The 144,179-nt window shown below is 39.5% G+C and overlaps 2 protein-coding genes and 1 long non-coding RNA gene across 4 annotated transcripts; 1 reads left to right on the top strand and 2 right to left on the bottom strand.

Moving 5' to 3' along the window:
- Positions 1 to 4,476: 4,476 nt before the first annotated feature.
- LOC135700794 (histone H4) lies at positions 4,477 to 4,882 on the top strand. Its single transcript, XM_065221440.1, has one exon. It carries the CDS (start codon positions 4,563 to 4,565, stop codon positions 4,872 to 4,874), a length of 312 nt encoding a protein of 103 aa, XP_065077512.1. The 5' UTR covers positions 4,477 to 4,562; the 3' UTR covers positions 4,875 to 4,882.
- A 16,629-nt stretch (positions 4,883 to 21,511) lies between these two features.
- Positions 21,512 to 22,261, bottom strand: LOC135700559 (uncharacterized). The gene is made up of 3 exons (XR_010517584.1): positions 22,012 to 22,261; positions 21,787 to 21,939; positions 21,512 to 21,729 (listed from the first exon to the last, which is right to left on the bottom strand). It is a non-coding gene; the product is annotated as an uncharacterized LOC135700559 (long non-coding RNA).
- Positions 22,262 to 24,871: 2,610 nt separating this feature from the next.
- Positions 24,872 to 138,057, bottom strand: Fkbp14 (peptidyl-prolyl cis-trans isomerase Fkb14). Of its 2 annotated transcripts, none has more exons than XM_065221403.1 (5): positions 137,950 to 138,057; positions 125,741 to 125,916; positions 37,253 to 37,341; positions 36,997 to 37,184; positions 24,872 to 25,785 (listed from the first exon to the last, which is right to left on the bottom strand). In XM_065221403.1, exons 2-5 carry the CDS (start codon positions 125,914 to 125,916, stop codon positions 25,603 to 25,605), a joined length of 636 nt encoding a protein of 211 aa, XP_065077475.1. In that variant the 5' UTR covers positions 137,950 to 138,057; the 3' UTR covers positions 24,872 to 25,602. The 2 variants fall into 2 exon arrangements, with proteins under 2 accessions (XP_065077475.1, XP_065077482.1); XM_065221410.1 differs by lacking the exon at positions 137,950 to 138,057 and adding an exon at positions 137,088 to 137,188.
- Positions 138,058 to 144,179: the final 6,122 nt, after the last annotated feature.

Raw genomic sequence — 144,179 nt, 5'->3', positions numbered from 1 at the left:
GAGTGGAATAAAATTCAGAATGAAGTGTTTTGCTCACTTTTGCAATTATAAAGATGGACACGACGAAAAGCGAAGCCTATTCAGGTTTCCCAAGGATTCAGCAGTACGAAAAGACTTCCCTCCAAATCGTGTGAAACTCGAACATGAAAACTCTATAGAACCCCCGTAGAACCTCGCTAGCAGCAACTAAAATATCCACTGAAACCTCTTCTGTCGCGGGAAAAATCTGTTGAAATTTCCTGGAACTTTTGTACTATCATCACAAATCTCCTTAGAACGTTCTCCGAAGTCACAGTCGTTCCTGAGCGAAAAAAAATCGGAGGGGTTTTTTTCAGCGCAGGAGTCTACTTTGGTCCAAAATACGCAATAATACTGTTATTTTTAATTGTTTGAGTCGTTTCGAATCACGTTTTTAATAAGATCAAAAACATTACTGAAAAATATTTATTTTTTATTTTGGACGATAACAATACTTCTATCTATTTCAACGAACCACAATGATAAAAAAGTGGTTCGATTTGACAGCTCGAAAGTGGTTCGATTTTGAGGTCCGTCTTCGCACCACTCAGATAATATTATAACTTTATCATATCAAGAGCAAATTTTCATTACGTCGAATGTAACAAAGGTAAACAAAGTCGAGCTAGCAGTGTCAATCGATTCTCCTGCTATTACACTATATACTGTCCGAATATAGGATCAAATCCCATTTTTAAATTTATTTACCAGTCAAATTGCTTTTTGACGTAATCACCTTCCGATCAAAATAGTTTTCGATGTTACTTAAGTCACCCAATTTCTATGAAGATGCCGTTTGACTTAAGTAACAGCGCTGAGAAACCCGTGAAAAGTGTGCTTTCGTCGTTTCGCTTTCCCATTATTAAAGTGAATAAATCGAACTGTTTGTTGCTAAGATGATTTCGGTGGTCCTAAAATGATGAATGGGCTGCACGTAAGGAGACGTAATTGATAATTCTCCCGAATATCCTGGTAAATACACTTTGACTTAAGTAACAATAGGGGCCACCAAACGACGTATAATAACTTTTTACTCAAAAACCAGTATTTTTTAGCATGAAAGCTAGCGATTTGCATTTGTATGATTAAAACCCTGCTAAATATGTTAAACATTGCTATCACTATGAGATTATATGTGTTTACTTGAAAATAGGAATAACTTTTCGGTCATCAAAACAAAACTTTATTTTTCTCGGATTGGTGCGAATGTTACTTACGACATAATGAAAATTTGCTCTTGATATTATGTGGTTGTGAATTCCACGAGGGTTGAGATATTGCGCCAAAATATCCAAATGAGCGTCATCGTTTTCAACCCAACGTACATGTGGTGATTATATAAAGATGGTGGTTCTTAGCTTGTATAAGTGAGTGGCATCTATTTGTGTACTCTCAACCGTTAAATTTTAAAACCCTTTACTGTATAGTCCTCTCCAGGTGGCTTCGTATTGGTGAGATTTGCTTGTGTTAGTGAGAGGAAATTTTTTGTTAGCTGTGAAAATATACACTCAAAGATAAATTAAATCAAAAAAGCTTAAAAAGTATGCAGATTCCCGCTTCACCTTATTGAGTCCGAGCCATGATTACTTTGGCAGTAGTCATGTATGATTAAATTCGAAATAAACTTTCCAGTAGAAATACTCAGAGGGAGAGATGAGCGGAGAGAATGTTTTGAGCCAAATGAACTGTCAAAATCTGAGCCAATCGATCATTCCCATTAGAAGTTTTCCGATGATTTCTTATTCATATAAATAATAAGCATAAACCAGGTATGAACTCCAAACTTCTGTTAGGAAGGAGACCACCCTTCATCCGTTGCTGTTAGATAGTAAGCCATAGGATACGCCCAGCCCGCGTTGCTGACAATCGTTATATCAAGCATAAATAGAAGCTGTAAGTAGTTTATCTGTCCGTTGTTGCTGTCCATTAGCTAAACATATTATTCAAAACAGTCTTCAGATGTTGGAATTAGGAACGTTATCAACTCGATCCTGTTGCTCCTTTGCGCCTGAAAATGTTTGTTGATCCTAAACATATGCACAATTCATTCTGATGTGTAAAAGGTTATTAATAGTATGTGGAATCGTAGATTAGAATGAAGATGTACCCTTGGCCTAATTCCCACTGTCTGGCCGTTGAATTATGGATAAAATCTGCCTGCAATCATTTTTTTTTTATGAAAGCAAAGAAGCTTTCAGAAGGTGACAGCTCTACCGCAACTACAATAGCCCATTTCAAGAACTCAAGCATTCCGAATCTATTTTCACACATGATCAGCCCTGCTCCAATACATTATCGATGCAAATATAGACCATTGCTAATGTACTGAAACTTTCAATCAAACAGTAGTGCTATACTTGATTGACACGTATTTAGCAAGTTTTGAAATGATCGTCTTGAATTAGATGGATATTTCCTATCGAGGACAGAAACGAAAAGGTAAATAAACTTATCAGAGCGTAGCTACGCGTAGGTTAAAACAGTCGGCACAACATACAACGGAAAGAAATTTGAAAATTTTCACTTAATGCACTTTTAACATCACTTCTGTACTTTCAAATTAACACTTTTTAAAAATGAAATTGTAAATTTATAACATTTTCACTAGAATGAAAACGTCGCAGCCATTCTTTTTGAATATTATTATATAATCAAACAATATTAAAATTGAATTAAAAATTATTAAAATCGACTCAAAAATGATTAAAATTCATTCAAAAAAGATAATTTTCAATCTAATCAACCATGATTAAGCTGGGTTTAATATCAGATAGATATTTTTTAGAAAGAGAGCATTAATTTTTAATCATTTGTTATGATTAAACTGAGTTTAATGTCAAATTGATTTAATTTCAAGCAAAATGGGAATAGTTTAATTTATCAGTGTACAACAAAACGAAATCCAAACACTACGCTTGCACGGTAAGAACTAAATATGAATAAAAGTGGCTTTACTCATTAACTAGTAAATTATTTTACCAATAATGAGTTGCTGCCAACAGTAGCTAACAGTTACTACTTAATAGGTATAACAAATTACTCATTAATTAGTAGTGCCACTTTGATTGAAGATGGGTTAACTTTTACTCATAAATGGGTGTTTGATTCTTACCTTGTACATGACAGTATACGCTAGTGTGTTTGTTTTAAGTGATATTATAATAGTGTAGTGTTCGTGAGATCCGGCTTGGAGAACTAAATTAATTTTGCTTTTCAAACAGAGTGATGGGGGGAATGTCTGCTTCGACAATACCTCAACCTATTATCGTCAGGGGGGAACAAAGTCCTAGAGCACTCAAATTTGGCCTATAGATGCTCTGAAACACAATGTATCCACATGCCAAAATTGAGCTCCAAAGGTCTTTGTTTAACTCCCGACCGATAATAGAGTAAGGTATTGCCGAAGCCGTCATTTATCCTATATCGTCGGTTTCATGCAATACTGGCACAACTCAAAATCTGTGAATTTTCACAATCAACGTTTGAAAATTTGGGTTCAAAAAACCGAACTAAATCAACTGTCAAATATCTGATCAACACATAAATAGCTAACTAATTTAACTGGTTATAATTTGAGGTGCTCTTTTGTCAAAGGACAACAAAAATGCATCTTTGAATGAGCAACAAGGCACACCTCAAAGCGTGCCCCTGTGGTGCTTCTTCATTTTTGGCATTTTTGAAAAAAGTAGCCAACGCAGATGTCTTCTTAGAAATACATTTTTGTGGGATGAAACTTTACACTATTTGCCACCATAATTTCCGATATCTCCTGCACTTGATGAACATAGAAAATTTCAAATAACACTCTTTTCTTTAAAACATGATTTGTGGCCCTGAAAAGGGCCGTTTTTGTTCAAATACATACGATCTCGGAGCCATCGTTAAATTAAGCACGTTCACCACGGATACGACGGGCTAGCTGGATGTCCTTTGGCATGATCGTAACACGCTTGGCGTGGATGGCGCACAGGTTGGTATCCTCGAACAGACCGACCAGGTAGGCTTCGCTGGCTTCCTGCAGGGCCATGACGGCCGAGCTCTGGAAGCGCAGATCGGTCTTGAAGTCCTGAGCGATTTCACGGACCAGACGTTGGAAAGGCAACTTGCGGATCAGCAGTTCGGTTGATTTCTGGTAGCGGCGGATCTCACGCAGGGCGACGGTTCCTGGCCGGTAGCGATGAGGTTTCTTCACTCCTCCGGTTGCTGGAGCGCTCTTGCGAGCAGCCTTGGTGGCCAGCTGCTTGCGAGGAGCCTTTCCTCCGGTGGACTTACGAGCGGTTTGCTTCGTGCGAGCCATTATTGTGCTGGTGATGTGTGAAAGTCGAACAAGACACAGTCTATGAGCGGTCGGCCGAGCAGACGGTTGCTTTTATAGTGAGCTCCTGCCTGTGTATAGTCAATTAATCGACAATACAGAGGTAATATGTAAATGAGTTCCCAATAATCCTACAAGAGCCTGGAAAGTATATAACGGCCAGTGAGCTGGTCCAGAGGGTATACGTTTCGTTCCATCCGTTCAGAACAGTTCAATCTATCAAGCTACAATGACCGGTCGCGGCAAAGGAGGCAAAGGTCTTGGAAAAGGAGGCGCCAAGCGTCACCGGAAGGTTCTTCGTGATAACATCCAAGGTATCACCAAGCCCGCCATCCGTCGTCTGGCTCGCCGTGGTGGTGTGAAGCGTATTTCCGGGCTGATTTACGAGGAAACCCGAGGTGTGCTGAAGGTGTTTCTGGAAAACGTAATCCGTGATGCCGTCACCTATACTGAACACGCCAAGCGCAAGACCGTCACGGCCATGGACGTCGTCTATGCTCTGAAGCGACAGGGACGCACTCTGTACGGTTTCGGAGGTTAAATCAACATCATCAACTTAGGCAACAAAAAACGGCCCTTTTCAGGGCCACCAATCATTTCAGGAAAGAGTTCATGAAGGAAAATTCTTATGTCTTATTTTGAATCTTTGACCTCGAGCAGTCTGTCCATCAAATTTTCAAATTTTTAATAAGTGTTGGTGTAGTTGTGTGTATATCTTTGATAGACTTCTTGCATCTCAGTATCTTGCATCAGGAATTAGTTATTTTGACGTAGAACTACGTCTTTGTCGACTATACTGGGGTGCAAATCGAAAAATATGTGTGGTGAAGGAGTGTTAGGTTTTGAACGCTTGTAACTTTGTCATTTATTGATGAAATTAAAATCCAAATACGCCAATCGATAGGATATTACATTACGAACCTGCTAAAGTAAATATATTTCCAATTTTTTCTGTAATTAAACTTTTGAAAATGTACAAATGATAATTTTGTCACTGTTTTCATGAAATAAGCCTTTTTTTTCCCAAACCCAGCTATCATAAACGAATATCACTTGGTTTTTTAAACGGGATTTAACTAAGGTGAATTTTCACAACTGTCATCTTCTGTAAAATTACAGGAGAAATACATCGACGACTGTTTTTTGCCAACTGAAAGATTGCATCCGGTTGTGTTGTGATAGCCAGAATCCATCGCCATTGCTGAATAAGAAATAATAAAGAATTTCTACCTGGAGACACTTATGTATTTCAGTTTGTATGGGTAAGCCTAAAACTGTGAACGTATGGCATATGTCATTTCAGGCAGACATAATGATAGGTAGCGACTAGATACATGGGGTAGGGGCCAGATGGCCTAGGGGTAGCGAAAGCGTTTTCCGTTTTACGTTTTGAGCTCTCCTAGCAGAATCTCACGAACACTAATTCAGCGGGTACATTCATATGATTTTCAAAGTTCTCACAGCAATACATATAGCGAATTTGTTTATTATTCAGTTCCAACCTGGATCGGGTATCAATATTGGGTCTACTTGTTTTCTTGCAAACGTCAGCTTGATCGTTTGTTTTTAAAACCTAGCTCAGGTTGAGGTTCGCACTGACAAAAAGTTCGGTTTCGCACTGGGTTGGAACTGGTTCCAACCCCGATAATAAACAAATTCGCTAATAATTTTTATACAATACAGCTGGAGAAGGCTATAGCCTTCATAGCCTACATCAAACGACAAAGATCGCGGACTGACCTACACACTCCTGATTGATACTAAAGCCCTACAGTAAAAGTATGGACGTCTGTCAAAAGTTGTTCCAATCGAACCGTCAAAATGCACCGCTTTGCTCGATTGGAATAGCTTTTTTTTCAGTTTTGTGGTGACAGTCGTCCATACTTTTACTGTAGGGCTTTAATTGATACCGGTGCTGTTGCCAGCGTTGCCAGATGGTTTTTCATGATATAAACTTTAATAAAAATATCGGTATTTATCGGTATAAAGTAAAAAGCAGGCTTTTGCATAAAATTTAGATTTAGACCACCAACAAGGTGAATTTATCTATTTTTGAAAATGTTATAGAAAGACACAAAAATTGTTTACTTTTCGTCCAGCAAAGGGCATTAGCTAAAGCTGGGTTTAGATGATTCAATTCAGTGTTCAACTCACTTGTACCTCTATGCTTGAACCTTGAAATGAACGTCCATAAAACTGATCGATGTCGGACTTCCTCTATACGATGTCAACTTAATTGAAGGCCTATTACCAGATCACCTGAACAAACTCGGTTAACAAAATGAAAGCAGTAATATTAAAGTTTGCTTATCGTATCGTAATGAAAACTTATTTTGGTTTCAATTTTCGCGGCATCAGTCTGATATCATATATTGCTTTCAATATGCAGCCAAGAGTTTTTTTTAAGAAAGTAACAAAACTTCAAGTTGTTAGCTAAAAATAAATAAATACATCAATGATTTTTACATGAATGAATCAATCATACGTTTGATACGATACTTTAGTTCAAAAGCTGCAATACAAAGTTTATCAGATTGCATGGTATGAATATTTACACGTTTCTCAAAAAGAAAAGAAGCACTCCTAGGGAATCTATTTTTCCTGTCTACCTGCTTGTGCCGAAGGGAACCCAACTACGTTTCAATGTGTTTTGTCGAAAATAAAATCCGTATGCCGAGTTTGGAATCAAGAAGCGGTGATGTATTTTAGATAATATAAACAATTTGTGACTATTTATCTAATCAAACGTTACACGTCGAATAAATTTATGAGTTATGTTCAGTAGATTCATTGCATTTTGTGTATAAATCCGCTCAAAATAGAGAAGTAAAACACGGGTTGTGCTTAGTATGACGGAGGTTAGATATTTACTACATCATGAATTCTGACAGATAGGTGAACTTTAACCGATGCGTCTTTCATTTTAAAGCATTTCTATAATAAAGTAGTATAACAATACCAGTTAAAGGTGTTTCAGCTATCGGTCGTTGTATATGCATTACAGTTTACAATAAAAGAAGCAAAAACCCATCCCTTTTAGAAAGCACATTGACACTCTATGCCAGCAATGACAAGAAAGGTCCATCCCGAGAAATAAGAAAACGCCACAGGTCAAATAAAATAATCAATTAAATTATTAGTAGGGCTGACTTACTTGTTTCTCATCTTGTTTACTCTTTCAAAGTTGTTTCTTATTTGTTTTTTATTTGATACATACGGTAAGGTACTGTACAACATTATTCTGAAAAATATTTCATGAATTAGTTTGTTATCTTGGTATGAAATAATTAATATTTACATTTGTTGTTGTACATGTCGCTATTAAAATTCTTCTTCACACTTCCGGTTAGCTATAATTTTCCATGAACGTCAATATGAGCTTTGACGTAGTCTTTAGTTGCAAGTAATCCTTGCATTACATCAGCAGAGAGGCGATTTCTCAATTTGGTTTTGTTCAGATTATACTGGGAGAACAAACGTTCTACGCTAGCTGATGAATGAGGAAGTACTAATAATTCCGCGATGAACTTTCTCAAATGCGGGAACGCAAACTCTCCACCCGCTCGCTGAGCAGAGAGAACCTTCGACCAAAATGTACTGCTACTTCTTCGTTCCTCCTCCGTGTAATTTTTAAAATCAACATTCCGAATTTCTCGGAATTCCGAGTCCATTTCCTGGATGGTTTCACCGGTTACTAAATTTGGGAACACCTTAATTAGTGGCAAAATAGACTCATGGGCCCGATCGACCACATTTTTGGGGTCAATAATAGACATGTTAACAAGCACTGGCTCTTCAAGATTGATGCGGATCTGGATTTGGTTCACAAGCGAAATATAGAAGTTCATTATGTTTGTTAAGAACTGTGTTGCATCATTGCGTTGGATTAGGTTGTTCGTTTGTAGCTCCTCAAGGTGCGCTTTTGCTGCTGTACCGATGTAAATGTTTCCAAGTTCCTTGTAGTTTCTTTGCTCTAACAATTCTTTTCCAAGATCTTTGCATGACAGCATGTAATTAACATTCAAGAAATTATCCAGAATGGATCGGTATAGCTGGGAAACTTCAGTATGAAGCCTGCAGAGTTCGGGTGTTTCAGATTGAAACAATCTGTTTAACTTGTTAATGGCAGGCAGAATATAGCTCAGGAAGAGAAGATACATTTTCGTGAGCGGATTTAACAGTACCTTTAGGATGGATCCCTGCTTCTCACGGGTTGACTTATCGGTACGATCGTCGATAAAATTGAAATACATCAAAAGAACATCGTACCGATCTAACATTCGCAGAACTACTGCTTCCAGCGAGAGCCAACGTGTTGCTGAGGGATGGAGCATTTTCAACGGCTGCAGTTTCGAACAGAGTGCGGCTGCAGAGTGCGAACGAGTGGCAGATGCATTTCATAAGGAAAATTCCAGGACATTCTTTACGAAATAAAGCTCCAAATGACTGGTGCTGACCCATCATGACATTGGCACCATCTGTACCAAGTCCTATCATATTGCCTTTGTATTGCACAGCATCCGCTTCAAACTGTGAAGTTATGAGCTGGTATAGTGCAGTGGCACTAGCTTCCGTGACTGTGATAATTTTGTAAAAATAGTCTCGAATTACAATGTGATGACCATCCCACTTGTACGATCGGACTACCATCGCCAAAGATTTTTGACCAGCAAGATCAGTGGATTCGTCAACCAATAAGCTCCATTTGCTGGTTTTCATCAGGTCAATAAGCTCCTCTCTTTGGCTTTTACCAAATACATTGGTTTGGATGGCAGTAATTTTAGTCCGACCAAGTTTCATATTTTGCGCTGTATTGGAGTCTTTGAAAATACCTTTGGCAACTTTAGCAAAGCTCTCAATCGTACTAATCGGAATGTTGTGCTGTGCTCTCCACGCACAAAGCCGGAGTTCTGATTCGGTAGAGCCATCACGCTGCTACAAAAAACTGGTTATGGCGTCAGTGTTACTGACGATTTTATTTTTTTTGCCGTTCGATATGTGTTTTGTTGTCCTCCCGTGCCTGTCCAAATCTACTAATCCACCCGTGCACTTTATATCATGTTCACAAATTGTGCAATATGCATATAACAATCCTTTCTGACTTTCAGTAATCCATTGCAGCTTTTTTTCCCAGTCCTTTATGTATCGCTGAATTGACTTTTTAGGCTTTTTAATATTGGGTTCGGTTTTCATCACATCTGAATAAAAATTTAGAAGTAAAACATCGTTACATTACTATGTGCACAAAACTATTGAAAAGTTTATAAATTTTTAATCATGTCATATAGAAATTTTTTTTACTAATTTTCTCCCGCAAAGTCAGACCGGGACCAACTTCGTTCTAATTTGGCACAGTTGATGAGGACCACAATACAATACATAGGGGAATTTACGTATTCTCGTCAATCTAAGCAGTGTCCACACTTCTATTAGCATTTTCTCAGCGTCACGCACATATATGACGTGTCTGTTGGTTTACATTCATCTGCTGCTTGCTTCTCTATCCATTTTAATCGACAGAATTCTTCAAAACTGTTTGAAAGCGTTTTTACAACGCTCCAAACTTCTCAGGTGAGTGTGACTATTGTCGGCAGCCTCGTTTTCTTCGGCAACCTTCCCATTAGAACTGCGTGTTAACCAGCTGTTCTATTATCGGCAACTTGAAATCAACCCCATTTTAGAGTACGTATGCTTCATTTGAATAAAAATCTGCCATAACAGGACTGCGCAGACGTACACATACAATCAGATTGAAGCTGAAAGACTAAAGAATCGTTTGGATGCATTCAGGGAAGTGTGTTGATGGGAAAACATAGTGAAATTAACGTTTAAATTTTGGTTGCCGAAAACAGTCAATGGGTGCCGAAGCCGACATTTACCCTACGATAATTACGATAAATAATGGGAAGACATTTACCCGACGAAATTAAAGAGCTTGATTCCTGGGAAGATGTCTCACTTCCTTCTTCGCGAGTCGCTGGATTTGCTTTTTCTGAACCTAAAAATATAATATTTAATTTAGATTTTTATTTTTGTCAACAAGATGTTTACAAATAATATGACTTACAAGTACTGGAAGCCAGCAGTGATGGCTCCACGGGTGGGGGTGACTTCCGCCACTTCCCCGTCCCCCACATTATTTTGGGTCGCTTCCTGATTTTGTTGACCTGTTGATAATTCGGATTGGCTTGATTTCTTTCTCCTTCTACGATCTATTTTAAACTTACCAATTCGAGCAAAATAATCCTGAATGGACAGTCCAGGTTTTTTTAGTTTCTAGATTAGAAACTTTCCGATACCGAGGCATTTTCACAGAATACAACTCGACAGTGAGCATGCATAAGGGTACGGCCAGGGTAGACGCGATTCGCGACGCGACGCGACCAATTCAAAAGAATCTTATTATTTATTATTATTCCTTGCGTGAGTCGCATCGCGTCGCGTCGCGTGTCGCGTCTACCCTGGCCGTACCCTAAGGGCCTATACGCGATGATCGATTCTCTTCGTCGATTTTCTCTTTTGTTAATAACTCGCTAGATTTAACGTTTCTCGATGCGTTTGCTGTTGCTTTTGATAGCCAATACAACCTGTTACTACTCTGCATTGAACAAATTCTAGAAAATTGTTTCGCCTAGCTGTAGCAATGCAAAGAGAAAATCGATGAAGAGAATCGATCATCGCGTATTCGCCCTTATGAATGCTCACTGTCGAACTATTTTTTTTTTTCCAAAAATGGTATTCATTCACTTGCGTATAGCTTACGTACAACGTACAGTGCGCGTCAATATCGTCAATATACGATCGAGATCCCGTTCTACTTGAGATGACATTCAAATCGAGGAATTTGATTTTTATACAATTTCAATCGAACTCCAACCTATACAGACCCGAGCTTATTGTTAGTGCAAATGCCGCCCCGATCTAAACTGCAAAAACAAACGATTGAGCCGATGGTTGTCAGACATCAAAACGATCTTATTATATGACCGATGAAGCCAAAACAAATTGGGAGTAGTAAAAGTCTATAGCTACTCGTCCCGTTTTGAGAAAGAAACAAACAGAAACAAAAAATTAATGCGCAGGCGGGGACAGGGATGAGCGCAGCGCACACAAGAAACGACGCAAGGAAGGGGCGTTTCAAAAAGATGCACTCTAATTATTAATGAACCAAATATCATGTTCAGGATCGGAATCTTAAAAATCGGTATTTATCAGTATGAAAAATTAAATATTGGTATTTTCATAGGCTTCATCTGTTTATCGGTATTGAGTATAAAATTGGTATAAATCGGTAAATCGATAAATCGCTATATCTGGCAAAGCTGGCTGTTGCCGCTGTTAACCATAATTGGCGTTGACGGCGACTCTGTAACTCTGTAGCTCTGTAACATCCATAGGCAAACGGCAGACTGTGCGTGAAATATGGCGGACTTCGTACTATCCTTTCACTCCACCGAAAAATCCCATAAGAAACTGTCAATCTTTTCTAGAAGAGACATTTTTTTAATGAATACAGATCTGAGCATGCATTAGCGGTGAAAATTTACGTTGGCATGAGAGAGACAACTAGTACTTTTATCCCTCTAGAACTTTTCGCAAAATCTCGCCCCGCGTGTGAAATATCGCTCAGGACTGAATACAGCTTAATTAAAGGTGGCTTATTCCGTCCTGTTTCTGTTTCCTCTAACAACATTGTTAATTTTTACGAGTGAGCTTTTAAGGGAACCGCTTTGAAACGTTGGCACTGAATTGATAATTTGAACCAAACTTTTATTTAAGATATACAAATTAATCAGTCCGGTACGTAAACGGTGAAAGACGTGGCCGACGAGCACAAGAACGTGTATCTGACCAAGCATCCTGCTAGCGTTATGGTGTTTGGATTGGTGGCTTCCGATGGCAAAAAAATGGACCCGGTATTCATTCCAGAAGGCGACAAGGTCAACACGGAGGTCTACATCGGGATTTTAAGTAAGTATGTTCTTTCAAGAACACAAGATGGGTCTCCGTGCCACACCTCGAACCGCTCTTAATCCGCTGGATTGCTCAATATGGCGCGTCATGATGACCAACGCCTACCGAGTACAGCAAGCCTCAGACAAACATTGACCCGTACCTGGAGAGAAATGGATCCAGACTACATTATTAGAACCTGCCGTGCATTCCGGAAGCGTGTGGAGGCCTTAATTGCAGCAAGTGGAAACTCGATCGATGATTAACATAGTTTAAGACTCTGAAAAATATCCCCCCTTTGAATAAATAAAAAAAAACCTCGAAAACGAAACATTTCTCAATGGTGCAAAAATTATCACGCATACGATATAGCTTTACTATAAAAATTGAATTTCAGCAACTTTAAACAAGCTTTAACCGAACTACCACATTCTAAGAAGCTTTTTATACCACTTCTACTGGATCTGATTTCTATTACACACTGAAAACGAAACTTACTCAGAGAGATACTCACTTTTACTCAGTTGTTATTACTTTTACTCATTCGTAAGGGCATCTTTAGCGGTAGTCTGATCTAGAACCAAATTTATGACAGATTTGAAACAGCTAAAATGAAATAGATCAAGCTAAATAGATCAAACTGCGTGCGTACGCACCGGTTGGTCTAGTTTTGGCCGTTCTATTTCAAACGTCAAAACCCGAGTAAAAACTAACTCACTCCCTGATTTCGTGGTCAACCATTTTTTACCGCGAAATTGACCTCTGATGGCCGTTTCCGGGTAAGATATGTAGCTTTAACAAAAAGCCTTGAAAAAGCTCGTCAAAAAAAGTGCTACCCGGTAAAATAATAATAAAAACCTGTATTTATCCACCTATGGTGAGATCTGACCCTTCTTACAAAAAAAAATATATATATATATTGCGAAATTTTTCTCGCATGATGTCGTATGTTGCGTTTGTCGCAGTATGCCAGAAACTGGCCACTTCCCTGAGGGTTCCTGAAAAATGCCCGAAAGTGGGTGAAACAGTCCTGGGCACTATATTTGACTTCCATTGATCTTGTTTTTGATGGATTTTGGGTCAAATCAGAAACTGGCCATTCCCCTGGAGGAACCTGAAACATACCCGGAAGGGGCCAACATGGTCCTGGGCACTATTTTTGACTATCATTGATTTTGTTTTTGAATTCATATGTGATTTGATGTCTCGCGTGATCGGTTGTAAACTATGTCAGAAACTGGCCACTTCCCTGGAGGTTCCCGGAATATGCCCTGAAGTGGCCAAGGTGGTCCTGGGTACTTTATTTGATAACCATTGATCTTGTTTTTGAATCGCATGATATGGGTTTGCAATCTCCAGAACCGGTGGACCGAATCCAAAGGAATTAAATAGCGTTAAATGGGGCCACAAGAAGAAGGGTAAAACAACAGAACAAATCCTGCAGAACAGAAGTGTCCGTTGAAATTTCCATCAGAAAATTCGGATGTTCCCTACCTGATCCTTCCCTTGCGATGCTTTTTCATTTGCGACGATGACGGTGCCGATAGCAACAGCAGCATCGGTAGTGCGATAGAGCTGGAACTCCTCCAGTGTCAACAGCAGTCAATTGTTTATCGCTAGATATAACCACTTTGATGGAACCGCCTTCGTTTCGGAGAAAATCTAGGAAAACATTGGTTTGTTTTGCAGAAAAAATCCCAGTACCGGAAGAAAACTAAACATAGCCTCGAGTAGAACAGCTGTCAAACTGGTTTGGCACAGTGCTTGCCTTGATCCAAATTCAGTTCAAAATAGATCAAGAATTATACTGGTTTAAAAAAAATACATTTTAGAACTAGTCTAACACAAAATGTAGACCACCGGTGCAAGGGCATCTTTAGCGGTGGTCTGATCTAGATCCAAATTTATGTCACATTTGAACCAGCTAAAATTAAAAAGATCAAGCCAAAATAGATCAAACTATGTTGGTCTATTTTTGGCCGTTCTATTTCAAACGTCAAAACCCGAGTTAAAACCAACTCACACCCTGATTGCGTGGTCATCCATTTTTTAATCTCGTACTCATTCGTACACGGTTTTTATCCGGCAATTACCGTGAAATCGACCTCCGATGGCTGTCTCCGAGATTGATGTGCGGCTTTAACAAAAAGCCTTGAACTGCTCGTCCTCCTGCTCCTCGTGCTTCCCAGTGAAATAATAATAAAAACCTGTATTTATTAAAATTTGTCTGGTATGTTGTTGCGTGTTGGGTTTTGGCTCAAAACAGACAATTTCCTGGGGGGTACCCGGAACATACCAGAATGTGGCCAATGTGGATCTGGACACTATATTTGACTTAAACTGATCTTGTTTTTTAATTTCTGTGAGATTTGACACATCACAGGATTTGGACCATATCAGAAACTAGTCACTTCCCTAGGGGTTTCTGAAAGATACTTGGAAGTAAGAAAGGGTGTTCTGGGCACATTATTTGACTTCCATTGATCTTGGTTTTGAAATCTAATGTGATTTGATATGTGGCGCAAGATGGGTTTTGGATTAAATCAGAAACTGGCCATTTTCTTGGAGGTGCCCGGAACATATCCGATAGGGGTCAACATGATTCTGTGCACTATATTTGACTACCATTGATATTGCTTTTGAAATCTAATGTGATTTGATGTGTCACATGATGAGTTTTGGACAAAGTCAGAAACTGGCCACTTCCCTGGGAGTTTCCAGAACATGCCCGGAAAATCCTGCAGAACAGAAGCGTCCGGATTTCTCCCTTGTGATCCTTTCGCAACTGCGACGACAGGGCCGGCAGCAACAGCAGCACCGATAGCACGATAGAGCTGGAACTACACCAATGTCAGCAGCAGTCGATTGTTCCGCCCACGTTTCTTAGAAAATCGAGGAACTAAATCGGTTTGTTTTGCTGAAAAAGTGCGACAGCTGTCAAACTAGTTTGGAACAGTGCTTCAGTTCAAAATAGATCGAGAATTATACAGGTTAAAAAAAAAAAAACATTTTAGAACTAGTCTAAAACAAAATATACACCACCAGTGCAAGGGCTCGGTCTGGGTCTGTTCCAAAATTTTAGAACAAACCAATCAATTGGATCGCCGCTAAAGATGCCCTAAGGAGCGTACATACAAAAGATTTTCAAATCTAAGTAGATTAAAAGTTACGCTAAATTGCAACTTCCTTACACGCTTACTTCACGTTCTCACCGGGTGAGTCGATCGTACTCAATTTTGTCTGATGCATTAAGTTGCCAAAATCTGAGTAAATGAGAAATTTCAAACTGAGTAAAAGCCACTCAGTCAGACTTAGAAAAATGCCAGCCGTGTCGAGGCAACCGCTTTAAGAAACGGCGAAATTATGTTATAACACCGGCCGAAATGCATTACGGTAAGTAGGAATTAATCACGTTGTCAAGCTTCTGCATTCTTGTTCCATCAGATGTCACTGCTGTTGTTTGCGGTGACATCTATCGGAAACTAGACACAATCTGTTTTCCTATAATTGTTCACAGAGGACACTGCAGTGCAAAACATTTTTTTTTTTTTTTTCCTTGGTTTTGTTTTCCGTCGATCTTGTTTTCCGTGCTGAGCACCAATGCTACCGACGCCAGGAAGGCAGCTCCCACACCTGGACCCTACCTATCGACCCATCAACTCATGAACCGGGGACCAACGGCTTTACTTGATCAGAGATGTTATGCCTCAGAACATCCCGGCGGCGCCGACTGGGATTGAACCCAGGCCTTCTGGGGTGAGAGGTAATCACGCTTACCACTACACCACCGGCGCCGCTCAGTGCAAAACATGTCTTGTACCTATGCATTTAGATTATTATTCGAAGTCCCTCTTTTGTTTACACATTCTGCACACAAAATGGCTCACCCCTCACAGAATTTCCAGCCGAATTTTATGTTTGGGGCGGGGCATAAAGTATATTTTGTGCAGAATATGTAAAAAAGGAGGGACTTCAAATGTTAAAGCAAATGCATATATAGAGGTACCATGCATGTTTTGTAGTGTCAGGTACTCTATTTTGAAATCTGTGAAAGGGAAATCACAAATCGAGTGTCATCAAAATACATGGCATGTTGAGATATTGAGGTCGTGAGAGCAAATTTTCTCTATCAAATTTGAATTTTTTGGCTCTCTGGGAACTGGTAGTAAAGCAGGTTGAACTGTATGGGGAAAAATCATTTTTATTTAATTGTAGCTTGTTCAACAATAATTTTCGGGAAAAACTCCCTGATTAATTTCTTAAGGTTTTCGTTCGCTTTTGTTGACCTGAATATCCACCGAAAGTAAATTATTCCCACTTCTCTCAATTTCTATATAGGGATTTTTATCACTTCCTACCAGCGGAACAGCGCCATCTCTGTGGAAAATTGTCGAACAAAATGATTAATTGTATGCGAAGACAGTTATCAGTCCTCTTCAGCTCCAGTTAAATGATTCTGGAGCTGGTAATTTCCATTTTTTATCAAAACAAATTAAAAAAAAACTTCCCGGTTGAAAATATCACAGAGTGGTTTTGACTCACTCTGCGCGTTAACTTTTTTTTTTTAAAGCTTTATTAAAGACATTTTTAGCCTTAGGCTAGTTCATCTCTAACTGCGCGTTAACGTAATTTACTCAAAAGTGAGGAAAAGTGTGCCTGCCCCGCTGAAATGAGAATCTCTTCATTCTTCATTCCTTTATTTAACGTCGGTCTTTGTTCCGCAATCTAGTGCCAATCACCGACGGACATCGATTGCCATCCATTGACGGCAATCGAATGTGCAGGAACACACATGAGCCGGGACCAACGGCTTTACTTCCCTTCCGAAGGAAGACGTGACCAGAGATTTTTATGCTTCAGAAAAATCCCACCGACCTCGGCTGTGATTTAACCCAGACTCATTGGGGTGAGAAAGCAGTTACGCTTACCACAATTGGGTTCTTTAGGGGTATTGAGGTAATTGCATATTCGTAATCTGCATTACAAATGGAATCGAAATCCAAAATTTCATCAATTTTGGAGCACTGGAACTAATTGAAATAAGTGTGATTACATAAGCAAAAATCAACATCTTAGCGCCCCTGGATGGTACTTCGTATGGGAACGAGCTGTCAGTTTGTTAGTTTAGTGTCAAACGGTGAAGTGATTATTTTGCTTTTAATCTTGATTTAAAAATTCAGATGAAAGTAAATGGGATCGAAAAAAAAAATCATTGTGCTCAGAAAACGACGCCCTTTCAGATGATGTATGAAAACCGGCATATTTTTCAAAATTAAAGAACCCAATTGTGCACCCAGTAAAAATCATAATAAATCACTCGATTTTCAAAACGGCCGATCAAAGCAATTTTTCAAATCATTTATTGGCCTGAACGCTAAAACAACCAACCAATTATTATTTGGGTGTTGTGTGCTGAGATACAGATATTATTGTCATACTGAACTATAGAAAAACGAATCCACTTTCTGGTTTGTTTATATTTTGGTTGTTGGCCCTTTTAAAATGTTACGCAAGATAGGAATTAAAATGATTAAAAAGGCCGAGATTATTTACAATCCACTTTCTGGTTTGTTTACATTTTAGTTGAAGGCCCTTTTCAAATGTGAACTGCTCAGGGTCTTAATCGAAACTGCCATAAAAATCTGACATTTTCAGGGATCCATCTGAGTTTCGGACCAGTCTGGAAATTCTTGTGGAAGCACATCGCATCTGCTCTTCAATACTCTTGCATTGAATTGTAATCAGGTCTTGGGAGTTAATGATGTTTTGAAGATGCATCCAACTTCTTGCTGCATTCGATGCCAAATTAAATTCTTGATGGAAATGTTTATAAGTATCAATAACTTTCCAAAAAAACCTAGATTATTGTAAAAACTTATTGTTCGCTTTCCGGCTTGCTTGGAGCTGCAACCTGAGTGTGACCATAGAGGTAACTCTAAGACTAGAAGGTCCCGAAATAACGTGCTCAACTTTTTGGCTCTGCTCTGGTACTCTCTTCGGTCCCCAGCTAATCGATTCACCCCTCGAAACATAGGAGAAACCAATAACCCCTCATTTTATCTGTCAAACTTTCATAGCGAATCAAAACAAAAACTGCGTAGTACTAGAATTTCGACTAGAATGGGATACGTTAACCGTTTGCTGGGACCAATAGGCTAGTCAAGTAGTGAGCCAATTTAAAATCGTTAGTTTCGTATTGATTGTTGGTGTGACTCCGATGATGAGGAAACATTATTCTGCATCTCGATGTTTGATTCGGATTTTAGTATCCAAGGGAGTTCAAATCAACAACAGTGAAACATAAATTATTATTTAACTTTATTAGGGAGGCTTTCAGCCTTGGGCTGGTTCGCCTCCACTGTGAAACATAAAGTCTTCTACTGCTATAGACTTCTCTGACGTTTGTAGAATGCACAAGTACTCGGGGTAAATTATAAGTATTAGTGTAAGAAAACCTTTGAATTTACCCAAAGTTCTGCACTAATACTTGTGCAATTCACAAACGTCAGAGAAGTATATTCACACTTTCAAAACAAACGATGTTAAATATCTAGTTGAAGATTTCAAAAAGCCTTAAACGAACCTTAAACTCGAATTATTGTCAAGAAATAAATAAGACCTTTTGCAAACATTCACTAGAAGATTCGGGAGAAAGATTCGCTCAGAGAGCAAGAGAGTTTCTCAGAGTAACTCTAGATTGCTCTAATGGTGGTAAGCTCCAACCGGTATTATACCCCGTTCACATTACAGCGTATATCACGTGATATACGATCCCGCATAAACGTGAACCATAAATTGACCTTACCTAAAATGGTTAAAAATTGTTTATAATCCCTGCTAAACTTTAACTGAAATGGTTATAGAACTTTACATGAACGTTTAATGATAATGTTTCAACCTTATGTATTATGGTTTTTTGGAACTGGACCTTACAAATAATGGGTTGTTAAGAACCATTACCATTCCAAATTCTTGTTTTCTCCATACATTTTCAGAAAGAGAACTATATAAGAACGTTTTTTTTTACTTTTGATTTGAGAATATTAATGGTAATGGTTATGGTAGTCAGTAAGGTCCATTAATGGTTTTGTATTATCGCTCAACTTTACGTGGAATATATCGTGAATTGGTAATCAGTAAATTACAGGCAACCAATTCGCGATATATTCCACATAAAGTTGATCGATGTTACAAAACCATTCGTGGACCTTACTGACTACCATAACCATTACCATTAAAGTTCTCAAACCATAAGTTAAAAGGTTCTAATATAGTTCTCTTTTCGAAAATGTATGGAGAAAACAAGAATTTGGAATGGTAATGGTTCTTAACAACCCATTATTTGAGGTCCAGTTCCAAAAAACCATAATACATAAGGTTGAAACTTTATAATTAAACGTTCATGTAAAGCTCTATAACCATTTCAGTTAAAGTTTAGCAAGGATTATAAACAATTTTTAACCATTTTAGGAAAGGTCAATTTATGGTTCGCGTTTATGCGGGATGTCTTGCAATGAGCACTCATACATCTAGTTTTCACTGGAAATCCTATGTATGAGTGCTCATTGCAAGACAGCCTATATTACGTGATATAGGCTGTAATGTGAACGGGTATTATCCTCGGATTAAATCCCGATCAAGAATGTCAGGCTGGTTTGATGTCGACAACAGAGTTATTCAACACAACTCAGATCATCCAAACAGGGACGGTATTAAAAGTTAATCCGAGTTGGAGCTTACCACCATAAATGTTTCACTGTCCCCCTCTCGAGTGGAACTACTCTAAAATGAGTAAAGGGTGATACGGTCAAAATTTGGTCAAGGGAAAACGCGTGTAAATCGGTGAAATCGTTTATTTAAAAAATCAAATTAAATTTCTTTTTCAAGTTCAATTAGTATAAAATTCAGGAAAAATATTCAGTTAGGCTTCGACTTTTCCAAATCTGAATTGCCGGGCCTTACGCTTGACCCCTGCCATCAGATTTTGTACAGCCACCTTGTCCACCTTCTCCGCCGCAGAAAGCCAGTTTGCCTTGAACTGCTGCTCGCCCTTAGCAGTTTTTTTTGGTCTTCTTTAGGTTCCGCTTGACAATAGCCCAGTATTTCTCAATTGGGCGGAGCTCTGGCGTGTTGGGAGGGTTCTTGTCCTTGGGAACCACCTGCACGTTGTTGGCGGCGTACCACTCCATGGCCTTTTTACCGTAATGGCAAGATGCCAAATCCGGCCAAAACAGTACGGAACCACCGTGTTTCTTCAGGAAAGGCAGCAGACGTTTATTCAAACACTCTTTCACGTAAATTTCTTGGTTGACAGTCCCGGAAGCTATGAAAATGCTGCTTTTCAAGCCACAGGTACAGATGGCTTGTCAAACCAGATATTTCTTTGCGAACTTTGACAGTTTCATGTGCTTGAAAACATCTGCTACCTTTCCCCTTCCTTTTGCCGTATAAAACTCCTGTCCCGGAAGCTGCTTGTAGTCGGCTTTGACGTAGGTTTCGTCGTCCATTACCACGCAGTCAAACTTCGTCAGCATCGTCGTGTACAGCCTCCGGGATCGCGCTTTGGCCGTCGTATTTTGTTTATCATCGCGATTTGGAGTCACTACCTTCTTGTAAGTCGATAGTCCGGCTCGTTTTTTGGCTCGATGCACGGTTGTAGACGATACACCCAGCTTATTTGCGGCATCTCGGAGAGAGAGGTTAGGGTTTCGCTTGAAACTACCGGCAACTCTCTTTGTCGTCTCAGCGGCTTCCGGTTTTCGATTTCCCCCCGATCCAGACTTCCTGCACACAAAGAATTATCATTAATAAAATTAAAAAAAACATTGGTAGAATTAAAAGTTTGCATTGGTTCTTTTTGGTAGAAAGTCATTAGCATTCAAAACAAAAGAGAGCTAACTGTCAATTCAAAAGTTATCCGCTCCCTACTTTTAAAAGCTGAAACTTTCAAAATGAGTTGTACAACTGTCAAACGAAAAGCGTGACAATCTGAAATTAAAGCGGTCTATTTTTATTTAAAAGAAAAACATTTTTGGCAAGAAAGTTTGGTAAATTTGATTACATATGAGCTGCTTTTAATGGAATAATCAATCTTTTCAACATTAAAACACAATTTTTCATTTTAAGTACTATTAATTAATAAATCAAAATGTTTCATTAATTGTTATAAAAAAAGTTGACGAATATATTTTATTGATCCATAAATATCCATAAATGTATGTTTATATGCCGTTACATACGGGGCATTGGCGAGCAGCAGCAGCTGATTCTACCTTCCCAACGTTCCTCCGCTTCCCATCACCGGAACTCTTTGTAACTACTGTGGAAATCAACCGGTATGGCAGAGAGATAACAAGAGGCTTATTTTTTGGATGAAACTAATTGCTGCCCGAACCGAACCACCACGTTACGCTGAATAAAATGATGTTGAAGTGGCTGCTGCTCTGAAAAATTAATATTGTAGTGAACTCCATATGGTACAAGTTATTCAAAATACTCACTGTTTCAGAGAAATAGTTTTGATCGAAGTTTAGATGTACGCTAGGATGTAGGTCATGTTCAATGGCTTTGGAATTTTTTCAATCTTCGCAATCTTGGCAGGAGTAATATTATGATAACCATCCGGACTAAAGCTCAAGTTTCGTTGGCTGAATCTGAAATAAATTCACACATTGACTAATTAGAAAAACACGAACACGCAGCTCTCCCACTCCATCTCAACTCACCAAGAATAGATTCCCCTTTCTGATTCCAGATGAAAATGCCACTCATCATCGTCAGCAACTTCCCACTCGGCGACTATCAATATTGTTCCGCATGCCGCGCGCTCTGTGCCATGTACAAAATCTGTATGTCGTTTCCACCCTAGTCGACCAACGGATACGGTTTTTCCCTTAATATTTATTGCTAATATTTCCTGCAAACCAAACCAAAACTTTCAAAAAGTAACTAACTTTTAACTAGAGATTTGCAACGATGTTTCGAGCGCGTAAATTGACATGCAGGCCAATGAGTATATAGAGAGGTAAAGCAGATTGTGAAATATTGTTGCTTACACGGAACCGAAAAATTACCTAAAATTAAGTTCTTTTCACTCATATCCCATGTTCCGTTCAATAAGCTAATTTTCAGTAAACCGCTTAAGGCCCACGCACATTAGATCCGGATCGGACGCGTTGCGGCAAAATGACAGCTAAATCTATTGTCTAACTGTTAAATTAACGTCAACGCAACGCAAACGGATCTAATGTGGGTGGCCCTTTATAGTAGTTTACATTTGACTACGGCAAAAATAATTACTTACTCGTGAGTATTTTCCACCAAATATTAAGTTAAATTGACTCAAATTTGAGAATATCTCATATACTCACTAGTAGCTTATTGAACGATAGTCATGAGAAAGTCGAATCTCTCGTTCCGTTTTTGACAACAACAAAAAGTGAGAGTGGGATACAAAACTCAAAATTACCCAAAATTAAGCAAAAAGAACTTAAATTTAGGGTAATTTTTTTCTCTGTGTAGCAAACTAAAAATAACGTAAACGCAATTATTGACGTCACTATTTGCTTGTATCATATAGTGGTTTAACTCACACAACTTAAAAGATTGTTTCACCCCGGTAATCCATCTCATTGGTGGCAGGCGACAAATGAGGGCTCAGTAATACGTGTACTTTTGACAGTTGAACAAGTTTTCTTTTAAAAAAATTACTTTTAAAATTACATGTTGCAAGTGAAAGAAATACTTTCATATCAAAAGCATAACTTTCATTTTGAATAGTTACGTAGTTGAAATACGAATTTTGGGAAACTTTTAATAAGAAAATGCATTATTTTCATAGCAACAATTTTTGTTCTTTGTGTGTGGCTGTCGACAAACGTTCCCCAAACACTTTAATTACATTTGTAACGGTTGATTTGGCAACTTTTAGCGATTTTGCCAACTTTGCGTGCGAGTAGCTCGGATTTTCGCGATGCGCGAGCAAAATTTTGATACGCTGCTCTTCTTGCTTGGACGGCATTTTGACAACTGAAGAGTGAATTCCAAAATCAAAATAGGAGCAACATTCTACACACACACACCTTCAAAATGAGGGGTGTTCAGGTTTTTTAAATGCAAAATTGAAAGAAATACGTCAAGTTGATATTGACCAAATTTTGACCGTATCACCCTTTAAACCCATAGTTACTCACTCTTGAGTAATGAATGCATTTGTCAAATTTAGAGTAACGTCTACTCAGTTCTGGATTTTGAAAAATAAGCGAAACTGAGTAAATGTTACTCAGTTCTTCCAAAATGATTATTTTTGAAAATAAGTAATTGGGTTTTTTTCATTTAATACAATGTTAGGATCATAAAAATACCAAACGTTTTTCAGTCAAAAATGATCATGCAATTATATTTTTAATGACAATGCAAAGTAGTTTTAATTTGTCCACTTTCTGGATTGAGGAATATCTTGGTAAAGCCCTCTCGTCGACTGGGAATTGGACTCCTGAAATGGAAGGGATTTTGATCTATCCACACGGCCACGAAATCAGTTGAGAGACATACCATAGGCGATGGGATGTAATTGCTCCACGCAATTAATCGATGGCTATAGAACGAATCTCTCTCTAATTTGGTAGTATTCCATATAATGACTACCAAATGAGAGAGAGTGAAAGAGATCCGCCCTACCTTTTTTTTTAAACAACATAATAATTTTTTATGAAAAAATTTTTATAAAAAAAGGGTTTTGTGGTACACCGTTTTTGTAAACTTTTAAGCATTGGTACTCAGTACGGAATTCAAGATCGGTGGAAAACAAATCAAGGAAAAAAAAAGAATTTCTATACATACTTCCAAAGTTTGCATTTTTCATTAATTAAAAAAAAAATTACAAGGAAATTTTTGGTTATTGAAGTTATTAACACTTTTTTGAATTTTTGACACAAAAATACTAGAAAATTTTACCGTGTATATTTTACTAAGAAAGATTTGTTTCCTACAGCTTTATCTCAGACGTCATTTCGATTAAATGTGACGTTTTCGGTCTGATTTATAAAAAAAATGCCGAGCCTTATATTTTGGAAAAAAATGCATGAATGGCCGAATGGCAATAGGAGAAAATCGAGTCAAAAATTCTATTTTTTTTTTCTTATTTGGTCTGGAACTGCTCAATTGTTATCAGAATTCACTGGGAATGCAAGGATGTCTTTGAAGTTCTTGTCTGAAATTCCTTGAGATACTTATGTGGATATCTTTGGAACTATCATTTGCATTGTTTCCAGAAATCCTTGGTAATTCCGGTTGAATTTTCCTCAAAATATTCTCACAATCCCCATGGAATTCTTATGAGAAGTTCTGATTCAGAACAACCTTGGAATTCTTCTCTAAACTACTACCAATATTCTCTAGGATTTCTCCTCAGTTTTATGTAAAGAATCTCCTCTTGGCGACTGCTGTCAACAAATATGATATTCCTTTGGATCCTTGGATAGGCTTTTAATCAACAAAGTACAAAATGCTACTCAGTGGTGACACAGAGTTCAATTTTCAGTTGACTAAATGACTTTTCTTTCCGAGACATGAGTCCTGTCCACATAATTTTCCATACAAAAAAGTCTTTATTTTCCATTTTCTTTTTTTGTGATATGTTTGCCTTACGTGTTTGTGTGTTGATTTGTGTGTATGTTCGTGCTGCTCTCTATCGGGATCCAAACAAGTACGTTCCGCTTCAATTTTGAACCGTGTTACACAATATCTAACCTCACATGTGGAATTTATTTTAAGTTTTACTTTGACTACTACAAGTATATTTTCAATACCCTATCTCAGATGGAATCAAAACCGAAAAACGACACAGTGTTTATTATTTCTTTTCGATCGATAAAATTCAACGTATGTACATAAATGGAAACCCTCGATTTGACTACGATTTAATATTTTCTTCTACTAAGTGTAGTTTTTACCTATAACAAACTTTACCTTACTACTTGTAATCAAGTAGTACTCTGCGCGAAGAATATGGTACTGTTTAAAAAAAAATAAATAATGTTCTTTTACTTTCAATAAAAAAAAATAGTTTATAATTTCAACGATAGTGAACATGTATCAGAAAACAAAAGTTAAGCACAGCGTTTTGATTTATTTGTCGCCGCTGTTTTAACAATTAACGACTATTAAAAATTGTTCAAAACAATAAAGTAAAAACAAGCTCCAAATCATGTAGAAACAATCCGGACCCAATCCTAGAGGAAGAACGTTGTTGTTGTTTGTTTGTTGATTGGAAACTATGTACTAAATACCGCAGTGCAATGGCGGGTGACGGAGTTTTACAGCTCGTCGTGCTTCGGACCGGAGAACTCGTCGTGCGAGATGAATCCGTTCTTGTCCTTGTCCTCGTGCTGGAATATTTCCTCCACCAGTTTGTCGTGCTCGGCGATCATGTTCTTGATGTCCTCCGATTCCTGCCCACCGTCGGCGGCGACCATCTGCTTCTTGAGGTATTCGCTGACCTGCGTGGTGGAAATTAGATGTGTTGTTAAGATAGTTTTGAATGTGGTGTATATTTTACTTTTAAAAAGCATACAGGAGAAAGTGTTAAGAACTTCGTGAACAAATAATGCATTTTATTTTGTCTACAAGAACAGTCATACTAAAACTTCACGTCATAAAAATATCGGAAACAGATAAGATGTGAACTTCCAAACCCCCTAAAATGTTGATTTAGGCCAATATTTATTTAGTGTAATTGGCGAACCCCGGAAGGAACTAAAACCGAGACAAATAAGAACAAAACTTAGCGCCTATTTTTTTTCAAGATAATATCAAAAACGAACAAAAACACAAAGAAGGGCTTAATTTATATTAATAGATAATATCAAAAATGATATTGTCCTGGGTAACAAAGGTTCTATACTATTCTATTCTATTCTATATATTCTATATTTTGAGATTTGATCTTCCAAACACCCCTAAAATGTCGATTTAGGCCATATTTGGGAAGAAAAATGCATTTTGAGTTTTGAACTCCCAAACACCCCTTGAATTTCCATTTAGGTCATAATTACGAAGATAAACGCATTTTAAGATTTAATCTTCCAAACACCCCTAAAATGTTGATTCAGGCCATATTTAGGGAGAAAAATATACTTGAATTGTCACCCTTGAATTGTCGAATTAGGCCATAATTACGGAGATATATGCATTTTAAGATTTGAACTCCCAAACACCTCTAAAATATCGATTTGGGCCATATTTAGGGACAAAAATGCATTTTAAGATTTATGACATTTCTAGTTCGATCAGTTTTAACAGATTTCGTTATGAGAGCGTAAAGCGGACAAACAACAACACAAGGTTCTTAACCCAAATATGGGTGAATACGATTCATACATGAGTTAGTTTTATGATTCACTTAAATTCACCCATATTGGGGCCAAAAAAAAAAATACCAATATTTAGAATTGTCTACTTTATGCCAATCTAGGTTTACTTAATCTATATACACTATACAGAACCGTACACAGCAGTTGGTGAAAAATTCCAGAGGGGCGGAAATTTTTTTTCCTTTATTTGAGAGATTTTTAGCCATAGGCTAGTTCATCTCTAAGAGGCGGAAAATGTCTCCAATGTTGTATGGACATATACAAAGTTTCCTCTATCTTTACTAAATTGTCTCAACTTCTACATAGTTCCACCAACTTCTAATCAATGCGGCGCCGTTGGTGTAGTGGTAAGCGTGATTACCTTTCATCCCAGCAGGCCTGGGTTCAATCCCAATCGGCACCGCCGGGATGTTCTGAGACATAACATCTCTGATCACGCCTTCCTTCGGGGGAAGTAAAGTCGTTGGTCCCCGGTTCATGAGTTGATGGGTCGATAGGTAGGGTGTGGGAGCTGCCTCCCTGGCGTCGGTAGCATTGGTGCTCAGCACGGAAAACAAGATCGACGGAAAACAAATAAAGGAAAAAAAAAGCTTCTAACCAAGTTCCATAATTATTGTTATTCAAAGTTCTCCCAATTTGACCAACATCTCCTGAACCTTTTCTTCGAATTTTCCTAAACATCTGAGCGAAACAAAGTTCCGAAAAACTTCCAGTGAGTTCCTAAATTAAAAAAGTTTCAATAAGTATGCTGAACTTTTGCAATACTCTCTTAGCTTCTACGAAATTCGATTAACTTCAACGAAGTTCACTGAGCTTCTACAATTTTGTCTGTACTTCTGCGAAGTTCATTGAACTTAAAAAAATCCCAACTATGAAGTTTTACGAAGTTCTTCGAATTTCTACGTCATTCGCTTGACTTTTACAAAATTCTCAGAATTTCTATGATGTGCTATGAACAGCTTCAGTGCTCAACCTGTAAAATGTCTACTTTGTTTGATTCTTATTCCATTTCGATCCTTGTTTGGACCCTACCCGAGGTAATCCTGCTTGGATATCGATTTGGAAAATTCCTCTTCGATCCTTTGGCTTCTTATAGTAATCTGCTTGGAAGTCGATTTGGATAAAAAAATACTGCTGCCATGGCGCCTAAGCGCAAAAGAAAAGGGCAATCTCTTGATCCCCCTTCTGATGAAATTAATTTGTGCAATCAATTTGATTTGTTCACGGATGATGAGAATAATCCATCATTCAGGCAAAATTCCACGAAGCTTTCCCGGCTTAATGTCAAGAAGAAAAAGGTCACCTCTTTTGTGATAACCACTTGCGATTGCCATGCTCTTCGCATCAAACTATTGAACTTCGTGAAATTTAAGTTTTCACTGCAAATTGGCCGTCGGGGTGAATGCCGTGTACTGGCTGAAACCTTGGACGGATTCAAATGTCTTCTCAAGTATCTTACTAAGAAGCAGCAACAATTTTTTACTTACCACACCAAAACTGAACGTGTGTTCAAGGTTGTCATGAAAGGACTGCCCAGTGGTTTTCCATTATATGTTATGAAATTAGTTCAACATTATTTAACTCATTATTTTACTGCAGGTAAATTATCAAAATTCCAAATCTGAACGACTACCTGTTAGAGCAAGAGTTCATCGGGGTAGCGTTCTTGGGTCTATATTGTATAACATTTTCACTTCGGACCTCCCTGATTGCCTCAGGGTTATCAAAAATCTTTGTTCGCCGATGACACAGGCATTTCCGCTTTACATATTTTCAGGGTAGATAGGGCTCCTAAAGTTATGAAAAAATCCCCACGAAACATAGGGTCGGAAATGATTGCTAAGTGAGTTATTCAACATTTTATGTTTTTTTTTTGTATTGCCAACTTTGGTTAGCTATATTTTTTTAATTTTAATGTGGTTTTCTGATTTCAACATACCAAATGAAAGATTAAAGTTTTAGCTATCAATGCTTTCTAGAAAAGAACTCGATTAAAGTTAATCATCATACATTAAAATTGAAAAGTATGTTGAAAGTACCGAAAAAGCTGGTGAAATTTCATACATTTTAGTGTTTTAAGTTGAAAATTTTCATTTCTGTTTATTTAGTTGTTCTCCAAAACATTCTCCATGCAGTTCCCTAGATTTGTGTCTTTGGTAATAACCTTGTAGGCTTTATGGTTTCTTCGTAATTATTGATTTAAACTGCCATAACAACTTGTGACGTTTTCTTAAAATGCGCTATAGTCACCCTATTCGTTCGTACGTTGGGCTGTTGCAGTGGACTACGCACATGACAATTTGGTAGAATTTTATTGTAAATGTTTAGCTACATTCTTAACTTTTGATTACCGCACATCTTCTGCGCCGAAAGAAAACATAACTGCGGAGATGTTTCGCGGTATCGAATATTGCTCAGCCTCAGCAGAAAGCACAACGAGAGACACCGAATCGGCGAAATCTGAGAGCGGAAGGGAGAGAAGTAGGTTAGGTAGTGGTAATAAGTCGATGTCCTTTTTATTTCATAGCACTCGCAGCTCAGTGGTGCTGTTTCGGTGGGGAGCTCCGCTGCATCTGTATACACACTTAGATTTTTTTTTACAGGAGTTAGTATTTTTACTGGATTTTTGGATTACTGACTCGCTTAAAATTCAAATGACTGTTATTCGTAAAGATTGGATAAAATCGATTTATTTTTATTTTTCATCATTACACGGGGTTAACAGAAGTTAGTCTGTAAATTTTTGTAACACATTTTCTCAACTTTGAATTTTTCACAGATTTTTTAAATTTTACCGAAGAGTTCCGCAATTCAAAACCTCGGTAAAAATTACTGACTCGATAAGTGTGTACTGATGTATGGTTGGTGAAGAGGCTAGCATGTGGAGGGTATTCTCGGGCTAGTGAATGCCACCCATCCCCACTTATAATTCAGTAGTACACTATTTATTCATTTCTGTTTGATATGTTTACAAAGTTTGCAAACAGAAATGAGCATTGCAGTGTAGGTTGGAAATGCTAACATGAAGCCTTAGTGTGATGATTTATTAGCTAGAGAATGATCTTTAGAAGAGGGTAGGTGGATAGTTCCGTTAGAGTACGGCAGTATGAAAATTGAATAGAAGTTGAAAATGAGCGAAGGGCCATTAATGCGACAGTTTTTTAAGATAGACGCACATTTTTGCCAAACCCGTACGATGTACGCGGGGACCACGTTGGTCATGACGAGAGGAGCAACACAATAGTTGGGTAAAGAAGAACTGCATTATAACACACCATCGACTGGAAATGCTCTCGCAACGTGGGGCTTTAGGTAGTGATGAAAACGTCGCTAGAACTATTCCACAGCCGCAGTCAGTTTATGAGCAAAAAGAGGGACGCACATTTTTGCCTGTGGACTTGGAGACATACTTCAAGTCCCCGCGTACATCGTACGGGTTAGGCAAAAATGTGCGTCTATCTTAAAAAACTGTCGCATTAATGGCCCTTTGCTCATTTTCAACTTCTATTCAATTTTCATACTGCCGTACTCTAACGGAACTATCCACCTACACTCTTCTAAAGATCATTCTCTAGCTAATAAATCATCACACTAAGGCTTCATGTTAGCATTTCCAACCAACTCTGAAAATCGTTAACTTCGCGTATGAAGTAACATAAAAACACTTTGAAAGTGGATTGCAGTGTAGTTACCAATTTTCCAAGTCATAGACTTCAGATTACTGTTCAAAGTCGCAGATTTTTTATAACGGAATCATGAACAAAAAACCAAAGACCACTATGACAAACGCGATCGGTCTGAAGGGATCTTTACATAGAAATTGTTTTAAGGTGATACGATCCAGAACCTCGGGCTCTGGTTCCACTTCGCTTTTACCAGGAGGCCATTATCTGCTACCGGAAAACATACAATAACAAAACTGTGATGACAATTTAGTGCCTCAAATCACAATAGTGCCCGAGATTAATTCCCTAGAAAATTCGAAGTGGCAGTGAAAGTGCCTGTGGACGCTGAACCATAGCAGAAATCAGAAAACCACATTAAGGTGAAAGTTAATGCTTTTCCGTTGATACTGACTCCGCACCCGTTCGAACCACACCCAAATTCAAAATGCATCAATACCAACAAGCATTGCAAATTCGCAAAATGGGAAGTATTGAAATTTTGACAAATACAAAATTATTGTAAAGTTATAATAATTCTACTACTGAAATGACAATTTCAATTCCAAGATTTCAAGGACAGGAAAGTCCTACTGAAGTTCAGGGAAGTCTTGGCGTAGTTCAGGGAAGGCCTGCCGAACTTCAGGAAAGTCCTGCCAAAGTTCAGGGAAGTCCTGCCGTAGTTCAGGGAAATTCTGCCATTTCAATTCTTGGAAATCAGGGTTGTCCTGATGAAGTTCAGAGAAGTCCTGCCGAAGTTCAGGGACGGCCTGTCGAAGGTCCGGGAAGTCTTGCTTAACTTCAGGGAAGTCCTGCCGAACTTCAGAGAAGTCCTGCTGAAGTTCAGAGAAAACCTGCCGAAGTTCATGCAACTATTGCCGAAGTTCAGGGAAGTCCTGTCGAAGTTCATGCAACTATTGCCGAAGTTCAGGGAAGTCCTGTTGAAGTTCAGAGAAGTTCTGCCATTTCAATTCTTGGAAATCAGGGAAGTCCTGCCAAAGTTCAGAGAAGTCCAGCCGACGTTCAGAGAAAGCCTGCCAAAGCTCAGGGATGTTGTGCCGAAGTTCAGGGAAGTTTTGCTGATGTTCAGGGAAGTTCTGCCGAGGTTCAGGGAAGTATTGCTGGAGTTCAGGGAAGTCCTACTGCAGTTCATGGAAGTCCTGCCGAAGTTCAGGGAAATTCTGCCGAAGTTCAGGGAAGCTTTGCTGAAATTTAGGGAAGTCCTGCCAATGTTCCTGGAAGGCCTGCTGAACTTCAGGAAAGTCCTGCCAAAGTTCAGGGAAGTCCTACCAATGTTCAGGAAAGTCCTGCCAAAGATCAGGGAAGTCCTGCCAAAGTTCAGGACAGTCCTGCCAAAGTTCAGGGAAGTCCTTCCGTAGTTCAGCGTTGTCCTGCCGAAGTTCAGGGAAGTCCTGCCGTAGTTACTCGACGAAAAATGCGTTTGATTGAACTGAATTTTGCGCCTATTATGACTCAAATTTATGTCAAAATTGACGCTCGTTTATGTCAGTCTCAGAATTCCTAAATTTACACGAATTTTTCTAAGTGTGTGGTCAAAACCAGGCCCAGTAGACGATTTCTACACACATAGAAAAAAATCATGTAAATTTAGGTGCTCTGAGAGTGACATATACGTGCGTCAATTTTGACATAAATTTGAGTCATAACATACGCGAAATATAGCTCAATCAAACGTACTTTTTGACGAGCAACGAACTTTTAAGTCTTTGGGCACTTAATTTTACATGACATGATTGTTTACGTCTCATCTTTTATGTCAAACACGGATTCCGTCACGTGTAAAATTTGTTATTTCTAAGTGTGTAGTTAGTCAGCGAGTTCGTTAAGACAGAAGAAGTCCTGCGAGAGTTGCATCTAATTGTATCTAGTTCTTCTTCCCTGTTATTTCCCGCTGAGAAGCTGTTACGAAGACAAGTAGAACGTCCATGAGGCGTCCCATCATTCGTCCCATCATTAGTTCCATCATTCGTCTCAGCGCTGAACCTGACTATTGGCCACGAAAAGGCTTGCCAATGCACATACACTTAGACAAATTAATGTAAATTTAGGTGCTCTGAGAGCGACATATACTAGTGTCAATTTTGACATAAATTTGAGTCATAACAGACGCGAAATATAGCTCAATAAAATGTACTTTTCGTCGAGCAACGAAGTTTTCCGTCTCGGGGTACGTAATATTACATGACATGTTTGTTTACGTAACATCTTTTATGTCAAAGATGGATTCCGTCACATGTGAAATTAGTTATTCCTAAGTGTGCATCAAAAATCGATTACATACATCCGAACATTTTTTATCTCAAATCGAGGGAAGACATTCCACTCAACTACGATAAACCGGACTAGTTCATGTTGATCTTCGTCAAGCTTCGTCTACAATTTGGACTTCTACATCAACACATGTCAAGCTGCCTTCAGGTTCAATTGATCATTTTGTCAAGCTTCTGCATTCATGTTCCATCAGATGTCACAGCTGTTGTTTGCGGTGACATCTATCGGAAACTAGGCACAATCTGTTTTCCTATAATTGTTCACAGAGGACACTGCAGTGCACACAATGTCTGGTACCTCTATATATGCATTTAGATTATTATTCGAAGTCCCTCCTTTTTTACACATTCTACACACAAAATAGCTCACCCCTCACAAAATTTCCCGCCGAATTTTATGTATGGGGCGGGGCATAAAGTATCTTTTGCGCAGAATATGTAAAAAAGGAGGGACTTCAAATGTTAAAGCAAATGCATATATAGTCAGGTACTCTTTTTTTGTAATCTGTGAAAGGGAAATCACAAATCGAGTATCAACAAAATACATGGCATGTTGAGAGATTGTGGTCGTGAGAGAGAATTTCTCTCTCAAATTTGAATTTTTTTGGCTCTCTGGGCACTGGTAGTAAAGCAGGTAAAATTGTATGGGGAAAAATCATTTTTATTTAATTGTAGCTTGTTTAGCATTGATTTCCGGGAAAAAACTCAACGACAAAGCCCCTGACTAATTTCTTAAGGTTGTCGTTCACTTTTTTTTGACTTGAATATGCACCGAAAGCGAATTATTCCAACTTCTCTCAATTTTTATATGGGGATTTTTATCACTTCCTACCAGCGGAACAGCGCCATCTCTGTGGAAAATGGTCGTACAAAATGATTAATTGGCTAAAATTGGTGAGTTCGTTTCATTTTGTAAATTTTTATCTTTTCAAACCAGTAACGTTGGGAGATCACCTTTTTGTGGTGCGTTACTGGTATAAGATCTACCACCGAACCCTAGTCGTGACAACTGCAAACTAGGGAATCAGGATTTTCCAGTAAACAAAGGATCACATTTTAGTTCTTGTTAATTTTTATGACTTGATAAAAGTGATAAGACTCGGGTAGTGACCACCGCCGTTATGCATTTATATATTGTATATTTCAAATCAAAAATATTGTTTATGTTCATAGAGTTTACATAATCATTTTCCCTTTGTCCTTCTCATTTTCCTTTTCCTCTTCTCTTTTCGGAAAGTGAGTAATGGCGCTATAGCCATAAGCCATAAAAGGCTAGGACAAGAGTTAGTGCTCATGTCCCAACCGTCAGAAGAAAATGGAGCATCACTTAACCTTTCTAGCTTTGATGCTTCCAACGACCAACCAATCATATAATTATTAAAATTGGAACGTAAGGTACGAGATGTTTTCGAAATCATCTTGCCCCTTAAATGCTGTGCAGTAGCCCTGGCCGTTTTGGTATGTGTGACGCATTTTCGATGTGAACATATATCAAATAGACAAGAAAAATGATGTAGGTATATCCATTATTTTCCAAGATGCTTTCAAGAACTGGCTGTGTTGGCGTTAGATTAGATTAGATTAGATAGCCTTTTGTTTATTAATCATGCTGGCAACAGTAGTTATTGTTTACTCAATTTAACTATTGAATTTTACAATATTATTCAATACATAACAAATGAACTACACTCAAAATAATCGACACGTTGAAACTACGTGAAAAATCACGTAAGGTCTCTCTTTTTCCACTCCCCTCAGTTTTACATGACTCACGTAGAATGTATGTGATACCCCTTGAATATCAAAGGGAATTCCGATTAAGCACACATACTTAATCAATGCAATTTACGTGATTTTCACAGACACTGTTTCTATCACAAACGAAGTTACAGACGGAGCGGCTCGAAAACTTTGGTGACTAACCTGCTATTGCAATTTTTCAGTGTACCACATGGTAACACCACTACTACTGGATTGTACCACATGGCAACACTACTACTAGATTGAACTAGCATTTTCACCGAATGTACTAGAATGTTTTGGTTCTATCTCTTTCACTCTACTCAAAACTGAAATGCATAAAAAAATGACAAAATGATACGCACTCTTTGCACACTGTCAAAGAATCATTGTACACAAAATCAACTTTGTTCAAATCAAAACAAAAAAACTAACCCATCTGGTGGATAATGGCACAAGCTTCCAAGAAAATTCTATTACAGTGAACCACATTATTTAAATGGATTTCTTCGCCAGTTAGTCGTCTGTCACTTCGTTTGTGGTTTCTATATGCATTTCACGTAAACCTTATGTGATTTCCAAGTCTGAAAAAAAAGAGTTCTACACTCAAAGTGGTGCAAAGTATGGCGACATTGTGATGTGCTAATGTCCGTTATTTTTTGTAAAATAATTGCAAGATGTAAGTATAATTTTTGATTATTTCTAATGATTATCCTGATTTTCAAACATACATTGTCTGTTTTATTGTGTTCAATAGAAAGACGGCAAATGATCTGGCAGTTAAAAGTTAATTCGTCCTATTACATTGCTCATATCACCAGGATTGTTTGGGATCCATAACGGATATTATTACACTTTTTCTGATATTTTTTTTTTGAATATATGCATCAATAAATAAAGGAATATTATTAGATTTCTATTTATTCTATAGGAATACATAATTGATTTTATATTATAAGAAAATCTTTTGTAAACAACTATAAACAAATATGATACTGGAATCCACCAGTGAATGCCATCGACAAATTTATGTAACATCTACGTGATAATCCAGTGACGTTTGGGTTCAATAAAATGAGTACCCCTACATGATAATCACGTAGCTCTTACGTGAAAAGTATGATGGAAAAAATCTACGTATGTTTCCACGTAGCATTGACGTGAACATTATTTTGAGTGTATGTTTACCAATGAAATCAAATGAAAACTATTGTTGTTGATATTTTATGTAGCTGGTTTTGCCAGATTTGGTGAAAACAAGCTTACCGAAGATTTAAATTGACAATGAAGCAATTTCTTTTACATTTTTGTATAATTTTATTCATAAATATAGGGGTGCCACCTAGGGTGGCACTCTTGCCCCGTGTGATGTTCATTTTTAAGAAAATTAGTTTTTGACCAATTATAGGGAATATTTATATAGTCTTTGCTATTGGTGTTTCAATTATTCATTATTAGTGATGCCTCAATGCAGGAATTGTAGAAAACGATATATGGAAATTCCAAAATCCTTATTTTATGATGTCCAATTATTATTAGTAATTTAGATTTTTGACACATCAGCTCAAAATGATGTTTTGCAATTTTTGTAATACTTCATTTTGGACAGAACTTTCTATAATGCTGTATAGGAACACCATTCATAGTTTCATGGGTGAATTAGCATTGGAAACATGTTTATTTTTAAAATTATCCTTCTTTTCCTTTCCCTCTTCTCATTTTAGAAAGCGAGTAATGGCGCTATTTCCCCATAAGCCATAGAAGGCTAGGACAAGAGTAAGTGCTCATGTCCCACCCGTCAGAGGAAAATGGAGCATCACTTAACCTTTCTGGCTTAGATGCGTTCAACGACCAACCAATCATATAATTATCTAAAACGGAACGTAACGGTACGAGATGTTCACGTTAAATCCATTTATTGGATTCTGAAGAATCGTGTTTATATCCTCGATCTAAACAGGTCCGTTGTTTTCTGAATCATCTTGCCCCTTAAATGCTGCACAGTAGGCCTGGCCGTTTTGGTATGTTTGACGCATCTTCGACGTGAAACATAAATCAAATAGATAAGAAAAATGATGAAGGTACATCAATCATTTTCAGGATGCTGTCAAGAACTGGCTGTGTTGGCGTTATATTAGATTAGATTAGATTAGATTAAATTATTATTCTGAAGATCAGAAACGTTTCTTCACAGTATTTCAACTGTTTTCAAAATTAAGACATATCTTCAAAAAAAAAAGTAGAGATTCAACGTTTGCAGCAGAGTTTAAAATATCGCAATTCCTCCATGCAATGCAAAAATAGATTGTACTGGTATTTATTTCTTAAATTTGTGGGATATGCCAGCTCTAGGTATGGAGGGGGTTATTTATGCCAATGCAAATGACCTGTACTACACTGAGGCAAATAGACTTAAGAATTTCATAAGACTCGACTTATGAACGACAAATATGAATTTCATAAGTGCGTCCATGGTTCGGTTCCAGTCTGCTCCGATTTATTATTTTTTGTCAACAATTTTTTTCATAAGGTAAATCAATGAAATTCAAACTGATTTCTTGTGGCTAAAATTCATAAGTGTTTCTTATGGAATTCTTACGTTCTTTTGTCTGCGTGTATGCCGATCCGAAAACAACGGAACTTACCTCCTCGCGGCTCAGCTGCATATCCTTGTTGTCGTCGATTTCCTTGAACACATTCGTCGTCGGTGCAGTGTCGCCGATGTTGATCAGCTCGACGTCGAACACCAGGGTGGCACCTCCTGGGATAACATTTCCGGCTCCACGCTCTCCGTAGCCCAACTCTGGCGGGATGGTCAGCTTACGCTTCTCTCCTAAAATTTGATCCTCCGATTAGAATATGTATATTTTTTAAATTTCAGTCAAAGATAGATTCACATACCAACGCACATATCGGTCAATCCCTGGTCCCATCCCTTGATGACCTGTCCGGCACCCAACTGGAAGGTGAAAGGCTGATCGCGGTCAAAGCTGAAATTGAGAAACGAAAATAAGGAAATTAAACTTTAAATGTATTAATTTTGGTTGTGTGTTCCCCGAAAACTGAACAAGTGTTAGTCTGCTTTTAGCCATTCATCGGACGGACGGACGGGCATCCCATCCGGTAATTCATTTGCAAATATTCTATAAATGTAAAACTAATAGAAATGAGAGCCTTTCCCTTCGCTTGCTTGCCAGATGATTCATGCGGTGGAATGTGCTCTGCCGAGGAAAACGGCGTTCGTAGTATAGAAGGAGAAAGTTTGCCCTGGGAGGTGCGGCGGTGACTCGTGTTTGTTTCCGGAATCCAATTTTGCCTCACATACAGCATCTTGCCCGGTGCGATGGGAAATGCACGGAACCGAGGGTGTGAAAATCCTTGAGTTATTATTTTTTAATTAAAGACAAATATTAACATATGTTGGGATGTTTAAAGTATTGTGTGATTCGAAAATGTGGAAATTTTAAACTTTTCCATGGCATTTCCCACGTAGGTAGGATGGGTGGTGGAATTCTCATCAGTCAGGGTTAGCAATCGCGCGCTCGGTTGAACATGAAAAATTGTTGCACTTGTCTTGAATTCCCCAAGTGGGAGACCATCAACGTACTTGAGGCAGCAGAATGTTGTGTATGTTCAGGCACCGGGAGTATATCATATTCTTCCTAGACGACGACGACGACGGTGAGGCTTAAGATTTCAGCAATTGTCTTCCACCCCATGTCCTTTGGAGCTCGCAGGAAACGTGTGCTTTTACAGCCTAGCGGCGCAAAAGTGGCATCATTTGTTGGTTCTTTGCTCACACTATGGTTCTATGCCACAGCCACGAACGGTCTTATCCTGTCTTATACAATAATTTGTTTATTTTGTACATCATCCCGCACAACTTGTGACCGTTGGGATGATGCTCGGGCAGGGAGTTCAAGTAGCAACAACGAGAAGCAATAGAACCGGAGACAAATTTATCGCGCAATATGCACTGACGACGACGACGACGACGATGGTCGTATAGCAGTTAGAAGTTGAAACTTCGAGACGTTGTTGGCAGGTTGGTTGAAATCCCAGAAGAGGTGTGACACAACCCATCGCTCAAGTCCCGGAATGATGGTCTTCGCGTCGCAACAAGGGGAGTCATTTTTACCACTTCGCGTGCAACATTACCCAGTGTAGGATAATTGAGGGCTATTAGGTATTAATGCCACAGCGGAGAAGCAACCAAAGTGTCACAGTTTTTCTTGTCTGGAGACCTTTTTTTTTAAAATAACAAATTCGAACCGGATTCACTGGCTTTACTGGTTGGTATTTATGATGGGAAACAACCAAGCGATACACCATAACATTGGTGATGCAATGCAATCGTGCCGTGAAATAGAGATCATTACCGGTTTTTTTTTTGCGAGCGCGAAAAAGCACTTCTTCAAGCAAAGGCAAAAGTGAAAGTAAACCTCTTCGACGGCTTAAGATATTTACTAGGAGAGGGACTGAGTTAGTCTTGAGCGAAACATCTGGATAAACTGAAGCTTGCATGCCCAGTGTGGCAACTCGGTGGGATCACGAAAGGAATGTGTCTGGTCTTGGGAGGATCCGTGAGTGCACTCTGTTAATCGTTGAATTTTGAGACCGGTTTTATTGAGGAAATCTGAAGTGTTATGATGAAGTTTGGTGAGAATTGTCCTTGATGATGAAATTGTTGCGCGTGTTGATGATGAGCGCCTGCATTCGTTTTATATGTTAATGAGGTGTCTTACGATTGCAATTTGAAAGGAATCGATGGTTCTTGATCAAGATAATAATAATAAACATTTTTTTATTTGTCTGATGGCGCCACATAGGTAGAGCAAACGGCTCCTCTAATGTTGACCTATGGATCTAAAGGTTGGGCCCGTCGTTAAAAATCTGTTCTTCAATTTTCCTAAAAGCCATGCGTCATCTGGACGATATGAATGGATATTTTCGATTCGATAGCGATAAATTGGCAAAAATGCTGTCCTTTTAAATTTATGTGTGGACCCAATATTAGCGACACTTAGGCCGATAGGGAAAATATCCCTATAGCGAAAATGGCTCTAATATTTCCCTATGTATCTAAAGATTGGGCCCAACGATACAAATTTTCTGTTCTTCAATTTTTCGTAGAACATTGCGTCATCTGGATAATACAAATGCAGTATTATGGGCCAACTAGTCACTATTATGGGTCAGCCAGTTCTGCGTGTTAATCTAATTGAAGTGGCCCACAATTGTGGGTGACCCATAATACTGGGGTGACTGTGGATATTTTTGGTTGCTAGTGAAACATGGTCAAAAAATGCTTTCCTGAAGAGCTTTGAGTGTGTTGGTTTATTCCCTTTTAATTCCGTTATAATTGCTTATCTTTTGACAGATACGCGTGATTAGTATATAACTCGTAGATAAAAGATGGATTTTTCAGTGGTGTTGAGTACTTGGCACTTATGAAGTCTGCAAGTAGTAGACGAAATACGCGTATCTGTTAAAAGATAGCAATTATAACGGAATTAAAAGGAAATAAACCAACACACTCAAAGAATCATAAAGCGATTCCGTTAAGAGGTTCGACAAATTTAAAAGATTGATCATGACTTCCAAGCTTTCAGAGCCCAATAGGTTCATATCACTAAAGAAATCCATCGTAGGTTTAAGGAAAAACATAGCGTTTCTTAAGAAATGCCGAAAATTAAATCTAACACCTATCAGTCATAAGATTAGAGTTAAGATACCAACTCCCTTAAAAGTAGTTCGTAAGATGGAGTCAGAATTTATAAAAGCGAGCATTCAGAGTCTCTACTCAAAGTTGGAAACAAAGTCATTGGAATGTTATTCCCTGCATTTGAAATTGGCCAAAGAATTCACAATTGAATTTCCACTGTTTTTGACTAAAGTAAAAGTATTGGAGGACTGCGAGGAAAAAAGGAAAAGAAAGTTACATAACAACAAACTGAGGTCACTACAATACTATTTGAATTACACAACACAGCAGAGAGACCAGAAATCACACAGTTCAGTTAACACCGCTGTGGTTAAATCCGTCGAAGGTTTTGTGGTAAATCGCTCGACGCAGCAGTTCACAGAAGAACAATTGACACTTCTCAACAAGGGATTAGGATATACGATCTCACTTCCTATTCAATTACACGAGACTGCCAGGATTATCATTTCAGAGACAATACAAAACGGAAAAGGACAGAGTGCAGTTTCGAACCCCTTTGGATACGGTTGTGTTTTAAGTTTGTTCTCTGTTTTGTGCGTGCGTTCGCTTTCAAGGTTTTCGGCTGCATTTGCCGGATTAGCGCTGGCGCTCTACCTACCGGACGGTTATACAGTCAGGAATCTTTATTGCCGGTATCCCTTAGTGCCGGATCCTTATTGCCGGGCTATCCGCGAATAAGGAAACCCACAGCTTATGGGATTTTCACTAATAGGTGATGGATTATCTCATTTGTTTCAATATATAAAGCTATACTGTCTTGGACAAATATGTTGTACTGGGATAGACCAACAAGCCTGTGTCCACAGAACAGAAGGGGAACTTAGCACAATTTTTTTTTTATCAAGATCAGGCACCTAGCAACTTTCTCGCGGTCTCCGAATATAGCACACGTTTGAATCATTTCCAAATTTGAGTGTGTCAGATGACGATAAACTCGTCTTAAAAAGTATGGAAACTCATCTAACCGTTGCTGTCAAATTCGTACAGGTATACTCTAGTATTTTAAAAGAACCGTTTAATAGTGAGATTTTTTAATTTATTAAACAAATTTGTGCCGGGAGATTGCTCGGAAGATGATACAAGCATCGTAGAAAAAACGTTGTATTTTGAACGAAAAATTTTAAAATAAAATATGATCTGAATATTTTCAGGAGAATTTGCACGATGGAGGAAAATTGCATAGAAAATCTGGAAAAATCATTTTCCGAGTTTTGGTCATAATTCAAAAACGGTAAGAGATTTCACTTTAAAAAAATGACCAGTAAAGACAAGAAATTTTCAAAGCAAGAAAATACAATATTGGAGTAAATGTCAGTATTCGGAAAATGGTTTGTTCTGTGTTGCTTTTCGTTTTTTGAAGGAAACATAATTTGTGTCTACGATACATGGTTTATAAGTAATGGGTTTTTAAAGTTTGTTTTAATTCATAACTCAAAAACGGTAATAATGTTTCCCCAGTTAAAGATACATTTCAAGCTATAAAAACCCCGAATGAATCCATCTATCTTTAACCTCTTCATTTTCCCACGCTGGCAACAATCACGAATTTCGGCGGAGCTCACATAAATGTGAGGATGACTGCAACAGACTACTCTTTCTAGCATTTCGCACTGCGATGCAAGTGTGAAAGAGTAAGCTGCTTTGTACGGTCATACCTTCGTCAGTTTTACCGCTGTCAGTTTGCCTAAAAGTGTCAGATTGTCAAAACATGTCAAAATCATGTGATATATGGTGCATCTACATAGACGAGTGCACGGATGGATTTGAGTTCACTCACTCAACAAAAAGTGACACAACAGCGGGGCCCTGTTTACTAAAAATGAACACATGAATAATACTCACGTAACATATGAAACGGGTCTATCAACTTATGTACACAAAACTTGTTAAGCCCCTTTTCGCGCGAACCGAATACGCTCACGCAAACTAACAACACCATCGCACTGTGGTCCAAAACGGCAAAAAGTGGAACTTTATTCCTAGAGCCTAGCCTTTACATTTTAGCCATATAGTGTCTTCGGAAAAAATGTTTGTATAAATATCTTACATAATATAAAACTGTCAAAAATTAGTCATGTCTTACTATGCAAAAAATAAAAACACTAACTTTTTTCTTTGAGGATATAGGGGAACGATGTCTTCAGCAAAGTTGTAGACAATGTAAAAACATGCAACTTCATTCAATACGTCAAAATTCTTAATCCTATATTTTCAGAGTTATGGAGCTTTTTCTATGGAAGTTCCCTTAAACTTAGTTTTTCATACTTAACTTCTTTAAATTTCATTTTTCAAGTACACAATGTTCTAGACAATTATTCAAACAATCAAAACACACGTTTTTGCTGAAGATCATGAATCATTACAATTACTCCTTGTAAAGTTATAACAACTTTTATCTTTATTTTTCCATTACTTCATAAGCTTTTAGGAGAGAATGGGGCAAGTGAGGACACAAAACCAATTTTTTTTCTTGAAGCTTAGCTCAAGTACTATAAAGTTGAGAAGGTTTCATTTGTCGCTCCCTTCCCAAATTTGAGTACAATAACCTTATTATTTATGGTTTTTCATATATTTTTCACTTTCTTTTTTAGGTTTTTTATACATAATTTTTTAATCTTTAATATTTGAAGTATATAATGTTCTAAATAATCTTAAAACAGTAAAAACACATGTATTTGTAGAAGACCGTTAGTCTCTACAATAATGCATTGCAAAGTTATAGCTTATTCTATCTCTATTTAGCTTTATTTTTTTTTTGTTTATATGGGAGAATGTGGCAATGGGAACACAACATCATCTAGCCTTCTTGAAGCCCAAGTACCAAAAAGCTATGCAGATTCAACTTCACCCTCCCCTCCTCCTATTTGAGCGTGACAACTTTACGCTATTACATATTTTCTTGTATTTATAGAAAACTTAATATATTGAACATTCGCTGCAATAAAATTATAGCTCAAAAATAAAAATAAAAAATTGCATAGTAAGACATGACTAATTTTTGACAGTTTTATATTATGTAAGATATGTATACAAACATTTTTTCCGAAGACACTATATGGCTAAAATGTAAAGGCTAGGCTCTAGGAATAAAGTTCCACTTTTTGCCGTTTTGGACCACAGTGCATCGGATAGAGGAAATTCTCCCCTTCCCGATAGTGCTCTTGGTTTGCGTGTGCGTACTTCGGTTCTCGTGAAAAAGACCTAGCAAATTATTTACAAAAGTTGATAGGCCCTTTTCAAATAATACGCGAGCATTATTCATGTGTTCATTTTTAGTAAACAGGGCCCCGCTGTTGTGTCACTTTTGTCGAGTGAGTGAACTCAAATCCATCCGTGCACTCGTCTTTGTGGTTGCAGGGAGAGAGTCCCCCTGGTACTTACATTTCAGAAAGGAAATTCATAGGAGAGTTGTTTCAAGCATGAGATTAATTTTTAGGGACTTTCACAACACTGCTTTTTTTTCCATTAGACGAGATGACTTGTCTAAAGCTATCAAATATTAATTAAATTTTCCGTTTAAACAGCTTGCCCACTACCGCCAGGTGTCGCCAGTGTTCGTGGAGTAAGTTGGTGGAGCCAGTTTTCTGGATCTAGATCCACCTATGTGTTGTGTCATTGGATTCAGGTTTAATTGGGAACTACACCGCTAGGGACGCTTCACTTTTATGTTACTTATGACGGGCGTTATAATATATGGATCTTAGGCCCAACATAGAATATTTCGTGATCCTGGCCATATAGAAAGTTACTGTCTTCAGCAAAGTTGTTCAAGTGACCAAGTCCTTTCGGATGGTGGCCATATTAGTTCAGAACTCTCTCACTACGCCGCGCTAGTGTGCACATGAGCTTCCTATATAAGCAGTATCTCAAAATCCTGGCCAAATAGAAGGTTACTGTCTTCAGCAAAGTTGTTCAGGCGACCAAGTCCTTTCGGATGGTGGGCATGATAGTTCAGAACTCTCTCACTACGCAGCGCTAGTGTGTATGTGAACTTCCTATATAAACTGTATCTCGAGAACCTGGCCATATAGACCGTTGCTGTCTTCAGCAAAGTTGTTCAGGTGACCAAGTCCTTTCGATGGTGGTCATATTATTTAATGGGGCCTCATAGCCTAGTCAGTAAAGGCACGGTATTACCAAGCCGGAGGCGGCGGGTTCGATTCCCGGTCCGGTCGAGGGAATCTTTCGGGTTGGAAATTTTCTCGACTTCCCTGGGCATTGAGTATCATTGTGCTTGCCACACAATATACAAATTCATTCATTGGTAATTGGCATCGAAAGCTCTCAATTAATAACTGAGGAAGTGCATTTAGAACACTAAGTTGAGAGCACGCAATAAGCTAATATGCAGTAAGCAATAAGCTTGAAATGCGAATAAGAAGAAGAAGAATATTATTTGAGAACTCTCTCACTATGCGGCGCTAGTGTGCACATGAACTTCCTTAATATGTTATTTCTGGAAAGCTTGTTCATATAAGATGCTGCTGTGCAATGTGAGAACACGAAACGGAATAGAGATGACGTGTAGAGAGGCTGTAAATCGATTTCGGATGCCATTTTGAAATCCAAGATGGCGGCCATCGGTTCAAGAAAAACTGTCAAATACCCTACAATATGGGTATTTCCTGAAAGGGTACGACGCGTAGAGCTCGGAAATCGATGCCAGACGTCATTTTGGAATCCAAGATGGCGGCCATCGGTTCAAGAAAAACTGTCAAATACTCTACAATATGGGTATTTTCGGAAAAGGGATGACGTGTAGAGGCTGGAAATCGATGCCAGACGTCATTTTGGAATCCAACATGGCGGCCATCGGTTCAAGAAAAATTGTCAAATACCCTACAATATGGGTATTCTCAGAAAGGGGATGCCGTGTAGAGGCCGGAAATAGATGCCAGACGTCATTTTGGAATCCAAGATGGCGGCCATCGGTTTAAGAAAAACTGGCAAATACCCTACAATATGGGTATTCTCGGAAAGGGGATGCCGTGTAGAGTCCGCAAATAGATGCCAGACGTCATTTTGGAATCCAAGATGGCGGCCATCGGTTCAAGAAAAACTGTCAAATACTCTACAATATGGGTATTTTCGGAAAAGGGATGACGTGTAGAGGCTGGAAATCGATGCCAGACGTCATTTTGGAATCCAACATGGCGGCTATCGGTTCAAGAAAAATGGTCAAATACCCTACAATAGGTATTCTCAGAAAGGGGATGCCGTGTAGAGGCCGGAAATCGATGCCAGACGTAATTTTGAAATCCAAGATGGTGCCCATTGGTTCAAGAAAAATTGTCAAATACCTTACAATATGAGTGTACAGTCCGGAAATAGATGCCAGACTTCATTTTTGAATCCAAGATGGCAGCCATCGGTTCAAGAAAAACTGTCAAATACCCTTAATTCGCGGTTCCTTATTCACGCCCCCGTTACCCCGGCCAATAAGGGTTCCTGACTGTACATGTGTGATTGGTAGTTGTCTCGCTCTCCGGGAAGTTTTAGAATCGATAAAGAAAACGTGATTCATCATGTTTGCAAGCATCAGAAGAGATGTCGCAATCTGCGTTGTTTGATTTTTTTCTCCCTGACCAAAAATTAGTGGCAGTGATAATTTTTAATTGCAGTTTATTTACGCGCTGCAAGGTGCGTGAAAGAGTTCGGCACGATCGGTATTGATGTTGGCTAATTTGCAACTATTTTTGCAAAAAAAAAAAGTGTTTTCGAACGAAATTGATATCAAAAGTGTACCAAAAGTGCTTCTGAACGTGTTTCACAGTTGGTTGTGGTGAAATTCGTGAATTCGCGGTTTATGTTCAGTGAAAATTCCGTATCACAAAATTGCTCACCGAGGTCCCTTTTTTGCCGTTCGACGACGACGGGTTTGCGAGAGAAAAATAAGCATCGGGAATGTCCTCGCGGATGTCACAGATACCAGACGTTCAACTTCCACCAAATACTTGTTTAAAGATAATTGGGAACGTCGCCGTTACGTAGCGCTAGGTAAAGTTGAGTTCAATCATACCATGCAATTAAAATATTCATATATAGCTTGAGTTTAAAGAAATTGAGTGACTGAAATCGAGGTTGTTTGTATTTTGTTATATTTTATTAATTATAAATCGACGATATGGATCCGGAATTTTGACGTATGTGTTTTAAGGAAATACCTGCAGCGGGTCGAAGAAAGTCTACAGGGAGGTCAGTTGCTGTTGGTGCAGCTCCATTTGGTTATTTGGGTGAGATCGTTCCTTTTTATTTATTTATACAGTAACTCCTCCCTATCGTTAGAACGTCAATTCAGCTTATCGTTTACCAAAACGAACCCTGCTGAAAACCCTACCATCTTATCCAACATCCCAGTGATTCCTCGTGGAAGTGCAGAGGATTTCTCGGCTTCCATAAAAGCGAGCGTCGCATCAACACATTCTTAACCATTCCTTTCTTGACCTGCGTTCGGGCGCGGCCGGTGCTGGTATTGCTTAGTTTGAGATCACCAGTTTTTACACATTGAGGATGATTGCTAGTCCCAAGAATCGTCTATTGGTTCTCTGTGTAATTACAGCTGATATGGCAATAACAGAGTAGCAACCGTGAGCGGTCATTCATGATCATGCTCATGACCAAAATTTCTTTTATATTCATTGAAACACTTATATATTCTTCAAACTTTCAGAATTCTAAGAATCTCTTAAATAAAAAATTTAAAAAAAAATTGTCGGAATCAAGAATATTTGTCCTAGTCCATAAACCTCGAAAATTTTAATCACAATCTTAATTTTATAAATCTAGGAATTTGAAAATTTTCATAATCTGACACCTCAAATATTTCTCTCAGCTGCAGAATAAAATAATAAAAATATTTCAAATTTGCTTCTAAGTTTTCAAATCTTGGGAGGTTTGGGAGGGCCTAACTATAAGATACAACTTTGTACAAGAGAATTTTAGTCTAAAGTTTCAATTTCAGAAAAAAAAATATCCTTCCACCTAAATCCACTGACTGTGCACTGAGGCAACTTTATTTATTTATTTGGAGGAAAAAGCCCACACTAGTGGCCGCAAAACCTCATCATTTCAGTACCAACAGATAACATGGAATCCTACAGATACATTTGCTTGAACTAAGTCCTGAACATTTAAAAAGATATTTATGATAACATAATTAACTTAATTTAAGTACAGAAAACAGAAACCGTCAGGTAGTTAAAAGTACATTATAAAACAGATTCTTAAGCCTAACACAGGAGATATTAAAATCAAAGCAGTTATAACATTTGTTGAAAATCTTGCACATGCTAGTTAACGGCTCATTAGCGCCGTAGTTTGTGCAAGAAGCCGGGATGTTGAAAAAATAATAAGAACGTAAATTTACGACCTGATATTGACGTTCAACTGCTGCAGAAGTGAACCGCAATTGATGTCCGATCGCAGGAGATCAGCGATAAAGGTAGCCTTAGAGACGCCTCGGCGAACACTAAGTAATTGTAGGGACATCAAATTACAACGACTTTCATAACTAGGGAGATTGAAAGGATCACTCCAGGGTAGCCAACGAAGGGCGAAACGTACAAATCTTCGCTGAATGGCCTCAATACGATTTACCCCGTTGTTGTAAAAAGGGAGCTCATACTACGAAAAATAGAGTGTTTTTAAACAGAAAATGTCCCTAAAGTCTTGGGCGAAATGAAAAATGAAACCAAGTTGAGAAGATGCCTTAGCGGAAACATAAGCCACACGGTCCTTGAAGGTGAGTTGTGAATCAAGTAGAACGCCTAAAGAAATGGTAGATTCACGGCTTAATATTTGCTCCTGCAGGCTGTAAGCATAACAGATAGGTGATTTATTCCTGGAAAACTTATAATGGCACATTTAGAAGCATTTGATACCATCCTGTTTTTGTCACACCAAACTGCTGAAGAAACAATGCATCACTTCGATCTTTGATGACAAAGTATAGTTTGAAATCGTCAGCATAAGACAACTTCAGGCAACGGATCGAAAAGTGAGCGTCATTCAGATACAATAAAAATATGAACGGTCCCAGATGACTGCCTTGAGGTACACCAGAAGAAACAGCGAACAGTTGAGAAAAATGATCTCCAATCTTCACTGACATATGTCGACCGGTGAGGTATGAGCGAAGCCAATCAAGAAGGGAACCGTGAAAACCAAGTCGCTCTAGTTCTAGGTTTGCACAGTTGTTGGGGACCTCAATACGCATTGAAAGAGCAGTGCGAAACAGGGGTTTGTAAAGTTGACCCACCCTAGTGACCACTAGACTGATGCAAAATTTGACTTTTTCGCTCCACAGTGCTTAAATGGTTTCAAATCGGGTCCTGATTAGCCTCCAAAAGTTACAACTCATTTGGTTAGAAACAGACTTCGCACAAACCATTTGAAGTTTACATGTAAATTACTATGGGAAATCTCAACTTTTTGCTCATTGCCTTCTAGTCTTTTTCCATATTGAGCTGCGAAACAGTTCGATAGCCATTCTTATAGAAAATTTTCTTAGCTACAACTTTGCTGCAGATCATTTCTATGTAAAACGAGACAGGAAAAAGTTATTAATTATTTAAGAGATTGATAAACTTATGACATGATCAAGCAGCTGCTCTGTAGGCAACACTGTATTTTGCAGTGTGACATAGTAGCCATGATTTTTGTGTCCTATTCAACGCCCCAGAAACACCAATGTTGCCTGCTGAGCAGTTGATTGAGCATGATCATAAGACATCAGCGCATTGAACCATTGATAACTTTCGATCCTTGCATTTAATCAAAAAATGGTCTTCAGCAAAGTTGTAGCTGGAAAAATTTTCTACAAGAACAGTTGAAAGTTTTTGAAGCAAACCGATATGGTGAATTATTAGATAGACATGAACAAAAATCTTGGTTTTCCCACAGTAATTCCCATACAAACTTCAAATGGTTTGTGCCATCTCAGTTTCTCACCAAATGGGTTCAAATTTTGAGAGGCTAGTCAAGATCAGATTTGGAATCGTTTAAGTATTGTGGAGCGAAAATTTCAAATTTTGCATCACTTTAGTGACCACCCTGCGGTTGTTAATTGAGGGCTTTCTAAGCCATATATTGTGTGACAAGTTCCTCGACTGAACCAGGAAGCGAACCCATCCGCCTTCAGCACGGATTAAGGGAATTAAGTCGTATTTCTCAACAACCATTGAACCGAATTGGACGCAACAACCACCAAATGAAAGGTTTTATGGTCGCATAAAACACTTTTACCTATTTATAGAATAGGTTAACTAGTGCCGGACATATGGACGGAACATCATCCTAAAAACACGGTTCTAGGAAATTGGAATTGGACGCAACAATCATCAAATGATAAATCCTGATAAATGTGAGCGCCTCAGTGGAATACCTGTGTAAAGAAAGAGAGAAGGATTAGTAATTTCCATTTATTTACACTACCTTATTTGCTTATCCTTGATAGATACGCGTATTTCGTCTACAATGTGCAGACTTATTCAGTGTCTTGTCGAGTATTAGTACAAGACACTGAAAAAGTGTGCACATTCTTGATGAAATATTCGTATCTGTCAAGCATAACCAAATAAGGTTGTGGAATTAAATGGAAATTACTAATCCGTCTCTCTTTCTTTATAGCAAATGATAGTTTTCATGGTCTCATGAACGCTTTTCAATATTTATAAAATCTGTCTACTCGTTCCGGAGATATGGATGGAACATCATCAGAAAAATACGGATTTAGAGAACTAAGTCGTGTTTCTCGGAAACTACTAAACCGAATAGGACACAACAACCACCAAATGAAAGGTACTAAGATCCTATAGAACGTTTTGGAATATTTTTGGAAAAGGCCAACTGATTCCGGAGATATGACCGGAACATGACCCGGTTTGTATGAGCCATGAGACTAAACGAATAAAACCCATAATGTGACACCTCATATGAAATGTTAATTGGAAATCCAGTGGTAGTGGTAGTCATTTGAAGTGTCCACATTTGGCCATGTTTAGGAACCCAGTGGCCAGTTTCCGGACTTGGGTCAAAATCACATAAGAATCCATCATATGAGAACTGGATTTTTTATTAATCCCCATTGAAAAATTCATGTGCATTTCTACGATATCTAGCACACACTTTATTAACGCTAGATTTGGCATAAATTTACACGATATTGTCATCCAGTCCCTCAAAAAAAAAAATGTTGCTAAATCCCAAAGCCATTCCACGCAGCGTCGTCTAAAACTCATTCACCAGCTGACCTGACATATGTGTGAAGTGCGCTCTCTGCCCCTCTAGATTCATCGAACTTTTTGCAATGTTCGCCAATTCATCGGCAGAAACGTGAAGTCGCTGCGTGCGCGGTCGATGATTCAACTGCACAGCTGAAAGTTGCGTAACAGTCAATACGACAAATCGTTTTTAAATTCTAGTCACGACGATTGCACCACCTTTGTGAACGGTGATAGTTTTCCGCGCCTGCGATCAATTCAGCAGGCTTTCTTACTTTGAATAATGTTCATGTATCTTCAATAAACACAGCGCGAGTAGCAATTGGTCACCGTCGTCGTCGTCGTCATTGGTCATGATAGTAGATCTATTTGCATGTTCCTTTTGGATATTCCATCTTCAAACAACCAGGCCATTTTCGTCAGTACCGTTAGAGTCGGTAAAGCTCATAAATAATTCTCAAATAAAACCGACGATTCTTTCCTACTTCGTTGACCACGGTGCACGGTGGAATTCAGGTTAAGTCTTGCAATCGGGAATGATTGATGACGAAGGTGGTGGTGGTTTGTTCCAGAAAAGAAAGTGACAGAGAAATGTCGAGTAAAAAAATGCACTTATTCAGATCAAAACCGTGAGTCGCTAATTGGTAAGGCAGTGCGAAAGCCGGCAGACGGTTTGTTGGACTGAGTGTTTAATGGTTTAGAACCGGTGTCATCAACCGATAGGGTTGTGTGTGTGTTTTGTGCATGTTTTCCAAAGCGCATAATGATGATTATGATGAATTGCTAGAAGAAAGAAACCGTTGTTTCGTGCAGCTGAGCATGCTATTTGATTGTAAATCATAAGCATGTTTCGCATGTTGATTGCTAGGCTTTGCAAAACAGTGATAGTAATTAGTTTAGGGGTAAGTAAGGGACTTAATTTTGCTGCAAATACAAATGTGAGAAATCTAACATCTTAAACAACATTAAATATATCTAGTGATAGCCAGACAAATCATCAATATTGTAGCGGCACGACTGCAGTGAGCTTACGACTGAAACACTCGGTATGCTTGTTTTTACAACCTGTGTTCAAATTGCCCTGCTGCATCCGGTGGTCGGTCGGACATTCCAGGTCCAACGGAAAAACATTCCTTGACCAGTCTCGGTGGTGTAATTTATACTCTCTACGTGCATACAAAATTTTATTTTTATGTCTTCTTCCGGCAGTTTGGCAGGTCCGGTGCGGATTTTTTCCCTTCAAGCATCAAGTTGCATGAAGTGAAATAAAATAAATCGAAAGTATATATTTGGATTTGCCTTACCGTGCCCTCTTCTAAACAACTCTGTTTTCGAGTGAGAGTATTTTTGCCTCCAGAGGTGCCAAGTGTGAAAGGATTGATCAAACGGGAGAAAAAAAAAAAAAACGAAACTGTTTGGATCTTAACCAACTACCGGTAAATGCCCCGGGAACCAATCGAAAACCTATCATTTATTGATGCAAAATAACCATACATGGGTGTGTGTGTGTGTGTGTTGCTTGGGGGCTGCTAGAGGTGGAAGACATAACATGTGTTGAGACGAATTTTAACCCACCACCGGAGTTCGTTGCTTCAGGAAATGAGGCAAGTTGTAAACATTTTATTTCGATGCGAACGGAGAGGCGCTGGATGAAACTTCAAGCGTTACTTGGAAAATTGGCGGGATCGTTGGGGGACAAATCTAGTCTAATCCACGTTGGCTTCCTAAAATCGATTACTGCCACAGTCTTTGTGCGAGTACCACTTATCATATTGCTTTAGAAAAATGGTGTCTCAATCACGCGGGAACTTTTAAAATTTTCTGAGTAATTAATCATTTTGTCAAGCTTCTACATTCATGTTCCATCAGATGTCACTGCTGTTGCTTGCGATGACATCTATTGGAAACTACTCACAATCTGTTTTCCTATAATTGTTCACAGAGGACACTGCAGTGCAAAACATGTCTGGTACCTCTATATATGCATTTAGATTATTATTCGAAGTCCCTCCTTTTTTACACATTCTGGACACAAAATAGCTCACCCCTCACAGAAATTCTCGCGGATTTTTATGAATGGGGCGGGGCAGAAAGTATCTTTTGTGCAGAATATGTAAAAAAGGAGGGACATCGAATGTTAATCTAAATGCATATATAGAGGTACCAGACATGTTTTGTAGTGTCAGATACTCTATTTTGTAATCTGTGAAAGGGAAATCACAAATCGGGTGTTATTAAAATACATGGCATGTTGAGAGATTGAGGTCATTTCCACAGTTAGCTTTCAACGTGAACACATCGGATAAAGCATTAGCTGCTTGAACGTCAAGCAGTACAGTTCGGTCTTTGCTCGCTCTGTCGAGTTGTTCGATTAACCTATAGTTTGTTACAAACGTTCGCAGATATACTGCACGTCGCGTCGTCAGTAGTGTCGGTCGCATAGCGTGATGGGAAGACAGCGCTCTCGGAGCAGACTTCGTGACCAAGCGGAGAAGAAGAACAGTGGTGAGGGTAGCTCGGTACCTACCTCAAATAGGTACGCTACTCTGCCCACCGATGTTGGAAATACCAACCCAGTCCTGGTGAAGCGGACGAAAAAGAGGAAGAAGAATCAAGGACAGTCCGATGGTACGAGCGGACGCGACGATGTTACCGCGACGAACGCCAGCGACATCGGTGATTTCGGCGACGCCGTCGAAACCGAGAATTCTGCCGGCCTGAGTGCGGTGAAAATTAAGCTTCCTCCACTGGTGGTGAAGCAAGTACCACTCAACACGCTGATTGGCGATCTCTCATCGCTGGGCGTTGCCGCTGAATTTAAGCTCGGCAGGATCGGCACCAAGGTGATGCTGCGAACAAAAGCGGAGTACGAAGTGGCCGTGAAATATCTGAAGGATTCCAAGGCGGAATTCTTCACGCACGACATCCCCGGTGAGAAGCCCTTCAAGGTAGTCATCAGGGGTCTACCAAATTTCGACCCCAAGATGGTCGAAGCTGAAATCAACCGGTACAAGCTAGCCCCAATCGCTGTATTCCGAATGACAAGGAGAGACGAAAACGTGAAGACGTACCCGGATTGCCTCTTCCTGGTGCACTTCCAGAAAGGGACGGTGACTCTCAATGCGCTGCAAGCCATCCGATCGATCTACTCCATCATCGTACGGTGGGAGCCATACCGTGGCGGTCATCGTGACGTAACACAGTGCCAGCGGTGCCTCAATTTTGGTCACGGTACCCGCAACTGCAACATCAAGCCACGCTGCAGCAACTGCGCTCAAGAACACGCCACTTCCAGCTGCCCTGCGGATGGAGCCGTGGCGTTAAAATGCGCCAACTGTGGTGGTGCACATCAAGGTTCCGACAGACAGTGCTCCAAACGCGAGGACTTCAAACGCATCCGAAAGCAGGCGTCAAGCAACAATCAACCAGGACGCAAGAAGGACAAAACCCCAGCATTCAGGACGGAGGATTTTCCGCCTCTTCGTGCTCCCCAGCAAAGGCAAGCGAATTCGCGGGTGCAACCCGCCCCTCCTCAAGAAGCTTCCGGTGATTCTGCTGGCCAAAGCTCTCCATCCCCCCCTGGATTCTGGAGACAACCAACAACGCAAAACAACAACCCCGATCTGTTCTCAGCGGATGAACTGATGGAAATTTTCGTCAACATGTCCGGTGCTCTTCGTAAGTGCCGCAATAAGCCCGAACATAATCCAAGTGCTCGGTAAGTTCATCATCCAGTATGGCGTCTAAACCGCTAACTATCGTCACCTGGAATGCTTGCTCCGTAAGAGCAAAAAGGATTGAGCTTGCCGACTTCCTCCGCAAGCACAGCATCGACGTGGGTCTTCTAACCGAGACCCATCTAAAGTCCGGCGACAGCTTCTGGTTGCCTGACCACAACATTATCCGGCTTGATCGCACCAGCTCCAGGGGGGGTGGTGTTGCGGTCGTCGTCAAGAAAGGAATAAAATACCACACTCTGTCCCATATCCGCACCTCTATCATCGAGGCCCTTGGTGTGGAGGTGGAGTCGTCGACTGGATACGTCCAGTTCATCGCCGTCTACTGCCCTCGACAGTGTGCCGCCAGCAGTGGACTAGCGGCAAAATTTAAGAAGGACCTGTCCACCATCACCCGTACCGGTTCCCGCTTCGTAGTTGGAGGAGATCTGAATGCTCGCCATGAGGCCTGGCGGAACTACCAGCAGAACCAGAACGGTCGTCTCCTGTTCGACCACTCACAGCATGGGCTGTACTCCGTTTGGTTTTCGGATGAACCAACATTCATCTCACCGGCGGGCAACCCATCGACGCTAGACCTGTTCCTGACAAATATCGGCTTGTCCAAGCCGGTAGCCTTGAACGAACTCAGCTCCTACCACCAACCGGTGGTGTCTGAGCTGGGCTGCAACGTGGTTCCTGCTTCAAGCCTGCGCAAGGACTATCATCACGTAAACTGGGCCCAGTTTGGACGCGTGGTAGACAGGCACATCATCGACAACCCGCCGCTTGACACCGTGGAGGACATCGACCGAGCGTTGGAGGGACTTCACCAAGCCATAACCGTGGCTGACGAGACGTGCGTCCGACGAGTTCCTGTGAGGGGTAAGTTTATTGCTATTGATTCCCACACCCAACTCTTAATTCGCCTGAGAAATGTTCGTAGACGCCAGTATCAGAGGACTGGAGATCAAGCGAGGAAACGTGAAATGGCCGATCTGAACAAGGAGATTGCTTCCAGAATGGTCTCACTCCGGAACAAAAGTTTCGGGCGGCTTGTCCAGAATCTGGACGACCGCTCCAGACCATTCTGGAAAGTTGCCAAGGTCTTAAAGACGCACCCTAAACCCATTCCGCCACTAAAAGATGAAAATGATGACGATCGGCTCATAATCACCCCTCAGGAGAAAGCAAATGCGATTGGTGAGCATATTGCCAAATCGCACTTGCTTGGCTCCAACATCCAAAGTCCGCTCGAAGTTCAGGTTGAGCAATGCGTACTCAACCTTGATTCCTCCCCTTGTGCCATCCCTCCGGAGGATAGAATCACAGTGGAACAGATTTGCTCAGCGCTGAAATGCACCAAAAACATGAAGGCCCCCGGGTTTGACGGAATATTCAACCTAGTGTTGAAAAATCTCAGCATGAAGGTTCACTCTCTGCTGGCTGCTGTCTTCAACAGATGCTTGGAACTGCACTACTTTCCAAGTATCTGGAAGACAGCGAAAATCATACCTATCCGCAAACCCGGGAAGGACCCAACGCTAGCTTCAAGCTACAGACCAATCAGCCTCCTTTCAGCGCTGAGCAAATTGTTCGAGAAACTCATTCTCAATCGTTTGCTCAAGTTTGTCGAGGAAAATAACATTCTCCTTCCGGAATAGTTTGGGTTCAGAAAGGGGCACTCCACCAATCACCAGCTAGTGCGGGTGATGAATAACATCCGAAGTAACAAAGCTGTATCCAAGTCCACAGCCATGGCCTTGTTAGACGTTGAGAAAGCGTTTGATAATGTCTGGCACAATGGGCTTGTATACAAGCTTTGTAACTTCAACTTTCCATTACATCTGGTTAAAATCACCCGTAGCTACCTCCAGCAAAGGTCGTTTAAGGTATCGTTGAATGGTTGTCTTTCAGACACGTTTTCCATCCCAGCAGGAGTCCCGCAAGGCAGCCTGCTGGGCCCCTTGCTTTACAGCATTTACACTTCCGACATTCCTCCCCTTGGAGACGGTTGCGTGTTTTTCCTGTTCGCAGATGATACCGCAATAGCCGTCAAAGGAAGGATGCCTCGCGAAATAACGAACAAACTTCAACGATGCCTTAACGCCTTTGCTGATTATGCCACCACGTGGAAAATCAAAATCAATGCTTCCAAAACACAAACAATCATGTTCCTCCATCGACAATCACCCAAACTAAAACCGGCTCCCTCTTGTACTGTAATCATGGATGGCACAAGGGTTGAGTGGTCCGCCGAAGTAACCTATCTCGGAATGTTGTTTGACGAAAAGCTTCTATTCCGCTCGCATGTGGAGAAAACCGTAGTCAAGTGTTCCGCCTTGGTTAGGTGTCTGTATCCGCTGATTTGCCGCAGATCCCGCCTCTCAAGGGTGAACAAACTGGCCGTCTACAAACAAATCGTAGCACCTGCGATCCTCTACGCAGCTCCGGTGTGGGAATCATGTGCACAGACTCACAGGAACAAAATCCAGGTCGCTCAGAATAGAGTGCTGAGGATGGTTCTTGATCGTCCTTTCGACACTAGAATAACAAATTTACACGAAAAGGCAGGCATTGCCAAAATAGATTCCAAAATTAACGAAATTAAGACTAAATTTGCACAAAAATGTAATTTATCAGAACATGCTTTGATAAGCAATTTGTATATAGTAGGTTAGGTGTACATAGTAGTTGTAGGTTAGTTGTAGTTGTAAATAGTAGTTATAAGTAGTCTCATTTTTCCAATTCAAATCAAACCAATCCCACCAAGGTGGTCATACTTTAAAATAGGCCTGATAGGACTAGGAACTGTAAATAATAATTAAAATCTCAAATGTACTAAAGTTGAAAAGACGCATCTGTGTCACTTAACAAATTCATACATGTAAACCACACAATCACAAGAAATAAAGAAGAGAGATTGAGGTCGTGAGAGCAAATTTTCTCCCTCAAATTTGATTTTTTTGGCTCTCTGGGGACTGGTAGTAAAGCAGGTAAAACTATATAGGGAAAAATCATTTTTATTTAATTGTAGCTTGTTTAACAATAATTTCCAGGAAAAAACTGAACGACAAAGTCCCTGACTAATTTCTTTAGGTTACACCGAAAGCGAATTATTCCCAATTCTCTCAATTTCTATATGGGGATTTTTATCACTTCCTACCAGTGGAACAGCGCCATCTCTGTGGAAAATGGTCGAACAAAATGATTAATTGGCGGGATCGTTAGGGAACAAATCTAGTCTTATCCACGTTGGCTTCATAAGGTCGATTACTGATACAGTCTTCGAGCGAGTACCACTGATCATATTGCTTTGAGAATGGTGTCTCAATCACGCAGGAACTTTTAAAATGTTATGAGTAATTCAGGGAAGTCGTGAGTTTAGCGGGCAGTACCAATAACTTCAGAGATGCATAGACTTTTAAAGATCATAATTATTGTTTGGGTTTCGTTCCAGGGGTTGGGATCTTCATCAAGGCTAGTTTTAGTAGATCGCTGAATGGAAGATGTTACAAATTTATATCCCATGAAGCAGGTGAAGTCCAAAGACTGAAACGTCGTAGTGTTTTGATCCACCGTTAAAATGAAAATCCAATACAATTTTTTTTTTTAATGCTTTGCTGATTGCACTGACTATAGATAAATTCTACCAGTACTCTAGTTTTGTGTGTACTTCCCTTAATTTTGATTATGGACGCTCCTTAAAGAGGACGGATAGATTTGAGCGGAGCGCACATATGCATTTTAAAATTAAATAATCAGGATATTAGTATATTCAGGAGGTTGAGTAAATAAATGATTTCTTTGCTATAGTCGCTTGAACATTTTTAGATTATTCGTGACTTTTATGGGAAACAAATTTAAAGCAGTAACCTTAAGCGTGTGAGTACACCAAGACTTTTTTTTTAATTCTTTATTAAGTAGATTTTTAGCCTATGGCTAGATCATCCCTAAGTAACATTTGAAGTTTCATGAAGTAATACAAAACTACTATAAAACAACATTCATAAAACCTTGGTCAAGGCTACTTTTCCATTGATGCATCCACCAAAACCTCATTAAGACTAGAATCTGTCTAGTTGGCCCATCCTGGAGAAGGTTCTGAAGGGTATATTTTCGAAGCTCTTCAAGATTGATTTTGCAGTAAAAGGTTGTATGATGAACGTATTGAGACCCATTTGAAACCCGTATTTAAGCTACAATAAAAGCTATTTGGCAACAATAAAAACTTTTTTAAAGCCATTTTTGCTAGCCGCTTGCTGAATCTACTAGAAAAGTCATCAATCAAGATAGGAAAGGATTCATAAATACCATCCGATCTTAACAAAATATTTTAAATATAATCTGATCATATAAAAATCCTATTCAATTTTCAAAATTATTAATTGTTCTAGGCGTAGTTTTAGGTGCCATATTAAATCTTATGTGAAATGTACTTGAAAACATCGAAAAAAATAAGTCAGCCCTCGGAAAACGTCGATTTTACTTATTATTTTTAATCGTGAAAAAAAATAGTTACTCTTCAGATTAATCATTAAACTCAGCCGAAATATTTTTTTTTATTTTTATCGTATTTCAAATATCTGCTCATTGCTAATTTGACCAAAATAAATAAAGTTATATCCAAGGAAATACACATTGAAAACGAAGATTGTAAAAATCAAACAAAATAATTGTAATATGGCGGTGGCTTAAAAGTTGGTTTTCATGGGCCATGTGAAAAAGTTGTTTTGCCTTAATGAAATCCCTAATAAATTCATAAGGTTTTAAAATGGCTTTTATGAAGGAAACTTCCTGACAGAATTGTATTTATATAAAGCCATTTTGCTTGATCCTAGCCCGTTCAGATTTATGGCAGCATTTATGAAGGCAACGTTACCTGCAAAAAGTTAAACGTCAAAGTTTGATTATCTTTCGATAGTTGTTTTGCACGATCACAACCGGTTTACTTCAGCGTTCTTCCAGGCGATTTTCTCCCGCTGGATTGGAAGCAGTTACTAAAGAAGTGTGCGGAACTTTTTTGCAGCATTTCGCAACATTTTGCATATATAATGGAACAGCCGTTCCCGTAAAAGATCCCCTTCTTCCGGATGGTTCCAGAATTGCACCATCAAACGATGCAGTTTAAAGTAAGTAGGTACGCTTGAATGAAATTTCGAACCTTTCTCTGAATAAAATTACTGCTATGAATCGGAAACCAGCCAATCTCCACTTACTGACAGTTTCAGTGGTTTGCTGTAGGTACAAAGGCAAATTATTTCGATCGTCCGATCTGGAGAAGGCTGGTCTGTTTTTAGACTGTTTCCAAATATATTATATTAACAATATGATCCACTCTTTCGCTTAGCTGGCGAACCAAATTTTTAGCGATGAAAGCACCTCTGTGGCCAAAAAGGCTACCAATGTATTTGTTTATCGTCACGAGGGGTAAACCAAATGAAAATTTGTTTAATATTTCAAATGAATGTATTTCAGCTTATTTTTTATTTGATGACAACAGTGACATGTCAGACCAATTTTAAAGTAATATACACAATGTAATTAATGAAAATAATGTGACTCTTACTTTTGTAATAAGTGCTATATTCGCACCCCCTCCCCTCGATTGTAATTGAATGATTGTTGCTACCTTTTTCAACGCTAGATGGTGCGTGAAGCAAAAAAAGGCATGATTGGATCATATTGTTAATATGATATATTTGCTGTTTCATAAAGGATCAACACCGGTCAGAATGTGATGCAAACGCCAGCAGCTCAGTCATTGCTAAAATTGACTTCCCTTGGGTAGTTAACATTGCTTGAATATTTCATCCTACTTCGGCTACTATTCGAGATTTCCTTGTCATAAATTTTGCTTTTATTCACTATGAGGATCCAACTTTTAAGTTGAATTTGGAAAAAAAGTAATTGGGGATTTTATGATACACTTTAACAAGTCTAAACAGCAACAAAACATGCTTTTTGCTCTCATTTAAAATCGAATGGTTTTATGGTTGTTTTTATAATGATAGAACAACTTAAACAATTGCTAATGAAGTTTATGATTGATTTACAGTACAGTTTTGTGGAGGGATTGAGAGCTGCTTTAAATTTATTTTTTAAACAAGAAAGATTTTGACTTTCTCGACAGACTATAAAAGGTTTTTAAAACAGCAATAAGCTGAATTATTAACCAGGAATGTTCTACACTTTGAAAGGCTGTATTTAAACTAAATGGATTGTTCATTTCCTTTATAAAACCACCATAAATCAGAGTGGATGCCAAGTAGCTGCTGAATTGTTACTTGGGTCTCCAGATAAAGGAGAGGCCTCAGAGTGAGTAACCTCTAAATACATGGTATATTAACATAAACAGAGGAACAACAGAAAACAAAATGATTTAAAACAAACTACAAACGAATAATCCTAACAAAACAGAGCTCAGCTGGCATGGGTCCAATAGGGGAAATTCATCCAGCTGAGAAGTCCCGACGGCCAAAAGAAATTCCTGCTGTAACAAGTGGTAGATTTTGGCTTCTTTTAAAAAGGTTATCAGTGCTGCCGAGGCCGGATTATCAGTCCCGAGCAGCTCCCTGATGCTGGAAGTTAGGCAGTACCCCGCAGATGATGCATCTTCTGCGGAACGGCAGGGCACTATAGTTATACTAGAGTTTGGTGTGTCCAAAGCCGCGAAATCACGCGTTGATCCCTCAGGTTGGCCTGTTCGCTCCATGCTTCAGTTGACCCGTTGACTTTGCGGATGAAGGCAGTTCTGTCCGCATGATCCACCGCTTGACGTCCTGTAGGGGTACCTTGTCGGTGAGCATGGGACCCTATGGCCCGGCTCAAGCAAAGGTGATCAGCAGATTCGTTACCTGGCACTCCGCAGTGTCCGGGAATCCATGTGTACACGGTGTTCGGTGGGGCGTACTTTATAATCGCCTGGATCCATGGGTGCTTTGGTGCTTCCGAGTTGATCGTTTGAACGACGCTGTGTGAGTCGGTTAAGATAAGTATCGGTTTGCTGGCTGGCGTCGTACCGGCACGGAAGATCGCTGTAGCCTCGGCCGAGAAAACCGAGCACTGTGGAGGAAGACTGCTCCTTTCAGCAGTACTGTCTCCGAAAATCACAATACCTACTCCGTTTATCGATCGGGAGCCGTCGGTGTTCCAGTTTACGTGGTCAGCATAGTTGGACCCAAGTAACTCGGCGACCGATCTACGCAGAATCACGGATGCATCTCCTGCTTTGAAGCGTTTCTTGATCCGGTTGTCCAATTGGATTCGTGAAGAGTGCCAACTTTTCTCTCCATGCCAATGGACTTTGGCCACTGGGGGGAGGTCGATGTCGGCGGCCGTGCGGAGGACTCTGTTCCCATCGCCGAGGAGAAAGATCCTATTGTTTCCGGGGGTCTTGACTGAAAAGGCGGTGACTTCTGTGGCAATATTTGCGTTTAAGCAGAACAGGAAAGGAAAAAGACCCGCTTCAATGCATGCGGTGTCTGCTGGAGTGGATGGCCGGAGACCAAATATGGTGCGGATGTAGCTAATGTTGACCGTAATTTTCGTCCCGTAAAGCAACCTACTGTCGATGATGGCTCGCGCCACCCGGAACCGAACATCGCGTTGGATCGGTGAGGCCGAGAGATCGTTTTAACGAGGTTGAGTCTACTGTGGCAGTCCTTTTTGACCTGTTGGAAATGCTGGTCGAAGGAGAGCGTTCGGTCGATCAGTACGCCGAGGACGCGAACAGTTTTCCTGGTCGGAATGGCTTGGTTGTGGTTCGTAACTGGGGTGCTATTGACTCGGTGATGAGACGGACATACGTCGCATCGGATGCTCTTCCTAGCGGACAGCTGGAAACCAGTCGAGTCGGTCCATTTGACGACGGCAGAGACTGCCGCTGGCACTTGCTCTTTTTTCGAGTACCGAGCGATAACGGAGCCTTGAGGGACTCCGGTCTCCTCGCTGAAACTTTTCGACTGTTACATTTCTCCAGTTCGAACGAAATCTAGAACCTTCCTCTTGATGGAGCACATCAGCGCCCACATAGTGGAAACGGACACAGAATCAGCGCATTTCTTCCATTTTCCAGTATTTTTCGATTGGTCGAAATTCTGGGAAATTCGGAGGATTCATTAGCTTGGGGACAAAATTGATTATGTTGGCAGCATACCACTCCAGAAACACCTTGGAGTAGTGGCAGCTGGCCAAATCGGACCAAAAGATGACTTTGCCCCTACACTGAGGAAATATTACGTATGAGCTCCATAAGATATGCTTATGAAATTTCGACAAAAGAAAAAAAACTTTGAAATTCATAAGAAGTTCTTATGAAATGACGTCAGTGGCGTTGATGTTATTTTTCATACTATGGTCTAGAATTTTTCATAAGATAATCTTATGAGCGGACTTCTAATCTATTTTATGGTTTTTATAAGACACTCTAATGGAATTAAGTTTTTGTATACATGGAGCATGTTTAACATTCATAATACCGAACCTGCAATACATTTTGCTGGCTCGGTGTAATAAATGTTAATTTATTATTGAAGTTCATATAAAAGACAACATGTTCTATTTATAAAAAAATACATTTATTTCTATACAAGAACTTATTACCTATCTCGTGTACTCTGAAAGCGGGCCTATCTATGGTTTCAATGTGTATAACACTCAGTTCAGTTTAGATAATGCTCATCGAATGATCCTATAGTCCAGTGCCTAACAATGGCTTGAAAATATTCTAGGTTTTTTATAAACTCTTCGATTTCAAATAACTTCGTTTGAGTATCAGTACTTTTAGTTACGAATTGCCCTGAAGAAAATTGGTAACCATTAAAAGATAATATTGAGGTAAACTCAACGGACTCATATTTATCGAAAGGCAAATCTGTTATCAGTTTATAATATGGCCTAGAGGAAATATTACTTCTTTTGAAATTACCTTGGGGAGATGTGGCTTGGAAGCTGTTATTATATATATCGTAACTAAATTGTAAGCATGATTTCATGCATAATTTGTATGCTACGTTTGTACGAGAAGTGATAACATGAGTATATTCTTTGAAAGTTTGATGTTTCGCTTCATTTCTGAAGCACATCATTCGTGAAATAGGACCGCAGTCTAAAATAACTTTAGGGTAGTGTAATAGAAAGTGATGTTTTGGTTTGAGAGACGCCTTAAATAGTGTTTGATACAATGAATGATGCTTACTAATATTTTCTTTTCTAGATTTTCTACATCTTGCAGAGTAAATTTTTTGGAGAGAAATTGATCCACCATTCTCAACAAACTCTCACAATACTCCCAAACGAGATCGTCAGATGGTACATAGGATCCAACAATAAAAGTAAAATTATTGCAGAAGGCCCTTATCTCATCAGCACTCATCCGCATTTTAATAGTTTTATTTTTAGTTTTGCTATCGTAACATCGTGGATTACATCGGATTATTCGAAGACCGACATCTAATGATACTTGGCTGACTATATTTTTACAAATATTTACATTAGCCAGGGTTAGATACTTCTTATCATAAAGAAAATAATTCAAAGCTTCTATGAGTCCATATTTACAAATCCCATTACTGAAAATGTCATGCATGGCATCAGCACTTGTGTTTTGAATGACGTGGAATGAAGTAAGCTGGTTGAATACTGATGGTCCTGCTATGCTTGTTAGTGAATGATCTTCAATTATAATATCTTCATTATAATTCGCTATGGTTCGAAGATCGGTTGTGCGGTTCCGTTCCGTTTTCATGCCACAACTGCAAATCGCTTGCCAAATCATGGCCTTCTTCGTGAACTTGACGGCAAACAGGAACTTGAATCTTCCCGGCACATCCCCACGTCCATTCGCTATGTAAAACTTTTGACCGGGAAGCTGCATAAAATCAAGTTTGACGTTAGTTTCGTCATCGATCAAAGTGCAGCCCTTGTGTTTCGTCAAAACACGGTCGTACAAGAGCCTTGCACGCTTTTGGCCACTGAATTCTGCTTCATATGCTGGTTCGGATGTTTACTGGCTTTGTACGATTTGTATCCTTCCCTGGCAAGGATGTTCCGCACTGTTTGAAAGTTGGCGTTGTACCTTCTGGCCACATCTCGGATCGAAAGACCGGGGTTGGCTTTAACGCACCTCAACACCTTGCTGCGTAGCTGGCGATCCCTGGTTCCAGTTTTTTCGTAGGTCCACTGATTCCTTTCCACACTCAGGGTTTCCTTGTAGGTTTTGAGCACTCGATAAACTGTTGTTTTCGGCATCTTCAGCATTTTAGCCAGCTTGGAACCGGACCACTCCGGATTTTCCAGATGTTTGTGCACAATATTTTGTCTTCTTACGAGTTCCATTTAACGTTATTTCTGAACGCGATCGACTACTTTGATCAAACATGCACCAGTTGTTCTCTATAGAAGTGTAAACAAACCACTGTCAAAGATGTTCGATTCCCAACACTAGAGGCGTGCTAGCGGCTCGCGAGGGGCGTACCAATTTACTTTTAGTCAGCCTTTATAGGGGGAATTTTTCCATATTTTTTTTGGGTTTTAATTGGCTTAATTTTTGGCAGTGATTTACCCTAAAAATTACTAACAAGATAAAAATTGTACTAGACCCCCCAATAGAACATTTCGATACAAGCCTCAAATAAAAGGGGCAAGTCTCCAAACAAGTCGAATTGTATAGTTAAGGTCCTCTCAAACTCAAGGATTTTCGGGTACCAAAAAATATCGCAAGACATAATATTTCATTATGATTTGCATTCACTTAGTGCAAATAATTTCTCATGTTTTTGAAAAAAAGATTCATTGTTTCAAAGTGCACAATCTCACAAAAAAAAAGAATCACTTCCTAAAGCTCTAAATCTTCCTTCCCTCTTCTCACACAATCGTTGCATGCATAAAACATCATTTTAAGCACTCTATCCCCGTGCTCGTAACAGGTAAAAAATCGTACCTTTTTCAAACAAGCAAAACATCGTTACGACTGACTCCTTGGGGAAAAAATCTCACCTTTTCGCAGGATGTTGTCAAAATAACAAAAAAATCCGCCGCAATCATAATCGACGACATCGATTGTCAGTTGGCGCTCGTCCTTTGTGATTCCCAAATGGATCGCATCCCACACGTGCTCCTGGCGGCTTCCTCGGGAGAAGACACCTACTGACACATAAATTTATCAATAACCATAACAATAAGCAGCGCAAATTGTCGCTGCTCCTTCTGTCCTTAAATTTGAGCTGCTAGTGGTTGGATATTAGAACATGCGAAACATTCCCGATAAATTTATTGCTGATTGTGACGGAGCTCTGCCCATTTGTTCAAGGCTGTTTACCTTGTAAAACCTTGAAAAATGTCGTTCAGGGTTTGTTTGCTCACTTATTTCCCGTGATAAAAACAAGACAGCCGGAAAGTGCAACTTTATGGTGCAACGTCCTCCCGGAAAAAAAGAAACGATGCTCCAAAATTCCAACGTCTCAGATCCGACTGTATCCGACGGTAGGTAGTTTGGTTTCGGGTCGAGCGCTCACGGTCATAAATGTTGGAGCAAAGTGGCGAACAAAAATGATGCTCCACCACCCGAAGAGGAACGGGACGATGCATGTATGACCCCATCATGCAGCCGGAATGTATGCTGCGGCTGTTTTACATTATTTACGTTTATGATTCGGATGTTTATTTCAAGGGATTCTTTATTTGTTTGGGCCTGCTCCGACGAAATGCAAGGGATACTGCCTCGTGCTGTGAGTTTGGATGTGCTGAAACGTAGAGGATATTACCGCTCCGGTGCTACGTGGTGAGTTGAGGCAGATGAAGTTCTAGGATCTGTTTGGGGAAGATTTTCCGGTTGGGATCTATTTAAGGATTCATGGCGGTGAAGGGAGATTTTTTTTTGGGAACGAAGAGCAGATTTTTCCAATTGAAATCCAAGGAAGATTGAAGATAAACCATTACAAACTTTTGGAAAAATTTGGAAACATAGCGATGAACAGTTTAGAGGTAACTTACTGTAAGCCGTCGAGGTTGTCATTAAATTACCTGAAAGAAGATAAAAATAATTGATTAGAAACAGTTGGACATTGGATCATTTAAAGTACAGATATAGCGACTATAGCTACTAGAAGTGTTGAGTAACAACACTTGAGTGTGACATCACATTTTCCCTACGAGAAGAAGCAAGTACAACGAGCTTGGCATGTACATGACCTGTTTAAAAATTTAGGCAGTGCAAAGTTTTCCAACCCCACACACTCGTAAGACGACGATTATTTCACTCGTGGGAGTCGAGGATGAATGTTGGATGTGCGGAATGATTTCGGTTCGAGTATGGGGAAATAAAATCTCCAAATTTTCAGGAATGAATTTTTGAGATTATTTTAGCACAAAGCTGACAATTGCACTGCAACTTTGTCATAAGACATTTGTGTTAATGTATGGAAGATAACTAACAATTTTCGGGAAAATTGGCATTCTTGAAAGACACTGTAATATTGTTCTTTTTCATTTTGTCGAACGCCTTAACGGAATCCCTGTATGAAGAGCTATTTGAGTGTGTTGATTTATTTACTTAAAATTCCGTTATAATTGCTTATCGTTTGACAGATACGCGTATTCCGTCTACTAACGTCTATATACACAATAATCCAGACACATCAAAACATAAGTAAAAACTACAAGGGACAGCCCTATGGGGTTGTACGCAATGGCGACGTAGGACTACGTGGTCTTATATAATAAATCTTACTTGTTAACTGCAGCAGGAGCTTGTGTTTTGTGTAGGAATAGGAATTTGAACGGGGTTCTCTCTGTTCATACAATTTAGTCTGACGCGTTTGACATATATGGCCCACAGAAACTCACGAAGAGCTGCTGATTCTGATCAATAGCGGTGCATCTACTTCTTCCTTCTATGGATGCTCATGTGGGCTGCAGCTCGCTGCTTGCAGGCAGCTTTTTGTTGTGTACTGAAGAACAATGTTCAACGCCACGTGCCGAAAGCACTGCTGCTGCTGCTGATGCAGACGACCGGACATCACCACACACGATAATTGGAACTGAATCCGATCAGCGGTTGAGGTCAGCCTTTCGTTATGTACCGGAGAACACCACCACTCACCACGCGGTGATTGAATAAACCGGATTCAATTCAACTTTGAAATCTGTGTTAGGGAAACCGCTTTTCGCAGGCAATCGGTGTTAATTATCATAGCAACAGTAGCACATTCATGCATTTTTCAATAGTGACATTTTGCGGTGACAAGTCTTAAATTTAACAGATGCATAGGAGTATTTCTGATCGATTGGTGATAAAATTATTGAAATTGGTCCAGGGGCAGCTGAGTTATTAACGTTCAAAATCTTTCATAATTATGTTACATGTTCCATTTTCGGTTTTCACAAAGTGTACCTCCATATAGAAATCACAGACGTAGTCCTACGTCTAAAACAAATTTTGGATTATATTTTAATTGTAATTGTTTATTTCAGATTCGTGGGATATGATTTAACAATTTACGAAGTCAAAACATAGTTATTCGGTATTTGCCTAAAATTTTCGAACTTTGCGCTTAACTCCATCCATTAGGCACGGGAAAAAATCCGATCTCCGAAATGAGAAAAATGACTCATGATTTCATGAACACAGCGTATTTTCATGTTATGAAAATACACCATGAATAATATTCATGATATCTTGAGCAACTTTTGCGTAACGCAGCAAATATTCCCAAAATCATGAATCATCCGAATTGAAATCATGAGCTAAATTCATGGGTTTAACTTTTAACCAAAAAATGCAAAAAGAATAAAATAAAGCATCAGACTGGATTCGAACCAAGAACCTTGAGATCACTTAACTCATACTTTCACCACTAGACTATCAGTACTTGTATAAGTTGGAAGACAAAAGGCGTATAAGAGATACCTATGTAGTGCGGTTTATGAAGACGGTTGGCCAAGTACGTGTAACGCTTGTAGCGGTCTTGATTCCACTGCATTATGAAATCATGAATTTCCATGACGAAATCATGAATCATTGTTACGATTTCATGGGATGGCAAGTTTTTTCATTTCATGATTTTTTATTCATGAAAATGGAATCGGATTTTTTCCCGTGGGGTTTGTACAGACTCCTCAGATACCGTCGTGACCGTCTTTGTCCAAATTTGTTGGAAGTGTTTGATATCTTTGATTCCTTGTTTCTTTTCAGAAAACTTCCGCTTCATCAGAGCCCAATATTTCTCGATTGGACGTAACTCTGGACAATTTGGCGGATTTGCGGTTTTTGGTACAATATTCACTTGATTTGCTTTGAACCACTCCAACACAGTTTTAGCATAATGGCATGATGCCAAATTGGGCTTGAAGGGTTTTCTTGGTGGCTTTTATGAAGGGTAGCAATCGCTTCTGCAGGCACTCTTTCTGGTAAATCTCCTTGTAGATTGTGCCTATAGTGACGAAAGATTTACTCTTTCGGCTACCCGTGCAAATTTCTTGCAAAACACGGTATTTTTTGGGAAATTTCGATGCCCTCTTCGTCCTGAAATACTCAGCTGTAGCATTTTTGGCCATAACAGAATAGAAAGCCAGCCCTGGAAGCAGCTTGAAATCCTCCAGGACATAGGTTTCATCATCCATAACAACACATGACACCTTCGTCAAAAATTCGCAGTGTCAAACGTCGAACCCGTGATTTTGCAGTTAAATTCTGTTTGTCGTTGTGATTTGGAACTGGTTTTACTTTATACGACTTCAATCCCAAACGCTGTTTTTATTATTGGCCAAATTAAGGTGACATTCCTATTTTACGAGCCACCGTTCGAACAGAGAGATTCGGGTTTTCCTTCAGTATCCTCTTCACCTTTCGGTCCATGACAGGATCAGCACGTCCAATGAGTAGGCTTTGCCTTTGAACAAGTTTGACGCGCATTTTATTTGCTGTGATTTTTTTTTCGGAGAAACGATTTCGGCATATTTTTAAAACAGTATCAGAAACCAATCTGATAGTGATTTCTAAAGTTATTCAAGTTTGGGGCTGTCTTTCCGTGACTCTCAAAAGAACCCGTGTCATGGATTTTTTTCAGAGCTTCAGAGGGCAGCAGCTTCGAAAACAAACTCCTCCAGTGAACCCCCGACGTTTTTCGTTTGCGAATACGTCACGGAAAAGCTAACCACAAGGGCTGATCCTGGGGACTCTTTTAGTGATATTTCATATTAGCTGAACCTGATCTGGTTGATCAAAATGTGAAAATTACAAAAAGATAACAGATACAGGACTACGGGAAATTCTCCCTAAAGAAAAGGAATCACTAGGAATCGGGATGTACTCAAGGAGAGGCAACATGTTAATTCTGTTGAATAGTACCAGGTGGATATCATCCTGATTCAAGCAAGAAAGGTGGACCAAGATAGTACCAGTAGCACCATGCAAATTCATTCTGTTGACATTGCTCGTGGATTCATTTGGTGAGTTCGTTCCTACTTATTAACACTTGTGATTATGATGGTCAACAGTGTTGAATGGTCACAAACAACTGCAGAATCTGGTGAGAGCTTACCATTTATTTAATTTAAATATTTGTACAGTAGTCGTTTGGTTTAGGCACGGTTCGATTTTAGCAACAAAATGCCAAAACCGTTCGCTTTTGGCACGGGGTTTAATTTTGGCAACGAGCCAAGATTGAATGGAATTTGAAAATAGTGTCTTTTTGCTCCTTGTAATTACAACTTTTAATACAAGATTTATTATTAGTAACGTCTATGTCATGGCGATGCCTCGCAGTGGTCCGAAGTCAACAAAATCATAAATTGAATTTCAAAATAAGACCGTTCGATTTTGGCAACACTAAATTTTCAGGCTTACTGCTAAAATTTAACGGGTACAATTTAACTGCAAAGGAATAGGTGGATTAAAAGTTTGTTAATAAACGTTTTAAATCTTGTACGCGAAAACCCAACCCTATTACCTAACATCCCAGTGATTCCTCGTGGAAGTGCAGAGGATTTCTGGGCTTCCATCAAAGCGAGTGTCACGTCAACACATTCCTACCCATTCCTTTCTTGACCTGCGTTAGGGCGCGGCCGGCGCTGGTATTGCCTAGTTTGAGATCACCAGTTTTTACACATTGAGGATGATTGCTAGTCCCAAGCATCAGGATTTTCCAGTAATCAAAGGATCACATTTTAGGACAAGAGTTAGTGCTCATGCCTCAACCGTCAGAAGAAAATGGAGCATCCCTCAACCTTTCTAGCTTTGATGCTTCCAACGACGAGTTTCATCCATTTATTGGATTCTGATGAAGCATCGCTGATGCCCGATGTTTTCTGAATCATCTTGTCCCTTAAATGCTACACAGTAGATCTGGCCGTTTTGATATGTGTGACGCATCTTCGATGTGAAACATATATCAAATAGACAAGAAAAATGATGTAGGTATACATATCATTTCCCAGGATGCGTTCAAGAACTGGCTGTGTTGGCGTTAGATTAGATTTGATTAGATGACAGGATCAGCACGTCCAGTGTTTATATCACACAGTCCGCATCGTGCTCTCTTGCCGTGCGGATCTATTTGCTTTTTGCTTAAGGAAGTGTTACTACTACCTAAAGCTACAACAAATTTAAACAGCACTTTTCAGTGCTCAACCTGTAAAATTTTTCTACCTTGTTCAACTCCTCTTATTCCTCTTCGATCCTTGTTTGGACCCTACCCGAGGTAATCCTTCTTGGATATCGATTTGGAAAATTCCTCTTCGATCCTTCAGATTCTTATAGTAATCTGCTTGGAAGTCGATTTGGATAAAAAATTTACTGCCGCCATGGCGCCTAAACGCAAAAGAAAGGGGCAAACTCTTGACCCCCCTTCTGAAGAAATTAATTTGAGTAATCAATTTGATTTGCTCACGGATGATGAGAATGATCCATCATCCAAGAAAAATTCTAGTAAACTTTCCCGGCTTAATGCCAAGAAGGAAAAGATTCCCCCTATTGTGATAACCACTACCGATTTCCATGCTCTTCGCATGGAACTTTTGAATTTCGTGAAAGTTAAGTTTTCACTACAAATTGGACGTCGGGGTGAATGCCGTGTATTGGCTGAAACCTTGGACGGATTTAAATGTCTTCTCAAGTATCTTACTGAGAAGAAGCACAAATTTTTTACTTACGACACCAAAACTGAACGTGTGTTCAAGGTTGTCATGAAAGGACTGCCCAGTGGTGAATCCCTGGATCAGATCAAAGATGAACTGGCAAAATTACTTGGAGTTGTGCCACTCCAAGTAATCAAAATGAAAATGAAATCCCGTCCTGGCGATTCGCGCAACGGGATTTCTAATGATTTTTATTTAGTTCACTTCAAGTCTAGTGAACTAAACAACCTTAAGGCCTTAGAAAAAGCTAGCCTTATGCTCCATGTCCGAGTGAAGTGCGAACACTGGAGGAAATTTCCAAAACCTCACTCAGTGCCGTAAGTGCCAGGGATGGGGTCACGGAACTAAAAATTGCTACATGCCAGCTAAATGCATGAATTGTGGTGATTCCTCTCACGCAAAGGACGACTGTCCTGTGAAGGAAGATCCTAAGAAATTTAAATGTTCAAATTGTGGTGAAAACCACAAATCCAATTTTTGGGAATGTAAGACTCGCAAAGCGATCCTACAATCTCGTTCTAACCGACAGGTAGGAAACGCTCCACGTTTCCGACCAGGTACAAATTCCTCTGCTGTTAACAACGGTCAGCGAGGAACAAATTCTACATTCGTACCCGTAGGTACAAATATCACCCCTGCTTCAAATGTTTCATCTGTACCTACTCCCCTCGCTGCTAACAATGTTCAGCGAGTTAATGGAGCTACCTATGCTGCTATTGCAGCGGGTAGAAATCAAAATACTAACCAACGTTCTAACGGAAATTTTGACAATTTTGACTTAGGAAGCATTACTGCTCCTAAAATGGAATTTTTACAGAATTCATTAATTGACATGATTTCTGATATGCTTAAATCTAACTCCATGTTTGATGCTATTCAAACTGGAGTAAAATTTGCTAATAATATTGTCATGACTTTAAAATTCAGTAATGGATTTTAAAGCATTAAACATTTTAAATTGGAATGCTCGATCTCTTAAAGATAATGAAGACGAGCTATTTAATTTTTTGAGAGTTCATAACGTGCATATTGCCGTTATAACTGAAACGTTCCTTAAACCTGACCATAAGGTTAAGAAGGACGCAAATTACTTGATTTATAGAAATGATCGTCTTGATGGACCCTGTGGTGGCGTTGCCATCATTATTCATAGACGAATCAAGCATAAAATTCTTTCTTCATTTGAAACCAAAGTTTTTGAAACTTTGGGAGTTTCTGTTGAAACAAAATTTGGACAACTTACGTTTATAGCTGCCTATTTGCCATTCCAATGCGTAGGCCAGCAAAAGAATTTTCTCAAGGGTGACCTCCAGAAACTTACCCGTCATAGGTCTAAATTCTTCATTATTGGTGATTTTAACGCAAAACACCGCTCATGGAATAATGCTCAAAGCAATTCCAATGGTAATATTCTGTTTGATGATTGTTCTGCAGGTTATTACACTATTCAATATCCAAACAGCCCAACATGCTTTTCTTCTGCAAGAAATCCCTCAACTATTGATTTGGCCTTAACTAATTCATGTCATCTTTGTAGCCAATTGGTTACCCATGCTGACTTCGGTTCTGATCACCTTCCAGTAACTTTTGAAATATCCCAAGAAATAATTTCTAATCCCAACAGCTTTACTTTCAATTACCATAGGGCTGATTGGGAGCAATATCGAACATTTATGGAATATAACTTCGATCCAAACATTCCTTTGCAAACCAAAGATGAAATTAATTATGCTCTTGAATCTCTGACTACTTCTATAGTTGAAGCAAGAGCTGCCTCAGTACCAAAATGCGAGGTTAAATTCGATTCAATTATAATAGACGATGATCTTCAGCTCTTGATCCGTCTTAAAAATGTCCGTAGGAGACAATTTCAAAGAACACGCGATCCTGCCATGAAAGTTATCTGGCGGGATTTGCAAAAACAAATTAAAAAGCGATTCTCTGCCCTGAGGAACAAAACTTTTGAAAATAATGTTTCTAAATTAGACCCGAGTTCCAAACCCTTTTGGAAACTCACAAAAATTTTGAAAAAACCTCAAAAGCCAATTCCAGCGCTTAAAGAAGGTGGTAAAATTTTGATCACAAATTTGGAAAAAGCTCAGAAACTTGCTAAGCAATTCGAGAGTTCCCATAATTTCAGTTTGGGTCTTACTAGTCCTATTGAGAATCAGGTTGCTCGGGATTTTCGGAATATTTTCTCTCGGGAAAATATTTTTGATGATTCCTGGGGGACTGACTTGGACGAAGTAAGGTCTATAACTAAAAAATTTCAAAATATGAAAGCTCCAGGTGATGATGGAATTTTCTATATCCTCATCAAAAAACTCCCAGAGAGTACCTTGTCTTTCCTGGTAAAATTATTTAACAGATGTTTCCATTTGGCATACTTTCCTGATAAATGGAAAAATGCAAAAGTTGTTCCAATTTTGAAGCCGGATAAAAATCCAGCTGAAGCCTCTAGCTACCGTCCAATAAGTTTGCTTTCTTCAATAAGTAAACTTTTTGAAAAAATAATTTTGAATAGAATGATGCTTCACATCAATACGAACTCAATTTTTGCAGATGAGCAGTTTGGATTTCGCCATGGGCATTCAACTACTCATCAACTCTTGAGAGTTACCAATTTAATTCGTTCAAACAAATCTGAAGGCCACTCAACTGGAGTTGCTCTTCTAGACATAGAAAAAGCATTCGACAGTGTTTGGCATGAAGGTTTGATTGCTAAATTGAAAAAGTTTAATTTTCCACTTTACATTATGAAATTAGTTCAAAATTATTTAACTGACAGAACTCTGCAGGTAAATTATCAAAATTCCAAATCTAATCGACTACCTGTTAGAGCAGGAGTTCCTCAGGGTAGCATTCTTGGGCCTATATTGTATAACATTTTCACTTCGGACCTCCCTGATTTGCCTCAGGGTTGCCACAAATCTTTGTTCGCTGATGACACAGGCATTTCCGCTAAAGGAAGAAGTCTTCGTGTTATTTGCAGCAGACTTCAGAAAAGTTTAGATATTTTCTCTTCTTATTTACAAAAATGGAAGATTTCTCCCAACGCTTCCAAAACTCAACTTATAATATTTCCACATAAGCCCAGGGCTTCCTTTTTGAAACCTAGTAGTAGTCACATAGTCACTGTGAACGGAGTTCCAATTTCCTGGTCAAACCAAGTGAAATATCTTGGATTAATACTTGACCATAAATTAACTTTTAAAGATCACATTGAGGGCATTCAAGCCAAATGTAACAAATATATAAAATGTTTGTATCCTCTTATTAACAGGAAATCCAAACTTTGCCTGACGAATAAACTTCTAATATTTAAACAAGTTTTTAGACCGGCCATGCTTAACGCTGTGCCAATATGGTCTAGTTGTTGCACTACCAGGAAAAAAGCACTTCAAAGGATTCAGAACAAAATTCTGAAGATGATTTTGAAGTTGCCTCCCTGGTACAGTACTACCGAAGTACATAGAATTTCGAATGTTGAGACTTTAGCACAAATGTCCAACAAAATAATTAATAATTTCCGGCAAAAATCGTTACAATCCTCAATTGCAACGATTAATTCCCTTTATACTTAGATAAGATTTAGTTTTAGTTATTTAGTTTTAAGCTATCAATTGTTATACTGACATGCAGGTTTAAAAAACCTGTTTAAAATACTGAATTGCCAAGACAGGAACAATGTAAAAACACTTAGATATATATCATAACAATTAAGGCTGGTAAGTTACTGTAGTAACTGGAGCACCTAGGTTAAAAATGAAATGTAATTTATTTTGAATTTGGAACAAATAAAGAGTTAAAAAAAAAAAAAAAAAAAAAAGTGTTTATATCACTTCTCGGTTTCCTCTCGACCGTCAAACGTTCCGACAATGATTTGAGCACACCGTGAACAGTGGATTTAGGTAAATCCAATTTATTTGCAAGTTCCCGTATTGACAAGTCAGGATTTGAATTACGTCCGTACAAAATCTGATCGCGCACGTGTTTTTTATTCGTCCCCATCTTGAACACTAAACATGGAAAGTAATCACCAATCATAGTCTTTTCCATCAATGACTCCCAGCTATACTTCAGCGAAATTTTTCCTAGGGGAAATGTTGGCTTCGGCAATACCTTAACCTATTAAGGTCAGAGGGGTAAACAAAGTCCTAGAGCACTTAAATTTGGCCAATGGATGCTCTCAAACACAATGTATCCACATACCAAAATTGAGCCCTCAAGGGCGTTGTTTACCCCCTGACGATAATAGGTTAAGGTATTGCCGAAGCAAACATTTCCCCTACGTGCAATATTTCAAAAGTTACAATGAATTGTATATAAAGGGCAAACACGAAATTATTGCGACACATTCAACAGGGCATAACTTTTTTACCATTGTGTAAAAATCAACCAAATTTTGCACACTTTCTCATTGATGTGTATTGTGTACATGCTGTCAAACTCGAAGTCGTGTTTTTCGATTCAACGAAAATGGAGGTGAACCAACGCGAGTTGAGAGAACAAATTCTTTCCAAACACCTGGAATTTCCTGACCTGTCGCACCGGCAGTTGGGAAAAATGTTGAACATTCACCATTCAACCGTCTCCAGAGTGTTGAAGCGGTTCCAGGAGCGGTTGACGTTGGACCACGGCAAAGGAGCTGGAAGAAAACCGGGACCGGAGAACAAAAAGACCGAGGGAAAGGTGAAGCGGATGATTAAAGCAAATCCCAACGTCTCAAGCCGTGATTTGGCTAAAAAGATCGGCATGTCGCAGAGCTACGTCCAGAATGCAAAGAAGAGAGCTGGACTACATACATACAAGGTAAAGAACTTCCCAAACCGCGATGAGCGGCAACAATCGACGGCTAAAACTCGGGCACGGAAGCTCTACGAGAAGATGCTGACAAAATATGGCTGCTGTGTGATGGACGACGAAACGTATATAAAAGCCGATTTTAAGCAAATTCCGGGGTTGGAGTTTTTCACAGGCAAGAGCAAGTTCGATGTGGACGACAAATTTAAGAAGAAGAAAATGTCGAAGTTCGCCTCCAAATATCTCATTTGGCAGGCCATCTGCTCTTGCGGACTGAGGAGTGAGCCTTTCGTGACAAAGGGCACAGTAAATGGCGAGATCTACAAATCTGAGTGCCTCGAGAAGCGCCTTTTGCCGTTCTTGCAGCAGCACGACGAAGCTCCGCTATTTTGGCCAGATTTGGCATCATGTCACTATTCTAAAAGTGTCCTGGAGTGGTATGAGGCCAATTCTGTCCATTTTGTTCCAAAGGACATGAATCCGCCAAACTGTCCGGAGCTGCGCCCGGTGGAGCAGTACTGGGCAATAATGAAGCGGGAACTTCGGAAGAGCAAGAAGACAGTCAAAGACGAGAAGGACATGTTAAGAAAATGGAAAAAAAAAAACTGAGAAACTGGTACCGGATGACACTGTAAAGACTTTGATGGAGGGCATCAAGCGAAAATGCGTTCAATTTTACACTCAAGGCTCCATCGATTAACTTTTCTTTTGATTTTTGAAGTAAATATATGTATAAAACTACCCTAAAATTTTGGTTTGATTTTAAACATTATAAGAAAATTGGCATGACATTTTCGGTGTCGCAATAATTTCGTGTTCGCCCTTTAGTACTCAAAACCATATGATGAGCTGCTAAGAGCTTTTCCCAGAATTCCGACGGGAGTGACTCTATCTACGATGCATGAAAAGTTGTGTTTTGCTGTGATTAGCTGCATGCACGCTGAGTAGATAGAAAGAAGATTGATGGCGATTCTGGACATTTGTTGCAAAAAGATGATGCGCGATGCAAGTAGATGAGAGAAATGAAAGAAGATTTTTCGAAGATTGATTTGCCAGTGTGAGATTTGTTGGGCGTCTAGAATTGAGACACAGAACAGAAGTGGAACTTCGGATCAGAAAGTGGCTCCACTTTTCATTAGCGAACACTAACGCACCTAGCGGTAGAAGGCAACTTCTGCCTGCAGTTAAGATAGGCAGCCTCTTCAGCTTTGTGATTTAGATTCGTCTGAAAATGTATTAAATAGAATCTATTGGAATGTTCTTGAAAATATTCTTAGAATTTCCTAGTAAGTTTCTTCAGAATCTCCTGGAGCACTACACAGAATTTATTTGGAAATATGCTCAACATTTTTCGGTGAACTATCCTCATAGGAATCCTACCGGAAATTGCTATTACTATTAATTATCTTTGATTTGTAGCTGTATTTCGAATTAAACTCTAATGGAATTAAAATCTATATCCCTTTGGAGTTCTCCTTGGAATTCTGTTTGATTGATTGATTAACATTTAAAAGATTTTAAGAAGTAGGTGGTTATGAAGGGTAGTATCATTAAGCTTGTCGTGGGTTTAATCCACTTTGAAATCTCCTCCGAATTCCTTTAGAATTTTCCCTGGAATTCCTTCAGATTTGCTTCGAATTCCGATAATGGTCAGAGCTACCTTGCAATTCAGCTTTAGTTCTCGTCACAATTACCTGGAACTTCTAGTTATGAAGTTAAGTTGGAATTCACCTTTATTTTTTGTAAAGAATTATCCCTAGAATTCCTCCCAAGTAACATTGCAGGTTTTATCGAGGTTTTATAGCATTGTACAAGTCTAAATCATGGTCTATAGAACCCTCATAAAACCAAAATTGTTACTTGGGCTGTACAGTTCAATTCAAAACTTATATAATATTCTCATCAACTTCAGACATTTCTTCCCAGAATCAGAATTCAGAAATTATGTCCAAGTCCAAGAATCATGATTGTTTTAAAATCTAAGGTGTCCAAAATTATGTTATGTTTAAACTTTTGCTGGTATTCATTTTTAACCATATTTAGTTGTTTCAATGAAACCGGGAAACAAATGTTGATCACCCAGGAAACACCGGAAGTTTATTTTCATAAATCCATTGGCCACTCTGAATGACATTTTAAGAAACTTGCTGAAGAAGTTGAATGAACCTCCTAACGGAAGTCAAAAGAAGCTTCCGCAGAAATCAGATGACTATTTTTAGGAAAATTCAGAAGAAGTCCGATGAAAAATCATTGCCAGCTCGGGAAAATTTTCCGATGAAAGTAAAAATATAAAAATTAAGTGGTTAAACTATTTTTTATTTTACAAATCGCTGTACAGAAGTTGGGAAATAGACATTCTGATGAATAAATGTCAGAGGCGTCGCGTGCCTCATTTGTTTACATGTGCACCAAGCTTTGTTCATTATAGTTTACCACCACATATTAGTTTTTGTTTTATTTTTCAATGCTCCATGAATTCGAGGGACATATTCTCCATTACTATATTAATCACTACCTAACGTAACATTTGAAGGACCTATCATCTTGTATAAACAAAACTTGTATGGCCCTTTTCGCGCTAACCGAAGTAGGAGGAATTGCAAAACTTAACTAATTCAAGCTGAACATTGCATTAGGTCCTAAGTAATATAAGTAATATAAGTGTCAAAATCTAGAGAAAATTCACAGTCCCCTGGGTAGCAAACTTGAATTAACCAACTTTTTATTCATCAGAACAACACTATCAGAATGAACCAGAGGAATCTCATGAGTTTTGACAGGCGCACCGGCGCAACCATCGGTAATTGAGAGATTCACAACTAACAAGAGAGTGAGAGCGGGCTTTTGTGCTCTCTTTCTCCATTACTCTCTTTGTCTGCAATCAGATATCCAAGTGCACAGCGAGAAATGCACGCTTTGGGCACCAATACATCATAAATGTTCTTCTAATTTAAACTCACACATTCAAACCGGTCTGCAAGTATGATAACGTCCAAAACGTACCAGACTGCTGTTTCCGTGTTGCTCCTGTTTGACGCGTGACTGCTGAAAGCTTCATTTACAATTAGTGGTGCAAACCGCCATGTATTCTGAAAAATTTGTGGTATGTTTCAAGAGGTGATAGAAGGTCTGCTTGGCTTACATCAGACATTTGACCATTCTCAAACTTGCCACCCGCCACCCAAAAAAGCTCGCTTTTAGGTGCACTATTTAACGATTTTTGTCATGGTAGTATTACCCTTTTTGAAGCAAACCAAGGTCGAAGATTTAATTGAACCACTATAAAATAGTGTATTCATGGTCACTTGTTGTCTCGAGTAAAGAATTACAGCTATAATGTGACCATTAAATCTATAAACATCTAAACGCATTTGTTTTAATTATTTACACTTGTGTCGTGCACAGGTTGCACATGTAGACACGACGCCACTGATAAATGTCATTAATTCAACTTATTATCTTTCTGAACTTATGTGTGTGTGTTCAATCTAACACCCACTGGCCGGAAATCTGCTAGCAATAATCTACTGCATATCCAACAGCCCATTTCAGAATGCCTGGTAATTCACGTCCATTTCGAGGTCACTTTCATATACAATCAACCCCGCATGTAAACACTACCGTTATTATATGGTATTGCAAACACACTTCGCAAATTTTCGAAATCTGGCACGTATTTAGTAATATTTATAAATTGGCATTTGTAACTGATTCATAATCAGATTGATCTTACCAAATTCTACCTCCGAAATAGCAGCGGCTTGTCCATTCGTGGTAGTCTAAAACTACCAATATTAGCTTATTGCGTGCTCTCAACGTAGTGTTCTAGATGCACTTCCACTGTTATTAATTGAGAGCTTTCGATGCCTGTACCATTTTTGCATTGTGTGGCAAGTACAATCATACTCTATGCCCAGGGATATCGAGAAATTTTCGAATCGGGAATCGAACCCAGCCACCTCCAGCATGGCCTTGCTTTGTAGCTGCGCCTTTACCGACTGAGCTAAGAGAGATAATTCCTAGAGTGTTGCAAAAGATTATAAAAGAATACCAGAGAGAGTCTCGCGATGAACTTTGAGGAAATTTTAATATGATTCCATGAAGATTCATGAGAAGACTTCAAAGAAATCCTTTGAAGGAAACCCACGACGGCCAACCAGCCATCAACATCTCGGCATGATCCGCCTAGAGTGCGGCGCATCACTTGCGTTAATTCCGAGGTCCCATCCCAAATAACAATTGTGGTTTTATGAGGGTTCTGTAGACCATGATTTAGACTTGTAGAATGCTTTAAAACCTCGATAAAACTTGCAATGTTACTTGGAATTACTGCAGGAGATTAAAGCAGCTATCCGATACATGAAATCCAACAAAGCTCCAGGGGTCGATCGCATATCAGCAGAGATGCTCAAAGCTGACCGCATGCTATCCACTCAAATGTTGCATCAACTATTCTGTAATATCTGGGACACCGCGACTTTTCCGACCGACTGGATGCAGGACGTCTTAGTGAAGGTCCCGAAGAAGGGGGATCTGACTTTGTGCGACAATTAGCGAGGCATCATGTTACTGTGTATTGTTCTCAACGTTCTGCATAACGGAGCCTTGTCTAACCCTATCCGGGTAGTCGCTGGTGTGAGACAAGGATGTATACTATCACCGCTACTGTTTCTCATCGTAATCGACGAGATCATGGTAGGTGCAATTGACCGTGTACCGAACCGTGGGCTGCTTTGGCAGCCTATCACCATGGAGCATCTCAACGACTTCGATTGGGCTGATGATGTTGCTCTACTAGCACAACGGCGCTCTGATATGCAGATTCAGCTCAGCTCAATAACCTAGCCGAACGCTCCTCTGCGGCGGGTCTCACCATCAACGTCAACAAGACCAAATCGTTGGATATCAACACGGGCAACCCTTCCAACTTTATGGTAGCGGGGCAAGCTGTGTAGAAGGTCGAAAGTTTCCAATATCTTGGCAGCCAAATAGCGTCAGACGGCGGGACTAAGAGCGACATAGGTGCACGAATCAAGAAGGCTAGGGCTGTCTTTGCGAGTTTACGAAACGTATGGAGATCAAACCAGATAAGTCAACGCACCAAAATCCGAATTTTCAACTCGAACGTGAAATCTGTGTTGTTATAAGCCAGCGAGACACTCAGAAGCTGCAGGTCTTCATCCACCGATGCCTGCGGTATATAATTCGTGCCTGGTGGCCTCACAACTGGATCTCGAATGCCGAGCTCCATCGTCGAAGTCATCTGAAGCCGATAGCAACAGAAATTCGACAGCGAAAGTGGAGGTGGGTCGGCCGCACACTTCGATGGGGTGGAAACGAGATCTGCAAGCAAGCGCTGGATTGAAAACCGGTAGGACATCGCAGCAGAGGCAGACCCATTCAGGAGGTAGTCGTGTCCAACTCGAGCGAGGGATTCGTGATCGCCAGGGTTAATGGAGTATACTTAAGTAGCTGCTATGCTCCGCCCAGGGTGTCTATCGAGCAATTCTCGCAGATGGTGGACAGACTGACTGCGGTACTTGTCGGCCTAAGACCGGTGGTCATTGCGGGCGACTTTAACGCATGGGCGGTAGAGTGGGGTAGCCACCACACCAACCAGAGAGGATGCTTCCTACTGGAGGCAATGGCCAAGCTGGACGTTGTACTATCCAACACCGGCTCGGTCAGTACCTACAGAAGGAATGGTGCAGAATCCGTCATCGACGTGACATACTGCAGCCCGAGTTTGGAGGGCAACCTACACTGGAGGGTCGATGAGGGTTACACTCATAGTGACCATCAGGCGATTCGGTACAGTGTGGGGCCAGGTGAGAGGCGAGTGGCAGGAGGAAATTCTTCCTGCGCTCGAGGCTGGCGGACGTCGTTCTTCGAGGAGGAGGTCTTCGGCGAAGCACTGAGGCGGGAGCGAATTTATTTATTTATTTCGTCAACCAACGTAGACTAGTACATATTAGAATACAGTTTTGTTTTCTTAAATTTATTTATTTATTTCGTCAACTTTGGACAAAAGGTTAAAAGTATAATTTTTTCATTAATAAAAATTAAGCAGTGTCAGCTTTCCTATTTTTTATGAGTTATAACGCCTTATGGAGTAAAAATATTGTTTTAGTTTATGCCGAGACATTGTAAAGTCAATGGTTTCGCAGTATTGATTTGATAAAAGTTCTGTTGAGTCAATGCGTTGCGAAACGATATCGTTTACAAATGAAACCATTGCATATTCACGACGCTCTTTTAATGTTTGTATGTTTATAAGCATGCAGCGTGCTTCATATGATGGAAGAGGAAATGATGTCCAACCTAATTTACGAAGAGCGTATAATAGAAATTGTTTTTGTACAGATTCTAATCTTTCTTCGTGCGTGATTGAAAAAGGAGACCATACAATGCTGCAATATTCCAGTATTGACCTCACATAGGCGATATATAGTGTTTTAATTGTGTATGGGTCCTGAAAGTTATAGCAAAAGCGCTTGATAAAGCCTAGCATGTTATTTGCCCTGTGAATAATTGTGTTGTAATGATCTATGAAAGTTAGTTTAGAGTCTAAGATAATTCCTAAATCCCTAACTCTTTCACATTTTTCTACATTTTGATTTCCTAGTGCAATTGAAATATTTGAAGTTGTTCTTTTCCTGCTAAATGATAAAGGGTGTCCACGATGAAATTGCCACACTATGAAATTGCTCTAACTTTTTAACCGTTGGGTAGAATTTAATGAAAATTTGGGTGGATTTAGTTCATAGTGCATTATTTACATCCTGCAAGTTTTAAAGTCCTGTGATCAAAACTCGCGGAAATGGAGTCGAAAGAACAGCTCGTGCGTGATAAAATCTTGCGCATTCATCACGAGAACAAGGATCTCTCGCATCGTTCCATCGCTAAAACGTTGGGAATCGCGAATTCCACGGTGTCGCGAGTGATTAAGCGGTTCGAGGAACGGTTGACCACCGATCGGAAGCCCAGAAGTGAAGGAAAAAGTATTCCGTACAACACCAAAAATCACAACCGCGTAGTTGGGGCCTTCAACCGAAATCCGAACGCCTCCGTTAGGGATGTGGTTAAGAAGCTGCACCTAAGCCGAAGTTTTGTCCAGAAGGCCAAAACTAAGGCTGGGCTTCGAACGTTCAAGGTACAAAAGGCCCCTAATCGCGACGAGAAGCAGAACAAGTCCGCCAAAACCCGTGCCAGGAAGTTGTACCTCAACATGCTGACGAAAGTTGAATGCTGCATCATGGACGACGAAACATATGTGAAGGCCGACTTCAAACAGATCCCCGGCAACCTGTTTTTCACGGCCAAGGATAAGTTCAGCGTTCCGGAGCATGTCCGCACTCAGAAGATGTCTAAATTTGCGAAGAAATTCCTGGTTTGGCAAGCCATCTGCACGTGCGGGAAGCGGAGTGCACCTTTCGTGACCCAGGACACGATGAACGGACAGGTGTACATAAAAGAGTGCCTCCAGAAGCGGTTGCTTCCTCTCCTGAAGGCCCACAACGTCCCAACAATCTTCTGGCCGGATTTGACCTCATGCCACTACTCCAAGGACGTGCTGAAGTGGTATGCGGACAATAAGGTCAATTTCGTGCCGAAAATGTTCAACCCTCCCAACACTCCGGAGCTCCGCCCCATCGAGAAGTACTGGGCGATTATGAAGCAGCACCTTCTTAAACGACCTAAGGTAGTGAAGACAGTCGAGGAACTGAAGAAAGTATGGGTTTACATGCAAAAAACGGTTGATTCACAGGTTGTGCAGAATCTTATGGCCGGGGTTAAGGCCAAGGTGCGGGCATTTGCGTATGGACTGTAAATAAAATACGAGTAAAATGGTAAAATGAAGTTTAATAGTTATTTCTCAATCCCTGAAAATTTAATGGCAATCGGATGAAAACTCGAATTTTGCGAATCAATTTTGTGTGTGGCAATTTCATCGTGGACACCCTTTATTAAGTTACATTTTTTTACATTCAATTCTAGTAGACTTTTTTTGCACCATATGTAGAATATGTGTATTTCATTCCGGAATATATTGATGTCTTCTTCATTTCTTATTTCTAAAAAGAGCTTCATGTCGTCGGCATAAATAAGCAATTTAAGTTTTTTGGGAGTGAAAGAAATGTTGTTTACGTATAGAATAAAAATAAGAGGTCCCAAATGAGAGCCTTGGGGGACGCCTGAAGTGACTTGAATTGGACTCGATTTCTTTCCGTTGAATTTAATTATTTGTTGGCGGTTAGTTAAATATGATTCAAGCCATTTTAGGAGCCCTGACTCAATTCCAATTTTTTGCAATTTAAAAAGTAGCATTGGTATGTCTATGCGGTCAAATGCCTTGCTAAAGTCTGTATAGAGAGCTTCTACGTGGTTTCCATTATCCATTGCATTCAATGAATAGTCTATAAATTCAAGTAAATTTGTCGAGGTCGAGCGACCCTTGAAAAAGCCGTGTTGCATGTCAGTAATTCTATTTTTGATTTGGAGAAATAATTTTTCGTTGACATGCCTCGAAAAGTTTAGGAATGCAAGAGATAATGGCTATACCACGATAATTACGTACGTCAGATTTTCGGCCAGATTTAAAGATAGGCACTAGGAATGAGCTTTTCCAAGTTTTTGGGAAGGTTCCAGATTCCAGGGACATATTAAAAATCCAGAACAATGGAGCAGTGAGTTCCATTGCTAGACGTTTAATAAAAACTGGAGGAATTCCGTCAGGTCCAGGACCTTTTGAGGCGTCTAAATTTTTTAAAGCCTGCAAAATATCCTGCACGTGAAGTTGATTGAGGCCAATGTCCCTTGAAAATTCTAACCCCGGATCTGACGGGGGAAGAACTGGTAGCAGCACTGACAAGGGCGTGCGATACAACCATGCCTAGGAGAGCCTATCCCAGGCATGGCCATAGACCGGTGTACTGGTGGAGCGAGTCGATTGCTATCCTCAGGGCGTCTTGCCTCCAGGCAAGAAGGAGGATGCAACGAGCTCGTACGACTGAATCTCGGGAGGAACGCTGCGTCGCTCTCCGAGCGGCTAAGGCAGCCCTCAATAAAGAGATCGCCAGACGCAAGCGCGCGTGCTTTGACAGCCTATGCCAAAGCGCCAACACGAACCCATGGGGGGATGCTTACAAAGTGGTCATGGCAAAGACCCGCGGCGTGACGGCACCCCCGGAGAGATCACCAGCGGTACTGGCTCCGATCGTTGGGTTCCTGTTCCCGCGTAGGGACGTAGACTCCTGGCCGCGGATCCCAGGCGCGGATCAGGGAGAAGTGTCTAGAGTGACGAACAGTGAACTTGGCGGTATTGCCAGGTCGCTGGTGGTGGGCAAGGCCCCGGGCCCAGATGGGATCCCGGTTGTGGCTCTGAGGGCGGCCGTTGCGGAAAATCCAGACATGTTCCGTTCTGTTTTTCAGACTTGTCTGGACGTAGGCGTCTTCCCAGACGCGTGGAAGCGGCAGAAGCTGGTGCTGCTTCCGAAGCCAGGAAAACCCCCTGGGGACCCGTCAGCATACAGACCCATCTGTCTGCTGGACACCACTGGGAAACTGCTTGAGAGGGTCATCCTCAACAGGCTGTCGGCCTACACCGAAGGTGTAGACGGCCTGTCAAGCAGCCAGTACGGGTTCCGAAAGGGCAGATCCACGGTGGACGCCATCCGCGACGTCATCCAGACGGCAGAGGTGGTCCATCGGAAACGAAGGGGCATTCGCTACTGCGCGGTGCTAACCTTAGACGTGAAGAACGCGTTCAACAGCGCGTGCTGGGGGGCGATAGCCCGCTCGCTACAACAGCTCCAAATTCCCGGAGGCTGTATAAGATTCTGGAAAGCTACTTCCAGAATCGTGTGTTGACGTACGACACAGAAGATGGCGAAAAATGCGTTAGAGTCACTGCAGGTGTGCCACAAGGCTCCATCCTGGGCCCGGTGTTATGGAACGTCATGTACGATGGACTGTTGAGGATAAAATTCCCGGTAGGCGTGAAAATTGTAGGTTTTGCCGACGATGTCACGCTGGTAGTCTGCGGGGAATCCCTCGAGGAGGTAGAGCTGACAGCGGCCCACTGCGTCAGGCTTGTGGAGGAATGGATGAGAACCAGGAAACTGGAGCTCGCCCATCACAAGACGGAAGTGGTCGTAGTCAACAATCGCATGTCAGTACAGCATGCGACGTTGACAGTCGGCGGAAGCACAATTAGGTCTGTGCGCTCTCTAAAACTCTTGGGGGTCATGATCGACGATAAGCTCAGCTTCGGCTGCCACGTTGAGTACGCCTGCAAGAGAGCGTCTATGCCGTATGATGTCAAACAGCTCGGCAGTGAATGCCAGTAAGCGCAGGCTCCTCGTTGGGGTCGTAGTATCTATCCTCAGATACGGCGGCCCTGCGTGGGCTGCGGTACTGGATATTGACTGCCACAGGCAGAAATTAGAGAGTACACACAGGCTAATGTGCTTAAGGGTGGCCAGTGCATACCGCACTATCTCGAGAGAGGCCGTCTGTGTCATAGCAGGGATGATGCCAATCAGCCTTATCATTAAGGAGGATGTGGCGTGCTATGACGCGAGGACCGTTCGAGGGGTGCGCAACAACGCGCGAGTTGTGTCGACCGCGAGATGGCAATCGGAGTGGGAAAACTCCACAAAGGGGAGGTGGACTTACCGCTTGATACCTTCCGTATCAAGCTGGGTCAACAGGCGCCATGGGGAAGTAAACTTCCACCTGACACAGTTCCTGTCAGGCCATGGCTGCTTTAGGAGCTACCTGCATAGGTTCGGACATGCAAGTACTCCCATCTGCCCCACTTGTGCTGGTGTCGAGGAGACCGCCGAACACGTCGTGTTTGCCTGTCCACGTTTCGAGCCAGTATCGAGCGCTATGCTAGCGATATGCGGAGCGGATACCAGTCCGGATAACATCGTTCATAGGATGTGTGGTACCACCGAGAACTGGAGCGCGGTGGTGACTGCGGTCACCCACATAGTTTCGGTATTACAACGACAGTGGCGAGCCGAGCAGCAGTTACCTACTGCCCGACCAGATCGTTAGAGTATTGCTAGAGAGGCGCCATAGCGCTACAGCGGCCCCTCCCACGAAGTAATGCCTTCGGGCGGTTCCGGGGAGGTCAAGGGCCAAGCGCACAGGGTAAGGTTTAGTGGGTCGGGAGTGAAATTCTCCCATCCCCACACCCTGAGTTCTTTCTCAGGTGTCTGTGAGCAGATTCCCCCTTGTATAAAAAAAATACCCAACAAGGAAATAAAGCAAGTCGATAGGAATCTGATCTGGACCCAGGTCAAGGCAAAAGCGAGCAGCCGCTCAGGATGGAAGTCTTTCACGTTGGCTCTTTGTACCTCCGGCGGTATACAGGACCCTTAAGTATATAAGAATATATAAATCAATGATCTATTTACGACTGTCATGGAAATGGTTGATTGAAATTTAATCTCATTTTACTGAATTACATAAAAAATATACCAATGTAAAAACTTATGTAGGGTGATATTGGGCTAAAATATACATTTGGTTAAAATATCCTGAAATATGTAAATGTACACGCAAACCAAAGATTTATTCCATTTCCTATCATCCTCTGTTCATGAACATCGCAGCGAATGTTAGAAGTGGACCTTGCAGGCGATGTAATGGTTTTTTGTCCTTTTTATTTCGTGTTCTATCTACGCTTTCAACTGTACCAGTAACATTGTAGAACGACGTACACACTTGCCTTGAATTTCTCCAGCAGAAAAAGCATACGAAGTCGAGTATGAGAGGAAATGAGCGCTTGGTGTTTGCCCTTAGGCTTTCCATGTTCCGAAGCATGGAGATAGCAGTGGAGAAAGCACAGGTCTGATTATCGCAACGTTCGTGGTTCGAGTCCAGTCGGCAATCTGTTTCCTATTTTTTTTTTGACATAACTAATTTACCTCACTAATACACTCCACACTTTTTGATCTCCAATTTTCTTGCATTGGACCGCAGCTAGGTATATCGCATCCTCGGTTCATGCGGTCTCCACTAACATCCTCTAATGATGAATCCCACATAATTGGAAGCGAATTTTATATCCCCCGGTTGGGTGTAACGTCACATGATCACAATGTACTTCGTATGTATGGCTGAAGACCGCGTGTAACCATCGTCTCTCCACATAAAAGTATGTTCAAACTTTTGTTTGCCTGTGGACATTTTTAAAAACGTGTTTCTGCTACTATTTATGACACTTAACTTTACAGCACTATTCAAATAAAACAACTGGTTAATGTTATCAAAACTTTACTTCAGGAGCCCATATTTGAAAGATAAAAGTCTAATCCGTGGAGTGGCTGACAAAATCGGGTCATTACTGTATTTCCGTTTTGCTAAGTAATCAAATTTTCCCAGTGAACAGAATTGGTGAAATTATCAGCTAATCCGTAAGAGCAATTCGAACGAAATTTTCAGACTTCACTTGAGCCATCCAATCATGTTATAAAATTAAATTAAGAAGCATGGCTCCACTGGCTACATTCGAACTAGACAAGCCCTGTCCCGTCGTAGAATGGTTTATCCCCACCCTCAAGTTCCTGTCGGAAAACACCGACGAGCGATCGAGACAGGGAATAAATCTGCCATCAGAGGCTAATTTCCGGAAACTATGATGTGCTCGGGGCTACGTCGCCGTCGTCGTCGTCGTCGTCAAGATAAAAAGGATGAAAACTTTCAATTTCAAAAAAGTCTCGTCGCTTGTCTCCGCTTTCCGTGCTTATCATCAGGGGAAGCAAAGTCACCCTGCCGTGACCGACCGCACATTCTGCCGCCAATGCAATGTGTGTCACTCAACGCAGGGCTTCCTGGATAGCGATGAAAATGGTTTATGATTTTTTGCGAAGAACCGGTAACAAGTGATAAATTAAACGTTCTTATGTTTCGTTTTGGAGAGCATCATTATAAAATTTTCCCTTGAAAAATGATGAGTGGCTGCTTTGCAAGAGCCTCGGAGGGATTGCGGTGCTCGAGTGCGTTTCCATGCTTGGCTTACGGAGAGGTGCTTTTCAGGTCTGTAGGTAGGTACCTATATCCTCTTCGTGCTACAGAGCGACATCGTGAAAGTGGGAAAATCCCTTTAAATGGCCGCACAGTGGCACAATCACGACGATACCGAAATTTCAGATGGTTGTATTTTGGGCAGTCGGCTCAGTGCACAGTCCCACTGTGCTACCGGAATGCAAGGAAGTGTACAAGCAGATACAAGTGTTGCAAATTTGTAGGGGGAATTCGGGTAATAGAGTGTAGGTACGAGCAAGTTTTGTTTTTGCAATTTTATAAACTTCCTTCCTTTCGGCACCTTCTGTGTGCATGTGATTGTATGTACGAGGTACATGCTGTGAAGATGCTGCACGGTGAGAAAGGGGTACTGTGCGATGTTGCAATCTGCCTTGTACCGGCAATAAACGCTACACTACTAACCGACTGGTGCCGACAAACTCAAATAACAATAACAATACAATTGGATAAATCAGATATTCATGTGAAAAATCTAATATGTATGATACGCTTGTCTCATTTTCATAAAAATACATGTAGACGTAACTCCCCCCGCTCACACGAATGCACAGTTGAGACGTCGCCGCGTTGTGCTGCTGTAGCATATGTGCGGCGGATGGAAGCCAAGACCCTGAGCTTTGGTTTGTGGCTTGTGTGCATCGCGATTGTTTTCCACTGTCTGCTCGCATGCCGTGAACCCGTACCGCACCGACCAACGACGGCGAGCAAAGGAAAGGAAATGCCCTTTTGCCATTTCCCGTACTCATACACACCACCCAGTAAGGTACCAGTTGATCGCGTAATTCGGATGCACATGAAATCATGCTTTAAAGTTTCGCCCTCTCCCTCAACACCTCCCTAACGGTCGAACATGGGATGGAACCGGAACCTTTCCAGTGGGTAAAAATCGTGTTTCATGTATTTAAATGGACTCCGGAGAAGTCGAAAAAAAAATTGCCATTCCAGGCACGAAAATCAAACTCGATGAGCGGTTAAGGTTCGATTTTCGATCCAGTAGTGGCACAGCAGCGAAATTGAGATGAACCCATCTGCTGGAAACTGCCTGCCCGGGTGCATAATTTATTACACCGCCACACTGACTTGGTGATGGGCTGCAGCAAGTGTGTGCCGAAGAAAGTTTGGTCGACGAAAGGATGGGGATCCCAATTTTTTTTTCTCGGGCTCAATCAATGTGAAAGGGTTCGGTTAAGTATGTGTGTGTACCGGAATGTTGCATCGGTGATTTGTCTTATTGATTGATATGATTCTTAGGGCGAGATCAATGTGATGCTGCTTTCTCTTAGTTGCATGCTTGTTAAGAAACGTCGGAATACGGGAAACTTTAACCTCAAATGTAGGGTTTCTTCTGAGTCGGAGTTGAAATCATGAACTAAGGAGTTTAATTCAGAGTCGATGAAATTATGCAGACTCCGACTCCGACTCCTAGATCAAAATAATTAATTTAGATTGAAAATAATGATATTCTAAAATGTGAAAAAACCATGAAATTCTATTCAGGACAGTGTAACCTCTATTTTCGGAATAACTGGTACGAGTAATGGCTATTTATCCTTATTTTACGTTGATGATGCGCGCGTAGAAGTGATTATTTTTTATATATCATTCATTGGCGTAGCTATTAGGGGTGCCAAGGGGGTCAGAATTTTTGGTGTTTTTTTGATTCACCGGTATTTTGTCAAGCTTGCCAAGTTCGATGTTACTATTTTTAAAAGTCCTTTATGTTGACTACTTCTCTTATGTTCTGGACTTGTAGAAGCAATTTTGAGAAATTATATTATATCGATATTTAATCGATGGCATAAAACCAATATTGATCCACCGGGCAGGGCAGGTGAATAGAACCTTTGTTACCCAGTATAATCTCGTTTTTGATATTATCCATAGATATACGAGGCCTTAATGGATATTTTCATTTATATTGGTCTCAGTTTCTGCACTGCTCAATTGCTGCAAACAAAACAGCAATTGCTAGTTTGAATTGGAGTCCAAATCATAAATCAGAGCTTTATGACTTTATACTTAATCTGCTTTATTGTGCTCTACATACTTTAAGCACAATCTTATTATATTACAAACAAGGTTGCAAATACTCATTTCAGCTAAAATAATGTTTTTCGGAATAATAAAACCAAAAGATGGTATGGTGGCATGTTTAACTTGTAATTTACAAGAAGAGGTTACAAAGTATGCGTTTGAAACATAAAACCTGTAAATTTTGCTTTCTATGAGTCACAATCAGCGATTTGCAGATCGCTGAGTGAGTGAGTGAGTGAATGTGTGAAAAATCACTGACTGTGACTCTCATGAAGTAAAATAAACAGGTTTAATATGTCAAACACATTCTTTGCAACCTCTTCTTGTATCCTATCAATTCAAAATATCATCATAGCATCTAATTATTTCATAATAAAAAAAAAAACATTGTTTTAGCTGAAATGAGTATTTGCAACCTTGATTACAAAAATACTTGACGAACCAGTAAAGTTAAATAATCAATCAGCCCGATTCTCTTCATCGATTTGCTCTTTCGCGAATAACCCGACTGCAAATGAATTTCCCATTCAGTGTGTTGATTCAGGCGCAAGCTAACTACACTGAAGTCTTTTTTACGCGGTTTTTTTTACACGGTTATTTTTACACGGTTATTTTTACACGGTTTTCCACGATTTACACGGTACGTTTTTATCGATTTCTCGACAACGATACAACATATCGACTTGATTCCAATCACATTATCCATTTCAAGCTATAGGTAATCGAATGGCATACTTAGAAAAAAATCACAATTTTTGGTGTAAATTCAGAAATTTTTAAAATATGTCTAGATGGACAATAGCATGCTATAATTACAAATGGCATCAAAATTTGATTTTTTTTAAACATTTAAGCTTGTCAAAAATCAAAATCTCGTAGGTTTTTTTTACATGTTTTTTTTACACGGTACGTATCCCCCGTGTAAAAAAAGACCTGAGAGCATTTCTAGCTCAAATCGTTAAAAAAAATGTCAATTTTGTCTCGACCCCTTCTGATTTGAATGAAACATTACTCGCGTGTTCGCTGCTACTAATGGTTGCATTTTTCATTTAAATATGATTTTTTCCTCCAGAGTAACTTTTGAAAAGGGCGTATAAAAAAATGGATTATTTTTTTTTCAAAAAATCATTACTTGAAAACTATTGATCTGATTAAAATGGCATATGAAAAGAAGTTTTAGGTAATTAAATTATCTTTGCGGAAAAAATACACTGAAAGAAAAAACTTCGTAAATTAGTATTTAAAAAACGTAAAACGATGATTATCTCAAAACACCCCCCCTTCGATATTTATAATTTTTTTTTTCAAAAAAACTGAAATAATGCCCTAATATTTGAAGAAAAGTGTATGCTGGTAACTTCCTTAAAAAAAAATCTATAATTTTTTTAATTTTTGTTAATTTTTACAAGTTGATGAAAATGCATATTTTTTTGAAAAATAACAATTTATTTGGATTCTACGCATAATTTTCGATAACTTTGCACATAGAAACTTTTTTCCTAAGTCCAGCCGTTCTCAAGTTAATGCAAATTAAAAAAATATAATTATAACAATTTTCAACATTTTAGGCCATTTTCAAATGTTCGTCGAGATGTCCAGCAACGAGATTTTATTTCATGATTGTATATTAAAAAACAAACAATTCATTCTCAGATATGGTAGCTGTCAGACTTACCCGTTTCTATCTAGAGGCAGCGGAAGAGAAGCACGTTGATGTGGTCAAATGAAAGATTTGTTGAGATAAGAAACAGTATATATTTATTAATTTAATTTACAACTCATATTATTTGAATACATTGAATAATTTGGGTGTATCGTTTGAATTAGAGAATATTTTTACTGCAATTTGGTTGTTTGAAACTGGAATATAGCAATGATATTTTCGAGTTCCAGGAATTGGTTTCACTTTCTTAAAAATTGGATCAAATTCCGTGTCAGCCTTTTTGTATTCTTCCGTAGAAACATAACAAAATGACATTTTTGTTTGAAGATCTTCTTTACGACTATTTGCCCAGTCGTACAGTTGTTTAGGGTTCGTTATAGGGTGCTCGTGTTGCTTAGCTAAACTTGCTCTGGTTGCCATTCTCTTAAGGGTACCGCCAATCGCATCACAAGGACCTTTGCCGTGTGAAGTTGCAAAAAAATGCCATTCCATTTCTACATTATGCTTATCTTTAAACCCACAAAGGCTAGCAATTTTTTTTATGTTTTTGTATTGTGATGCTGCTCTATCTAACATAAAAATACACTTTTGGACTGTTATTTGCGACTTTAAAAATTCTAATAATTTTGAGATAAACAACTGAACTGCTACTGTGTCATGCTTTGAAATTGATTTAGGTAGAGGTTTACAACACTTGAAATTGTTATCCATCGTAAAAAACTACTTGCTTTTTAACTTGAAACGCTAAGAGAGATGAACTGAATGGAACAGGTGAAGAACTTGACTTAAATGATCTTTATTTCTTGTATTGTGTGGTTTACATGTATACCTTATCAAGTGACACAGATGCGTCTTTTCAGCTTTAGTTCCTTTTCAATTAAAATTATTATTAATCACAGTTCCTAGTTCTATCAGGCCTGTTTTAAGAATGACCACCTTGGTGGGATTGGTTTGTTTAAAATTTGAAAAAAGGAGACTACTTATAACTACTATTTACAACTACAACTAACCTACAACTACTATATACATGTTCTGATAAAATACATTTTTGTGCAAATTTAGTCTTAATTTCGTTAATTCGGGAATCTATTTTGGCAATGCCTGCCTCTTCATGTAAATTTGTTATTCTAGTGTCGAAAGGACGATCAAGTACCATCCTCAGCACTCTATTCTTTTTTTTTTTTTTTTTCCTTTATTTAACGTCGGTCTCTGTTCCGCAATCTAGTGCCAATCACCGACGGACATCGATTGCCATCGATTGACGGCAACCGAATGTGCAGGAAGGCAGCTTCCACACCTGCGTAGGATATCGCACCCATTCAACACACATGGACCGGGACCAACGGCTTTACTTCCCTTCCGAAGGAAGACGTGACCAGAGATTTTTATGCCTCAGAAAAATCCCACCGACCTCGGCTGGGGATTGAACCCAGACCCATTGGGGTGTTATAAAGCAGTCACGCTTACCACTACACCACCGGCGCCGGCAACACTCTATTCTGAGTGACCTGAATTTTGTTCCTGTGAGTCTGTGCACATGATTCCCACACCGGAGCTGCGTAGAGGATCGCAGGTGCTATGATTTGTTTGTAGACAGCCAGTTTGTTCACCCTTGAGAGGCGGGATCTGCGGCAAATCAGCGGATACAGAACAGGTGAAGAACGTCCTAATATATATATTATATATATATATAATATATATATATATATATATATATATATATATATATATATATATGATTAAGAATAATTACAATGTTGACATTATACCTATCTTCATTAGGTACAATTGATTATAGCAAACTTTTTTAAGTGTGAGTGTAAGAAGCCTCCACGGGGTGCTCTTAAGACACAATATGGTATACGTCAGAGAAGTACCTAGAGAATTTATCTCAATTCAGGTTTAATAACATATTTGTTTACCTGTTAATGTTTTGAGCCTCTGTTATGACATACACAATTCTATCCAGGTATACAACTAATAGAGGACAGAAAAAGGGCACATGAGTGGGTTTGTTGATTATTTGGGTATATTTGAGAGTATTTACTTATAAACTTGTTTCTTTTCTGCTGCGTCTAAATAGAAACGGGTAAGTCTGACAGCTACCATATTTGAGAATGAATTGTTTGTTTTTTTAATATATATTCATGGAAAAACATCTCGTTGCTGGACATCACGACTAACATTTGAAAATGGCCCAAAATGTAGAAAATTATTATAATTTTTTTTTTAAATTGCATTAACTTGAGAACGGCTGGACTTAGGAAAAAAGTTTTTATATGCAAAGTTATCGAAATTTATGCGTAGAATCCAAATAAATTATTATTTTATAAAAAAATATGCATTTTCATCAATTTGTAAAAATCAACAAAAATTTAAAAAATTATAGCTTTCTTTTTAAGAAAGTTACCAGCATACACTTTTCACCAAATATTAGGGCATTGTTTCAGTTTTTTTGAAAAAAAAATTTATAAATATCGAAGGGGGGGTGTTTTGAGATAATCATCGTTTTACGTTTTTTAAATACTAATTTACGAAGTTTTTTCTTTCAGTGTATTTTTTCCGCAAAGATAATTTAATTACCTAAAACTTTTTTTCATATGCCGTTTTAATCAGATCAATAGTTTTCAAGTAATGATTTTTTGAAAAAAAAATAATCCATTTTTTTATACGCCCTTTTCAAAAGTTACTCTGGAGGAAAAAATCATATTTAAATGAAAAATGCAACCATAAGTAGCAGCGAGCACGTGAGAAATGTTTCATTCAAATCGGAAACACTCATGACCAACCGGTTTGCGTTTTGGGCTGGAAATGCTCCTGAGTGTATAGTCGCAATATATATAGTCTGGCGGATAGAATCTCGATCTATCAAAAAGCGGAACCAATTCAATATATTGTAGACCAAAAATTGAAAACGTACTATCAAGTTTTATAAACAAAACGTTGATTATGCTTTCCTCGCCAATCGAACGCATCATCGGATAGGGGAAATTTTCGCTTGCGTAGGCGAGGCTTAAGTCACGAGAAAACAGGTTCCGGAAGTTTTGTTCGTAATAGCTGATGTGCTCTTTTCTGTTGTTGGTCGTGAATTGATAGCTCAATTGGTCAAACAGCTATTTGACAGCTCAATTGGTTCCCGAGATTCTCTCCGCCAGGCAATGAATATAGCGACTATACACACCAAATTTTGAATTCGCCTTTCAGCAATTTGAATTGCTGAATAAGGATCAGCAAAACGATTTTTTACTGGATACCAGCATTTGTATTGCTGGAAACCGGTAAAATATGCAAGTGCTATCTGTCAGTTGGACTTATACTTTTTCACGTGATTCAGAGGTAAACAGTTGTGAAAATTAAGTAACAATATTATTAATACAGTATGTATCTAAATCATATATCTTCGAAAATGGTAATCCTCATGAAAGTAAGTTAAAATTAACTCTATTATGAATGTATCTTTTCCAGATGCTGCCTAAAGCAGGTCCAGAAATGACCATCGGCAGATTCCTTACCTGGTGGAGTACACCAATAGGTTTTCATTGTGTTAATTCCAAAAAACATAAATCAACCGTGTTATAAAATGTGGCAGCAAAGTTACTGTCAAATTGGATTGCTGAAAGGTCAGCAAAGTTCATTTTTGCTGGATGGATTGGATTGCTGGAAATCCACCTCGGCAAAATCCAGCAAAATTTTGCTGATTTCCAGCGAAATAAAAATAGTATGTACAGCTACTAACATCATCTTATGTTGAACTGTCCTGTGAGCTTAGCGAGAAATTCGTTTATGTTGCTGTGGTAAATCAAAGAGAGAGGTCGAGGATAGACCCTTTTCAAGTGTTCCGCGAGAATACAGAATCAAATTCGAAAACACGTGGAATCATTGCTTACGGCAACCCCAATAGCAACGTTTCCAGGTTTGTTTCACGATGTACCAGTTCTAATAGCGATTTTTAAAGATGAGGGTAATGTATAGACCAAGGTTTAAAGCGTCAGTTACACTATCCTCCTTGGGAATATATTAACATGTGTAATGTCTGCTTTAGATGTATAAATGTTTAGAGCTTTTTGATGTTTATTCGGCGCACACTATTGCACCATTTAAGAGTAAGAGGGAAACAAATTAGTGGGAAAACAAACCGTCCGTTCTCCATGTGTGCTAGATAGAGAAAGACAATTATACGTCAAAAAGGTCTATGGGAAAAAAAACAGCGCAGGATGCACGCTATTTCTAAGCAACCCAAATTAGAGTAGGATCTGAGTTAGGACTGACAAGATGGCGAATGAACAACATCGACCTAAATCTGAATGTTGATTTCGACAGTGAGCATGCATAAGGGCGAATACGCGATGATCGATTCTCTTCATCGATTTTCTCTTTGCATTGCTACAGCTAAGCGTAACAATGTTCAGTAGTAACAGGTTGTATTGGCTATCAAAAGCAACAACAAACGCACCGAGAAACGTTAAATCTAGCGAGTTATTAACAAAAAAAAATCGACGAAGAGAATCGATCATCGCGTATAGGCCCTTATGCAGTTTGTTCTATATTGTTTAGCCCTACTTCTGATGGAAATGAGTAGATCTTACTGAAAATTGGATTGTTCAAAAAATAACGTGTGCAGACAGGTGGAAAAACTCGCTGCACACGGCCAACGAGATCAACCCAAATTTGATTTTACTTTACTCATAAATCGCAAAAGTGCAGGAATTCAGAAAAATTTACTTCATGTTTTCCCAGTTTGTTCGCGCTTTTTCAAGGAAAAAATACCAGAACATGATAACACTAACGATTGGATTTTCTTGGTCTATTGGTACTAGTAAACTGTGTATTTGTTTTGTAAATTTTCCTCATTTTCCAGCAGAAAATTGAGGCTTTTATTTGAGTTGATCTCATCGGACGTGCACAAATTTGAAGGGACAACATCTGACTTCTCGACGTCTAATCGGAGCACACTACTGTACCATTTGAATCCAACGAGTGCGAGGGAAACAGCACACTCCACGATTTTGCGTACGATTTCTTCTTCTGATCATTACGCCCCAAACTAAACATAAAGCCTTCTTCTGACTTAAAAAAAATGGGTAACCGACATGCACGTATCAACCATATTGATCGAATAAGCCATCTCGAAAAAAAAACTCGCCTAGATGAAATTGGGATTCGATTGGGTTCTATCGATTGGGAATGTTTTATGCAGGTGAGATAGCTTGTGTGGATGGCTATCGGTCGCAGACGGCAAGACGTGTGAAAATCGATTCTAATACCTATGTTACGCTTGTAACGAAGGTAATAAGACGTCTTCAGGCTCTACAAATTGGCCATGAGCCAAGGGATTTTTCTTTAACTTCTAAGAACTTCATGAATCTTCAAGGACTTTTAAGAAGTTCATGGAATATCGCAGCAATTGTGGAAATTTAGTAGAAATTCTGGGAACTTCATAGATCTTCAGAAAAATTCGTAGAAACAAAGAAATTGGAAAAGTTCTGAGAACTGCGTAGCAGTGGAACTTTTATTTAAGTTAGAGGAGATTCGTAAAAGTTACCGCAAAATTATTTTATTTCAGGAAAGCTAATTAGAGGTTCAATCTATGTATATAATTTCTGGGCACTTTTTTGAAGCCCAATGGACTTAGAATAGTTGTGGAAATTACGTACAAATAAAAAAAAATCGTTTGTGGAACTTCGTGGAAAATCAACGTTAAACGTAGAAGTGCAGCAAACTTTGTAAAGTTTTGCGAATTTCGTAGAATTTTGAGGAGCTGCATAAAACTTCATAGAAGTGTAAAAATAGATCTAAAAATAGTTCAATAAACTTCTAAGAACTGCAGGGACCCTCGCTTCAGTTCAGGGAAATTCATTACAGTTTGTCAGAGATCTTACTTCGAAAAAGCTGCATAAATTCATTAAGGGATTTTGGGAACTTCATTAACTTTCAAGGAACTTCCAGATGATCAAGAATGTTTGTAGATGTGTAGTGCAAAGATGTTCAAAGGTCTTCGAAGAGAGATTGAAAAAATATGGAATGTGGAATAAATTCAGGAAACTTCGTAGAAGCGGAGCAGATTTTGCAAAACTTAAGGTAGTTTTGTAAATGGTAAATGTTCAGGAAACGTTGCATAAGTTACAGGATATTATGAGTAGGGTGGATCAAGATAATATGATGGATCACAATCCCCGGCTCCCCACAGCTCTTTCGATTCGTATTAAGGTCCGCAGCAACTGTGCCTAATTTGAATGAATTCGGTTTCGATCTGGATTTGCGGGAGAGCTTTAAAGTTTGTGGGGGTAATTTGTATGGAAAACAGATCAACACTATTTATGTGCTTGTCAAAATTTCAAAAATTTGCTCAACAACTTGGACTTAGATTGCAAAAACTATACAGAGCAACTTCGTCGAAGACCGCAAATCGATAAGACATCTGGGCGAAAAGTTTTTATTTTTACTGTCGACCTAGGGCTTTGCGCATAGCTACAAGCTTATATGCACGACAGTAGCCATGTGCGGAGCACAAGGCCGTCATAAAAAGATGAGAACTTTTTGCACAGAATTCGAAGTTGTTCTGTATAATTTTCTCAGGTTTGGTAAAAAATGAGCGATTTTTGATTTCTTTTAGAAGCATTTGAACAGTTTCGAACTGTTTCCGATACAAACTATAAAGCTCTCCCGCAAATCCAGATTGTATGTATATATGTAAAGCAAACCACTCATTGTTGCAGGCACAACCATTAGACAGTAGACTGTCCACCTCGTCCAACACCTGATTGTATTCAATTTACCATTGTATGAAGGGCCAAAACCGGAGGGCGAACCTGTAAGCAGAGACACTTACGAATCTCCTTCCAACAATAAAATCCTACAACCCGGTAATGTACAAGTCATCGCACGAGGGTATATCCCAATGAGTGGGGAAGAAGAGCCCGCCTTCAATTCACGATCTGTTAATGACGGGACCTCGCTTAGCTCAGTTGGTAAAGGCGCATCTACAAAGCAAGACCATGCTGGAGGTGGCTGGGTTAGATTTCCGGTCAGGTCTAGGAATTTTTCGGGTTGGAAAATGTGTCGACTTCCCTGGGCATAAAAGTATGATTGGACTTGCCAAACAATTATATCAATGCAAAAATGGTACAGGCATCGAAAGCTCTCAATTAATAACTGTGGAAGTGCATATAGAACACCAAGTTGAGGGCACGCATTAAGCTAATATGCGATATGCAATAAGCTTGAAATGCGAAGAAGAAGAAGAAGTAACGACAGGAAGTTGGCAATTCCACTCTCCCCATCCAAATCGTTTCAATCGGGTGCCCTGGTTGGACCGTCCCATATCCAGCATGTAATGTGTCATATAATAATGGAATGAATGTTAAGAGAACAATACAGGAAAGATCTCACCCGATATGTTGCAAAGGAATCCATGACTTCACAGCGATTTCGAAGAGTTCCCATAGATTAAAGGACGATTTACATCCTTCTGCAGTGAAACAAAAACTATCGTCTCTGAAAGACTCTCAAAAGAACTACCAGATCAAAGCGTGACATCCGAATAAGGTGAACCAGCCTCCCAGGAGGCAATGCAATTCGCAGGCACACTTACAACCGCTGGTTACAATAAAAACACAGCCGTGCAAAGAAACGGATCCAATAAACGTCACTCTCGCAAAAGCACCCCCGTCGTCGTCGACCGGCAAAAAAAAAATGAATCGATGGGCAACTTTGTGATACGGAATTTCCACTGAAAATCAACCGGGAATGCACGAATTTCACCACACCCAACTGCTATACACGTTCAAAAGCCCTTTTGGTACACTTTCGATCGAAAACGCTTAAGTTTTTTCAAAAATAGTTGCGAACGAACCAACATTTTAAACTAAAATTAAAGTTATCACTCGCGATGCCACAAATTTCTGGTCCGGGAGAAAAAAAAATCAAACAACGCAGATAGCGCCAAATTTCCTGATGCTTGCAGTTGCAAACATGATGAATCATGTTTTCTTTCTCGACTCTAAAAAAATCCAGATTGTAACCTAATTCATTCAAATTTGTTGGGGACCTTAATACGAATCGAAAGAGCTTTAGGGAGCAGGAAGTTCTAAAGTGTGAAGCCAAATGAAGAAAAAAAGAAAAGAAGATAGTTTAAAATCGAGATCTCGTGAAGAGTGATATCATGTCATATAAACCATATCCACCGAATATTGACGTAGTGTGCAAATAAAACAAAGTGACGAAATAGTGTTAGGTTTTGAACGCTTGTAACTTTGTCATTTATAGATGAAATCAAAATCCAAATACGCCAATCGATAGGAAATAACTCCATGAATTTTAGATATATATACTTTTCCATTTTTGCATAAAAAAAACTTTTAAAAATGAACCAATGATAATTTTATCACTGTTTTCATGAAATAAACGTTTTTTTTTCCAAACCCAGTCGTCAAAATCGAGTACTTCTGGGTTGCACATCATTCTGCTTGAACCTGAAAAGCTATAAAGCTTAATTTCTGCTTCATATGGTGTGGCAAGCAGCAAGTAGGAACAAGAGATGGATTTTCTCCCTATCTCTCTTTCTCTGCCGTCGTACTGAACATTCTCGCAGGCGCTGCGATCGGATGATATCGGATGGGATGAGCTTTAAGTTAAGAACGGTGTCGTACCGAAGCTCATTTTTGCATCGGACAACGTAGTGGAGATCGAACAATCGGTCCTTCTCAGGACCACACATTTTCACAGAAAGAGTTATATTCGTGGGATAAATGCTATTTTTACAAAATATCGAAAATTTGTGATGCCAGGTGCACGTTGGTTTCTAAAGTTGTTTTGCCATTAGTGTGTTTCCTAAAGTTGGATGCACATGCCTGGGACCTTATAATGAATAATAAAGGAACTGGTTTTCTAATTTTTAAAATTGAATCCTAAATTGAGAATTTATTAAATAAACGCCCAATTTCAAAAAAAAAAAATATACTGAACTGTTCATTTTGGAGTTAAGTTTCCAAACCATTTATTTTGTTATTAATATATTATTGATTGGGGTAGCAAAAATAATCTCATAGTTCTACGTCAAAAATGCGATCGTGCTTTCGACACAACCCTTAAATTTGTTTTTTTCTCCCGAAATCAAAACAAATTTATCAGCTGCCACTAATGATATTTCATAACTCTAGAAAGCTTCAAATTATTGACTATACAAATGACTGGCAGCAATCACCCTGTGTATGGCAACATAGGCACAACTAAACTGTAGCATTATGTTCGGCTTTTTTGAAAAAGTAGCAAAAGCATATCCACTAGAGTGATGCATAATTTGAAATTTTCGCTTCACAGTACTTAAACGATTCCAAATCGGATCCTGACTAACCTATCAAAATTTGAACCCATTTGGTGAGAAACTGAGATGGCACAAACCATTTGAAGTTTGTATGGGAATTACTATGGTAAAACCAAGATTTTTGTTCATGTCTATCTAATAATTCACCATATCGGTCTGCTTGTGGGAAATTTTCCCAACTACAACTTTGCTGAAGACCACTTTTTGATTAAATGCAAGGATCGAAAGTTATCAATGGTTCAATGCGCTGATGTCTTATGATCATGCTCAATCAACTGCTCAGCAGGCAACATTGGTGTTTCTGGGGCGTTGAATAGGACACAAAAATCATGGCTACTATGTTACACTGCAAAATACAGTGTTGCCTACAGAGCAGCTGCATGATCATGTAATAAGTTTACCAATTTCTTAAATAATTAATAACTTTTTCCTGTCTCGTTTTACATAGAAACGATCTTCAGCAAAGTTGTAGGTGAGAAAATTTTCTATAAGAATGGCTATCACTGTTTCGTTATGGAAAAAGACTAGAAGGCAATGAACAAAAACTTGAGATTTCTCATAGTAATTTACATGTAAACTTCAAATGGCTTGTGCGAACCAAATGAGTAATAACTTTGGGAGGCTAATCAGGACCCGATTTGAAACCATTTAAGCACTGTGGAGCGAAAAAGTCAAATTTTGCATCAGTCTAATATCCACCTATAACTTTCGATTTCTAACAAATTTTAAAGTGGGTTTTTGTGGGATGAACTTTCACACTATTTACCGTCATTTTCCATCAAAATCTCAAACTTGACAAATTTCGACTTGTGACAGTACTGCATGAAACCGACGATGAGTAGTAGATACTGTTGTTGTCGGAGAACAGCGGCACGGTCTTATAGAAAGAGTAAGCAAAATATTTTTTGTTAAACCTAAAGCATCAATCCTTAAACTGTTAAATTTATATTTTTAACATTTCACCACCACCATCGAGCGAATGTATTATTTCAGACTGCCGCAAATTCAGTGTTTCCTTTCTCTGTTTAACATACTAAGCATCTTAATTTACTGCAAATTGGCACCATCTCACGTGCCAAGCAAGTTGCGCTATTATCTCCTAGTTTCAAATACTGTCATTCAAATTAGTAGCGAATGACAAGACAAAGTGCGGGAGAAATTGAAACCGAAATGGAAATCAACCCTGATTTCTGCATGCCCAGTGTGTGCATTTGACAGTCATCCAAACACGCTCAATTTAACGAACTGAATACCGGTTTTAATTGCTTCGGGAAATTTCTCTTTCAGCGTCGGAATTTGCCACCGGCATACTAAAGTGAGTGACAAAATCTCTCGTGGAACTTGATTGATCCAATCCAACATTGACGAAGGCGGACAGATAGACACAGTTAAGTTATGAAGCGTTGTGCTTCGATTAAGCAGAAATAGAAACACCTTGAATGGGCTCTCCGGGACTGGCTGGGCCGGGTGCACCACAACATGGACAAGCTGGTGTTTGGCTCGTTTGTTTGTTTTCCGTCTCTCGTTTTCCGGCGATTGTAAGACAATTAATATCTCAAAAGCAGACGCATGTAACGATGAATGAACGGGTTGGGGAAGAAGACGCCGGGCAAAAGGTACGCCGGTAGCTCTTTGATAATTTATATGAAGATCCGACGGCGGTGACCGGCGCTGCCACAATGCAATTGTTCCTTACGTAAGTTTGATAATTACGAAGCAATTGAGGTTTAGCGATCTGCAAATACCGGTGTGGGAGCAAAGAAAGTGCAAAAGCAGGATTCGCTGAAAGTGAGTCATTTGAGCGTGACGGACACAACTCGACCCAAATTGAACGCAAATGGCAATGACATCATGCCGGCGGAATCCAGGTTTGGAAGCTTCCATTTCAAATTATAGCGATAGTTGGTTGCTGAAATTTTCTTCCGTTAAATTTGCACAATTAAATCCGATTCGGTGTTTGCACAAATTACCCGCATTAATTTATTATAACTATGTATCGTAGTAATTATGATATCCAGTTTAAAGGCAAGCAAAGGAAATCATTCCTCAAAATCACAGATATGTTGCACTGACTAACACTTATGATGTTACATGTTCATCATGCTTGACGGGTAAAATTCAAATCAAAATTAAACGGAAATTTGCTGGGAGCATTACTTGTTACTTAACCAAATTAAAGCGGAAAATTAAATACCCACACGGCATCTGTGAACCGACTCAAAAAAATAAAAACATGCATAGAATCCGGTTTTCAATTTCTTCATTGCACCAACAACAATAAATCATGAGCTTTTCTCCAACCCTCATGTTCCATTGTCCTGTTGCACAACTACAATAACGAACGAACAACAACAAAGGGCCTCTCATCACTATCTTGCTGCTCAATCGAGTACCAAACATAAACAATGCAAACCACCGTTGATGTTGTTGTTGTTGTTGTTGTTGTGGGGTTAACCACCACCAAACGAGCACCCGGTCGGTCGGTGATGAGGTTTCGGTAAACAATCTATCGAGAGTAGTTTTCCCGCATTATTCTCACCTCTCCATGCCCAAAAACAACCACACCGACCGACCGGTTCATATGCCGATCGGGGAAGTAGAAGTGCGCGGCATGCCTCAACAGCTGATTATTTTACCATTATCAGCCGTTACCATGTGAGTTTGTTGGGGTGTACCTATTTGGATTTGAATATGTTGTAACACATGATCCTTTCGGTGTGGTGGGGCAGCACACCTCTGATGGACGAGCGACGTCGCGGCGACGGTGGGCAGATCTGCCCTATTAGTCATAATGTTGACGGTTTAGTGCAATACTGGCACAACTAAAATTCTGTGAATTTTCACAATCAACGTTCATCATCGACTGAATCATTCATTTTATCAAATATCTAATACCTGCTTTTTTTATTTGAGGTGTGCCCCTTTGTCATGCAACAATGAGTTAACTATATTGAGTTGTGACCATAACGGCGCCGGTGGTGTAGTGGTAAGCGTGATTACCTCTCACCCCAGAAGGCCTGGGTTCAATCCCAGTCGGCGCCGCCGGGATGTTCTGAGGCATAACATCTGTAATCACGCCTTCCTTCGGAAGGGAAGTAAAGCCGTTGGTCCCCGGTTCATGAGTTGATGGGTCGATAGGTAGGGTCCAGGTGTGGGAGCTGCCTTCCTGGCGTCGGTAGCATTGGTGCTCAGCACGGAAAACAAGATCGACGGAAAACAAATCCAAGGAAAAAAAAAAAAAAAAGATCGACGGAAAACAAGATCGACGAAAAAAACAAACCAAAGGAGTTGTGACCATATCGCATACAAAAAACCAACATGCTAAAGGACAACAACATTTCATATTGACAGGGTGATTCGGAATAACTGTCACTTTTAAAAATGGTCAAAACGATTGAACGCTTGCATTAATTTTGTGATATCAGTATATTCAAGATATACTACATATATAACCTTCAACTTAGCATACTTTAATTCAAATATCTCTCACTAAATTACCAGTCACATTTGTCTCGAAAATTAACCACACTTGTCACTTTTAGAGTCCAGGCGATGCGTCTAAACTCTGATATTGAACGGATTTTCCACGCATGGTCCCTTTTTACCTTTATAATGATACGAAAAATAAACGTTTCATTCTTTCGAAGAGATTTCAGTTTCTAAAAGATAACACACGATTTTATACAAATTTATGACATGCTCCATTTTCACGTAAATGGCTGCTTGAAATCGTAAATGAATGAAATTTCAAATCCTACTATCTATACAAGCTGATATTTGTACACACTTTAAAATAAAAATACTTGAACATATAACCATTTTACCCAATGCATATTTGGCACAACAATAGGCACAACTCAAAAGGTGCCTTTGATGCTTATGTTTGGCTTTTTTGAAAAAAGTAGCAAAGGCATATCGACCTAGGGGAAATGACGGCTTCGGCATGCCAGACTATTTTCGGCAACCCGAATTGAAACACTATTTTCACTGGATTTTCTTACGAAAATACTTCGCTGAATGCATGCAAACGATTCTTTATGCTTTCAGCTTCAATTTGACTATATTTTTACCACTGAGAAAAAGCAATCTAGCAAGGTTTTCTTGAATGCAACAGACGCACTACAAATTGTATGATTTTTTTTTCCTTTATTTAACGTCGGTCTCTGTTCCGCAATCTAGTGCCAATCACCGACGGACATCGATTGCCTTCCATTGACGGCAAACCGAATGTGCAGGAAGGCAGCTTCCACCACCTGCGTAGGATAACGCACCCATTCACAACACGTATGGGCCGGGACCAACGGCTTTACTTCCCTTCCGAAGGAAGACGTGACCAGAGATTTTTATGCCTCAGAAAAATCCCACCGACCTCGGCTGGGATTGAACCCAGACCCATTGGGGTGTTAGAAAGCAGTCACGCTTACCACTACACCACCGGCGCCGGCACTACAAATTGTAGCTGATTTCGAGTTGCCGATAATAGAACAGCAGATTTACATGCAGTTCAAATGGAACGGTTGCCGAAGAAAAACTGGTTGCCGACAATACTCGCTCTCACTAGAGAAGATTGGAGCTTTGTAAAAGCGTTTCAAAACAGTTTTTGACAATTATTTCGACTGAAATTGTTAGAGCAGCTGGCAGCAATAGATTGTAAACAAACCAATACTGCATATGTGTGCGTTCCTTAGAGAAAAAGGCTATAGAAAGAAGGTCGCTGCTTAGGTTGCCGAGAATACGTAAATTCCCCTATAACATTCGATTTTTCATGAATTTCAAAATGGATTTTCGTGGGATGAACCTTCACACTATTTGCCGTCATTTGGCATCAAAATCTCAACCATGACAAATTTCGACTTGTGACAGTATTGCATTAAACCGACGACGATGAGTAGTGGATACTGTTGTTGTCGGAGAACAGCGGCAGTCAGTAGCAGCAGCCAGACACTTCCCCATCGAAAAGCCATTGATGTGTGTACGCATTGCGGTTTCTCACCCATCCACAGTGTCGTGCCATCCATGGATACCCCGAGCTTTTTCAAAGGGTTTATTGAGAGTTTTGGTAATTTATTATGTTGCTGGTAATATATGGCTCGAACGCACGATGACATTGTTGTGCGTGGTGTGTGTTTGGATTTACATTGTATTTGGCGGGAAGAATGCTGTTAACACGGTCGTTCCGGATAATCGGAACTGGAGATCAGAACCCCGAAACGACGAATAATAAGTAAATTGGTTGGTTTTGCTTGTAAACTGTTGTAATACAAATCTGTCAGCTCAAATAATGACACTCAAATAATGAAACTTTGAGCTATTATTAACATGTCTCGTGTCACTTTTCAAATAGATTCTCTCCATCGACTCTCTTTTTCGTAAATATTTAGACTGCAAAAACAATTCCTGTCGTCTTTGTCGTATTAAATGCTAGATTGTTGCTTCTTCCATCTATCTGTGTGACGAAAATATCCGGAAATATCTTAACACGGCAGTGGTGACCCAAAGAGAAAGCCGATAAACGCGAGATTTGTGCTAAAATTCGGCCATATTGAATCTTGTATTTTTTTTCTTCTTTCAAAATGGCGTATTCGACATTCTTCAATATAGTGTAGCATGTAAAATAACAGTCCTTGACAAACTTAAAACATTACATTGAAAACATTTTATGCTATTGGACATAGATTTTTGACGTAGGATTACGTCTTTCGGCAACATATTTGGGGTGCAATTTCAAAAAATCAAAATCGACCGCGTCACCAAAAGGGGTTAGGTTTTGACCACTTATAACTCTGTCAATAGTGGATGGATTTTAATTTTAAACTAGCGAATCGATTGAAAAAAATTCTACGAATTTGCTAAAGTGTACACTTTACCAATTTTCAAATGGTCAGAATTGAAAATTACACAAATGTCCAACTGTTGCAATGGCGATCAAAATTCTAACCGATTGCCTACAAAAAGTGCTTTCCCTAACACGGCCGGTCGTCATCATCAGCAGCAGCAGCAGCAGTGCTTTCGGTGCGTGGCGTTGAACATTGTTCTGCAGTACACAACGAAAGGCTGCCCGCAAGCAGCGAGCTGCAGCCCACATGAGCGTCCATTCACCGAAGAAGGAGGAAGAAGCCACGTCGCTACTGATCGGATTCAGTAGCTTTTCGTGAGTCCCGGTGGCCATCTATGCCAAGCGCGTCACCCTCGTTCCAAACTACATTCATCTCACCAGCCTCATCCGTGCTGAAAACCCTAATAGCTCAGCATTACTCACAACAAAACGGTTCTTTTCAGGACCACCATAAATTATTGTTGTTTAAGGGTTAATTTTCATTGAACGTACACTCGCCTTGCTGCCAGCCACATCACCCTCAAAACTCTTTGATAATGTACCCAACAACCAAACGTTTGTGGTCGAATGCGCAACAGCATTGAAGTGGTACATTAAAATTCTCCCAATGACCGAATACCACATGACCTTATCAATTAAACAGAAACACTTCGAATTAAGATACAGTTTTCTTCAGGACGCTATAAATTATACGATTTATCTATTGCTACATTACTACATTTCAAATGACGATTTTTTTTCAGCTTTTTGATCAACCTTCTACGATTATGTAGAAAATTTGCACAGTTGTTTGTTATTATTCAACATGCCATTTTAAATTCATGGTTTCCTAGTTTTGCACACGACTAACACTTGAAAAAGGCTTATGCAAAAATCATACGCATCAATAGAAAAACATATATCTCACGAACAATTTGTTTGATCGAGATGGTGTCGTCGAAGAAGGTGCGGAGGAGTATTGTATAAATAAATATACAATGTAAAAAAAAAAATCAAAATTATCAAATAAAATTAAAATTACTCAAATTGCAAATTGCAAAAACAAAAAAGTTATGGCTATGTGAATTCTTGATTACTCCCTGTAAAAATTAATCATTTTGTCAAGCTTCTGCATTCATTTTCCATCAGATGTCACTGCTGTTGTTGGCGGTGACATCTATCTGAAAGCACACATATTTTTTTTTCCGTGCAGAACAAGTCTGGTACCTCTATATATGCATTAAGATTAATATCCGAAGTACCTCCTTTTTTACACATTCTGCACACAAAATAGCTCACTCCTCACAGAACAAAGTATCTTTTGCTCAGAATATGTAAAAAAGGAGGGACTTCGGATGTTAATCAAATGCATATATAGAGGTACCCGACATGTTTTGTAGTGTCAGTTGCTCTATTTTGTAGTCTGAGAGAGGGAAATCACAAATAGAGTGTCATCAAAATACATGGCATGTAGAGAAATTGAACTAGCGAGAGTAAATTTTCTCTCTCAAATTTGAATTTTTTGTGTCTCTGGGGACTGGTAGTAAAGCGGGTAAAACTGTATGGGGAAGAATAATTTTTATTAAATTGTAGCTTGTTTAACAACACTTTCCGGGAAATAAGTGAACGACAAAGTCCACGAATGATTTCTTTAGGCTGTCGTTCATTTTTTTTGATCTGAATATGCATCGAAAGTGAATTATTCCCACTTCTCTCAATTTCTATATGGAGATTTTCATCACATCCTACCTGTGGAACAGCGCCATCGTTCGGAAAAAAAATGGTCGGACGATATGATTAATTAATTTTTCACGATGTTTTGTCCGAGATAATGGGAGCTGACGAAGTGTTGACCTATCGCGGCAGCCTACTCTTCAGGAATTATCAGATGAACCACTGGGTCGCCGGGACGATCCAGTGGGGTCAGTGGTGGAATGGATCTTGGCTTATTTCTAAGGACTTTCGATAGTTTCCAGAAGGACTTTTCACAATCTGGGAGAGAGCGGATCTTGTTAGCAAAATCCTGATTTCTTAGGTTCACCATCCTGGCTTGGATGGTTTTTGTAAGACGAATGCAATGGGTTTTCAAGACGCAAACCAGAACGCTGGTATTGCCTTCGGATGGAGTTACGGAGTCTGATGCGATTTTTGGTAATTCTATCAAGGTTCAGAGTATTGCTCACCTATCTGGATACTGGCACGTGTTGTTCCCTGGGCCAGGATATTACCTCCTCGATGGAACGCAGACACCGGTCAACGTCTTCGGGCGTCTCCGGAAGGACACCGTAGTCGACAGTTGAGTCGACACAGTGTTGGAACTGCTCCCAGCTGACACGATGATAGTTGCTGTGGGGAAGCTTGGAATCGGTTGACGGGTGAGCCCACATCGGCCACCACCGGATAGTGGTCCGAACTCAGCTCCTGGTGGGTCACATGTTGCGATATGTTGTCTCTCATGTTGCTGACGAAGATGTCGATGGTGGAGTGTACACCAGACCGGTCCAACCGGGTGGGAGAGTCTGGCGCTAATATGGTGTAGCGAGCCGCTTGCAGGTCGTCGTTCAGGATTTTGCCATTTTGGTTGCGTCGACTGTTGCCCCAAGCCTGGTGTTTGGCGTTCATGTCACCCGCGATGAAGTACTTTCCGAGCCGTCGAGTTAGTATGATGATGTCCTTCCGCAGGTCTGCTGCCAACCCATCCCTGATGGTGACTTGCTTGGGGTAGTAAGTCGCAATGATGCAGATAGGGCCGACAGGAGTGAAGCCTTCTACCCCTAAACCTTCGATGGTTTTCGGTTGGAAGCTCAGCAGAAGCCGACAGCAGATGTTTCTCCTTACAGCAATGGTCACTCCTCCGTCCCGGAGCTGGTTCGATCATGTTTTAGAAGCCGGAAGTCAAGAAGGTAGACGTTTACCTCTGGTTTCAGATGGGTTTCAGTGATGACGGCAATGTCGAGGCTACGTTCATTGAGGAATTCAACGAACTCGATAATTATGCTCTTGAGCGAGCAAGCGTTCCAGTTTGCGATTTTGATGAGCTCACGGTCCATAATTGAGCATAAAGGTAGCCACAGCTTGAAGCTAGTCTGATTTGTTCTTGATGGAGTTGGCAATGTCTTGCATCTTGAGGAAGATGATCATTAGTTCCACTGCGGTGAACCAAGAACCATCGTTGATTTCGGGCTGCGGTAGGGACGGTCCATCCTGATGCCAGTTTAGCCCAGGGGCTATGGGAAGATCCTGCGGCTGTGGAGCAGCAGTCGTCTGTTGAGCTGAGATTGCAGGGGCTCCGACAGTTTGAACTAGAGCAGCAGTAGCAGTGGCACGAGCAGCAGCCAATCGTTGATTGAGTGGCAGCGGTGGCAGCACTGGAATCAGTCGTTGTGGAACCGGTGGGAAGTTTTGATCATTCATTTCCGGTACCTTCTTGCGGCCGGGTTGGTTTCTCGTCGATGCTTTCTTCCGGATCTCGATGTACTCGGAGCGCTTCGGGCAAGCCTTGCTTGTAGCTTTGTGAGCAGCACCGCAGTTGGCGCTAATGGAATCGGCTTCCTCGAGTCTGTCGCAGGCGTCGGTTTGGTGTTGCTTCCCATCCTTGGTGCAGCGGCTGTCCATATGACCCATATGGCTGCCGTTCCATGCCCAAACAGCAGGTAGTTCGAACATTGGATGACTCCGCGGCTAACTGGCTTGTACCGCTCCCACTTCACCATGATGTTGAACAGGACGCGTATGCCCTGTAGGTCCTTCAGACTTGTTGAGCTCTTCTCGAGGTGGACCAGGTTGTGGCGGGCTATCTTGTGAATTTGGACCAGCTTCAGTTCATTAGCTACCAGATCTTCCAAGAAGACGCTTGTGTCCACGTCGTATGGTCCTCGTAGGACCACTTTGAGCGGCTTAACAGCCTCGATGTCGTGGGAAATGTACTCCACCTGTGCCTGGTCCAGCATGGTCTGAACCGCCTTGTAATGGTTCAACGCCGGAACCATCAGTTTGTATCCTTCCGGGCACAGCTGGATAGTGCACCGGACGCCCTTCGTGATGTAGAAGTTTATTTTTTCCCGCAGTCCGGAAAGGAAGCCCTTCACGTAGAAGGGTGGCATTCTGTACTTTTTCGGCGGTCCTGGTGTTATCGTCACCGGCTCTGCACCGTCCTTCAGAACGGAGAACCGGTTGTTGTCAAGCAGCTTCTTCGCAGCTGCCGCACTGTTACTATTTTTTTTTTCAGGCCTAGACCGTTCCCGGGGTTGCCGGCACTCGCACCACGATTTTTTACCCATGGCTGGGTTAGCGAGAGCGTCACTACTCAACGCGAGACTAAACGAAATAACGCAATCGAGTTAGAGCCAATGAATGTGGGGAATATTGAAGGTTTCCAATATCTCGGCAGCCAGATAACGTCAGACGGCGGGACTAAGAGTAGCATAGGTGCACGAATTAAGATGGTTAGTGTTTCTCTTGCGAGTTAACGAATAATTTGGTGACCTAATCAGATCACTCAAGAGCTGCGCATGCCTGTGAAATATAATTCGAGTCTGGTGACCACACATCTGGGTCTCGAATGTTGAGCTCCTTCGACAATGTTATCAGCAGTTGATATCAACAGCAAAGCAAGACCGTAAGTTGAGTTGAGTCGAGGCCGAAAAGGTGGAAACAAAATCTTCAAGCACTGGGTAAAATTTTAGAGGAAAATCATAGCAGAGGTAGATCCATAGGCTCAAGTAGTCAATAGAAATATGACCCGGTCCCAGGTCAAGAAGGAAACGCCAACCAAAAACGCTCCTTCCCAAATTTCAACCTCCAGAGATTTAATCTTCCTGAATCATTCTTCATCTTCTTCGCAAACTTATTGCGTGCTCTCAACTTAATTGAGAGGTTTTGATGCCTGTACCATTTTTGCATTAGTATATCTGTGTGCCAAGTACAATCATACTCTATGCCCAGGGAAGTCGAGAAATTTTCCAACCCGAAAAATTCCTAGACCGGACCGGGAATCGAACACAGCTACCTCCAGCACGGTCTTGCTTTTTTGCTGTGACGTTACCGACTGAGCTAAGAGAGGCTCCTGAATCAATCAACACTGATTTGTGTACTTGGAAATGCATCGAAATTACCGTTATGATTTCGGTTGCTTTTTTATTAGCCCAATCCATCAAACTGACTACGCAGCATATGAACTCTCTCGAAAAAATTCTCCTGACACACTTTTCCGCAATTTCGCTTCTTACCGAGCACGCGTTTTGATCAAGAACTCCCTGAGGAAGAATTTCTTTACCGGTTTTCGCTTCCATCTTCTAGGGCAGCAGCAGCAGTAGCATCAAAGTGTCTCTAAGATAACTTCGAAAGGAAGCGAAAAAAAAGCCAGCAATGAACCTACTGGGGCACGTCTTCTATCGTCGCATCCGAATCGCGATGAGTAAAAAAATACGACGTATAGCGAAGGGCCCCGGCAGCCAGCAAGTGAACATAAGCATTAATAATTAATCAGATTGAAGTTGGAGTCCCCGGCGCAAATCGAGGAACACTCTCCGACGGAACTTGATGTATAACGAAATGTCCCACAAGACGATAAAAAAAGACAATGTTCCGGGGTTTGGTTATACGGGTTGAGTCTGTTCGGCTGATTTTTCCATCTACCGAACATATAGAAGAGTCTAGGGACAAACAACGCCCAGGCATGAAACAATGCCGAGACGAGAGCTTCCCGGCCGGTAATAATGTAACCTTTGCTCGGAAGCTTTTGTGCTAGGTGCAGAAGCGCCAACTGCTAGAAATTATTGAGGGGGGCAAGGTGTTGTATGACAATAGTTCTTGTTAAAAAATGGCAGGAGAACTGATGATATTGATTTTGTTTCGCTGAATAAAGTCTGTTCAAGTTAGTAGCGACATGCCCCCCCCCCCTAACTTGGCGCCTATGGCTAGGTACCATTACTTTTAAGCTCTTTTTTTTCGACGGGATGGACTCTAACGGTGTGCCGACGGAAGAGGAAGATGAGACACCGCGCGACTAGCAAGCATGAATTAATAAAGATGTGAAGCGTGCGACCGTCGTCATGCAACATTCAAATATTTTAAGATTAATTTGCAAATGTGTTGAGCACGATCGCTTACAAAATAGCGTTTAGAGAGAGGCCCTACGACAATGGTCGTAGCCGGTCTCATGGCGTGTTGCACAACAATGCATCGGCTGCGAATGGACTGGAAGCACGAGGTTGGACGCCGTCGAAGGAGGTGGCTGCTGATGAAGGTATCGTTTTCGCTATTGTCGTGGACGTTGCCGGGAAGATTTACGCTGATTATGCTGCACTAAGTGGACACTTGTTGGTTTTTCTGTGTTATGTTGCATTTTTTGATACTTAGAACAAAAAATCGGCTTCCGAGCGGAGCGATACAGGTGGTCAAATGCAAAAAAATGTTAATGTTTTAGCAGGGCTGGTAGTGGGTATGTCAGGCATAACATTTGATAACGGCACAAAAGCATTTGTAAACGAACTTTCTAAGGCCCTTTACACGCGAACCAAAGTACGCCCACGCAAACCAATACCACTTTCGGAAAGGTGATAGTTGCTTTTTTTTTTTTTTTCATTATAGTCACTTTAACACTCTTGGGTCATTCGTGACTTGAACGGTGATAGTTGCCCTTATCCGATGATGTTCTTGGTTTGCGTGGGAGTACTTTGGTTCGCGTGTAAAGGGCCTTAGAAAGTTTGTTTACAAATGCTTTTGTGTCGTTATCAAATGTTATGCCTGAATGTGATATAATAGTAGTGACTTTAGTGACTAAAATTACAAAAAATAGTGACCAAATAGTGACCTCTAAACAATTAAAAAGTGACCAATAGTGACATTTATTGATTGGAAAGATATGATTCCGTTATTCTGGTATTGTTCATACTTTTTAAAAATAAAATAAAAAATCTAAGGATCACATAATTTTTTTTTTTAAAAGTATGAATTGAATAAGCAAGAGCACGGTTCGATTCTAACCTCTATTTCCTCACTTTGCAGATCACGAATTTGTTATTAGATCACGAAATTGAGGCACAGAGAAAAATGTTCAAAGTACCAATTTTAGACATTTTTTTTACAATTTTAGGACAGCAATTTTTGAAGATCTAGGACATATATGAAGTAATGCATTTAACATCATGAAGAACTGTAGTCTAGAAATAAATGAATATAGATCTAAGTTAGCCATGAGTATATTAATAAAAGATCCTTCTCTTCTTTGTAGTCGCTATAACGAACTGGTCGTCTTTTGACTTTGCTCCATTCCTCCCAAGAATAGAATCTTCTGTCACACCTCAAATATAGAAAAAGAATCATAACTCTGGGATCTCGACAACTTTTCTAGATCGCAGTTTGAGAAAAAATCTCATTATTATGGCACGAGGAAAATTTTCCCAGATGGAATGAAAACGGACATAAAATAAAATCTAATGCGTCTAGGACTTAAAATCTCGATCGTGAAAAATTAGAGATTTAGGAATAAATTTTAGAGTTCTTTAATTTTTTCTAAGACCTGAATCTGGAATTTTTGTTTTTGTATTACCGGAATAACCGCCAAGACACTTAATTCTAACTTATGCCCGAAAATCGTAAACGGCCGGTGATCCGAACTGTCAAAACCATAGGAGTTTTTGATCTAGATAAAAATAATTTGTCCAAAATAGATCAGACACGAACCAATTCATAGCTTTTGCATGCGGTTTCATGGCTTAACTTTGTAAATATTTCCCGCAAACACGAAGCCAGATGTCAGTAGTGTGCTTGGGTCAGAATTTTTATTGATTTTGCTATGGTCATTCATGTCGGTGATACTAGTATGGAAAAAATACAATACAATTTAATGGACCTAAAGCTGACATCTCACTGTTTGATAAAAAGCCAAATATTTGTTTCGTTAACTTTTGCCAAATAATGCAATTTGGCAAAGTTGTTTGTCAATGCTGTTATACTATGATAACATTTTTGGAGGCGAACCAGCCTAAGGCTGAAAGCCTCCTAAATAAAGCTAAATAATAATAATATGATAACATTTCGCAAATATTTGAGCAAACATTATTCGGCCAAACATGAAATAAGGTGTTTTGACCAACGGTCAACAAATATATTTGACATGTCATCACATTGTTTGCAACTGTTTGCATTTATATATAAAGTTGTCTCTTTGTCATTCGTTCACAGCTAAAGTATGATTGTTGTTATGTTGCTGTGAAGTTGAAATCGAATAAAAAATAACCAGGATGAATTATTCCTAGTTTGCTACAGTTATGGGAGCAGCATATCTGTTGCTGGAGGAGACCGAAAAAAGTGCGTAGTGTTGGAGTCCAGGAGAAACGGCAAACTGAAGGATGTTATGCAACCCTTTTGAATGAGTTGAGGAGCGATTATCCAAATTTGTTCCGAAACTTCGTGAGAATGACGGCTGCTGATTTTGACTATTAGTTAGATTTAGTAGCTCCGCATATTCAAAAACAGGACACGTATATGCGGAAAGCGATTACAGCCGGAGAAAGGTTGCCTATGACTTTGCGGTACATGGCTACCGGCGAAAGCTTCATGTCGCTCCAGTACTTTTTTCGCATCCCACAGCCAATTATTTCAAACATCATACCCGAAGTCCTGGATGTCATCTATCTGGTTTTGAAGCAGAATTTCTTAAAGGTAAGAATCCCGCCCTGGGTGAAATTAACCCATATTTTGATAGCTTGAATACCATCCGGAAATCTTTCTGTTTACTGTAGTTACTGTATTGTCAGTACACCTATAAAAATCTAAATTAAAATACCTTCAATATTGCGTACCAAGATCAAAAATAACTTGCTTGGTTGTGGAGTAATATCTTCTTGAAGATAACGTATCTAAAAATCTCAAAAATCCCAGTTGTAGCCCAGATGGATCCAGGCACTTAAGAGCAAAACCAAAACAGCCGTTTGTTCAGAATGTCAAAATAAGCGTTTTGGCAAAGTTTGTTTCAAATCGGTGACATTGACCACAGGTTGTGTATACACTTGAGCTGGAATGACCAACATGTATTCTAGCGCCACGTAGTGAAAAAATTCTGAACTACTGTACACCAACGAAAAGATCTTAACTTGCTGAACAACTTTGTCTTGGACAGTAACTTTCTACCTGCTCAGGATCAAGAGATATTTTATAAGCGAGATATTCACATGTATACTAGCGCCACGAAGTGAGAAAATTCTGAATTACTGTACACTAACGAAAAGATCTTAACTTCCTGAACAACTTTGTCTTGGACAGTAACTTTCTACCTGCTCAGGATCAAGAGATATTTTATAAGCGAGATATTCACATGTATACTAGCGCCACGAAGTGAGAAAATTCTGAATTACTGTACACTAACGAAAAGATCTTAACTTCCTGAACAACTTTGTCTTGGACAGTAACTTTCTACCTGCTCATGATCAAGAGATATTTTATAAGCGAGATATTCACATGTATACTAGCGCCACGAAGGGAGAAAACTCTGAACTACTGTCCACCAGCGAAAAGATCTTGACTTCCTCAACAACTTATAACCATTGTTATAACCATGCTCCTTATAACCGGCTGCGATCAAGGTTAAAGTGGCTTCCTCGCTCCACTCTGCCGTCCCTTTTTTCCGGATTCTTCGTGCACATTTCGACGTCCCACTTGTACTCCAAAACTCTCCACATCGTCGAAAGTACCACCGGAATAGTCTTTTGCCATCATCAAAATGCTCACAACACAAAAAATTTGATTTTTTTTCGAGAACCGGAAATTGCACAATTATTTCTTGATGTTTGCTACTCAAGAAATTTCAGAGTGTCAAATAAATTATTTAATAGTATTGAGCAAACCTGCTTGACAAACAATAACAAAAGGCATCACACTATTTGACAAAATGCCAAATAATTGAAATGTCATACACGTCAAATATTTGCCATAGCAAAAATTGGTCAAATATATTTGGCCATTATACTTTGGTCAAATATTTGTCCAAATTTTGCAAATATTTGGCGTTTTGTCAAACAGTGTGATGATAGCTTAACGGGTGTTCAATAAAAATGAGAATGATTTCAGTGCCGCCCAGCGCTCTTGTGAGAGCATCGCGACTAAGTTGCGTCGTACGGCTGACCAGGGCCCCTTCTCCAATATTCATTGACGTTTTTTTGAAGAATAAACATTATGTTTTTAATACAAAATACTAAATTCGTTGAAATTTTTTTTACTATCTATATGACTGAACAAATTCTCATTTTCATTGAACACCCGTTAAAAAGGAACGCAAGAATTTGTGAAATATGTTTTCTCTCGATGTTTGGACAAATACTAAAGCTACTACAAATACTAAAGATTATTAAAATTTCTGGCTTTTGAACAAATGTCGAGAGCTTGAAAATTTTCCTATACCATTTTTTGACATTATACATCGAACCAACGGGAAAATTCAGGTAACCTCTTCAAAATAGGAATTCAATAAGGCTCACGTATCGCACATAAAATGCAATGACATGGTAACTGGATTGACTGGACCAGTCCACATGTCATGCTGATGAAGGTTAAGTGAAATTCAAGTAAGTTTTTCGTGATTTCATGGTATGAACAATTTCTCCTCGTATTCGTAATTCGAAAATGGCGATAGAAGAAAGTGCACTTTCGTCGTTGTTGGACGAGTTGGAATTACCCGGCTTCTTCATGTTTTCAAGCGTAAGTTATATAATTTTTATAAATTAACACTCATTTATAAATTAAAAATTAAAATTGCAGAATACTTTTTTCGAAATCTTTGAAAATGTATGATAGGTCTATGCCAATTTCAAGACAAAAACTCGCAACTCTTCTTGTCAGACTTTACTTTGAGTTTTTAAAGTAAAATTCAACACTCACTTGAAAATAGTGACCAAGTCACTCAAAAGTGACCTGCTACCAGCCCTGTTTTGGTGAGAAAGTTGAATATTAGGATCTCTATCTGAACAGGGTAGGAAATTGGCAAACTGCATTTTGCTTAAGATCCGGGTGGTCTACATACATTCGTAATTGTGCTATCTTACTAAATCAGAGACCTTCATTAGTTATAAACATTAGTGACGTTTCCATAACCTAAATCTACCTGTACACCACCTCTCAAAACATAAACAATTATCAAAATATTGCTGGAGTATTGGTTCAATCCCAGCCGAGGTCGGTGGGATTTTTCTGAGGCATACAAATCTCTGGTCACGTCTTCCTTTGGAAGGGAAGTAAAGTCGTTGGTCCCGGCCCATGTGTGTTGAATGGGTGCGATATCCTACGCAGGTGTGGAAGCTGCTTTCCTGCACATTCGATTGCCGTCAATGGATGGCAATCGATGTCCGTCGGTGATTGGCACTAGATTGCGGAACAGAGACCGACGTTAAATAAAGAAATGAAAATTTTGCTTGCAATGGATAGATGTAGAGTAAACTAGAAGATAAAGTGTATTTTTCATCCGATTCAAGTATGAATATGGCATTAAATCTGGTTTTGTAAGTTGGTGCACAGGTAAAAGTGAGGTTACGGAACGCCACTGATAAACATTTTTGAAACAAAGCACCGCATATTGCTATACTTCCGAACTGCGTATGTCCAAATTCCGATTCAGAGTTATGACATACACGTAAACTTGATAATTCTCCTTAGTGGATCGATAAGCAAGAGATAAGCATAGCAATGGTGTTATCATAATACCCGAATTACTGTGTTATCGCGAAAAGTACTCAGCTATAGGAACTGAACAAAATGTAAGATTAATTATGTTGATCATACTGTGAATTGCATACAATTTTTTTTTGCCGGACCTAGCCTCTTGTCACTACTCCAAGGACGTTATGGAGTGGTGCAAGATGAATGGGGTCAATTTCGTGCCGAAGGATCTCAGGAGTTGCGGCCGATCGAAAGATACTGGGCTATAATGAAGCTCGAACTCCGTAAGCATCCTAAAATTGTCACTACGTAGCAGGAAATGTTGAAATCATGGTTGAAAGCGGAAAAATATGTCGATTCAACCGTTGTACAAAACTTTATAAACTAAGCTCTTATATGGGTCATTCCAGGTCAAGTGGGTACAGAATTTAAAAAAAGTTGTGGTCGAAGTCACCGATTTAAGCCGAATTTGGTCAAACCGCTTATTTTTGCATTCTGAACAAACGCCTTTTTTGATTTTACTCTAAAGTTCCTAGATCCCTTTCGGCTACAACCCTAGATTTTCGAGATTTTTAAAAATTTCAGCTTTCAGAAGAGATTCATTCACAACCAAATAAGCTATTCGTGATATAAGAACGGCAATTTAAAGGTTTTTTTTTAATGTAGATTTACATAGGTGTACTCACATTTTGTTTTTGTAACTTTAGTAAACAGAGTGATTACCGGCAGGTATCAAGATTGTCAAAAAATGGCATATTTTCACCATGATTTTTTAGTTCTTTATATTTTGGGCTGCTAATTCTCACCAAACTTTGGAAAACTCTTCTACTAAATAGATGTGTTTCCAAGGGCAAGTGATTTGGTGGTGAAAATTTGAACCCAAAAAATTAAGAAATTAAAAATCCCGCCCATGGTGAAAATGGGCCATTTTTTGACGATTTGGATACCTGCCGGTTATCAGCCTGTTTACTGTAGTTACTATAACAAAAATAAAGTTTGAGAACGCCTTAAAGAATCTACATTAAAACATCTTCAAATTGACGTTCTAAAATCACGAATAGCTTATTTGGTTGTGGAGTAATCTCTTCTGAAAGATGATATTTTAAAAATCTCGAAAATCCAGGGCTGTAGCCGAGAGGGATCTAGGCACTTCAGAGTAAAATAAAAAAGTCGTTTGTTCAGAATGCCAAAATAAGCGTTTTGGCCAAGTTTGGCTTTTGCTCAAATCGGTGACATTGACCACAGGTGGTGTACCCACTTGAGCTGGAATGACCAGGCATGGACAATCATTTACATTCATTTCATGCATTCATTTACATTCATTTGCCTCTAACTTTTTTAATCAACAGCATTTTGCAAAATGATGTAAAGAGCTTTAGTAGGTTTTGTTATTAACTACAACTTTTGCTCATAACTAAAATCTGTATCTCTTATACATTCTTGCAGAATTCTTTTGATGAAAAAAGTAGGAAATACATGAATGTAAATGAATGCACGAAATGAATGCAAATGATTTTCCATGCCTGTTGGCACTCAAAAATAGGGTACGGGCTCAGCGTAATGTTTCGCTGTAAAGGTAAAGAATGACTTAATATGGTTAAAACGACTATACAAAAAAAAATCCAGCGCAAAGAGCACTAATCCCAAGATTTACGAGGTTTATAAATCTGAAAATTTCAGATATTTCATGCTTCTCCGCAGCAAACAACTAGTCCAGTCTTAACATTTTGACTTGTGCTATTGCAAAGTGTAATGCGAAACAGGACGCTACTAGGAATCACCTTAAGGTTTTCCACGCTTCTTCATGGGGTTTCCTGATTTTGTTTAAGCTCCTCTGATTGCCTCCGAAATTTTTATGTTCAGAGCTTCTTTGAAAGATGCGTTTCGAGGATCCGCTTAACCTCTCTGAGGTTCACGGACGTATTATAGGCTCTTCTGTGTTTTTCTAAGCTTCCTGTGCTTCTTTGAGATGTCTTGCACGTTTCGGATTACAAGGTGCTTAAAAAAAATCTCTGAAGTTGCCATTAACTTCTTTGAGTTTTTTGACGTAGGAATACGTCTGTGATTTCTATATGGGGGTACACTTTGTGAAGATCAAAAATGGAACATGTAACGAAATTATGAAAGATTTTGAATGTTAATAACTCAGCTGCCCCTGGACCAATTTCAATAATGTTATCACCATTCGATCAGAAATATTTCTACGTATCGCCGACTGTTGATTTTCAAACTATTGACAAAGCTTTCACGTAATCTTTGAAGAACCGTTGCATCGAGATTTCAAGATCGATCTTATAGGATTCACTGTTATTTTCCTTTTGACAGATTTGATGACCCCTGAAGTGCGTCCACTTCTTGGTCACAGAAACCCGGTGTCATCCCACGATCTTCCTAATCTCTTTTATTGGCTTTTGGGCGAGAAGCAAACTCGTAACCATTTCTTTTGCCATTTTAGTAAACTTTTTGAACGAAAGCCACTGTTTTGTTTACATCACTTGACAGTAGAGGTTCTGACGAATACACATATAAAGCAGTACTAAAAACAATTTTAAAATAAAATAATCTGTTAACAATGTTGCATTTTTTATGGGTTATACTGTTGTGACCGTTCGGAAAATTACTCGAGGTTTTAGTAAAACACAGTGGCTTAAGCGTCACTCTCGGTTAGGAGATACCACTGCTCGCGTTTGTATTTTTTTCCCGACAGATAGAGTCTTTTCCTCGGGGGACCTCTCGAACGGTCGTTGGAATCTAACGGCAAACTTAACGGAAACGCCTAGGGTTCTAGGAATTTCAGGTACGATTATTTAACGACGTTATAATCTGACTCATTCAAACACCGAACGAAGCGGAAATCAAACGGAAGGAATGCCTAATCAGCTTGAGCGAAAACGGAAAGAAACGGAAACGTAACATAGTGTGAGTGTGCTTTATTCCATTGAGTAGCATTAAACGTACAAAACCGATCTTAAAATTATACCATTTTCTTGTATTTAAGCTTCATTCGTTCGTGTTGGACTATTGAGTGTGGGTGTACGGGAAAAAGTATACATGGCCATGATACGAAAGCTCCATCATACCAACATACGTGATGGCGCCACTCAGATGCTGCAATTTGGTGCGCTGCAATGGGAGGTGACTCGTGTGCGTTATGGCCGTAGTTAAAGGTGCGAAGGGAGTAACGGCTGGACGGAGGGCCTCCGATTTGGGCACGAGAGCTAAGCGACGACGGTAAGTCGTGCTGTCCCGGAAGATTCGCTCCGCAGGGAAGAGGGACCAACGTACCGTCGGACGGCTTCGCGTACTTTGCATCCGCTATGACCGCCCGAGATGAAATGTAACCCTCCATCTCGTAGGATGGAATCCGATTGGCGACGCACTCGCACGTTACGAGCTCTCGGACGAAAATGGTCCACGGGGGTTATGTCTTAAAAGGACCTTACCGCCGGATAGTTGACGACCGACGGGGTTTATGTCACTTTGAAGATGGCGAACTTCACTCCCCTCCATTTAGCTACCTCTGAAAAGGCGAGCCTTCGCAGTACACACGAGTCAACGGACGAGAAGGGCGATGCCACAGAAAGGTTCCCCCGATCCGACGTTGATGATTGCCAAACGGAGAAAACGTAGATCCAGCCCGTACAAAAAATGCGCCAAGCGCTGGAAGTCCAACACGAATTCACATTAATTTCACTAGTTATAACCTAATTTAAATTTAAGAAATTACCTTTTTTGTACCAATTCATTATTTAAATAAAACTGAACAGACTACGCGGTAATTATTACGGACTTATGTCCACTAAACATAAAGAAAGGAAAACGTGTTAAAACCACTTTATGACAAAAAAAACTCACTCACTATTTGTACCTTCCAGCTTCTAAGAAAACTTTAACGTATTAAACTCAACTAACTCAAACTTGAAAACGTAAGAACACTCTGTTCTCCAGCCGATTTGTAAGCGAAATGGTTTGTAAGCAAGAAATATCTTAATGACCTTTCCCTTTTAAAAAATGTCATCCTTAAAAATCCACTTTCTTTATTTAAAAAATTCCGTCGAACCATTTGCATGGCGACCCATTTCATGGTGCCTCCAGAAAGTATGTAGATTTACGGCGGTTCGCTGTATGCTCGAGCTTTTATAGCAAAGTCGTAACCTCGACACAGGGATAATCTGATCTTATATACACGGTTGAAATATTTCATTTCTTGACAAACCTAATGTAAACCTTAAACTAATTCTTTATTTGATTTAATTTAAACGAAAACTATTTTCAAAAAAATCGCAAAACATTACACTGTACAGAGAATTTGAGCAATTCTCGCTGAAACCACCCAAGTAACAATTTTGGTTTTATGAGGGTTCTGTAAACCATGATTTAGACTTGTAGAATGCTTTAAAACCCCGATAAAGCCGGCAGTGTTTATTGGGCAGTCCACTTTTTGCACGAGGTTTTCAAAAACCATTTTTTAGGAGTCATTCCGAGGTTCTAAGTATGTAACTAGAAAAATCTATCGGTAGAGGTCAAATTGATGGATCCCTCGGTAGTTGGGAGCTCTAACAGTTTTCAAAAGTGATCTATTATTGCGTATTCTTGATTCATTCAAATAATTATATCTTTGTAAATTATCAAGAAAATTCCTAATGCTTATACACCACTAGAAAGGGGAAAATTAGGGCTTTTTTTAAATAAACATTTTTATTTTCATTAATATGCATAACACAATTTTATTTCTCCATCAAAATTCAAACTGCATTGCTGAGGAGTACTACGAAGGTTTAAATCGCAACCGTGCATTCAACACAAAATTCTGCAACCGAATGCTGTATGAGATTGTGGAACGTGTTGTGCTGTCACCGTCTGGACGATCAAAAGTGTCAACACGATTTCACCACTACAACAGTCGGAGAGAAGATCGTGTATAACGAATTTCATCTGCACTTTGTGGTAGGTCAAAAACTGAGAACGAATAGATATTTAGGTTTAATTTTTAATTATTAGGACATAATTTTGATGAGCAGACGGTCACCGGACCAATCTTTTAAATTTGTAATAGATGTAGTTAGTAGTAATAAATGTCCATTCCCAAGGTAAAACATGCATCTTATAGGAAAAAGTTGAAATGAAGAATAACTTCAATATAATGGTCAAATTCAATATGTCCGGCAAAATTTTTGAACATTCCAAAAGGAAGCCCTAACTTTCGCCTTTACTATGGTGTATAATAGATTGGTTCAAAATGTAGATTTCACTCCATCGAACTCAATCGATTTCAAATCAGGTCCTGGTAATTCTCCCAAAATTTGAGCTCATTTGGTTGTGAACTCATGCAGCGCTAGCCTTTTGAAGTTTATTTGAGAATTACTATAGGAAAAAGCGGCGCCGGTGGTGTAGTGGTAAGCGTGATTGCCTTTCACCCCCAAAAGACCTGGGTTCAATCCCGCGCCGCCGGGATTCTCTGAGGCATAAAATCTCTGATCACGCCTTCCTTCGCAAGGGAAGTTAAGCCTTTGGTTCCCCGGTCCATGAGTTGATGGGTCGATAGGTAGGGTCCAGGTGTAGCATTGGTATTCAGTACGGAAAACAAGATCGACGGAAAACAAATCAAGGGAAAAAAAACTATGGGAAAAGTGATCTACAGAAAATTTTGCTTTCTGTGCTAATGTTAAATTTTTCCAGTTACAACTTTGCTCAAGGCATTGAAAGCTCTCAAATTGGAAGTGGATCTAGAACACTAAGTTGAGAGCACGTAATAAGCTTTAAATGCGAAGAAGACCTGAAATATTCAAATCGCATCGCCACATGAAAGCTGAGATTCATTTCCGTGAATTTGCAACCGAATAGCCACCATCAACACGCATCCCCATCATCGCTTTCTCTGCAACACCAGAGCAGACTGCATAATTTGGTTTGGCTATGTTGCAGTGAACTCTACGTGGCTCTGCCGGGGCGAAAGAAGATTATCACATCGACAGTTTTGGTTCAACGGCCCAAAACCCAGTAACACTGTGTGCACGAGTAATTAGCATCCAGCCAATTGATACCCCAATTTAGTACCGCACAGCACCGGCCACGTCAAAGATATTGGAAAACAGATAAGCGACCAACCCGTGTGTTCATACCATATGCCATCCAAAGCGGATGCGTAACATTAGAGAGTCATTCGCGGCGCACTAAATCACACTGCACTGTTGTGACCCATTTCGGAAAAAAATAAAATCACCGAATTTTCGCACTCCCTTACCTTGAATCGAATTTGGTTCCATCGGTGAGCTTGCCGGTGTAGTGCATCGTCAGCATATCGCCGCTTTTGCTCTTGCTGGTGCATCCCTCCGGTACGCTGATTACGTCGACCTTCAGCTTTGACTCGCAGATTACGGCCGCCACCAGGCAGGACAGGACTAGCACTTTGGAAATCATCTGTAACGGAAAACGGGGACAAGAGGGAGAAAACGGTGAGACCTATGACTGCAAGCGGTGTAATTCAAGGTTGTACAGTGAACTTGTGACGGAAGGATGCTATCAAAAATGCATTGCTGGCTTGCATAATACAGCTGTTATTGTGTTTTTGCGTTCCAAGATCCTAGGTGATGTGTAAAAGAAACGCATCCGCCTTTTTTTAGTTGCTAGGAGGATTTCAAATCAGTGACTAAGCCTCCAACTATACGGAGCCTAGCACTTTCTAAAATCCTCTCCTCTCTCTTTTGAGTCACTATCTTGATTCAACAAAACAAAGATCAGAATGCAGTCCGAATGTCAACGATCACTAGACATGGCTCGCATGCCAAAAATAGGTACTAGATTGCGCAGAGTTTGACTGGTGCAGAAACGAAGACGGTGCGAAGCAGTTTTCCCAGCCTCCCCCGACTTCTTCAGACGGAAAACCGGAATTCAACACAAGCGGCATGACACTCCGAATTGGAGACCGGATTGGGGGAACCGGATTCATAGTTTGTCTTCTTGCTTCTTTCTACCTTCTCAATGGTTGGTTTCTGGGTCGCATTTGCAGTGACCACAAATTCCTTCGCGAAACAAAAATGCAACTGTTTTGTACGAGGTGGGTCGTAGTTGGTATGGGAAGTTAGTTAGGAATTACTGAGCATTGCCAAACTGACTTTAGTATCAATGGCGAAGACTTGTAAATGAGCATTTGGAAGATGAAAGTTGTGGCAGTGAAAAATAGTTGTTGCACTAATGAGGGTTGATGAGACGGTTTGCTTGGTAATGGTCGCAAATTGTGGATTGTTTGCGAATTTCCGAAAATTGGCGCCACTATTGTTTGTGCATTAGTAAATTTCAGTATTTCTCTCTCTCTTTAAATACCGTACGAAAGTGAAGTCCGTTCACCAAATAAAAAATGTACTTGTAAAAAGTGGACAAAGCCTAGGGAAATTGAGAAATTTTCTAACCCGAAAAATTCTTAGATAGGACCGGAAATCGGTTTTGCTTTTTAGCTGCACATTAATCGGTCGGTAATTTTTAAACTACGGCACTATTTGGTAAAAGTTAAAAAATCAGCTAATTAGAAAAAAACATAGAAAATTTATTCCGAACTTGTACAGACTTTATTCAGTTAGCCCCATTTAATGCTAAAAATTACCATTAGTCGATTCTATTGATTTCTTACGTATAAAGGTCAGTTGAAATTTTTCCGACTTTTCCAGATGTTAAAAACCCGGTAAAATCTTACCGACTTCGATGATCTGAATTCAGTGTGTATGCATTTGCCTTGTCTTTTGAGGAAATATTTCAATCGAAGGCTTTTAACGGTTTTAACGTTTGGTGATAGTTTGTTACACGGAGAAAAAATACTACCCAAAACTTGAGTTCTGTTTACTTAATTTTGAGTTGAGTCTCTCAATTGCACTCTTTCTTCTTCTTCGCATTTCAAGCTTATTGCATATCGCATATTAGCTTATTGCGTGCTCTCATCTAAGTGTTCTAGATGCTAGGCGAGTAAGAGAGGTGACACAGTCGGAAGAAGTGTTAGTTTGTTTACTAAAATGAACTATGCCCATTTTGTTATGGCAAGTTTTGCTATAAGAAATGCTCCTCGTGTTTATTAGCGAAATTCACATCAAAGATTGATTAATTGCGTAGGAAATCAGTTTGGCACGGCATTTGTGACCAGCATACACCTTCCGGTCGTATGAAACAGGTCAAAAACTGTCCAAATCCGCAGATAAAATTTTTTGTTTTGAATTTCTGTATGGCAAAATAGTGAACTTTTCGTGAACATTAACGGCAAAGAACTCACCAATACTGGGAGACCGTGAGTTCCTGCCCACCTGTCATTTCCCATCTCGATCTAGATACACTTCCACAGTTATTAATTGAGTACTTTCGATGCCTGTACCATTTTTGCATTGGTATAATTGTGTGGCAAGTCCAATCATACTTCTATGCCCAGGGAAGTCGAGATATTTTCCAACCCGAAAAATTCCTAGACCAGACCGGGAATTGAACCCAGCCACCTCCAGCATGGTCTTGCTTTGTAGCTGTGCCTTTACCGACTGTGGCCCGCACTCTGTATTGTTGTCATAAAAGGAACGAGAGAATCGACCCAACGATATAGTTCAGTCCAATCAGTTACTTTTGAGTAAATTGCATAGTCTCAAATTTACGTGAATTAAACTTAATTTTGGGTAGAATATACTCAAGAGTAAGTATTTTTTTTGCTGGTGTTAAATGGAAACCCCTATATGCGATTAACTCAAATTTAGGTTATTGAGTTAAACCCGGAAATTGAGGGAAAATCACTTAATTTTGGGTAGTTTTTCATCTCCGTGTAGATCATTGGCTGTGCAGTTAAATAATCGAAATGCATACTTTTACGAAGTTGTATCTTTAAAAAATTGTGAAATACAGGGAATCAACAAATTGCACGTACAGCAGTATGGGAATGTTCATGAAGAATTGTAGATAGATTGATCTTTAAGACCTTGGCTGCTGGTTGATCAAATATTTATTGATGTACAAGTATAGTTTTGGGCTTGATTGGCTGAGTCTTGAGTTTTAGCAATTTTAGTAAACCGACCTATGTTTTAGAAGAAAAATTCGTTTTTTTTTTCAGAAAAGGCGTTTACCTAAATTATATACAATCAGCTAATCAAGCCCAATGCACTCAACTAATCAAACTGATAAATTTTGAAGCTGCATGGGATATATATGAAGCGATGCGTGGAGAACTGCAATCTAGAATTAAATGTACATAGATCTAAGTTAACCATGAGTATTTTAATAAAAATATCCTTCTCTTCTTTGTAGTCGCCTGGCCGTCTTTTTACTTTGCTCTATTCCTTCCAAGAATGCAGGTAATATCTCGCCCTCAAAACACGTAATATTCACCTGAAAAGTATAATGGACAATATCTACGTGCCTTTTCAGGTAAATTTTACGTAACTTTTTGTTGCAGTGTAGACTTGAAAAACTTCCTAGATCTCAATGAAAGATCTCAAATAGCCAGACCTCTGAAAATTTATGATAGGTCTATGATAATTTCGAGATAAAATAAAATAAAAATATTAGTGATTCCGTCAACAATTAACGTTTACAACTGTTTGCAACTTTTCTTGTCAAAGTAGTAGAAACATTCTTCTTTATTTGTGATTTTGTTACGTGGTTTACAATTGATAATACAGGGCACGTGGTTAGCCAGAAGGATTCTTCATCTTTAGTGAAATTTTTGATTTTGTGTTTATACATGTCGTGTTTTACTGTTGTAATGTTTTACAATTCTCTTCTTGAGAATAATGTTTTAAATGTTTTAATTTGTTATTCTACCTACTTAACCTAACTTAGCTTAACCTAACCAAACGTGCCAGATCCCTGATGATCTGTTGATTGGATCGCCTACAGCAATTTCTGAACCTTGCGATGGAGTCAGGTCTCCGTAACTCCAGTGTCTGAAGACCAGCCAGGCGGTGGATCTCAGAGTTTCTAGTCCGCGGTGGACTATTGAGGATCATACTCAGGATATTATTCTGGATCCTTTGTAATTTGAGATGGTGGCTTTTTGCGCAACTCTCCCAGATTGGCATCCCGTATTCTATTACGGGAAGGATAATTTGTTTGTAGACAGCAAGCTTATTTTTCAGAGAAAGGGTGGACCTCCTGTTGATGAGTGGATACAGTGATCTTATCAAAATGTTACACTTGGTTTTGGTTTTGTCAACGTGTTCCCTGAAAATCAGCTTGCTGTCTAGTGTTAAACCGAGGTAGACTACCTCTTTCGACCATTCCAACACTGTGCCGTTGAATAGGATGGGGCCAAGGATGCTTCCTTGTGGAACCCCGGCACCGATGTTGAAATCATCCGATGGGATGCTATTCAGAGAGACTCGGAACGTCCTGTCCGATAGATAGTTGTTTATTATCTTCACTAGAAAGATTGGAAGATCATACTGCTGCAATTTGAACACCTAGCCAACGCTTTTTCAACGTCCAACAACGCAATGACAAATGTTTTCGAAACATACTTATTCCGTCTGAGAATGTTTGTTACTCGAGTCAGCTGGTGGACGGTCGAATGACCTTTCCGAAAACCAAGCTGTTCCTGGAGTAACAAGTTGTTTTAGTCGGCAAATGTTAGGAGCATAGTTTTGATAATCCTGAAAGAAGGCTGATTGGTTGATAACTTCAAGGTGAGGACGGATCCTTCCCAGGTTTCCGGATGGGTATGACTTTAGCTGACTTCCAGCACGAGGGGAAGTAGCCAAGTCTCAGGCACATATTAAAAATCAGTGCCAAATGGTTGTAGAATCTGGAACTCAAGTGCTTGAGTTCCAGGTTCAGGATGTTGTCGAAACCTGGGGCCTTCATGTTTTTAGATGATTTAATATAGGCCAACTGTTCGTCAGCAGAAATCTCGGATTCCTCCGGAAAAAATATTGGGAATCTGGTAGAGGTTGGTTGCGTTTTCAGCAACCTCAGCTTCGTGAGGGCTGACGATGTTTTGTCCGAGATTATGGGAGCTGACGAAGTGTTGACCTATCGCGGCAGCCTTCTCTTCAGGAGTTATCAGATCAACCACTGGGTCGTCGAGATGATTCAGTGGGGCTTCTTGTCTTGTGTTGTAGTTATACTTGGGTGCTGATTCACTCAATTCCTGGCGCAAATGGCCAATCAACTGCAACAGAAGATCATCCATTTGGAACTCAGCGAGTACACGTATATCGACGGTGTGCAGGACCGGCAAGTTCTACATCTCTGCAATATTCCTCAACTCGTTCCTGGAGCCGCTGTCAAGTCACCGAATCTTCAATGTCCCATCGTTTGGCACGATCATGGTGTCAAACGTCAAATGGAAATCGAAAATTCGGTTAACATTGGAGGCATTTGGTGAGATCCTTCCATTATACTATATTTTATACACATCACATATTACTGTTACATTCACTCTTAAGCTATCTAGGAGCGTTTGGTACTGTTTGTCCCGCATACTTCCATCCCTGAAGATTCACTAAATGCATCGCTGTTTAAATATATTTATTTAAACTCGAATCCTTTCACATCAATGTGACAAGAAAAAATATTATGACTTATCTAACCTAATCATTTTCCAGGATGCTTTATCGTACTGGCTGCATTTGTATTAGATTAGATTAGTTTTTGAAGTCAAATTATTTGCTCTCAATATTGATCGTAAAAAAGTGACTACATAATAGTGACTTAAGTGACTTTTTGATGAAAAAATGACTTTTTAGTGGCTGACTTGAAAATAGTGACCAAATCACTAAAAAGTGAACTGCTATTAGCCCTGGAGGCATCTGATGTGGTTATTTGATGTGAATGCCTTCAAATTTTATTTAATAATGCCTTACACGTCGTCGTCACAGGATTTGAAGGGCTACCAGAGCTAGTCTAACTAGTCGGGCTAATTTGGTGGGTTCATATCTTTTGGCACAAAATTGACTCCGTTGGCTCGGTACCACTCCAACACATTTCGAGCGTAGTGGCAGGATGCTAGGCCAAAACAAAGTTGATCCTTTGTGCTTCCTTATGAATGGCAAGAGACGCTTCTTAAGGCACTCATCCGTGTAAATCAAACCGTTGATTGTTCCGGAAGTGATGAAGGGAGCGCTTGTTTCACTACATCCGCAAATCGCCTGCCAGACCAGGAACTTCTGTGCAAATTTCGATAATTTCTTCTTTCGAACTTCCTCCCGAACATCGAACTTAGACTTGGCAACGAAATATTCTTGCCCAGGAAGTTGACGGAGGTCGGCCTTGATGTAAGTTTCGTCATCCACCATCACGATGCAACAAGATTTGCTTTTCATTGCGGTTTGGGACTTTTTGCAACATGTAAACATGTAAGCCAGCACGGATACCCAGCAGAAAATACCTGCGATGAGTCTAAAAAGTCTACGAGGAGGCCGGTTGGCGAGTAAATTTCACTCAATCACGTCTCTAACAAAAAAGGATTTCCCATATCTTGAAGTTTTGAAGCACGACAGTTTGTACTTCCTCGATCGCTTCCAATTTAAACCAGGCTGTTCTATGGTAGGGAGATTGAAACAATTTGGCCCAATCAGGGGGCGTACGAGCCGAAATAACTAGCGTATCTCAAAGTTCTGGTGGACTGAATTCAGAAATAATAAAAAAAAACGCGAAATTCATTATAAAACGTACTGGTATCATCTGGAAGCGAGATTCGATTTGGGCGTGGATTGCGGACCAGTGAGAGTCAAAAATAACATTATATAAAGATTATTTCAAGTATTGACTATAAAGTGGTCTACAGATTATCTAATATTATATTGCGAGCAATCCGGAAACCCTGCAGATGCGATCACGGGCATAACTTAGTTGAAATTGAAGCCAGAGGCATCAATAGACCTTTTTATTATAGACACAGCGCGAGTACAATTTAAAGTAACTATATAGGGGAAATGACTCTAATGTTGGCTTATGGATCTAAGATTGGGCCCATCGCTAAAAACCTGCTATTTATCAATTTTATCTAGATGAACGCGTTATTGGGACGGTACTAATGGATATTTTAGGTCGCTATAGAAAATTTAGTCGATTGCTGAATTTTTGTATGGCTCCAAATTAGGGGCATTTAGGCCGAAATTACATGCATTTCCCCTAAGTGTTGTAAATTATAGCACATAAATTAAGAACTTCGTTCAAATTTATAAAATGAATGTGAATTTATGTATACTTGTTTTTTTTTCTAAAAAAAAAAATAAAACAAACAATACGAATGAAGTTAATTTTGTTTAAATTTCTTAGTTTAATTAATTTACAAGAAATAAACCAACATCAACATACAATATAAATTCTTTTGGTTAAATTCCATAATCATTTCTTATGAAATTTGTACGAATTATTTTTTTCAGTTTAGGTATGAGGATTCTTGAGAATCTACTTAAGTTGAAACATAGCGAACGCAAGCGTGAAGCGCAACTCGTAGTTTAGACAGAGAAAATAACGAATAAAAGGAAGTTGCATGCACTAAAGTGAGGGAATAGTAAGCTTTTAAACAATTTCAGGGTGGCCAGTGAATTTTCAGTTCAGAGTTCCCGGTTCAAATCTTAAAAATTTCCCGGTTGTTAATGTTCAACCAAAAACGAAATTGTACGCATTTTTATAAACATGTCCAACTGTAAATTTTCGAGGAGGATTCCCACATAATTTTCGAAGGAGAAGTTCTGAGCAGAATTCCAGAATTATATTCAATTTCGGAATTAGAAATTGTAAATCCTGATGAATGTGGGCGTCTTAGTGGAATACCTGGAAATGGAAAATACTAATCCTTCTCTCTCTTTTTATAGAAATTGTAAGATAAATTTGGAGAGCTTTATGTGGAGAAGAATGCAAGTTCTAAATTAAATTATTATGTATTTTATGAAGATTTTAAAAGTAGTTGTAAAAATTCCTAAGTGATTCTGAGAAGATTTGAATGAGGATCGTGAGGAAAATGACAGATGAATTTCAAGAAGAATTCCAAGATAATTATTAAGAAAATTCAACAAGACACAGAGTTTTAAGAGTGTTCTAGCTCTTATTTCCACGCTAGTGCGAAAGATTCATCACAGAGCTCCAACAAAATGTATTGCAAAAAATACTAATAACACTAATTTACAACATATTTGAACTTTGTACGCTGATGGTCATTTCCCATGTAAAATCGTGTGCTGAATTCAAAAATGTTGTCAGAAAAAAATCATAGTGGTAGGGTAAACGCTCCTATAGTTGCGGTACGTTAGAAGCGTTAGGTTCCTATAGTTGTGCATGGAGACTCCATACACAACTATAGGAACCTAACGCTTCTAACGTACCGCAACTATAGGAGCGTTTCCCCTATAGTTTTCTAGATACACTTAAAAAATTAATTTCTCCTAATAAAAGTTTGTTTACTAAAATACAATTATCTCCGGCTGTAAAGAAGCTATTTCAATTATATTAATGCCAAATTAAGAGTGAGAAAATTTACTTTCGATCAACTGAATACTATTTTTCAGTGAAATTAGTGGTATTGTTGGCACAACCACTACAAACATTTGTATTTACCTTGCTTAAAAACTTTGCTGAAATCAAATTTTCTTGGAAATATGCAAAACATAAAAATAAAATAAACAAACTATTAATTAACAACAATGCCACTCATCTCTCTGACAAACGATGTTCAGTTGATCGAAAAAAAAAATCCCCTTTAATTTGGCGTTCACATAATTGAAATAGCTTCATTACAGCCGGAAATATTTGTGTTTTAGTAAGTCAAATTTCATTTTTAGAAGAAATTTCAATTTTTCTTGCTGAAATTGTTCTGACTACATTTTTGGATTCAGTGCACGATTTAACATAAGAATCATAGGTCAAACATTGAAGCTAATTTTGTTTACTTTTATTTGTAATGTAGTGTAAATAGAAATAATTTCTTTAAAATACTCCGAGGGGGTTCTAAATAAAATTTCGAAAGGTTTATGCTGTTTTGAATACAGTTAAAATAAAATTTTGAAAAGAATTTCAAAGGAATCAAATTATCCGTTCAAGGGAATTTTAAGAAGGCTTCCAATCAAGTTCTTAGAAGGGTTTTCAAGCAAATTCCAAAACAGAATTCAATGGTAATTATTACGCGAAGTATTTTTGGCTAATTTCAGAAGAATTTCATGATAATTCAGAGAAGAATTCCAAGTTAATTCTGGAATTCATGTCATGAGAATTTTGAATAACGAAAAATTAAAACCAAAGAAAAGAATAGTTCAGTTTCGGATTTAACAAATATTTGTTTCCAAAGTCCAGCATCTCCAATATTTTCTTTAAAGGCCCATGCACTTAACATCTGAAATTGAAACGACAAAAATCGAATTGTAATTTTGCTGAGTGATTTAATTATAAAAAGAATAAGACGGGAAACTACAGTAAATTTTGCAGCAAAAAGAGCAAGAAATTTATTTGGTAAAGAATCACTCTGTTTTAATAGTTAATTCTGAAATTCTGGTGTTAAAATTTGTTCCTATAGTATGGTTTATTTATTTTCCCGGTTCTTCCATCGAATTCCCGGGTTTTCCCCGGTTACTTTTCAAATTCCCGGATATTTCCCGGTATTCCCGGTTTTCCCGGTTCACTGGCCACCCTGCAATTTAATCTTGGTGTCCTCACAAAGAAAAAAAAAAAACAAGCAAGGAAAAGTGCAAATATTTTTCCCCACTGTTTTTACATAAATTTATCAAAAGAGTCATTTTCTTGAACTGTCACTCCATTATTAGTAGCTTGCGCTTTAAGTTCAATATTTGTTTTCAAAATATAATTTCCTCTGCTGTTTCTAGTAAAAATAGATTTTTTTTTTTCAAAATGTCAATAGATAACATGTTTTTAGAAGTCTATTTGTAAACCCTTCACTAATTTTCACAGAAAGGTCAGAAGCAGGGGTTCCTGAACTAACAATGTATAATTGGACATCATCAGCAAAGAGCTGAATTTTGCAATACTTCAGTACACTGAGCAATGCACTGTGATGCTAGCTGCGCCAGTGCTTCAGACTGATCTAGCCAATTATTCTGTAAACCTTAAACCGTAAATTCCCATGTCGTCTCTCAAATATTCTATTCTGGCAACCCAAATTCTATTCTCTAAGCTCTAAGTCGCACCTTGAACCCACAACTTCCATTCAGTACATGAGCGCATTACCAATCATTCGACGAGTACCTACAGGGAACGTAAAGTATTTTACTAGAGACGGTAGGCCGAACGCACCATATCTAGTTCGAAAATAATCTCCACTCTCATCTTCGAGCGATTGCTATTGCAACTATTGCAGAGCACTATTAAAAACATTAAAATCAAGTTAATTTTTATCAGCACCTTGTAGATGTGTTAAATCTCTATCCAATTAGAATTTATGCAGTAGATGATACTGATTGAGTTTTATTTGAAAGATGAGCTTATTTATTTAGTTATTTATTTTTTCCTCTGTTCGGGACATAAATCCATTGCAACCAGTTATTGTGGTATACCCGTGTCCTTAGTTTAGTGCATGTCATATAACTCCATCACTATTGAGAAATTATGAAGTATTCGGTTTTGATACAGTTGTCATTCTTGCCTTTATCGCAAGGATTCGACTCTAATTGTAAGGTCCCGCTCTTTAAACCCTTCGGAGGCAAAAATGGATTTCTTGGAAACACAATCAAACATTAACACTGATTATGACTATGTATCAGAATTCTAGCCATAACCATTTCAAGCTAGAGAATAGCGAATAAGAGATTAGGAATCACGTAGATGAAAAATAAGTTCCCAACTCATTTTTTCCTTGTTTCAAGATCATCATCGGTGGTCAAAGCCGATTCTTGCCACTATCAAGAAGGCATAAATTACAAACCAAACCTGTTCCCGTAGTTTGAAGCAGTTCGGACTAGGCTTCGGTGGTAAATCTTAATGCCAGTAACGCACAACGAAAAGGTAATCTACCAGGCGTTAATGCAGTTTAAATTGCGAAAGTGTGTTAACAAGTAGATGCATGTGATATCAAAAACATTGTTGTAAGATTTATAAAACCTTGCTAAAATGCTATGAATTAATTTATTAAAATCCAGCGATTTGTTTCAAGAAGTATTAGCTTCATCGACCAGTTTAATAAGCAAACAATTGATAAAACACATTACAAATTAAAAAGACATCACAGCCGCAATTATGAGAGATGACTTGGTTTACTAATTTTCAATTCTTTCGTTGAGTTCCATTCATTGTGGATTTATTAAAAATCACAAATTTGTCAGTTTTATCTGAAAACATGCGAACACCCGATTGATATAATAAAATAAATTTTATCAAATAAAATCAATTATTGTTATTGTTATTAACATTTAATAATAGTATAGTAATGCAGTACACACTGAATCAATTAGGGTCCAAACAACTGCTTTACACCAAGCAAAATGCTTCACAAATTTAACTGTACAGCTTCCATTAAAACAAGTCAACTTTTTCACATTTGCACCACCAGCAGTTGTTTTATTCCTGACTTCATAGGGCAAAACTAGGTATCCATCCGATGCAAGTAGTAATCCAAAATTGGTAACTTGAACCTCGAATGAAAGCAGCGCTGCTCCAATCCACGAAGTGACTGCTATACTGACCTTTCACCCTAGTTTCGAGAAAGCACCGTCGTTTGTCACTATCGATTTACTTTTGCACTACTAGGTTGAACTTGTTCAAACAATTGGCCAAAATCCAACCAACAGAAGTGAGCAAAAAAATAAGAACCTAGATCACCAACACCGCGGAACCTAGACCAACCCGTACGCGACGACACAACGTGAAAGACTAACCGACGACCGACTGAAAGTGGTCTCCCCGGTGCGCACCACAACCACTAGGCAAGGGGAGCCAGCCAGCGAAACTTTCTTCTTCGTGCTTGAGGAGTTGGAATTGCCTGTCCCCATCCAGCCCGTGTGCCATGCATGGAAGATAGTAGCACATGTGCCATCTCTTTCTTTCGCTCGTAGGTTCCAGAGGGCATTGCTGATTGCCGCCACCACTGCCACCGATCGTGATGTTGGCTCCAACCAACCGGCTGGTTTGGGGCGCAACCAGTCTTGTCTTGTGCTGCTGATGTTGCTGGCGATACGAGCGACGTCGTCGTCGAGCGATGTGCCACGTTGGTCCATCTCATCTCTGTGCGGGCTAACCGGCCGACCATACCAACAGCAACCAAAATAAGACGTTCTTGCTGAAGTACGATTGTAAATACAGCGCTGCTCTCTGTAGAAACCTTAAAACACACACTTGAAGCCCGCGAACACCAGCGCAAAGATAAGCGTGCGACTTTGACTTATTTCAAGCCCGAAATCCAATCACAAGCGAATACGTACTCCAACACTCTCCGGGCAGTCATACATTTGGACTTGATAATTTTTTTTTTTGCATAACAATTTCTATAGGTACACATGGCAGCATCTCAAAGAATGGCTGCAACAGAAGCAATCTATAGACAATTACCTTTAGTCGATCGGAAGACGATTACGATGACCTATGGCGTGAAACTACTGATTTGATCACAGCACACTCTACAAAACACACTAAGGAACTAACTGAGTAAATCGGCAGGCGAAAAAGAAACCACCACGACGATACGTCCAAGTCCGACGAAAGTGTGCGACTAACTGAACGGTGCTGGATGAATTCCGTCAGCCAGTCCAAATATACTAACTTGCCAGGGGAAGGGGGGGAGGGTCATGGGCACAAGCCGCGGTTGTGCTTTTTCATTGATATTCAACAGGTACACTCTGCGCCTCCGCTGCTGATTGGGGGATGAATCGGTTCATGTGGAACAAGGGGTCGATTGATGGTTGTCAAAATATATAGTGAACGAATGAAAATTCCTCGAAGCAACATTGAAACGTCCCTCGATTGGAGTTCATGATGGAAGGGCTGCGTACTGAAGACTTCTATCAAAGTGAACTGCTAGAGGGGAACGTCAGCTACAGAGGCATGAAATTTAACGTTGTGTGCTGGAAAGAGATGACTATAGGAGAGACTCTGATGCATGAAATATAGGTACGCCTAAAAACATGCAACAGGTGGGACTGAATTTGGTGATTTCGATGCGTTAGGTGGAATGGAACACGTGTTGGAGCTAGAACCAAAATTATAAAATTTTAAGCTTTAACTTATTTTTCTTAAATAATCGGTGCCGGTGAAGGATTTTAGGATATGATTCAATTTGAAGTATTTAACAATGCTGCAATCGGTGATCGGACAATAAACAATGTATGTTAGCCATATCGATGTTTTCCATATGTACGATTGCAATATGACGATGATGGTCCCACCTCATACCCCTACAAAGGTTTGAGTTGGACGATTAATCTTTAAGATAATTAAATATGACAATTTAACCAGGTTTGCAAACAAAATCGAACTGGTTACAGTTACAGATATGAATTTCCTCTAGAGTTTACAGTTGCTTTACAGTGATATAAATGTTGAAAGGCCTAGGCGTCCACCTCTTAGTTCGTCTTTTTTTCCACCTAAAATATTCATAATTATTACAAGTAATCAAGAGTTAATGAACAATCAACAAAGCATCCTATTACACTAGCAACCCCGCCACCTGATGCTATCATAATTTTCAGCAATGTCAGAAATGCTCACGAACCCCCGACATTTGCCAGAAAACTTACTACTAACTCAAGGTATCTTCCAAATAAGCTTCAAAATTGCATTTTATTTTTATCAAATGTTAAATTCAGTCCTCTATATCCGTAATACGCGCGCGAGGTTTAAGACCTTTGTAGACTTTTTTTTTAATTTACTGCTATTACATTATTAAAAATCCATCATCACTATCTTGGCGAACAAAATAGTTTTTGCAGTGCTACAATAATTATCAAAAAGTCGTTATAACAGCTATCCATACAAAATAATCCGTTAGAGATAACTTCGTCAAGACACATAATTTGTCAATTAAAAAAAATCACTGGATAACTGTTCAAAAGACAGTTCAACGTGTGAAATGCAGTGTCTTTTAAATTCGGTAAGTGTTGCTGAACGTTTTATATGTCTAGGCATCGAATTGAAAACATTTATTCCTTTATAATACAATGAATTTTGTGAAGCACAAGTCAAGAAATGTGGTGTTCTTATTTCAACCGCGTTTCTAGTATTATATGTATGAAAGTCACTTCCTCTTTCAATTCGATCACACAAACTTCGAGGCAGCAAACAGTAAACTACTTTAAAAATGAACACTATAGTCAAATATAAAATTCTTTGCTTCACCGACAACCATTGTAACATAGAGGTAACTCTAAGACCACTGGGTCCCGAAGAAAATCATTATTATTTTTGGCTCACTCAGTACCAGAACAACGGTCCCAAGCAGTCCCAAGCTATTTCACTCACCCCTGCATGTTCTGCATGAATCCACACACCCCTGATGTTATCTGTCAAACTTTCATAGCGAATCAAAACAAACATAGTGTAGTAATAGAATTTCAACTAGAATAGGGTACGTTAATCGTTTGCTTGGGACCAATAGGCTACTAAAGTGGTGAGCCAATTTAAAATCGTTAGTTTCGTATTGATTGTTGATTGTAAGGCGTCTAGACATTGGCGTAGCTAATGGGGGTGCCAGGGGGCCAGGCCCCCTCCAGAATCATCTAGGCCCCCTCAAGAATTATCTAGGTCCCCTCCAGAAAAATTGTCTAGCTACGCCAATGCGTCTAGCATAAAAGTTGAGGAAGTGAATCTATTACATCTCGCATACATCAAACGACCAAAAATAAAATGGAAGGGCAAAAGTCTAGATGAGGAGAGATGATTGATTTGTATAGCTGTATTTTACTGGCAAAAGTTAAATCGTTTTTCAGTCGACATAGAATTCCATACTTCTTGGCAATTTTTTTGATGACATTGTCAATGTGAGAGTTGAACTTAAGTGTGTCATCAATAATCACGCCAAGATATTTAGTGTCCCGAATGCGATCAATAGTCTCATCATCAATTACAACAGAGACGTTCTCATTTAATCGATTCCGCGAAATTACCATAAATTTGGTTTTACTTGTATTCAATTTTAACTGCTTACACTTCAACCACAGACAAACAGGCTTCTTCTTCTTCTTCTTCTTCTTCTTCTTCTTCTTCTTCTTCTTCTTCTTCTTCTTCTTCGAATTTCAAGCTTATTGCACATCGCATATTAGCTTATTGCATGCTCTCAACTTAGTGTGCATCTACTTCCACAGTTATTAATTGAGAGCTTTCGATGCCTGTATGTACCATTTTTGCATTGATATGATTGTGTGGCAAGTCTAATCATACTTCTATGCCCAGGGAAGTCGAGAAATTTTCCAACCCGAAAAATTCCTAGACCGAACCGGGAATCGAACCCAGCCACCTCCAGCATGGTCTTGCTTTGTAGCTGCGCCTTTATAGACTGAGCTAAGGGAGGCCCCAGACAAACAGACATAACTCTTAAAAGAAAATTCTTCAAAAAATATCGTCAAGCGTATTTTGTATGCACACTAGCACCGAAGACAACACATCAAGAAGGCTGGCAACTCTTCCATTTTCTCGCACGAACACTATGAGACAGGTACAATAGCGTCATCTGCCGCTCAAAGGTAAATGCTTCGAACGAATTTGATAGCAAAGATTACATCCTCAGAAGAAGGGTTTGAGTATTTGCTCATTTTTCTATGCGTTGCTTCCACCTTCACTCAAGCGCAGCTTCCACCTTCACTTGTCTTCGCTAGCACCCTCTATCTTGCACATTCCGAAGCATTGATTTGCAACCGAAGCATCCCTCGTCTATGCAATTTTTTCACTAGTTTCTTTTCCCTCGTTCTGTCAACGTGTCAGCTGTGTTGAATAAAAACAAAACAAATGCAAGTCAGTGATGCCGGTTTTACGAAGGGTTCAGAATTTATTGAATTTAGTAGAAATGATCCGCAGGACAGAAGCTCAGTCTATTTTTAGGGATTTGTTTTGCGTAATTTTTATTTTGCTGGAAACAAGCTTTTAATCGTGATAATGTATCACCTTTCTACCACCGCCCATCATTTTAATATGTACACAGCAAGCAAATATAATGTGTATCAATCAATGTTATTCGTGATGATGAATTGAACTCATTGATTGTAAAATTGGATACAATATTACACTCATTAAAATGATTTGTTGTCAAATTCTGTGTACATCGTACAGCGTTATATTACACTAAGCAGAACGACATATGTGCAGCTTTTCGAATGTAATATTCAATGCATTCCTGGCGTTACTGAAAATTAAAATATCATCAAATTGCGGGGTTCCTAGTGAATTATAATGCTTTGTTGATTATTCAAAAAACTCTTGATCGCTGGGAATGCTTGTGAATATTTGAGATGGACAAAAGAGTGCCCAACAAACATTGCAAGCTGATTAAGAGCCTATTCAGGCAAAAATATGGTTCTTCAGCTAAAAATAGCTTATTCACTCTTTAATCAGCTCAAATTGTTTGTTGGGTGAACACAGTGTGCACTGAAGCTTTTGACTTAGGACTACGTCTTTGATTTCTATATGGGGGTACACTTTGTGAAAACCGAAAATGGAACATGTAACAAATTAAGAAAGATTTTGAACGTTAATAACTCAGCTGCCCCTGGTCCAATTTTAATAATTTTATCACAAATCGATCCTAAATATGGCTACGCATCGATAAAAAATGCTTCCGAATGTTGATTTTCAACAAGAAACTATTGAAAAACTGGTAAATTTCCAGCATTGTCCAAAAGCGTCGAAATAACTAACGAATCCACCAATTACCTACATGCATATGCTGCTTCCCCAGAACAGTCGTCAGAGAGTAGTAAGTAGACGAAACAAGTCGAAGTGGCATTCGCCTCCGATCCTCGGGCGCGTGCGAATAGGGAGGATAGAATTGCGTAATATTTTGCACACTCATCGCCATATTCAGAACCAAACGCAAATTCTTCTAGATAACTCTAGCTCGCCATGACGTGCCAGCTTTGATTGGGTTGGTTTATTTCCTTTAAATACCGATATATTTGCTTATCTTTTGACAGATACGCGTATTTCATCTACTACTTGCAGACTTCATCAGTGCCAAGTACTCAACACCACTTGGCACTGATGCAGTCTGCAAGTAGTAGACGAAATACGCGTATCTGTCAAAACATGAGCAATAACGGAATTTAAAGGAAATAAACCAACACACTCAAAGCTCTTCCTAAAGGGATTCCGTTAAGAGGTTCGACAAATTTAAAGGATTGATACTTAATTATCTTAAAGATAAATCTTCCAGCTGAAATCTTTGTAGGGGTAAGCGGTGGGACCATCATCATCACTTTCAATAACTTTTTTTTCCGTATTCGTCAGATTAGTATGTGGGATGCATTCCCAAGAAACAATGAAAGGTGATTTGTTGCGTTGCCTCCTTATTTCAAGAGCTCACAACTACTAAATTGACCTAAAACGAACTGGTACCACTGATAAATTCGAAATGTGCTGACTTGCTTAACGCTTCAGTGGCGCCAGCATTACAAATGCGAGAACATTCCGAACTGAAACCTTGTTTGCGAAGAATGTGATTGTGAGTGTTATGTCTGTTTGTCTGTGCTTCAACCATCTACTTAGAAACTGCAAATCTTCATTCAAGTGTAAAACGGCATCATCAAAATCCTTAGCTGCAATGAATAGCACAGTATCATCTGCAAAAAAGATTAATGTCGCAAAATCGTAAAACACGTCGCAAATCATTAATATACATAATAAATAACAGGGGCCTTAATACACTTCCCTGGGGCACTCCAAGGTTATTCCCCACGGGACTGGAAACAGAATCATCATAAACAGTCCGTTGAGTTCGGTCAGACAAATAGCTTTCAACCCATTTATATGCAGTACTCGTAATTCCAAAGCGATTGATTGTACTTAACAGTAAGGGCCTAGAAATTGTTTCAAAAGCGCGTTTCAGATCCCAAAAAAACAGCAACAGTCGTAACAGCATAAAGATTACTGCCAGCGGTGCCAGTGGTATAATGGTAAGCGTGACTGCCTTTCACTCTAAAGGGTTTGGGTTTATTTCAAATTTCTCATGATAGTCGTCCTCTAGAGAATTTTAAAACTCTTTGAGACGAATGTTTTATAGCAGAATTTGTTGTTTGTATCTCTTCTAATAAAAAAAGATATACCCAATTATAGTAAAAAATATTAATTAATGTACATTGATTTTAAAGGAGTTTAAATAATAACATGCCTTAAAATGGGGTATATTTGATAATGCGGGTAACTTTGATTGTATAATATAAAGATTAAATTTACTCGCTGCTCTTTTTCCAATTTATAAACGTTGTTTCCATATTGTAGCTAAGGGTATATCCATTGATATCGTATATAGTTTTTATATAGTATGTGTTACATATTTCATATATAGTATGTGTTACATACATCTTGAATGCTCGTCCGACGCACAGTGGGGCAGAAATAATTAATTTTACACGAGACGGAATCAATCTTTGACATAAAGTATGAAAAGTAAACACAAATTTATTGTAAATTAAGGTCTCCGAGACGGAAAAGTTCGTTACTCGACGAAAACTACGTTTGATTGACTTGAATTTCGCGTCTGTTATGACTCAATTTTATGTCAAATTTGACGCTCGTATATGTCAGTCTCAGTGCATCTAAAATTACATCAATTTTTCTAAGTGTGTATGCAATATTCA

Source organism: Ochlerotatus camptorhynchus, unplaced genomic scaffold (genome assembly GCF_037179485.1).
Source record: "Ochlerotatus camptorhynchus isolate MF236.1 unplaced genomic scaffold, CSIRO-AGI_Acam_v1.1 ptg000012l, whole genome shotgun sequence".
NCBI lineage: Eukaryota > Metazoa > Arthropoda > Insecta > Diptera > Culicidae > Ochlerotatus > Ochlerotatus camptorhynchus.
The sequence above is the reverse complement of the archived record's forward strand: the minus strand, read 5'-3'. Positions and strand labels throughout refer to the sequence as shown.

Excerpts from the sequence above, each read along its gene's own strand:
- LOC135700794 (XM_065221440.1), top strand. The coding sequence starts at position 4,563 with ATGACCGGTCGCGGCAAAGGAGGCAAAGGTCTTGGAAAAGGAGGCGCC.
- Fkbp14 (XM_065221403.1), bottom strand. The coding sequence starts at position 125,916 with ATGATTTCCAAAGTGCTAGTCCTGTCCTGCCTGGTGGCGGCCGTAATC. Across the intron at positions 37,342-125,740 it reads GGAACCAAATTCGATTCAAG|CTTTGACCGCGATCAGCCTT; the intron begins GTAAGGGAGTGC and ends TCTCAATTTCAG. Across the intron at positions 37,185-37,252 it reads ATTGACCGATATGTGCGTTG|GAGAGAAGCGTAAGCTGACC; the intron begins GTATGTGAATCT and ends ATCAAATTTTAG.